The sequence below is a fragment of the Myiozetetes cayanensis genome, unplaced genomic scaffold (genome assembly GCF_022539395.1).
Source record: "Myiozetetes cayanensis isolate MyiCay16 unplaced genomic scaffold, myiCay2020 scf10, whole genome shotgun sequence".
NCBI lineage: Eukaryota > Metazoa > Chordata > Aves > Passeriformes > Tyrannidae > Myiozetetes > Myiozetetes cayanensis.
In genome coordinates, this window is record NW_026086605.1 from 13,325,637 (window position 1) to 13,461,604 (window position 135,968).

Sequence of the window (135,968 nt, forward strand, 5' to 3'; positions counted from 1 at the left end):
TTATGAGCCAAGTCATTATTTGGATAATCACTGGCTTTTGTATCCTTACTTCTTATGATAAACAGCTTCACCTTGTCATCACCAGTGATGGAATTGGACTTTCTGTTGAAGCTGCTCTGAAGTAAACTCTTTTGTTGTCTTTTGCAAATCTTTATGTCTCCAGGTCACTTAACTGTAGAAATGCCTCTAGGTCTATTGCAATTTTCCAGGGTTAAAGTATTAAACTGAAAGGTAAAGCAAATGTTTATAGGACTTCAATTTCATCTGCTCCTTCAACCTGTCACAAAAATATTTTTGGAATTCCTGGCTAACACTGGGCATGAAACTTTAACACTTTATTAACAATAATTCAAATACATGCTACTGTCTCTTCGAGAAAGCAAGTCAAAGTGTTCTTCATTTATTGCTCAAGGAAGTCAGACCAAGCATAAACATGGATTTATTGTACTGTTGTGCATAGTGGGTCTAGAGGTGTGTTGTTAAAACAGTGAGATCCACTCCTGGAAGGTTCTTTACAAACATAATACTCACAGATGGCCCCTGGGACAGACAGCGTGCAGTTGAAGGCAGGACATGTGTAGGATGGGTTCAAAAAAGGAAGAAGCAAAGTGTATGTTGTGATGGCAGCCAGTGTTTTACACTTTTGAGGCTGGGTTTAAGAGATCAGAAATTACACGGATGAAAGTTTTTGAAAAACAGAGAGAGGGATGGGCATGATGAAAGGGAGTGGCGCGCATAGTACAGAGCAGACTCAGACATTCAGGTGCTCAAAATGCAGTTTTGTATTTTGTCCTGTGCTTTCAGTTCTGTTAATTCTGCTTTGTAGCCTTTCCCTAGGCCAGACTACCCTGGGAAGAATGGGGAAAGAGACATAGGATGGGTTGCTCCTTTTCATTTGAGTCAACTATGTCCTTATGTTTCTGGATCCCAGAAAAACAGTGGCCTTGGTCATCTCTACTCTTAGGCAAAGTGCTAAACAAAACCTCAGACAAAACAGATTTCAGCACAAACTGTCCCACGTTTCCCAGCCTTCAGGGCATCTTAAATGTATTTTCCAACCTAAACAGATCTATGATTTGGTGATCTCTTATTTCTGCAGACCACAGGCAGGAACTACCTTGTACCTCTGCAGGACCTGCTTGGAACTGCTAAAGCAGGTAGTGTGGGAACATTTTGACATTGCTAATTTTTATAGACTAGTTGTATGAATTACAGATAGCAGTACTGGCATTCTCTAAGCTTCCAAATCTGGTTCTTCAGGTTGCCTGGTTTGAGTTTTCGTCCAAAATGTTTGCTATGTACTGGTGCAGGACACAAGGGATCGCGTTTTCAGGGGAAGGTCCAGGCACGGAGTGAAGCTTGCACAGTACGCTTAGGATGGGAAGGCACAGGATTTGGTGGCGATTTTGAAAAAGTTACTACCCATCCCAACTTTTTAGCCTCCCAAACGCTGTCCTGCGGCTCTGGAGATGGGTGTGCAGCCTGGATCTTCTCACGGATGCAGTGCAAGCCCCGCCACCTGCAGCTCGCTGGCGGTCTATGCCCGCTTTTCTTCGTGGGACGGTTCTGCTCGCGGGCCTTTCCCCCAAAAGCGGCCCCAAAATCCCGCAGTTCGCCCCGGGGAGCCGTGAGGGGGCGGCGCGCGCCGGGCCCGGAGCCTCGCGGGGGAGGCGGGGCCTGCCCCGAACGCACCAATCCGAGAGCGGCGGCGGGATGAGTGGCACGAGACCAAGGCGCCAAACCACCCTTCCTCCTCCCAGCCCGCCTTCCGCCCTCCCGGTAGCCAATCACAGCCGCGGCGCTGCTCCCTGTCCCGCCCTCGGCGGCGAGAAGCCAATGGAAGGCGCGGCCCCAGCGGTCGCTCAGCCAATCAGCGGCCGAGCCCTCCCATTGAAGGAGAGCCGGGCACAGCCCGTCCCGTAACCCCCGCACGGAGGGGCCGTTCCGCCCGCGGGCCCCGCGATGGTGCCGGGGGTGGCCGCGCCCGCCGCTCCCCTCGCCCGTGTGGGGCCCGCCGGACCGTCCGCGCCATGACCCGCCCGCTCGGCGAGGGGCTGCCGTCGCCGGGCCCGCCCGTCGCCATGTCCCGACGCCATGTTACGCCGGCGGCCGCGGGCAGGGAGGCGGCCCAGGACGGCAGGTACCGCACGGGAGGGTTTCCGCCGCTGTCGCCACCGCTGTCGCCGCCACTGTCGCCCCCGGGCACCGAGCCCGCTTAGCGGGGCGCCGCGGCTTCCGGCGCGCCCGGGATGGGTGGCAGGGGGCGCCCCGGCGGGCGTTACCGGGGCCGCCCCGGGAGCATCCCCGGGAACCCGCTCGGCGGGCGGGGGTGAGAGCCCCGCGGTGTTCCAGCCGCGGAGGGACCGGGGCCGCCTCAGTGGTATCTGCACGTGATGCCGGTGGTTCGCTGGCCGAAGGGAAGGGTCTGGCACTGTCCAGCCGAGTTCTGGCTGGCGTCTCCAGCACATCCTTCGGGATGCTGGAGTGCTCCCACGTGTGCCCTCCCATCTCATGCCCCGGTGCTGGCGAGCCCATCTGTGGAGCTGAGCGGCTCCAGCGGTTCGGCTCTAACGGAGAGCTCGGGGTGCCGTCGGTTCAGCTCCCGAAGCCGCTCCGGCCGGGACCTGTCCGCTAACGGCGCTGCGGGACACGGTCTGCGGTGGAAGCAGTGGCGGTCAGTGACAGTTTTTAGAACCTGTCTGCTAACTATAAATCCAAATTCAGATAAAGAGTTGGTGAGGTTCTTTTGGAGGCCACCGAATTAAATTTAAGTTCTGTTTCCTACAGAATGAGACAAGTCAAAATTTTCTTATGCCGTTAGCAGCGCCTTATTTTGTTCTGAGCCTCTTTTTTTGATAGCACCTACGTCTAAAGGAAGGGGAGAAGGTAAAAGTTCAGTTCAGTTTGCGTCTTGTTTCTTGCCCTAGAAAAGTGAAACTGTATTTTCGATTTTGCTGCAGGTGTCTAAAACACTGTGAGATTTTCTGTGTGACTTTCATTAAAAAACCATTCTGTTCTGAATGGCTTTGTTATGATTTTTTTTTCTATTTCTGCAGTGCTTTTCAAGATGCTACATTTCATCAATGATGTAACTTTTTGTAGTTTATTCCTGTGTTATGTGAATTTGCTTTCTCTGAGCTATTGGTATTGTTTCCTTTTAAAAGGACAGTTTTTATCCAGAGATTAGCACTAATGGAGCTGTTAAAGGTAAATTACTTTTACCAAATGCTCAGGGATTTGTTTTTTTTAAGACAAGTAAATTTCCTCCTTCCCTCTTTCATGTGGGTTGTGTCCTTAGTTTTGAAAGCCCTGAAAACTCTGTTAAGTTCCTCTTCTGGCAGTGTAGCTTTTTTCTTTGTCAGGCGACATATGTTAATGTCTTTTGCATGTTTCATGGGGGTTTTTAGTGATCTCCTTGGTGTCTCAGTCAATATGAGAGCATTCACAAAAATGGAGTAACTTTTTTGGGGGGGGGATAAAAGGTTTTGCTGAATTTATATATTTTGCCATAAAGTGTTTACTTGAGGTAAGAGCTGTGTAGTTGTTCATAAATATACATTAAACAACTGTGATTTTCATGTTAGGTAGTAAAGAGTGAAACCCAGTAACTTCTTACTAAAACAACCTGTAAATGGTTTGTGAAGAGTCAGGGTCCCATTCACATAAAAAAATCACATGTTCTCTTTATACTTTCACATGTATATGAAAAGCAGGTTGGAAAGGCCAGTTCTTTCTCATATTCTTCCCTGTACTGCATTAAATGTTTTCTTCTTTTCTTTTTAATCCTTTGTTTTGTCTGAAGTTTCCAGTACACTTCCTTGACTGAGGTACAATACAGAGTCCTGGTTGGACAGTTCCTGTCCCTTGCACTTCCAAAAAGCAGAGTTACAAATGCGAAGGAGAAAATACTGGTGGATAAGTACTTTCAAATAAGTAGTCTAAAGCAAATCTCCATTCAAATAAAGCTTTTATCCCAGGGAAAAGGGAAGTGCCTCCATTCTCTCAGTTATGTTGTACAAGGCTTTGTATAATTATGGAATAAACGAGAATTTTGCTACAGAGCTCTTGCATTTAGAGCAAAAGACAGCAAAAAGATAGAACAGTGTGTGAAGGACATAGTCATTCAGAATCAGTGGCTGTGGGAACAAGGACGAAGATGGTGGAAGGCCTTGGGTTTGGTTTTGTTATGACCCACCCCTGAAGGCAAGAGTAACACAAAATCCCTTTGGGTGGATTAGAGTGAAAGGACACCGAATGACCAATGTTGTTTTTTTTTTTTTTTGCCAATGGTCAATCGTTTGAGAAATTAATCTTTCACAGTACAGTCTTTCTTACAGTTTGTCTTCCAAGTTTAGGTGAAAAGAAGAATCTGAAAGGTAACTAAAGATGAGATTTGCCCTGTCAGTGGTGCTTCATATTTGGATGGGGCTTTAACTGGGCAGAAAGTCCAATTGCTTAGTTAGGATAATAGAAAGCGTTTGGAAGGACATGCAGTGTGGGAAGCTGTGGGCACTGGATGATTTTGCAGCTTGAGAGTGGTTCATGTGAGCAGCGGGTGTGTCTGAGGAATGTGAGGTGGAGACAGCTGTGAGCAGGTGAGGTCAAGGTGGTCTAGGGCAGAAAGAGAAATCGGTCAGCAGAAGAGAATAAACCTGCATTTTAGCCTTTTGATTCTTCTGCTGAACTGAGATGTGGAGATTCCGTGTGCTGAAAATTTTGTATTGTTTGAAAGTAGCTGAGTGACATAAGCAGGAAGAGTAAACCTGTCTAATGGAGCTGGGAGCCTGGTGTCAAAAATTTCTTTAACACTGTTGCTGTAGCATGTGAGAAGAACATGCCTATTTTGGCCTATGTCAAATTGAGCTGAGACAGATTGGAGGCAGCTAGTCTTTAACAAGTAGTTTTTCTGGTCTCTTTAGTAAGCCAAAAAACCCCAGTTTTATGCACTCACACATTCTAATTACAGGTGTCTTTTCATTGAATTACAGTATTTTTAAATATCACTGCTTGCCAGTAGCCTGATCTAAGAAGTATCAGTGCATTATAAACAGCTTTTTGTATTTCTATAGGTGCTAAAAATGCAAAAGCCATGTGAGAAAATGCAAAATTGAAAGTTACAAGCTTAAAGAAAGATTAAAAATGAAATCCAAATTCAGTTTTTATGAGTGAGGAGTAGGTCTTCTGAACTAAACTTCAGAAATGGTTACTGAGTCTGTGGGAACACAGTCATGTATAGATGCTTGAACATGTTACTTTAGAATCTGGAATAAGTTAAGTGTTTCCTTGGTTGTCAGTGTTGCACTGTTGGAAGTGTACAGAAGTTGCACTGTACAGAAAGATAACAAAATAGGGAAGAAGATCTTAAACCAATCTGTGTTCTTGCTTTCTCACATCAATATTTTGTTTGAGGAGACACTTCCAAGACAGGTATAAGTATAGCCTTGAAGTCGTTAGTAGACTATGTGGGAGAAGATGAAGATAGCAAGTTCATAGATCCTGATGTATTTTAGTGTTCAAGTTGCACATTGCTCAGACAATCTGCCCATTTTTAGAAACAATATTCTCTAATGGAGAAACACCTTGGGGTTCTAATGTTCCCCTTGTTCTTGCCAGAGAAGATACCTCTGAATTAAAGCTATTAATTATCTCGTAGGTGGTTGTAGAATGCTGTTTCTGTTGGAAGCCAGAAAATGCTGGTGCTGGGTGCTGTGAGGGAGACCACTGACAAGTGTGCATTGTTAAGGGACAGTGCTGGTACAAATTCCTGCTGAGCAGTCAGGTAACAGTGCTGATAGGAATTTGCATCCCAGCCTGGCACCAGATGTGTGAGGAAAGCAACAAGCAGTGGTGCACAAAGGCTTATAGACCACAAGAAGAAGGTTACAGGATTATTTGAACTTTACAACTTGCAGGTAGACCTTTGTGGTCAGACTTGACTTAAACCAGTAATGCCTTGAAGAGGGTTTGGTCACCGAGGGTAATGATGAGCCCAGCTTTTTACCACTGTAAACCTTAAAAAACCCAAACAAAACCCAGTAGTAGTTATCAGCTCAAAGTGATAGCAGAGATGGGGAGGTTGTTAAATGCCATCACATAAGGTACTGGTGAGGTCTTGTCTAGAATACTGGATGCAGGCAAAGTTGGTCCTATTCAGGAAAACTTAGTTTAAGCTGGAAGAGTAGTTAAGACATAAAAGGATGATAAAGGAAACAGATGGGTTGACTTCGTTAGCCAAGCAGAGTGAAGGCTAGAAGGTGAAGGGGATGTTGATGCTTTTTCTGATTTATCAGCAATAAGAGCTGTTGGCATTAAAATATCTGTAGAAATAAATTACAGTATTTTAATTTTATTAATATTTACTGTATGGGCATTTAGATATTGTTCTTTTAAAAAGATAAAATAATATTTTCTTTTCTATTCAGAAACAAAACCATTACAGAGTTCTTCAAACCAGTTTTAAGTCAAGGTAAATATGTAATTTTTATATGGAATAAATTTATATGAATTTTAATTATGTAAGTGTGCAGAATTATAGTCCAATCTCATTCTAGATTGCTGCAGCAACATAATGAGTGTAGCCTACCAAATATGTCAAAATGTACACATTTAATTTTTTCTAATAATGTAACTGAAATGTCAATTTCCTGATAAAATTAATTTTTTTAAATAGTGATGTAATTATTATTTCACGTTATTGTCTCATGTTTAAGCTAGATTGTTTATAAAAATTGAAGTTATGTTGTAGATCATGTACTTCTTTGATATGAAACAAGTCACATGGCAATACCAAAACTGAATGATTAAGTAAATTTATTTTGGATTATGTGTGTGAGAGAGAGATATGAAATATCAAGTAATATAGTACAAGAAGGTTTGTTAGTTTGTTGGGTTTTTTTTGCTTCCATTACTGTGTTTGTGAATAATTTGTGTTTTCTCTCTTAGACCTTGGCCGTAAAGACAGAATGGTACTGAGTTCACCTGACAGAGGAAATGTAAAAGATGCAGGAATGGGACTGCCAGTTCTACGTGCTGAAGGTTTTGAAAGGAAAATATCTTCTCCAAAGAAGGTCAGAAGAAAAAGATGCCAGACCAAACACCAAACAAGTCCTGTGGTAGATGCCTTTCGAAAAAGAATTGAGGAAAAGGACAGTGTAAATGTTTTAGAGGATGGCAGAGTGTGCAAGGCATTGAGTTCATTGTACCCAAAAGTTGTGATTCAGAAACTCTTTGTTACCACAGGGTCTCTGAACAATTTCTTGGCCAAAAAGGATAAGACTGTCAAGTCAGAACAGGAGAGAAATGGGAGTTTTCTGGGTGTAGGAAGAGCACCATTGTCTTATGGAAATAGTTGGGAAGAGGAAAATGACTGTATGGATCTAGCAGACACTAGCTCAGACTCTGACAAATGTGTTTCACCACCAGAAGCTGATACTCGAAAAGCCTGCAGTAGAAATACTGGCACTGTGAGCACCACATCTCTGTGCCAAAGCCCAGGTTTCCCCATGGAATTGCCCTGCTCTCCTACTGATTCTGCATTTAGGTTGTCACTGGAAGCTCCCTGCAGAGAAAGGGAACAGAAGAAACAGGAACTGAATCACTCTAAGCCACATCCTGTAAAACCATTCTCAGGAACAAGTGTATTGCATCAGGTGTGTTTAAAAGGGTCATTAAAGGTGGAAATCACTGACCCATTGTGCATGCGAAGTTTTAAATTTTTTTTTAATTTTTTTTTTTTTTAAGTTTGCAGTGTAGGAGCAGATTCTTGGTGCTGCCTTTTTCAGATGTAAAAAAGAGTTTATGTTCTTTTGCTCTGCTGTTTTAAATTTTAGGTTGTGCATGGCTAAGCCAGTTCTTAATCATTTTACAATAAAAGAAAAATCCTAGTTTAAAAGCAGGGAAGGTATTCTGGGCTAGATATGAATATGGAAATGCATAGAAATTGTAACTTGAGATTGCATTTTTTAGGAAAAAGTACCTTTATCTTAAATACCTTATAACCTTGTGTTTTCTTACAGTGTAGCTTAGGGAACAGACTGGCAAATTTCTGCTATTCAGAAGTTGCAATTAATAGCAGTTCAGATTTATGCATTTAAGCCACAGTATTTAGAAAGAGATGGAAATGGTCCTATTAAGAATGTAGTATTTCATTACAGATTGAGTTATGTTCACTCTTTTAATGTGAAGAAAATATAAAAAATTTGGGTTGAGTTCTTTTTTTTTAAATTTTTGCAGCTTTGTTTTAAACTTGTCTTGAAATGAGGTCTATTAACATATTTCTGGGGATGTGTGGAACTAAGTCTGTGCTGGATTCAACACTTGGCTTGAGATGTCAGCATCCTGGTTTTAAAAAGCATGCAATTAACTTTTTTCCCTTCCTCTATCTTTATTTTTAGGGAAATGGATGTCCTTTAGGAAAAATACCACATTTTAGTTCAAGAGAGACTGCCTCAGGTATGAGCAGTGCTGTTAATACGGAAATAATTAAACAATCAGATTCATCCCTTAGTGTCTCTTTTTTAATGGCTTTTTTTTCTGGAAGTTATATTTTTGGTTTTATCTCAATAAAAAAATAATTGCTGTATGGTCAATGTTATTTCTATTATGGCAATTTTGAAGGGATTTTAAAGTAATTTGTGATTTTAGTGTAAAACTGATTGTTTGTAACTTAATTAGAAGTCATGATATTTCATTGTCTTAAAACCTTAATCCCAGGTTATTTTTATGGTTTCTCTTGCATTTTGGATAATCCACATTTACTGTGGTGCTTAATAAATTCAGCCTTTCAGCTTAATCCAAAAAGAAAGTTCTTGTTGAACAAATCACTAAAATTTAACTGGTATTCTTGTTGCTTTTTGTCCCTTTAAACCATGTAATTTTGTTCTATGGGAGGTAGACCTGAATCTAAAAAGCTCACATGAGTAGAAACTTGAGGTAGGTCAGTAGGATAAAATTAAAAAAAAAAAAAAAAAAGGGTCTATAACTGTGGAAACCCATCAGATTCTTTGCTGCTCTGCATCACTTTCCACCTGCAGAAGCACTTGGCCAGAAGTGCCAAAATTGAGTTGGGAAGTTCTCAGCCGCATCAGCTTCATGAAGTAGCTGTCTGTGATGTGTCCAGGTGCTGGTGCCAGCTCGAGGCTGGAAGCATGAAAGCATGGTGAGGAACGTGGACTCTGATTCCACAGAACCGTAGTCTAAAAACAGATTTCTTCATTTTCTGAATGCCTTTTTTTTTTTTTTAATGCCCACAGTTAAAATTATTGAAGTATTTCCAAAATGCTTTTCATGCTGCTTGTTATTTATACCCATAATATGGAACTTTATTCCAGTCCCATATCTTAACTGGGCTATTATCTCTTTCCAAAGACTGATTCCAGTGTGTAGGAAAAGTTTTCTATGGTGGCTACTGAGCTGCTTTAAAATAAATGGATTGAAATTAATTTCAGAGTTAATTAATAACAGTACCGTATCAGCTAAGTCTTAATTGTGGTCCATTTTGTCCAAGCAGAATGGAAGTTGTAGTTTCTGACAAAACTTTCAGTCCTAGTTGACTTAAAAACAGAAGTTAGTTCTTTAAAGGGTAAGCTGTTATGCATTTCATTTTTTTATTATTATTTTTATTTTTAAATATGACAACAGTGTTTTACTTTTTTCTCGAACACTTCATAGATGACCCATCTCAACCAAAGCTAAAGCAGGTTTTAAAAAAACATGAGGCAACTTCTCCACATGCATTTAGAACATCATCTGAGATGGCCTCTGGTTTGCCCAAGAGCCCAGCTGTTCCTTCACACTGCCTTACAGCTAAGGTGTCTTCTGGGACATCCAAACAAAGAGACTCTCCTGGGAAAAGAAAACAAACTGCCATGAGTGTGGATGAAGATGGTTCAGATCAGTCTGAAATACCAAGTTTGAATGACCCTGCTTTTAGTAGATCATCTTCAAAATGCAAAAATAGGAGGACTGACTTTGTAAAAAATATCTTTTTAAAATCTACTCATGATGATGTTCTGCAACTAAGGGATGTTGCTGCCCTGTCTAGACATGATTCTACTCTTTCGAAGGATCACCTTAACTCGGGCGAGGAAAAGGAGAAAAATGATTGCTCTGCTGTAGGTTTGCCATCATCATATTCTGCACACAGTCCTGATAATAACCATATTTCTGTTGTGGATACCAAAGAGAATCAATTGCAGCTGGCTAACTCATGTTTTGTCTTGGAAAAGTCCCTTCCTTTTTCTCAGGAAAAAAGTACTGTGTTGCCTTCTCTCCACTACTTAACACAAACAAAGTGTGTGAAATCTCCTCTCAAGATTGCTGGCTTATCTCAGGTACTGGATGCTTCTAAGAAAGAGCAGGATGGGAAAAAACCAGAAAGACATGAGCACAATAAAGCACACATAAACAGTATCCTATACAGCAACAGTTTTTCAAAAACAAAACACAGGACTTCAGGAAGTGCTTCTGATTCTCATACAATGGAAGTATCCGGGAAACTTGCACCCTCCCAGGAGACTGGTAATATTGTTCCCCTTTCATTGCCTTTGAGAGAATGTTGCAAGGACAGCAGCCATATGTCTTCACAATCCTCAGGAGAGTTTAAAGGTGAAAACACCTCTACAGACAAGTCCAAGCTGAATGAAAAATCACAGAGGGGCTTTGATAGTGAAGATGAGATTTTGGAATCTGTTGTAGATGATGATGATGATGATGATGATGATGATGATGATGATGAAGCATTTATACCACTGCAAAAAGTTCTCTGCTCAAGTCTCAAGCCACAGATAGGAACCCCAGAAAAATCTTGTGACAGTTTTTCTCAGGACACTCTGACTCCATTACTGAACTTTCATGTAAGTGTCTAAAACCCAAAAAAGCATGTTCTTTAAAATATTCTTTTATGGGTGTTATTTGTGAGAAAAATAGTATAGATTTTAACACAGTGCAAGGCCCAGTTGGTGCTAAATTGTTACCTTGTGTTTCCAAGTTTAGGATAATAAAATTTTATATAGTAAGTATCCACCAGGACACATACAGAGGCCCTGTTGAATGAATCTCATACTCAAAAATCAGTCATCTGCAACCTCACCTGTTCCAGCTGATAGAGACAGACAACAACTTGTTCAGCTGTTCTAGAGAACTAATTTCTGCTATTCAGCTCAGTTTTATAAGCCCATAACACTTTGCTCCAGCATCTGTATCCAGTTGTCTTCTACTACCTATTCCACTACCATCCACAAACCATGACTATTTACTCAATTTTTGCAACAGACAGAGACATATTGTTGTAGAATCAAATAGTCAAGTTTTTGTCTTAGGTGGTGTCAGTAGAACCCCTTGGTAATAACAGTCAGAATGTGCATGACTGATTGGTAACAGTTGTTTTAAATGAACTTTAATAAAAAATCAGTTGTACACTGACACTTGGCCACCTCTTGCTGATTCTCGTTATGCCCACTAAAGCTACAACAAAGTGGGATGAGATAGATAATCAGCTTTGTTTTGTTATATTTTTATATGGTTTTCCCCCCTTACTCGTAAAGCACGAAAATTCAGAATTATTTGCCTGTAAAACTGGTTACTTGTCATAAGGGTCCTATACTGTACAGCTACAATGTAATTGGAGCAGGGGTGTGCTTGTTACTGTGCTTGTCCTTGGAATGTCTGAAAGATGGTTTGTGCAGATACAGACATTGAGAGATTTGTGTGCTAGACTCCAATCATACATTCTTGACACAGTCAGATTCGTGGACGAGTAAGTGCGATGTTTCCTTTCAGGTTGTGTTTCATGGAAATTGGAAGTATTTCAGAAAGGATTTCAGAAAACTGAATGACTTCTGCTCACAAGGGGCAGATGAAGCATTTGAATCCCTGTGTACAGGATATTACAGTGATGAACTGATATGTGTTTTTTAAAATTAGGTCATTTGTTCAATTGGAGCTTGTCAAATAAGTACTGATTTTGAAGTTATATTGTAAAATAATGTTTTAATAAGGAAGGTTCTGCAGTAGGTCTTAGTGTGGCATTCCTGATAGCTGGTACAGGTTGGAAATGGCTGCATTTAAACAAAGGGATTTTGTACTGAGCCTGGCTCGGTTGGAGTTAATTTGCTTTGCAACAGCTGCATGGTGCTGTGTGCTTCAGACAAAAATGGGTGTTGGTAAGAGACCAGTCTTCTACCTATTGCAGAGCAGTACTTGCACAGCATCAAGGCTTTTTCTTCCTCCCACACTGTCCCCAGAGAGTAGACAAGAAGTTGGGAGGGAACAGGGCCTGGGCAGCAGACCCAGATGACCAAAGGGATATTTTCCATGCCAGGTAGTGTCATGTTCAGCAATCAAAACCAAGTAGGGGAAGGTGGTCTGAAATGTAGCCATTACTCAGTCTAGCTGGGTATCCTTCTCCTTGTGAGAGGTACTAAGTGACTGCCTTTGAATCACTTTTTCTTTTCCCCATCATCCTTTTTCCTTATTAAACTGCTATTTTGACCAATGTGTTCCCTTGCCTTTGCTCTTCTTATTCGCTGCCCAGCACAAGTGGCTGGAGAAATGAACAAGCCTTGTGGTGCTTAGCTGCTGGCTAGGTTCAGCCCACCACTAGTTCCTGCAGTGGAAAATGAACAGCAGAATACCTGTAAAAATACTCTCTTCTCCCTCCTCCTCTTCTCATGTTTTTCAGTCTCTGGAATGGTTTATTTGTTGACTGAGTTGCTATCTCCATGGGTAGATGTTGAAGAGCCATAATTATTTTACCTGTCCTTCTGATTCATTATGCAAGAGTGTTATAGATCAGAGTTCTGTGGTTACACACACATTCTACAATCTTAGTCAACGTGTCTACGTAATTAATGGTTAAGCCTGATAAACAGATGCAGCCTGGATCAAATGTTTGTGGCATGTGTATGTGACCACAACATTTGGCCTGGCCTGCATAATTAATTGCCAAGTAAGACAAAGCAGTTAGGAACTGTGGCAACATTTTCATGACCATGTTTTTTGCATGTACTAACATTCTTCTCTTGCGTTGTAAGAAGGGACTTATGTCCACATTGGAATGAAGTTTTGATTCCTTAGTTGTTCAACAGTCATTTTAGACATTTTAACCAGATATAAAATGTGGGAGAGGTGAAGACTTCTTACCTTAATGTTTCCCACACAAAGACGTGCTGCTTGTTACATTTGAAAGGTATCTCTTAAGAGCAAGGTGGTGTCAGAGGGGCTGTGCTTGTCCAGAGAGCATAATCATGGCCCTAAAAGATGTAAAATCTGTGTCTGCTACAAGCTGAATAAAAGACTGACCACTGAAAAACAAACCACTACTGAAATTAGTTAAGACTTTGCATGTTGTTTGGTTTGTGTTTGTTTGTTTGGGTTTTTTGTTTGGTTGGTTTGGTGTTGTTTTTTTTTTTTTTTTTAATTCTTCTTATTAGCTTCCTAATTTCAGTTTTTGTTAGGATTTTAATTGGAAGTTTTGTTTTGTCTGAAGATTTTAGAGGTGGTTTAAAAACACTGGTACTTTGCCCTCCAGGGACTCTGGAAGTGAAAAAAGGGTCATGAATAATTTTTGGAGTTTCTTGTCTTGTGCACAAGAATGGGGATTCCAGGGTCTCAGTGGGTGACAATAATAAAGTTGTAGGGTAAAAGGCTTCCGATGCTAATGTTCTTTGTGAAGGTCAGCTGGAGGTCAGCCCCAGAGATGGAGATTTTTGTTTAATTGTTCAGATCTATCCTGAAGTGTAGTTATTTCTAAATTAGTCACTGAGAGAGATTTGACCATTATGTAAAATTACCAAGGGACTGAGAAACCTAACCTGTTAATCATCCTGTTTTGCGGAATCTCCTTTGGGTTTTTATCTGCATGTAAAATATCATTAAAATTGGAAAAGATTTCTATTTTCATTGTGTTTATTGTCTAATACAATATTATGAATAAATTAATCTCTCGTGGTTTTTTTTAATTTCTTACTATTTCATTTACAGCTTTCTAAGACTCCTACTGTAACCAAGGTATCTTATGTGAACAGCTTAGAAAACCTCTTGAAGGAAAAAGAAGAATCTAGAAGGTTTGTTTCTTAAAGCTGGTTTGAAAAATTTGGGATGGTGTTGTAGAAGCTTAGATTTACCTCATCTCCCCAAAACTGATGGAGTTTGATTAGCACCAAGCTAAGCTCTGCCTGCTGATGGCACCAACATACATCTGACAGGACCTACAAGTATGGCTTAACTCCAAAAGCTGAATGACAGGCTCCTTCCAAGCAATAAGGAGTGATTTGTGATGCCTCTGCCTACCCTTGAAGAGCCAGACTCAATTTACTGATGCCTTCGTTGTAGGTCACTGAGCCAGCCAGCAGCTGCTGGTCAGGCATGAAATAGAAATATTTATGTAGACTTGGCTGTACTAGTTTCTTCAAAGGTATTTGTAGCTCAGCTTTGGTTCCCAAAGTTGTGTAGACTATTAGTGTCTGAGTAGGCTATACAGGTCAGTGAACAGAACTAATGAGTGTTCTTGTAAGAGATCTTTGGGGTAGAAGTGAAATGTGGTTTATGTGCTAATGGCAAGTGGTGGTGATGGGTATGTATGTGTGATTGGCTGTTTTGATTAAAGAATCTGACCCTGGTAACTGTGGGCTGCTAGACTGTGAAGTAATGGATACTCCTATAGCTAATGCTGTTTAACAAATAAAATATTTGTTTGGTATTTAAAAAAGTAATTAAAAATTCAGCCACGAGATTGAAAGTTTTGTGCAATTACAAAAAAATGTATCAAAGTTGGTTGAGTGTATTTGTCTCTAACAAATTAGTGATTGACTGCTCTGTTGGAAATTCATTAGGTTTTGGGAAACATTCGCTGTGTACCTTGGAATAGCAAGATGCTTGGTTTTTACACAGATTCAGTGTCTCGCATGCTTCTGTCATCTGTAGTTGGCTACTGACTCCTGAGTTCACATTCAGAGCCTGGATTTTGTTGTCTTCTGTTGCAAATGCTAAATGGTGACGATGTCCTCTGCTGCTACTGTTATTTCAGGGTAGATGAACTAGAAGAGCAGTTACAGGAAGACATAGAAAGAGACGACAATGCTTCCGATGGAGAAAATGAGGAGAATGCCAGTGGAGATGAAGATCTCTTGGAAGAACACAGGTCCTTCCAATTCCAAAACCAATTAAATCTAGCTTATTTTTTCCAAACCTCTCTTTATTTCCAATAGTTGTTGTTAATACATTTATTGTGAACCATTTTTATATCTTTAGGGGTGGATTTCCCTGGGTGTTTCTGTGTTTTAACAATTCAGCTTTCACGTAAGACTGATGTGTTCAACATCTGCAACTAATTATCTCAAGCAGCAAATAGCTTCTCAATATTTGAATTAACAGAAGCAATTTTCAATTTTACAGGGCGTTTACAAAGAGATTTTCAGTAGCAGTTAATGGCATACCTGACAGCCACCCTGGAGAAGATATATTTGATTTATCAGCCTCTGGGCAAATCTTCAATCAACATAACCTTGACTTGAGGAATTTTTACTTCATCCCTCAAAATCCTATAGAAAAGCTGCTTTTTAAGTAAGAATATCCTCTTTACTTTGTTGTGTTTACTCATACAATTTTCTTTGGTGTTAGCAGTTTTAAGATAAAATAGTATCTCTGCATATAAATGTGCTCTGTCTTACTAAGTAGGCAAGACTAACTTCCTTTTGCTGGAATTTTCCTTGCTCAGTTAGCTTTACAGAACAGTAAACTGTAACTTGAAGCTTCTTTCCTTCTTCCTCTGCAATTCTTGAAAAACCTCTTACGTGAGACATAAAGAAACAAAGAGCTGTTCTGGCCTCTTCCATCTTTCTGCTGCATTGGGCTATCGTTGATAACCTCACCAGCTTGTGGAAGATAAATGCAGAAGTGAAATGTTTTAAATGAACACAAGCTTAACTATCCCCAGATAGAAAGAGGACCTTTGTGGTGAACTGATTTGTGACCTTCTGGTGTCGCACTGTGCCTGCTGAAAGACTTTTGGTGCTTCCGTCCTGGAAGGGCCTGGGACTTGAGGCTTCACCTAATGGGGATTGCAGAGTCACAATCTCTGACACCTGCTAGACTCAGTCACTCACAACCAATCAGTGTGTCTGTGTGTATATAAACAAGTGCTGTGGAACTCCTAGACATTTCTGTTCTATATTTACGAGGCTGCCAGACTATAAATAGCTGGACAAATTCTTGTCTAATACCACAAGTGTAAATCCTGAAAAATTTCGGTTATTTCAGTTGGTATTTGATTGTAAACATGTATCAGTGGAACTGAGAAAATTCTCTTACTCCTGAAGTATTTTATGTATGTGTTTACGTGCAGCTGTGGGTGTGAAGAGGAGGAGGATGACTTCTCATCTCTTGAAGAAGTGATGTTTGTGATACACTCCTTTGGCTTCAGGCCTTTCTATTCATATGTTTTTGAGATCACGAGGATATAAGCTTCAAAAGTATCTTGTAAATCAGTGACTGGAGGAATGAGAATTAAGCTAATCATCCCTTGCAGAAGGCAATTAGGATTTAATTGTTTATGCATTCTGTCCAGTTGGCACAGCTGGCATGTACTGGCTGCCCAGTTGGCACATGGAGGTCTTCCCAGTCAGACAGGTAGAGGGTATATGTAGGAGTTAGGACACAGATCTCTCAACAGAGTTACCTGATTTAGTAGATACAGAGAATAGAGGAAACTAAAGAAGGGTATGTGGGAAACTGGATATCATTAATTCAGCTGCTTTTTACATACCTAACTCCCTAAGGAAGACTAAAACTAAAATAATTCGGTGATAGCAATGACATATTTTCTTCTAACAGCTTTTTTTTTGCACCTCACAAATTTGCACAGTAAGATTAGGTTGTTTGGTTTTAATTGCCTTCAGACTCTTTATTTAAAAGAGTATTTTAAAAATAATGTTTTTTTTTCTCTTTTCTTCTGAAAGTGTTGGTAGAGGTCATTGGACAGTTAAAAGTCTTATTCACTTGTCTCAGTGAGCATAACAGCCTGTCTGTGCAGTCAGGCATAGTGGTTCACAGTACAGTAGTGAAAAACCAATGTTTATTTGAAACTTTTATTCTCTAATGATACAAATGTTTCCAAACTGTATGTTATGGCATTCTGGAGAAAAAAGTAGCTGTTCTAAATGACATTTGTAAATTTGATTGCTATTACAAACCAAGGTTTGATTACTATAGCATTTTATATAGGTAATAGCATGTGAATAACGTCTGGTTTGGTTATTCAGATCTTTCTTTGCTGTTGAAGATGATCTGAGGGGTGGTGAAGTTCTTATGCTTTTGTGGAAGTAATGATTCAACCACTAATTGATTTTTATCCTCTCTCCTCACCCCTATCTTTCTCTTACAGTTCTGGTACCACGCAGCAGCTTTATTTAGCTGTTAATGGGTTTTTAAGTTCTTCTTACAGTTGTATATTGTGTCCCATACCAATTCTGAAATGGCTTTTCCAGGTAAGTCTATGCTATTCATGCAGTTATACTCTGTGCATGTATAATATATTTCCTGGAAGCCAGCTGTAGCAGGAATAATCAGAATAAGTTTGTGAATCTGTTCCATTAGGTTAACAACTTTAAAATCAAGAAGTCTTTTTTTGTTTTGTTTTGTTTTTCTTTGTTTGTTTTGATGTTTTTCTCTGGGTTCTGATTTGTTCTCCAGCCTAGAATACTTTGATTGTCACTGGGGGTAAAATACTTTAGATAGCTTTTTCTCCACACTTTGAGTGAATGCAGAGATGCATGTCCCTGTCCGTGTTTGTATATGCGGCTGCATTTGAAAAGGACACAGTACGTGCTAGGTGAGGAGGGACTTCAGGATATTAATAGTGTGGGCCAAATCACAAGCAAATGTTAATTGTATTGCCTTCCATCCTCAGAAAAAAAATACATGCTGCAGTATGCAAAAATGCCATTTCTACATATCACCTAAATCATCAGAGATACCTGCATTGTCAGATAACTTTCCTTTGGAAAAGGTACCTTATGGCTCAGGAAAAAGCCTGGAGTCATTCTCAAAGGAAATGTGGTGGCTGTCTCCTTTCTAAATGTCTGCATCTGAATCCCCAGGAATTTGCAAAGTGCAAAACTCACAAAAATGCTTCTCTCCAATCTCCATTCTATTATTACTTACCACATTGTAACTGTACCTGAAACAAAAAAGAAAGCTGGACCACCTTTGGAATTGCAGCCTGGGTCTGTTGACTGGCTTCCTACATTTGCCAAAAGGGAAGCATTTTGCTGTTCTATGTCCTTCCCTCCAGCCAGTAAAAAACTGCTGTGCCCCCATTCTGTGAGCCCTGGTGTTCCTCTAATGAGGAGGAAGTGTGAGCCAATTCAGATCACTTACAGAGGAGGAAACTGTCCAGCACTTGGAGAAGAAAAAGAAGTTTTGCTGGGCTAGTGAAGTGCTCCAGGAAACCTGAACTGTACTCCATAGTCATGTTTTTGTTGTTAAGAGTTCTATGAAAAACTACAAATTCATTGTTTTGGTTTAGTATTCCATATGTTCAACTTGCCTGTGACTGGAAAAGGGTGTAATTAAGTCTGTTGCCTCCACTCTTGATCAGGAAGTTCAGTTTTATTGCAGATGCAAATGGGTTCCAGAGGAATCTGTGATACTTTCCATTCTTTTAACCCTCAGATCTTTCTTATGAACTAACATGGAGTTACAGCATTCCGATATTGTAAATAATTAATTTTAAAGTATTCATAGCATCTTTGCACTGCTTGAAATATTCAGTATTCAGAGTACTCTTTTCTCCTTGGTATATCTTGCTTTAGAGGCTTTGGGGTTGTTTTTTTAAGGGTTGGGTATTTTTTTAATCTGTTACTGTTTCTTACTTTTTCTGCCAAGGAGTTGTATGTTGGTTTTGGTTTTGGGGATTTTTTAAATTAGAACCAATGCAATCATGCAGCTTGGTTTTTCATGTGTAGTTTCTTTTCTCTCCACAGATGATGTCTATTCATACTGACCATTGTGTTTCCACTAAGATTTTAGACAGATTGATGGAACTAACACTAAAAAACTGTAAGTATTTGAAGGGTGGAAAGGTGGCCACCTAAATGAAGGTGTCTCTGCACTCAAGTTTAGAAAATTGTTTGTGAGAAAGTTAAAGGTTGTAGTTCTGTTCTGTGATTCTGGCATGAATGTAGGCTCTTCTCTTACTTATGTAATGCACAAATACTGGGGTTTGGTCTTCACTGAGTGTGTTCAAGCTGTACCACAGTGTGTGGTCCTGGCACGTACCTGCAAAGCAGTGCATCCAGTACAGAGGCTTTTAAATTCATGTCTGGTATTTCACAAATAGAATTGACTTGAAGAGAAGCCCAAGTCTGCTCAAAAGTTTGACCCCCTTTCCTTTTTTTACTTTGGAAGATGCAGACACTCACAAGGTGTTTTTCACATTGTCATAGCCAGTGTGTAGCACTGCATGGTTTGCTTTCCAGATAAATGGCAAAAGTGAAGAGGATCATACAGCTGCACAAAAACACTTAGAAGGATCTCCTTCAGCTCATGCTGCTGCTAGTGTCGTGTGTGTTTGCCTTCCTTTATCTGTACTCTTAAATACTTCCCCACAAGTTCCTTTTTATGTCCCCTACGTCTTCACTCAGATCCATCAAAAGTCACTTTCATCGATGTTGTTCTCTTGGAAGTATTTGCTCAGGCCTGTCCAAATTGTACCCCATATTTTAATTCTTGTTTAAAATCAGACTGTGAGCTGATATGAGAGGGAATGTAGCGTCCTTTATTTTGTGCCTTGCTGGCATTAGCCTTGATTCTGAATGAACAGTTTGAGATGATGAATGAACATTCAAAGAATTAAGACTGGGAGAGATCCTTGTTGAGCACTTGTGTTTCAGAAACCTTGCCTGTTTTCAAATCTTGCTTAGTTTTCTTCCAGTCCCACTATGGTAACTCCTTCTTACCTTTACTTTCCCAGAACAGTAATGTATGGATTCTCTTAGAAATAAATATTGCCTCCTTGCTTGTTCTGCTGTTTGTGATAAAAGAGAGCTGTGATAAAAGATTGGTGGAACTTGAAAATAATTGAACTGTTACGTAGTCGAGATGTTTCTCTAGTGTAAAATACTGTGTTAGACGTTTTTTCCCCTCTCCTCATTCTGAACATAAGTGTATTGTTCAGTATACTGACTCTTCTGAGATGAGAGCTGGTAGAACTGATGCAGACTGCTGAGCTTATTTGTTTCACTTAAAAGGAACTAGTGATAAGAGTTAAATTTAAATCTAATCCATTCTATCTCTTTTTATTTGTAGCTTCCATCAGTGATGAACCCTCTAAACTGTGGATTCCTTCAATAGCAGATATATCAGCTGTTTTTGTCAATATGGGCATTGCATTTAGATCTCTCTTTTCATTGGAACATCTTCAGCCCGGCTTTATCAAGCCTGACATTTTGTAAGTGTTTTCCTTTTGATATTTGTTGCTTACATCCTTTGAAAGCAAATCTCGTGCTTAGAATGTAAAAGAACCTTAGATGGTTCTTCTTTATTTCCCCTCCCTTCCATCAAGCCATACTTTTCTTGAAGTTCTCAAGTCAGGTCTTAGTAGGAGTAAATAACCCAGAACTTCAAACCATACCTGCTAAGTAAGGATTCAGCAAACCAGAGCAGAGTCCTTTGTCCTGCGTTTTCCTAGTGAGGTTTGCAGGAATGTTGCTTAAATAACTGAGCAGAATTGTAAGTAATTGGCTACAAATTGAGTTAGACGTGTGTGCTCTGTAACTGAAGATTGTTTTGATTTGAAGGCATTTTGAAACATACACGGGTTTTTTTCTTCAGTTTGATGTTAAGAGGCCTTTGTGGGCTCTTAAATTGTTCATTTATTGCTCAGATTGTGTCTCTTTTATTAGAAGTAAGGTGCAAGAAGCAGTGAGTCAACAACCGACAAGAGGAGACCTAGCCTCTGCCAGTCCAGCCTTCTCCAGTCTACTTGAAAACAATTTAATTAATGTGATTAAGGTAAAAAACCCAGATTTTTGTAGGTTCGGTTTTTCTGTGTGTGTGCTTTCTTTTGGGAGGGAGGATGGGGTTTGCAATCTAGTCTGGAGCATGTTTTGTGAGTAGATGCTGTCCTGTGTGCACATGCTGTTTCAGCTTCACGTTCCCAGAGTTTATTTCAAGCTTGTTGGAAACTTCTTCCTGACTTCCATTGGCTTCACTTACAACTGCACAGTTTAGCTGCCTCCCTTTTCCAGCTGTGGCACTATATCAAACATCTTGGCTCCCTCATGTAGAAGAAACTATTCATTTCTGTGTTCCAGTGGAAATGGGAAGAGGAGTTGATGCTGGCTCATATTTTTTATGTTGCCTCAGTGTTTTAATGCAGCTCTCAGGGTTATGTGATTGGTCCCTGGGCAGGGCAAGGGGAATGAGGTGGGAGCTCACGAAGGGCAGGTGGAGCTGTGATTGGCTTTCCTGTGGAAGTGAGCTGTTAGATCCATGCATTGTGTCCCGTAGGCTGGATGAGTGCCGGTCACACTTCACAGGCCAATTCCCTGTGAATAAAGTTGTATGGTAAAAATGCTGATTTTATAACTGATTTCAGTGTTCCTTGTGGAAGTCTCTGAATCCTCCTGATCATTTGTTTAGAGATTTTTTAACTATAAAATCTCATAGTTCAAAAAGAGGCACTTGGAGTATTTCCACTAGAGACAGAACACGTATCTCTTGATTAATTTGTGTTGTCATTTACACATTCATCCTGTATTGTAAGTATATGTGATAATAACTGGGTGGGGAAAATATCTTGATTTATGTTTTCATATTGGTGCATTTAGAAAATCTGTGCAGTAGAGAAAGATTACTGTCTGGGGAATATTGCCATTGTTCCAAAAAATGAGCCTCCAGCAGGTATAAAAGAAAACTTTTGACTGCTTTTACCAGGAGATGGGGAGAGTTAGTACACAATTGTGCAAAAATAATACATCATTTGAGGTACTTTTAATGTGAGGGTGGAAAGCTAAAGTTCTCATCATGCTTCAAAATAAGCTAAACCAATTTCAGATGTTAATACTTCATATTTCTTTTAAAGTTTCTAGATTTCTGTACAACAGTAATTCAAGATGGATATACTGATGAAGAAATATGGCTGCTGCTTCTGTTGCTATTTAAAATAAGCTTGGAGAAACAGCTGAAGCGAGTTCCTTTGGTAGATCTTCAGTGCCTTTTTGTAAAGCTTCTGATGAGTATAAAAGACTGGGATACAAAGGTAACTTCAAAAATTAGTTGTACTGGATTTGTGAAACTGCAGCTTCTGCTTTGAAGTTTTCTTTTTTTTTTTACTTGACATGTCAGAAAAATACTGCTTGAAAAAGTAATACAAAATTTTTGATAATACCTATAATAGAAAAATTTGAAGCTTTGAGTTTGTGTGAGATTTATGAAGTGGGTGTGTACACTGAGAGGGTTTTTGTTGCATGACGTGCTTGCCTGTCCACTTTTACAAGAGGACTATTGTATTTATCTTAAGATTGTTTACTAAAATAGTTGTCTATTTAAAATGGCTCTCTGAAAGAATTAAGACATTATTGCACTAAGCTGCTAAGATGTCATTAAAAGCAATCTGATCTCAACTACCGTACCTAAAATAGTATTTAGCAGACTTAACTCCAGGTGCAATGCAGAAATCTCTTTATGTGCATCACAGGCTGGATCAGTTCCTTTTATCCCTTATGGTATGTTTCTAGGGAGTAGATGTATTCCTTGGAAAATAAAGCAAACGACCGTTCTTCAGTCTCAGGATGTTTTGTTGTTCTTTTTAAAGATGCCCGAGCTCTGTGTGGCAGTGAGTGAACTTTCTGGTCATCACCATAATCTCCTGTGGCTAGTTCAGCTCGTGCCAAGCTGGACAGTGCGTGGACGGTAATGACACTGTAACCTCTGAAATGTGTAGGATCTTTAACAGCTGATTTATCTGTATAAGCTCAAAGTCTGATAAATGCAATTTATCAGATTGTACAGGTATTACATGGCACTTCAAAAAAAAAGTATTTGTGTTTTCTCGTGTGATACTGATGTCTGTGCAGTTCTTGGTGTGCATGTTCAGCTTCCTGATCACCTCTGCTGTGAAAAAGGGTTGTTAAATTTTATATGTTGTTTCTGGGCTGCACGTTCCTGGTACCCTAGAGTAAAGAGAGCCTTAACTTCTGTATTCTGGCATCCATCACCTACACTAATTCTTGTCTGAATGACCAAAAATTAAATTTTCTTTGGGTGATTCACATCTACTTCTAAGCATCACTCTGAGTTCTGTATCTTTGAAATTAATACATTAGAGTGTATCTGAGCAAGGAGAATTAATTGGGTCATCCATTTCAAGTTTAGACACAAGTATCTAGCAATGTGTACTTGTGTAGAAGCTAAGGTACTTCTGTTTTACTGGCCTCTTTACTAGTTTAATAGCACCTATATTCAGAAAACCCAGTTTAATGGTTGTAGGCAAGTTTATGTGTAGGGAAACCATGCATAGCCTCATATACTTTGTAGAAACAGTGTGGATTTGAGAAATTCTATGGGAAATAATTTTTTTAAATTGTTTTTCAGGGAACTAAGACGACGTCTTAGCCTAGTGATAATTTCAAAGCTTCTTCATAAAAAGCATATAGAAATACCTGATGACACTGACAAGCAGGTACTGCATATACATGTTGTGTTTATATAACTTAGAAGTTTAGAAAACTTATATTGTGTATTTGTGTTTTGTGTTTTATGTTTTAATATTGTAAGCCTCTTTTCAAGACATTTGCAAAATTACCAATTAATAACTTTCCATTTAGATTAGTATTAAAAGTAGATTTGCATATGTGTGTAATCTGCATGTTCTGCAGCTTGTAAGTGCAGTATTGTTTGTGCCTAAACATCAGTTTTAGACATTGGAAAGAGGTCTACAGTTCTTTAAGTCTTCCTTCCATATTCATGTGGTGACACTCTTTGTTTCATAGGTTTGAATTTTTAATTGAGGCGATGTACAAACATTTTAGTCTGTAAATAGTAAAAAATTACTCAAGGCAAGAAAACTTCCTTTTTAATTAAGAATCCCTTTTCTGTTCTTGTCTTAATGGACAAATAATGTAGTGGCACTCGGTTTCCAGTTTTCTGTTGCCAGTAAATCAGTCCATTTTGTTAATGTTTGTATGTGTAGATGTCTCTTCTACATCAGTTTGTGGTGTGTATGAAACCTTCTGTGCTACTGAAGAAGATGAGAAAGATGAGAGAAGGACTGGAGGAGCAGAATGCCTATGAAGACCACGTTAATGTAGAACTAGAACAGGAGGTATATAGCAAATAGTGGTTTTTTGCATTTGTCTTTTTATGCATCTTCTACACTTTTGAGAATGTTTCTTTTAGTTTTTGTTAACTGTGGACAGTTCTGTACATGGAACTGAATGTACACTACTTTGTTGCTGTTCATCTTTAAAATATTATTCACATTCAGTTTTGATTATAGTCATGGAGGAGGGAAAGAAGTAGCACATGATGGAGGAGCTTGTATTGGGCTGTTTTACAAACAAGGAAATGGTCAGATTTTCTGAGTCACATGGATTTCTTGAGTCCTGACTTCTGTAATCAGATCCTCCATCCCTTCTGATGTAATTGGTGGAAACTGTTTGGTGCTGAGCCAGACCTTCACCTGCAGGCTTCAGAAAGATATTTATGGATCTTTCATTAATCTTTTCTCATAAACAAGTGTTACAAAGATTTAGTATTTCTATCCATATAAAAATTGAATATTGGTTTGGTTGTTTGAATGTTATCGTGGAATCTCTTAGCAAGTATTTTGATCTGGATGTAGATGATGGGAAAATAAAGCCAACTGTTGAATTTAATTTCCAGTTATTAAAACCACAGGTTACTGAGGTTACTTATGTAAAACACTATAATACCATTTTAAAATGTTTCTAATACATGGATATACTGTTTCCAATTAGTTATTTAGGCAGATGTGTAGACCATTGGCCTGGCTGTTGGAGGAATCATTCCAGAAAGCAAAGATGATGCTGTTTCTAGATGTGAAGAGCTATAATGGTGCTTTGACTGCTAAAGCTCTTTTGATTTCTCTCCAGGCATACTACTTAATCTACGTCCTCCTTCATCTAGTCAGTGAAGCCAGTTTCTTTGATGTTGTAAATTCTGATCAACGGGTAAGTAACTTCAGTGGCTAGACCTTTAGATTTTAAAAGACTGTTTATCATGCACACTTGGTCTGTTTTGGTAAGAGCTATCATGTGATCACCGTGGATAATAGCACTGGGGGAAACTTTTGTTCTGAGGCAAGGTAAATGCAGAAGAGCTTGCCTGGGCTTACTGCAGAGAAAGAAACCTCTTCTGTGTTTTTGTGAATAGAATTACCTCAAAACATAATGCTGTGGATGAGCAGGCATTTATTGTGTTAATCGTTCTCAGAAAATATCTAGAGATTAACTCCACACAGAAATTCTAAGAAGTCAAATGATCCTAACAACTTTTGAAGTAGGATTGAAATTTTTCAATCTAGAAAAAAAAACACTTTAAAAATAGCTGGTAAAATGTGTTCAAACACATTACAGTTTTCTGTGCTGGAGTGCAGCCATGCAGCAAGTGAAAGCTAGGACTGTAGCTCTTCTCTGTAGGTAGTTCCTTTGTGCTGTGTGATGTGAACATCTGTTAAGTAATGCCTTCTGCTTAGCCTCTCAGTAATCCTGTTCAGATTTCTGTGACCACTTGCTGGGAGGTGCAAGGTGTTTGTGTAAACCTTCTGTCCTGTGGAATCACTCTTGGCTTTTAAGAAATGTGTCATATGAACTGTTTGAGAGAAGTAAAGCAGTAATGTTTGTTACATTTGGAGGCTTAAGTGTCTCAGCTGCTTAGATTTGTGGAGGACTTGATCTTTTTGAGATTTTTTTTTTAATGTCTCCATTTCTTAATGAAGAGAGTCTATTATTCACTGACCTGTTAGTTTGCAGGTGGCCAGAGGGGTGTGGCTGAATTTTGTGTGGGCTAGACTTGTGTAAAATCAATCTAGCTATTTCAATCCTGGTCCTCCTCCAGTTAGATGGGGTAAATTGTGGTGGCCTTGAGACACCAGCACATGTTTATAAATAGAATTTCAGCGTGTCTCACCTGTTCTGCAGAGCGGAGACTCTTTGCAGCTGTTCAGTGAGAGACTGAAACCAGGAACTTTATGAAGAAATTAACAGAATGTGGAAGACCTTGGGAGTCATCATCAGGAGATTATGATATAATAATAACTGCTTTATTAAAGTAATCAAAAATTTAGAGACAAATAACAGATCAGCACATAAGCCTTGGATATATTTTACCTGCTCAGCCAATTCCTACAAAAGAAATTACCTGAGTCATCATTACTGAAAAGGTTATTTTTAGCTATTGTAGCTTCAGAAATTTTTTTGCTGATAAAAGATGTGAATGGCACCGCACTGTGTTTGCTACTTTGGGGACAGAAAGGATTTGCAAATTAGCTAAAAAACTTAAAAAATTTGTGATGTATAGCTCTGCTGTACTTTGAAATTATTTTTAAAAACACTTAGACCTGGTTTACCAGGTGCACACGAGCAACTGACAGAGGATTGTGTGATCTTGTTTTCTTTCTTTTCCCTTTCCTTCCTGTGTATTTCTGAGAAAAAAATCAAACCAAAGCATATAATTTTTGAAATTCATATAATATTTGAATAAAACTTTTAGTATTGACATGGAGGATTTAATAGCTGTACGCTTTTATCTTTATTTAGCAACACATACTGAAGCTCTGTCGTGCCTTAGATAGGTACGTAAAAGGTGATATTAGGGAAGATGCAAGGCTGTTTTATCGATCTAAGGTAAGACACAGAAGTTGATATATTTTGTTTTGGTCTGGGTTTGCATGTTTTTTAGTGTTTGTGATGCTTGTTGCCTCATCCCAGCCCTGGAAATTCCAGGAGTTCCTCATGGGTTTGGGTTTTTTTCTGTTTTCTTCTATCTGCACTATGTCTTTGCATGTGCTAAATAAATGCCCATTTTAATTCACTGAAAACATTCCTTTTGGGAACAACAGGACTCTTAACAGCTGTAAAATATGAGCTTGTCTTTCTTTTAACCAGGCATCTCAACTTCTAGGCCTACAGAGTTGCTCTATTTCTTTCTGTGGCAGTCACTGATAGCTCATTCTAATTGGAAGAGCAGAGCCTACATGCAGGGCAGGATAACAGAGGACTGAAAAAGTAGCCTATCTTTCATGAGTCTCTATTTTATCTTTCAAATGAATGAGTTAATTAAAAACGTTGTGGCTTTGAGCCAACAGTGTATGTGACGCAGCATCGAGCTTGGACAATTGCCTTTTGTTTGCTTTGTGGCGCGGGGCTTACTAGTGGTAGTCCTAATTTTGTGACCTTCATGCTTTGCATGCTGTCCTAGCAAAACAAATAAATCAGCTCAGTGATGAAGTGTTCAGCCTCAGCTTTGAAAACCCTTGGCTTCTGCAGCTTTAAATCAGACCTGTGCAGTTGTGTGCTTCCTTACCTCTCAAGAAGATTCTTTTTTTCTTATTCAGCCAGCTTAGTCGAGCATGGATCCTTTTAACAAGTTAATTACTCTCGCCTTGGATTGTTGTGACTCTGGCCACTTTCACTTTTGTTTCTCTTTGCCCTTGCATTGGGAGAGGAAAATCTTACTCAGGTTTTCTCCATCACCTCGTTTATGTAATAGGACAGTAACTTCCAGAGGATAGCACTGTGCTGGGTTTTTACACAGCATATGAAGCATATCTCAGTGTGAATGGCCTGGATTGAACACCTGCTTGTGATTGGCTATGAAAAAGCACAGTTTATGTATACAGAATTTGTTTCAGAAGCAGCCAGTGCTGCATTGTTGGCTTTTGTGATTGCAGTTCTAGGCACAGTCAGACTGGTGTAACAAACCTCAGTTATGCAAAGATGAGATGATGTTTGGAGGGCAGAGGTTTGCATGGTGATTCCAGACATTTAGCATGGGGACTCATGTGCCTCTAATGTGTTTGTGTGGAGTACATGACTTTGAATTCAGAGTCCCAAATTACAGGGACCTGAAGTTGAGGTAGTGATACATTGTGCCAGTAAAGTTGTTCCCTTCCAGTAAACCTTGGATGTTGGGTTATCTGGGGTTTTATGAGTTTGAGGCTGGTGGGGAAACAAAGGGTATGATTTGGGCTTTTTTTAACATAAATGGCTGAACTAACCAATCTGAATTTGCAGGTAAAAGACTTAGCTGCTAGGATACATACCAAATGGCAGGATGTGATACAAACCACTCGGCTTACTCAGGTACTGTAATGAAACCTTTTTCTCTCTTCCCACATTGTGGAGTGCATTTAACTCATTTTTTTACCACTTGAAAATAGCATGTTTTTTTGAAGAGATTGCTTTTTTTTTTCCCTTCATAAGTGGCATGGCTGTGGAATACACTGACATATATTAGAATAGATTTTAATTAAAATTCTTACTTTGCCGGCTTCAGTAAAACCAAGATGTCATCTTCACCCTTAAAAGTGACACTTTTGTAAATGTGTACGTAATACAGTGAAATGCTAGTACTGAATCGAGTCATAGGGCCTGTCTCTGATTACAGTTATTAACAGATGCTTCAGAAAGGACATTGGGGCAGGAATGAAGTGATGCACTTCCTGCTGTGGTCTGGCAGCGTGTGGCTTCAAGACTACTTGAGTCCAGGGTTTCTATCCGCATATGTTTAAGGGCTTTTGATAACCCCTTCCCTTCTGAATGTGTAAAATTTAATGCAATGATTAGGCAAAGCCTTTCATGCTTCGTAGAAGCATGCAGTAGTAAATAATGCCACGATAAGTCTCTCCAAAATATTTGCCTTCCTGACATCTAGCTGGCCTTGGTGAAATAGATGGATGATTTCTAGTGATACCTAGAGCTCAGAGCCATTTCCTCCAGCCTTGGCTTCTAAGGTTTCTATTGTAATGTGATCAGACCAACTGTTTGAGTCCTGTCTTGAAGCATAAAGCTATGTGTCTTGGAAAAGCTTAGCTTTCCAGTAATGAGGGTATAATTTACATAAAATTTAAATGGTGCTTATATGCTTAGTATTGATTGCAGTTAAAAACTGTGTAATCAACCATTTGTCTGTAAAGACTCGCAAAAATGTGCAAAAAAATACGTTGTGTGTATTGTGTGTGATATTTTTTATTATAGAGGAGGAGGGAATGATAGTGTAACTCATGGCTGCAGAACCTGCTTAGCAATTGATGAAAGTCGATAATGATGCAGCTCTTTCAGAGCTGGTTTTTCAGAGATATCAGGGGTTGATTCTCATATGGGAAATTGGCAAGTGTGTCAGAATAAAATTCTAGGGCCTTGCAACACAATGTGGTGCTCCCAAGCTAAGCACCTGCCTAGTCTACTCTTTTCTTCTGACATTGGTTTTCTGACTTGTGTACTGATTTGTTTTTACTCTTTAGGGAAAACTGCATGACTTCTGGGAGCCAGATTCATGAAATCTTTCCTAGTTCAGGGAAAATAACGAAAAACTCTGAAACCAAGGAAGATGCAAAGTGAATGAAGCTTCACCTTGTTTGGAACAGAAGAAATCAGTCACCTGAGTTAGAATTTGAACTTGATTCAGACAGATACTAGAAACATGAGGATCTAATTTGGTTAACATTGGCTCTTACTACAGATGCTCTACTTCTGAAAAATTAATGTGGGTAAACTGAAAAAAACCCACATCCATTTCTGTAGCCTTCTCAAAATTGGCTAGAAATATTTTACCATGTTGAAAGCTGAGGGAAGTTTTCTTGTTTTCATTGTTAATCACAAGACATATTTGAAAACAGCATGTATTAATTTTCTTGCCAGCACATACCTGCAAGCATTGTTTTAGGTTGTCTGGGAAAGAACTGCCCTGTGATATGGAATGTGAGTTCAGAAAGAGCGTTAGACCTCCCCTGAGGTGAGGAAGTGGTTCGGAACTGGGCTGAGTCGTGCTAATCTGCAAGGCAGAATTGGTATGAACATCCAGTGTCTCTTAAAAACACAAAATACAGCAGTTGCACGTGAACCAAGTGACAGCTCTTTTGTTCACTTGAGGATATAAACAGAACTCAGAGTGGTTGTGTCCAAAGAGTTCAAGTGGAAACTCGTTTCCTCTGGCTGTGTTTTATCAAAGAACAAATGACATTTGCTACAGTGAAGTATCCATTTTAACTTACCTTTCTCATCTTCAGGCATAAATTTATGCAGTGAATGTGACCACACAGAAGTGTTTCTATAAGACTGAGATATAAATGAGATCTTATTACACCACTAGTGTATCTGACTTCACTTCCTATTAATGGCGAAAATACTAATCCTAAAATATCAGCTCAGTGGAGATTTGAGATGAGCATTTGGCTCACCCGTGTAAAAACTGTGAAAGCCATATGATGTCTAAATTCCTTGGTGTGAAGTCCTGCTGCACACACAATATGTGCTCAAAGCTTCAGGAGCGTTTATGAAATAATGGAAGCTGTTTGTGGAATAATGGAAGGAAGATATGATTTGCTTTTGTGCTCTCTGTGCAAATGCTATCATTTAAATCTTACACTGTGGTTTATTTATAGGATGGATGTATATAAGAAGAGAAAGTTAGGGTATTGAGTAGAAGCACTAACTCAGATTCCCTTAGCAAGATTTTTAATAACATCACCATGTGCATTTTATAATACTGTTTCCTTTTAATTCTTGGAGATTACCCTGTCTTGTATGATAAATTCCCTATGGTAAGAATGTAAAATAAGGCTAAAAAAACCCTGCCAACCACAAAACCTTCAAATTTCTTTATGTATAATTTATGTAAAGGAATGGGCATGTCATATAGGAAATTTAGTATAAATTTGCAAATATAATACGTGTTTAGTCTTTCATTTCAAGTGTTATATAGTTGTGTCAGTGCCATCTCTTGCTCTGCCTTTGATAGCTTATCTGCCTTCCCTCTTGTAGCAGTTACTTTGTTGAATATATCATATGAATATATCATATGTAATTTTATTAACATATTTTTTTCCACTAACGTTGTATAAAGTTTAAAAAATGCAGAATGTTTACTGTGTTTAATGTGTATATATTTTCTTACCATGTAAAGTTGATGTTGCTGTCCTGTATATTTTGGAGAAGGAAAGGGGAGGGGTTTAGATGAACAGCTTTTGTACTGCAGTTCAAAGCACATTGAAACTGCTGAGGTTTTTTTTTCCACATAAAATAACAACTTTGATATTTACTTTTATTTAACAGAACAATGAAAAAATAAAACCAGACATGCCTTTGTAATTAAATGTCCCTGGACGAAATGGGTATTCCTCAGCTCTGTTTCACAAAAAGATGGCTGCAGGTCCTATTTTGGTCTTAGGGCACATGTTACAATTCTAGGGTTCACAGCTGATTAACTTACTATAAATGGAGACAGTCTTGAAATCATTCTCAGCTCAGCAAATCCTGTGTTTTTGTGCTTAATGGCCATGGATACGTTTATATATTCTAGCATTTTCCCTCTCTTTCCCCCTCCTACTTTGTCTGGACTTCTCTTCCATCTGTTTCATAGCTGAGAAGTAATTCTCTGGTTGCTGAAGACTAGACATGGGTTGAATTAGGACACATGAGAATCCTTACAGAGATGATCCCAAAGCATCACTACGGAGTCTTTACAAGGGACTCCTGGCAATGAAATGGCAAAACACAAGGGCAGCAAGTTTACCAACTCATTTGTTAGCCCCCAGCCAGAAGTTACACGCATTGGAAAAGGCTGTTAGCACAATAAAGGTCTTGACTGCTTTGTTTGTCTCACAGATAAGCATTTTGCACTGAGATCTATCTTTTGATACTATGTTGGCTGTATTAGGAGCCATGTAATCTCATTTCATGTGGAAGTAGGTGCACTTTATCAGTAATCACAGAAAACATTAAAGGCTGATTATAAAAATAAACGTTTGTAGCCCTTTGCCTTTTTTTTTTTTTTTTTAATTTTTATTTTCTCACAAGCTTCTCTGTGGCTTAAAATAAACACTTCTGGTTTTAAAGTTTTAAAAGAAACCTGCCAGTGAAACTATTTGTGCATCTCATATTCTCACTGTTCCTGTTGTGGAACTTGGTAATGGATGGGGATTTCAGAGGTGATTAATGACTTGCAGGTAGGTCTGGCTGAAGGTCAGTAGGACACTTCATTGATGCAGTGGCTGCAGGAACTCTCTGAAGTCCTTCAAGCTGATGATTTAGTTGAGGGTGTCTTTGGGAAAAGCAGGTGACTGGAGCAAACACCTGAAGTGTGGTGTTATTATTGGTGAAGCATCTGGTTAGATTGCTGTGAGGGCATTTTAGAGGTCGCATTTCCGTGGGGAAAAAAGACCATCTTTTAATACTGAGGGATGGATACTGCAGTGTTAATTTTCTGAGCACAGACAAGCCAGGTCTGTCTCGGTTAAAGGTGCCTGTGCTCAGCACTGTCCAGCAGTCAGGTCTGGGTGCCTGTGGGCCGACACTCAGGCACGTGGGCTGTGAGAGAGGCTTTGCTGTCTCATGGGGATCCAAGCAACTACTTCCAGGTAGTCGGGTTCTTCTGCTGACCCTGTCCCTAGCAGGAATACTACAGCTACAGTACTAACACTGGTCTTGTATGTTTGTTTTCTTTCCCAGGAGAAATGCGTGTATAGCGTAGTATCCCTGGCATTGGGGTTGTATTTTGGTTTTTTGTTTGTTTGCCTTCCATTGGCTTCTAATGTTTGTGTGACTTTTTGTTTCACTGGAAAGGGCATATCAGAAAGAGTGCTGCTGGAGATGACCCTCCTAATTTTTCTGGGGTCTGATTCTTTGGGTTTATGAGCTCTTGGAAAACTTCTTGCCCAAGGTTCCCCCGTGGGAAACACTGCACTCTGCCAGAGAGGCAGCTTTTATTACTGACATACTAGTGCTTTTTCCTGCATCCTGAAATAGAGAAAAGGGGACTCTTGGGACTGGCTGACATGGGGCAGAGAAGAGGCTTGATTAGCTTTTAGGACCCTGGGCCACTGCTGAGGGGATCCCTTGGAGTTCCCAAGGATCTGCTCAGAGAGGTCAGACAATCATTAGTGGATTTAGCTCATTCCTTCTGGTTTAACTTATCAGAGTGCCCTCAGTGATGTTCAAATGCCATTTTCCCATCTTCCCCCCAGGCTGTCAAATACCTTCATGTTTTGCCTTGTGGATGTTTTGCCAGCTTTACTGCTGGGCCTCTTCTTATCTCGTGTTGAAAAGGGCTTTCAGTGCTGGAGAATGGCGTGGGCTGCTGATGGGGAGGATCCTAGAGAAAGTAAATTCCTCGAAGGGCTTCTCCTTGTGGAGATGCTTTTAGTTTTGCCTAACTGATGCTTTTTTCAGCCAGTGCTTCCTCGCCTTTGCAGTCAGGAATTTGAAAGGGAGTGTTTTATCTGGTATCAAAAGTAGGGCTGGGTGGTGAGAGAAGAAAAACATTTGCATCTTTCCATCTTGATATTTTGGTCTGGATGTTGAAAGCCAGTCCCAATATTTTCAGGCTGCTTTTAAGTGGCGTTCGGATGTTGTACTTTTTTGAATGTCTCCCCTGTCTTTGTGTGGTGAGCTGCTGCTAATGTTTCACCTCCTTCAGCTTTCCTGACGCCTCCCAGTTCCTTGTAGGGAGGTCATAGGGGAGGGGATGGAAACTCCACTGGAATTCGTTGTCATCAAGGCAACGTTGCCATCAGCCTGGAGGGAAACCTAAAGCTTTTCAAGGCAGGTTTGGCCTGTATGGTATGTTAGGGTGGATAAAGGGGCCATTTTTACAAACCCTCCTCCCAATGCTTCCATTTGCGTTTGCATTTGTGGCTGCAGCTGCCTGAAGCCAGGTGAGTGATGTTCCTTCCCTCTTGCAGAGAAGAGCAGAAAGGGTAAATGGATTTATTCTGCTTTTGTGCTACGAGGGGAGTCCTCCACCTGAGCAGTGAGTGCTGCGAGCTGGGGCTTGGCATGCAGGCTCCGTGGCTGTGCCTCTGGGTCTCAGGCTCTCCTCTCGAAACCTGCTTGGAGAAGAGGCAGGAGCAGAGGGTCCCTTTCCTCTCCAGACTGACCAACAGGCTGCAGCTGGAATAAAAACAATAGCTTAAAGCTGCCAGGCACAGCGGTGGGGAGAGGGTGGCTAGGCGTTGTTTCGTGCTTTATTGACACTGCTGGCTTCTATAAAGGCAGTGTAAATCATGCAGGGCAGCCACAGGCTCCTCAGACAGCATCATTCAGGCTCTCAGACAGATGGATCTGCTTGCTGGAAACTGAGACTGTCCCATTTGCCCTAAGCCAGGCTGCGGGGATAGGCCTGCCAGGTGAGGATGACGAGATGCTGGCACTGCATGTCAGCTCTCCTCCACATTTGTGGAGCATTGCCTGCCTCCCATGTGTACTAACCCATTTTTTTCCCCCCTGTATTTTAGGCTCCAGCATTGTTATGGTAAGCTTTGCACAGCACAACATGTTTTTCTCTCCACTTGATTTTCTCTTATTAGCCCATTTTTCCTCTTGTCCTCATTCTGTTTTTCCCTGCAGTATGCGAACGCCGTTTGCTGAGAAACTGTGTCAGCCTTCCTCTAATTAAGAGTCTGGCAGGAGCCAGCGCAACAGTAATTTTGGAGATGACGCTTCCACTTTGGAGCTGACAGTAAGCTGAGGTGCTGCGGCAGGGGCTCGTGCTGGGGATGCAGGAATGTTCTCCGGCTGAGCAGGGCAGCGGGACAGGGGGAACCACGAGGAGCCCGGTGCAGGAGCAGTGAGTACCCTGGGTACATCTCAGCTGGGGTATTTAAACTGTGTCCTCTTGAAAAGCAGCTATGGGAATGGTTAAATCTCAGGTTATATCACCAGTTTATCCCTTTGTGAGAGTGGGGGTGTCTGTATGTGTGCGTAAAGGACAGAAATAAATTGCAGTGACCCTAAGTTGGCTGCGTCTCTCGGGAATAGTTGTAATGTTGGAATGTAAGATGGAGAGCTTGACAATTAAATGGCCTGAAAAAGGGCAAATAAGGAGAAGTTATTCAATGGCTCTCTGTAATATGGCTTCAGACTCCATAGTTCTTTTATTAGCAAGAAAGCTCAAAGCAAACAAAAGGAGACAGGAACTGGGGATCTGCTTGCCTCAGGATGTTGTGGATGCTAAAAGCTTAGAGGTTCAAAGAACATTTTGTGGCAGAAAAATGCACAGAGTCTATGAAATGAAAGCAGCTCTGCCTGGCTGAGAAGGCTTCAGGCTGCTGATCCCTGGAGGGTGGAGCGTGTGCTGGGGAGATATCCCAGATGTCCATCCTGCTCCTGCACGCCCTGCAAGGTGCTAGGACTTTGGTCCAGCGTGGTGTGCTGCCTGTATGCTTTATGTGAACAGCTGAGGGATTTCATGTCATCCCATAGTTTCCAAATTGTCTGTCGTGTCCACAGTTGTGTCTCTCCTTCCACTCCTGAGACAGAAGTTGCTGTTGAAGGTGGTGCCAGCCCTTGCTCTGAAGGAGCCTAGTGGGGTGTATGTGATCCAGTATCTCATGTGGCTGAAGAGAACTCAGCGATATTTTTTGATCTTTCTAATGACTCTGTGAGCAAGACTAGGAGAATGAGTTGTGTGGTTCGGGAGCTCCAGCAGAACACAGCCAACCACATGCCAAAGCTGACCTCCTTCCTCTCCCCTCCCACCCCATCCATAGATGTTTGCAGCTGGAGAGAAGTACAAATAAGAGCAGATGAGGCGACTTTTTAAACAAAGTCTTTTCTATGTGGTTGGTACCTCTAGAGCAGAATTCAGCATTTTTGCCTCTACTTGCTGTGTCAGATTTGCCTCTTGGGGGCAACCTCACCCCGCTCCAGCTGAGACCAAAGGGAGTTCGAGCGCTTGAGGGGCAATGACTCAGTGCACATCTCTCCCTGCCTTTTCGTTATCTGATAATTTTTAGCAGTCGAGGTCATTATTTGCTGAAAGGATTTCAGGATTTAAGGCATGGAGGCTGGCTGTTCATGGTTTTTCAGAAATGATCTGATTGGGTGTTGAAGGTCCCTTTCCAGGCTTTGAGTCCTTCAAAGTTTTTTCCTGCCCTGGTGTCCTTCAGAGAGAGGAGGGGTAGCATGGAAGGACGTATGTTTTGTGGTTCTGGTTTAATGGATGGAGCATAAATCTGTGTGAGGAAGATTTACAGCGTTCTCTTGGCTCTTTTGCCTTGGACTGTCACTAAGCCTGTTAGTGCTGCGGATGTTCTGACCTATGCTAGGGAAGAGAGCAAACTTACTGCTCCAGCTCTGCTTCAGCCCCGTGCTCTTGAGCAGGCGTCTTGTGCAAACCTCGTCCACACATAACCATTTGCATTTATTTAAGGGGCGTTGAGGTATATGATGGAATAAAGGAAGTATTATTCACGCTTCGTGTTGTGGTTCCTAATGGTACTTTACACGCTGATATGACCTACAAAGCTTGTTGTTTCGTGCCTGCAGTGCTCTGATGTTCTTCCTACCCTGAGGGTCAGAAATGACAAGAATAAACGATCGTGATGAGTGTCTTGCAATTTCCTGCTCTCATGCCTCGGAAATGTCCTTGCCAGGGCACAGCTGGGTGACCTTGCCGGCACAGGCAGCGGGGGAGGCAATGCCTTTGTCCTGCCATGGGAGCGAACGGCGCGGCCTTTGCGTGAGACGTGAGGGCAGATCGATTTATCCGTACTCGAGTTTCACCTTCTCTCCGAAGCGCAGGGATGCAGCTGGGACTGGGCATGGGGACTGGCCCAAGCCAAACACATGCAGGGCCCCTCCCCGTGGAAAATACCAGTGGAGGAGGCTGGAGCAAGAGGAGTTAATCATGGACCCCAGAGCACAGGGACTACACGAAGGAGGGGTGCAGGACACTGCAGCGTGTTTCTGCCCGGTGAAGGAGTGAGTCAGTCCTGCTGGGACGGCAGTTCCCGGCTCCAGCCAGCCTGGGCGCTTGGACAGCAGCAACCGCGCAACTCATTAACCCAGCCCTCTGGCACTCGCTCTGCTGGCCTTGACACTGTCCTTCTTAATAGCTCCTCTTCTTTCCTTTTTTTTTTTTTTTTTTTTAATATTTAATAAAGGTAAATTAGTTATATGGATATGCAGGTACATGAATCAAAGGAATTCAGCTGACTCTTGAACATACTGTTTGTACAGAGATGGGCTAAAGCACCAGGACGTGATGGATGCAGCCTGCTCAGAATACACCTAAGGACAAAAACTGCTTATAAGGCATCTCACTGCAGCTTCCCAAAATCTGATTATGTAGGGTGAGGGGAAAAAAAAAAAAAGGCAGATTTTGGAATACATTAGCTTAGTTGAACAGTACAGGGAGAAGGTACCAGCAAGAAGCAAATCAATTTCCAAGGGCTGCTGGGAAATTTCACTGATTTGGAGCTCTAGAGAAAGGCTGGCTGCACTTAAAAGAGTTATGTTTCACCTGAAATATTTAACATTGGACCTTTGAAATGCTTTGTGTATCTAAAGAGCCCACCAAAAATATGCTTACAATGAGCTTTTAGAGGAACCTTGGGCCCATGCCATGCTGTCGATGGATTAACCCAGATATTTGGGTTGTTTGGTTCTGTTGGGGTTTTTTTAAGGAAAAGCATGGGAAAGATAAGTTTCTGGGCTCCATTACAGGGAAGTAAAAATTACCATGTAATGAATGCTGGGCTGCTTTTGGGACATGTGCTGATAGATCTGTTGTTAGGAGGGATATGTTTCCATGGCAAAACCATCATCCTAAATAGCACTGTAACTCATCAGAGATGCTGTGGTGGCCCCAGGGACCATCTTCCCGTCCATTCTGAGCATCCTTCAAGGGAATATGGGAGTACAATGAGAGGGGGGAACAGGGCAGCCCATGGTGATGCTCCCCACAGCACTGCTGCAGCACTAGGGCTCTGCTGGTGAGGCTGTCAGCTCAGCGTTTTTTTCAGTTGTTTCTGACTTTAAAAGAAAACTACAACAAAAGGCAAGCTTGAAATAGCTCATTTTACCTCAGCAGACAAACAGCTTGCTTTGAGCATCATTGTCACTCAGGCTAAATTACTTTTAGATGTTTTTAATGACCGGGTAACATTTTTCAGCTGTTCATTCTGCAGCACCCTGCTGGGAGACAGTCCATCTCTAAAGATCAAGGACTCCAGTATTGTGGTTGTTCTTCCTGACATTTGTTAGGGTTTATTATTTGATACGTGATTCCTTGTGGCAGAGATGTTTTTAGCTAAATTTACAGCTACAAGCTCTTTTATTTGCACAAAGGGGATCTGTTTCTAAAGGGTTGGGACACTGGCTATGCATGTAGCAGTGCAAGGTCACAAATGTAGAGGAGAAACTCCGGAAGATTGAAGGTGACAGTCCAAATCCTGTTTGCATTGAGGGTGACGTTACCATTGGGCTGGAGGGATTTTTACCCATCATTTGTTACTCCTACCTTTCATTTCACTTGTAATGCACAGCACGGAGAGCTGTGACTTGCAAAATGATCCCAATGGGAACACAGTTTGCGACATCAACTGTGCAGGTCTCCCAGATCCCTCTTTCTGAGGCAGGCATAGCTTTTGCATTCATTCCTGAAGGCGACTTTTATGCCGCTCGCCTTCGCCATCTCCGGGTTTTGCAGTGCTTCTAGGAGATGTATTTTTAAATCCAAGCTCATAAATTTTGGAAGCTCCTCTCCTTCCCCCACCCCCTCACCCCTATCAAAGTGTCAGAGCTGAAGAAAAACTGTGAGAATGATGGATGCGCCCGGCTCTGCTTGCCAGTGTTCTGCCTGTGTGTGGGGGGGGTTATTTACTGCACTGCTGGGTTGTTTCTTCTTTGGTGGCAGTGATGGCAGCATTGGCATTTGGTGCCTGGGAAGGAGAGGCACGATGCCCATAGGTCCAGCTGTGCTTTGGGCTGGAGCAGGCAGGGTGGGGAGAAGTCACTTGGGCACAGGGACACAAAGGGCCATAAGGTCCTGGGGACATGGATCCTGGCTGGTGGCTTGGTCCAGAGGGTGGATGCTGGGGGCCATAATACCTTCCTGGCTTTAGCTCTGGCTGGTGCAGATTAGCTCACCCAAAAGGGCAGCTTTTAAAAGCCACAAATCTTATCCCAGCCCTCATGCAACCCCAGGGGTGTGTGTTGCTGCTCTAGGCAGTTTGTGGCAGGGACCTGACCTACCGTCCAGGGGAAAACACAGGGCACTGTGCCCCACTGCAGAAACAGACACATCCCTGTGCTCCCTGACCAGGCTGGAGCCCGCTCGCTTGTACTGGGAGCAGCTGGGATGATGGGCAGAGGGGTTGCTGATGTCTAGCTGTCTTCTGAGCTGCGTCTGTGCCTCTTCCTTCCCTGCAGCCACCTTACTCTTGCTCCTGCCCCAGAGCTGGGACGAGACCCCATGTTGAGCCCCAAAACTCCACTCTCCTATGGGATTTCCAGTGGCTGCTGGCATTTGACACCCATTCTTCCAGGAGCATCCCAAAGCAGCTCTGCTGGTTGAAAGGCAGGTCAGGACCCTGCCCTACCACAGTCTCACCAGCCCTTCCCTGCGGGCATGCTGCCGACAGATCCCGAGCCAGGGAGATGCTTTCCACTGGCTTAGAGAGTTTTGCAGACAAGCAAACCAAATCCTGCCAGCTCCCTGTGTGAGCGCCTGTCCTCCGTGAACTCCCGTGCGTCTCTTGCAGCCGGGCTTGTGGGAACGGATCGGAGGCTGCTGTGACTCAGCTGCTTCTCCCTTGAGAAAATCTGCCCTGGCACCGTGCTTGGCTCTGCGGCTGGGGCTGCCGACACCTGGCAGCCTTCATCAACAAATGGCTTTGGGCAAAACATCCCCACTTCCACTGCCAAACATTTACTGAGGGGAAATGCAGCATCTGATCTTGCAGGAAGTTGAGGCAGCAGCTCTGTTGCTGTACTGAGCTGGGGGGAAAAGTCCCATCCCTACCTGAAGCTGAGCCCTAGGCTGGATGGGCTGCAGCATGGTCTGGCTGTTCTGGTCTGCCCATCTTTTTCCATCTCCTTATAACTTTCTCAGACAAATTCTTCTGCAATTGTAATTTTCCCTGCTGGCTCTCAGCCTGAAGAAACAGTGGTTTGGAAAGTTTGCTCAATGACTTGAAGGGAAGAGGCTCCCAAGCCTTTCATGCTCTGTGCCCACTGGAATATTTTTTTCCCTGGGGCTAATCTGTGGAGCATCACGCTTGGCTTGACGAGTCCATGATGCTCTCAAGGAACAAAGCCAAGCCTGGTGAGTGTGTACTCAGCTGCTGCAAAGCCCCGAGTGCTGTTGGACTCCAGTCACCACCATCAGGTCTTTTCTGCTCCTCCACTCCACACAGCGCTGCTGGCCCAGAGTCCGTACAGGCTGATCCTGGTGCAGGCAAAGGGGACTGACGAGATAGCAGGTGCGGGAGCAGTAAGGTTTACCCCATGGTGTGGGGCTGGGTGTGCTCCCTGATGGGCTTTTTTACCGTGGAGGCAGGTAAAGCAGTGATATAGGTCTCACAGCATAGTTGAGGGATGGAGGGGCCCAGAAAAAGGCTGGTTTGCTTGTTGCTTTCTCATGTCAAAAGGGAAAAGTACCCGTTTTTCTGCTGGTGATTTTAACTTTACAACACGCCTCTCGTCATGGTACGAGCTGGCACGGCTTTAGCATGAGTTTCACAACTCTTTTGTGGGTTTCATAAATCCCCAGCTGCTGGAGTGCTGTGATTGTAACTCCCAACTGGCTTTTAGACCAGTCTGGAGAGCAGTTTGAAATGGTCGGATGCCTGCTGCCTCTCGGCCCACAGAGGCGGGCAAACCAAATTGCAGATCTGGGGCTTTATCTCACTTTTCTTGCTTGGGGCAAGGGAAAGGCAGGCTGCAGGCACTGCTGAGCAGAAGCCAGGCCTGCCTTGGGAAGCAGTTTCCTACCAAAGGCTGCAGATCCTGGTCAACCTCATTGGTTTGATAAGCACTGACACGCTGTTGGTGCTGCAAGCCCCAAACTGGGCCCTTTGTGATGGGCTGCTCCTGTGTTGTGCACCCCTGCCAGTGTATTTCTAATTTAATTCTGACTGCTATTTGATCCTGCTAAGTTGTTTGTATTTACACCTCTGTGATCCATAATGAAATCCTCTGTCTGACCAAACCTGGTTCCCAGTAGTGGGGAGGGGGACATAGAGCAGTGGGGAGGGCAGGGGTGCTATTCAGCCAGGACTCCCCTGTGTATGGGATATCCCCTAAGGTCTTGTCTGTGCAGGATAAACTTGAGAGGGTGCAGGGGAGCTGGAGCCTGGGAGCTGGCATGTTTTGGGGCTGCAGGCAGGGTGGTGGTCCCTTGGGGTTTAGGGTGACAATGGGCACTGAGTTACAACCAAATCAAACAATGCTTCATCCCCAGCAGAGCCTGAGGCACAGTGATGTTGTGCATTAAGCACCCAGAATCCTGTTGTTGTGTGCTCCAACTGGGTCCCTGTGTCCCTCCAGGAAGGCTGCATGCTGGCAGTGGCTGGGAAGTGTCTCTGGCAGGGAGCACCTGGCAGCGCTGCTGCCCTGGGCGCTAAGCTGCAACCTGAGTGCACGCAGGTCGCCGTCTCCCAGGCTCGAGGCGAGTGCAGCATGTGTGCTGGGAGAGCTGATCCGTGCTAATCCCATCAATATTTCACGGTGTTGTGGCCCTGTTATAATTCCTCACATCATTTGGGATGCCGGCTGGGACGTGGGTGCGGTGCCAAGTGAAACATGAGAGCTGCCGTGGCTTTGCCCTGGCTCTCTGGGCATCGGAGGGGTGAAAGGGGCTGTCTGTGGGCATTTCTACTGCTGCTGTGGATAGAGCTGTGTGGCAGAGACAAGTGAATCCAAACAAGTGAATCCAAAGCTGAGCGTGGGCATCCACCTGGCTTTGCCGTGTGTTGGAGTGATGGAGTGGTGCCCTGAGGGGCAGCTGACCCTGGCATGGATGGGGCTGCGACATGGGAAGAGCCTGCTCTGCCTGGCCCTCTCTCTGTGTAACAGGGTGTTCAAGAAGAAATAAAACAGTAACCAGTCTCTGGGCTGGTGATCAAAACACAAAAACATTTCCTTTTCCTAAAGGCTGTTTGGAGAACCAGGGGCAGAGCATTACAGATAAAATCTTGCATGGTTTTGGGGAGGGTGGTTTCCCAAGGTGCCATGTCCTGACCCCATGTGGTCTGCTGCTCTGGGCTGTTGTCTGGGCTAGGACAGGGCTGTAAGTCATATGAGGAGCAGCTGAGGGAACCAGGGTTGTTTAACCTGGAGAAAAGGAGGTTCTGAGGAGACCCTATTGCTCTTTACAACTACCTGAAAGGAGGTTGTAGCAAGGTGAGGGTCGGGCTCCTCTCCCAGGCAACCAGTGAAGACAAGAGAAAATGGCCTCAAGCTGCACCAGGGGAAGTTCAGGTTGAACATTGGGAAGAATTTATGCTTTGTAAGGGTGGTTAAGTCTTGGAACAGACTGCCCAGTGAAGTGGTGGAGGCACCATCCCTGTAAATGCTCAAGAAATGACTGGACGTGGCATTTAGTGATATGGTTTAGTTGACCAGGTGTTGTTTGGTCAAAGTTTGAACTCGATGATCTTGAAGGTCTTTTCCAACCTTAATGATTCTATGATTCTAGGCTGCTCCAATAGGATATTCCTCTTCCAGCCCCCTGCTGGCTCTGGGGTGAGGTTGAAGCAGAAGCCAGACCCCAATTGACAGCATGATCACCTCTGTGGGGCAGAGGGATGCTGATGTGAGAGATGGTTGGGTCTGTTTGGAATCCACTCTGCTGCCTGGAGCCCACTCTGACGCTTGGAAAAGCTGTGCAAATAAGAGGAAGGCCCTGGCCTTCAGCCTCGTGGAGCCCTAAATTCCTTCAGTTAATCTCATGGGGGCAGCAGAGCAGGCAAAGCTCTGAAAATAGATCTGTTTCCAGCTGCTGATGACTCGTGTTAATTAATTAAAGCTTCGCAAGCTTGGGCCTGTAAAAGCGCAGTGTTGGTCGCGCCAGGCTCAGCTTGCTCTGCGCTCATGCACTAATTATCCCACTGCCAGGCCAGCAACTAACGAAGCTTCAATTTGTGCTGGGTTCGGCTTCCAGCCACGTGGGAGGCAGGGAGTGCGGTTGCAGGACGGGACAGACACAGCACCCTGGAAAAGGAGGGAGCCTTAGGGAGCCCTGTCTCAGCCCTGGCACCCCCTTCTCCAGCGCTCATGGACCAGTTCTCCCCATAACTGAGCCTGCAGCCTCCAGCTGGCCTCTGCCAAGGTAGGGAATGGGGTTCAGAGAGGGTGTGGGGGACTGGCTGCCTTCCAACACCTGAACTCCCCAGTCCCTGGGTAAGACAGGCTGGCCAAGAACATCCCTGCCTCACCAGCCCTGCCTGGCTCCCAGTGTGTGGGCATCCCACTTCCGCAGGGTGGGCAGAGAGGCGGGGCAAGGTGAGGTGTGGAGGAGATGCCGGAGTTTTGCCTAAGGACAGAAGGAAATGGTAATTATTCTCTGGAGCATACAGGAGGTGAGAGTGGGAAGGCAGGGAGCACTGGAGGAGGTTGGTAGCGTCTCTGTTCTTCTGGGGTCCCTGCGAGGGGGAACAGGGAATAGGTCTTGGCATATCATGCTGGGTGAGGGGATAGTGGCTGCTTGGTGAGTGTGTGCAAGGGTGACAGAGCTACTGGTCAGTAGGAGCACCCAGATGGCTGAGGACTGGGGGTATTCAAACCTGTGTTACCCTCCTTCCCACCCACAGTGTTTTTAGGAGGCAGGATCCTGGCAGTTAGAGGCCTTGAGAACAGCATATGAGTCAGATTCCCTCTGGGAACACCCTGGCCCTGCCACCCTTACTGATGCTAAAGGGTCCAGGAGTGGTGGGAACACAACTGGGGCTGACCCTTATTCCCAGACTCCCAATGCTCAGCAACTTCAGCACAGCCTGCTCAGCTCTAAGCCCTACTGTAGGTCTGGCTCTAGGTCTGCAGGGTGGGGATCAGGATGGCCCTTCCTGGAGACCTCACCCCTTGGAGGGGTTGGTGTGGAGTGGAGGGGTTGAGCCAGAATGGTGCTGGGACTGGGCACCTCATGGCTTTGTAACCATGGGCTGGCAGTACCCGGCCACCCCACCAGCCTGCGCAGGTACAGCGTCTGCCCACCTCCCGCTCCAGCTGATTTCCAACTGCCCTAGATCCAACCTGCTGATTACACACAGCTTTCTGGAGGCCTGCCGAAGCTGTGAGGAGGGAGGGTTGGCCAGGTGCTGGAAGCTTGCGAAAGGTAAGCAAACACAGGCCTGAACCTGGCAGCTCCTGCTCGTGGGGAGGAGCTACAGAAGCCACCCAGGATTAAAAGGCTCCACACAGGGCCCCAGAGAAACCATTACCTGCCTGCGTTTCCAAACAAGCTTCTGCCATGGGTAAATGGGGAGACACATACTGAGAACAGAGAGAAGATGGGGCATGGTGCCTGAGTCAGGCGTGTGGTGCAGGATGCCAGGGTGGCTTTGGGGAGCAAGGAACCTTGGTGAGCACTGTGGCACCGGCTGGGGGCTGCACTGTGCTGACACTGGTGGCACTGACTGGGGGTTGCAGTGTGATGGCACTGGTGGCATGTGCTGTGTTGGCAGAGCAGGATGATGCTTATCCATGTTTGGTCACGCTTTTTCATAGTCATCAGCCCACAACACCAGCCCTCTGCCTCCCTGGCCTTGCAAAGTGCTGGCACACAGGTCTTTTTGGGGCTGCATCACCCAAACCACCCACTCGGAGTGAGCCCCCAGCCCACCCCACGTGTTGGGTGCTGACCAGAGGCTGCAGGGCAGCATCCCGTCCCTGTCTGCCGAGGGACATGCTGCCACCTGGTTCCACCCAGCGCAGGCAGGGGCAGCCCTGTCCCGCTCCCCTCCTTCTCCTCCTCCTCGCCGCAGCCCCACGCCGGCCGGCAGAGGGCGGTGCGGGGGCTCGGCGCGGCTCGGTCGGGCTCGGCGGGGTCGCGCACAGCCGGGCTGCGCTGCCGAGCCGAGCCCTGTCGAGCCCTGTCGTGCTTGTCGTGCCGCCGTACCGAGCTGTGCCGGGCCGGGCCGCGCCGCACCGCATCACATCGCACCCTGTCGCGCCGTGCCGCCCGCACCTGCTGCGCCACCGCGCCGCACCGCACCGCACCGCACCGCACCGCGCCGCACCAGGCAAGTGCCGGGGAGACGCGAGCGGGGCCAGCCCAGCCGCCGGCCGGTGCGGATGCGGGGTGCGGGTCCGCAGGCCGGGGGCGCTGGGTTTGGGCGCCGCGTCCGCGGGCAGGATCCGGAAAGCTGGATCGTGCTGCTGGGTGCGGGTGCTGCGCGCACAGGGAAGGGGGCTGGGGCTCGGTGCTGAGTCCGCAGGTGGGATCTGGGGTGCTGGGTGCGGGTTTTGAGTCCCTTGGTAAGGCCAGGGTTGCTGGTCTGGGTCTGCAGGCAGGGTTTGGGGTGCTAGATCCGGGTGCTGAGTCTGTAGGTAGGATCTGGGGTGCTGGGTACGGCTGCTGTGCACACAAGCAGGGTCAAGGGTGCTGAGTCTTGGTTCGGGTCCACAGGAGCACTAGGAGTGCTGGATCCAGGTGCTGAATCCACAGGCAGGGTTGGGGGTGTTGGATCTGGAGTGCTGGGTCTCAGTCCGGGTCCACAGGCAGGATTGGAGGTGCTGGGTCTGCGTGCTCGGGTGCTGGGTTGGGGTGCTGAGTCCACAGGCAGAATCTGGGGTGCTGGATTTGGAGTGCTGGGTCAGGGTCCCTTGGTAGGACCTGAGGTGCTGTGTCTGGGTCTGCAGGCAGGGTTTGCAGTGCTGCATCTGGGTGCCAAGTCTGCAGGCAAGGTCTCAGTTCAGGGTGGTGGGTTTGGGGTGCTGGGTCTTGGTCCAGTTCCACAGGCAGGATTGGGGTTGCTGGGTCTGGGTTCTGAGTCTGCAGGCAGAATCTGGTGGAGTGGATCCAGATGCCGAGTCCACAGGCAGGATCTGGGGTGCTGGGTGTGAGTGCTGCACACACAGGTAGGGTCCGGAGAAGGAGGAGCAGGGTTCTGACCTGCAGAGGTTGAAGTTGATGCCTTGGGGAAAACAATGCCTTTGACACAGGATGGAGAGGGGTTCAGGGTAGGTCTGATGCAGAGTGAGGATTTGGGGGTTATGAGCGGGAGGGGAGGTGGGATATGTCAAATCTGGTGGCAGTGCAGGGAGTTTTCTCTGAGGACAGTTTGGGGTGAGGGGTGAGATGGGGCTGGGGGACCTGGGTAGGAATGGCGGGGGGGCATGCTGAGGGTGTGAGGGAACACGATGACGTCAATTGCAGACAGACAGGGCACCAGCTCCAGGAGGAGAGAGCTGGATACAGCCCTTCCCTTCCCCAGCCAGCTAGGGGGATCATGGGTATGCAGGGAAAGGGACTGCTGGGGAGACTGAGTGTTACCTGGGGTAACTGGGTGTTTCAGATGGCTGGGACAAGATACAGAACCGGTGCAGGTGGTGCAGTGCAATACCTGTCCCCCTCTACTTCCTTTTGGGAATCGGGGTGGTCACAGAACGTGGCTTGTCTGAGCCTTGACTCCTTGAGATTCATTTCCATGGGTTGCATTGCTGTGGGGGTTGCAGATGCCCCTGGGCAAAGCAGACCAGCTTATGCTGGGGGCTTCTCTGCATTGGGGTTGAGCTGCATCTCTGTGCCAGTCTGAGGGTAGAAGGTACCTGCTTTGCAGCCAGGCAGCCCTGGGATTTGGGGCTCTTGTTTCCCTTTCCATCCATAGCCACGTGGGCCACTGACTTGCCCCTGGCCTTTAAAACCAAGAGCATGAAGTGGGAGGGGGAATCATGATAAGGCTCTTCAGGTGCCAAGAAAAACAGTCTCCAAAGACAAAGAGGCTTCCCAAAATGGATGAGGAGTGCAGATTTGCTCAGATGCAGGGAAATTATTAATAGAAAAAGCGCGGTGGTTTTGGTGCTAGTTGTCCTGTGGACTCAGGCTGCTTTGCCTCCCCCTGCAGCAGGCACAGGCTGAGAGTGTGTCCCCCCCCCCGCCTGAACCCCAAATCTGGGCAGGATGACCATAACAGCCGTGGAGATGCTGCCCTGCGGGACAGGTCTCTCCTTCATCTCGGTTTGGCCAGGCTTGCTCTGCCCAGAGGGATTGAGGGGCAGGGAGCTGCCCCCAGCAGGAAAGATCCCTATCGTGACTTTGTTGTGTTGCAACCTGAGGGGAACAAAAAACCCCAAACCCCAACACCCTTTCGGTTCTTGCAGATGAGGCTTTGTGTTGTAGGTTTGTTCTTCCCCCCTGCCTTTTCCAGCATCCATTTGAACCTTTCACCACTTTACCCACCAGGAATGCAGAGGGTTTGCCGGAGCTGGGAGGTTTATTCAGCAAATCTGGTAGATCATGTGCCGGGGAAAAAGCATCCAGGTGTGCTCAGCAGGGCTGGCAAGGGGGGCTCTGCCGGCAACCTGTGCAGGAGGGCAGCAGTGGGTGCAGCGGAGACGTGGTGCCAGCCTCGCCTGGCCGCGTGTGGGGAATTTCCCTCCCTGTGCTTGCCCGCCGGCTCTGCTTGGCATCTTGACGAGACCTGTTGGGAAGCAGCTCATGTGATGGGCGGTTTTGTGGCCGGGGGGAGCCTGTCCCGGGCGACCTGCTGCCTCTTGGAGGGGAGGGGATGATGCCCTCAGAGCTTTTTATGTATCCCTGCTGCGAAAGCCCCCTTCCCTCCCCTCCTCCCCTCTTCCCCCCGGCAGTGGTGCGGCGCCTGTTCCTGTTCAAAGGTGAGAGCTCCCTGCCGGGCTGGCGCTTCAGGAGGAAATGCTGCTGCCGTCATCCCTCCCCGCCTGGCTGTGCCACCAGCTCCTGGTGATTTACGAGCATGAGGGCTTTGCAATAGCAAGGTCATCACCAAATCCACTCCTCCTTCTTCCCGGGGTCCGAGCTCTGCTGCTTGGAGATGAAGGAGGATGAGGATTTCAGGTACCATGTTACCGACTGGTGCGGGGGCCGGGATGCAGCTTCTCGATTCAGAGTGTGCTCCGGGTTCTGCTTTTCTTGTTGCTTAAAAGCTCCCTTCAGGTACAGTCCCTCCTCCGTTACCTGATGGAGGGCTCTTGTTTGCCTGTTGCAAAGCCCAGCCCATGTAAATAATGTGGGGATCTGGTTTTGGGGCAGCAAAGCTGGTGGTATGCAAACGACTGTGGGAAAGGCCAGATATTACTGCTTTGTGCTGTGCAGTTTTGAATGCAAAATTGAATATCAAAATTGGGTCTGACCCCATATTGAAGCTTTGTTGGAGGAAAAGTGAAAGAAACAAGAAGAGGTTGATGAAGCTGGAAGCCCTAAAACTGCTCCTGTCATCTGGTTTTACTGGATGTTGGAAAAGAAAACAGTTTATCTTTGGAATAAATAAAAGGCAGAGGGACAGACTTGCAGCAGAAAGCCCCCACGTTCACACCAGACAAGCAGGGTTGTGCTCCACCTCTTGCCCCCGCTTCCAAGGGAAACTTAGGTTGTGTGTGATTTCTGAGCCTCTGTTTCCCCTTGGGAAAGCCCCGCACCACGCCAGCGGTGGGAACCCCAGGCATTGCCAAGAAACGTCTTTGAAACTCAAACCTGGCTTTGGAAAAAAAACTGGAAGACAAACCGGCTCTAAACAAACACCCGAGTTAATTCCGTGTCTTGCATTGTATGAGCCCAGTGAAATGAAACACAGTGCAGCCATAGGGACGAGCAAATGGATTCAGATGCCTCAAAAAGCCCTGAAATCTGCTGGTTTTGAGTTGTCCTTTTACATTTAAGGTCGGGATTTTTCTCTTGTTTTCTTTCTAATTGTTCCTGTGAATTTAATTCTACAATTATTTTGCTGCTTCTGCCGAGGAGACAATGTGCTTCAGCCACAAAGCCTTTGAAGGCTGAATTGCAGATTGCATACAGCACTGAGCCACTTGGATGCAGACGCCCCCTCACTGGGAGAATTTGCTGTGATGTGGAGGGCTGTCTGTTTGTCTGTCCAGGCTGCTGGCAAGTGGTGAAGCTTGTCATGCTGCAAATCAGGCAGGAAAGCATAGAAGATGTTGGGGTTTGGGGTGATGTTGTTAGCATTGAGCCTGCCTCCTCCTCACAGCGGAGGAGGTGGGACCCCCAGGGATGTGCACCCCCCATGGCCTGGGTGTGCAGGTGTGCTGGTGGTGGATGAAGTCAGAGCCAGGCCACTGAGTCTGGTTTCACTTCCCATTTCCTGCATACCTCCCTGATGGGCTCTCAGGTGCTCCTGAGCTGCAGGGTCACCCCGGGGCTTTGCTGTGGGGTTTCCACAGGGGGGATATGGGCTTTAAAGGAGAGAAAAGCCATGGGGACTGTGTCCTCATTTCTGTCTTACAAGAGTCAGATGGCCTCCAGCATGTGGGGAATTGCTCCTGTGAGGGGAGATTTGCTGCTCTGTTTGGGGGTTTGGCATCTAATCTGACTGTGGCATTCCTTAGTGGTCTTGGTCCCACTGCTGAGCTGCAAGGATTTGCCCTTCAGCCTCCTCTCCTACCCTTCCCTCCTAGACCAGCTCTGAGCAAGGCTTCTGGAGCTAGTCAAGGAGCTGTTTCAACCAACAGCTGGTGTCAGTGGGTTTTCCATTAGGGTGGGCAGTGGAGGAGGGCTCTGTTCTGCCATCCTGGGCACTGTGCTCTTGCCATCTGCTTGTGGCATGTCAGGAGCAGCTGAAGCGGAGCCGTCCCCATGCCTGGAAGGGATGGCTTTAAGCAGGTAATGCCTGCCCATGGCACAGGCCAGAGCAGCTTTATTTTCTCAGTTGGATTTTTTGGGGTGGGTTTGGATGGGAATGGCTGGAAGAACTGTCATGGGGACTTGGCTGTGAGCTCCATTGCTGCCTGGCAGCCTCTTTGAACCTCGTGCTCCACGTCAGACTCGACCTGATGGAGGAGAGGAACAAGTTCTTGTGAGATTAGTGAAAACAGGGAGCCTGGGAGAAGTTAACACACCCTGATCCCTGCAGCCATGCAGAGGAGACACAATCACTGGTCCCTGCCCCTTGTTGGGTGGGCAGCATTCCCCAGAGGAATGCTACAGGGGGATGTGGTGCTAGGGGCCAGTAGGGTGAATCTGTTGGAAATTGGGCTGTTGTTAGTTTTATTGCTGAGGAATCAGTTTGTCTTTTCAGGGTTGTTTAGATGTCTGGCTCCCACCGGCACTGGTGCCCCTTAAACTGGCCCACATCCCTGACCGTCCCCGCTCACTCTCCCATCCATCACTTTGCTCCTTCATGTGTCTCCTCCCTGCAGTGACGTTGTTGGGATCAGAGCTGGGTGCTCTCCTCTGCCGGATATGCTGGGCTTTGCTGATGGCAGATGGGGGCTGTGCTGTGGAAATTCGGAGCCGTTCCCATGGCCTGGAGCGTGCCTCCCGCCTCCCTGGCTCCATGATGGCTGTGCTGTGCGTGGGGGCTTTGCGCAGGGAGCACGGCAGGATGCTCCGTGAGAAGAGCCGATGTTGCAGCTCTTCCTCCCCTCCTCTGCCCAAATCCCAAATTTGGGTAAAGGAGAGATATATCTGCTTCCTGAATAGCAGAAGCTCTAGTGTGTGTCTGCTGAAGCACCTCAGGGTCAAGCATGGTCTTGTTTAAAGAAAGCAACTAAAATAAACCCAGCGAGGGGCTCCCAGGAGGTCACTGTGCTTCTTCCCTTCCTGACCCAGCGTGGATCCCCTCTTCCTGGAGGGCTTTCAGCAAGTTCACATTTTTTTCTTGCAGTTGTTGACAAAAATCCTGGCTGGTTGAGAAATATCTGCACAGCAGCGCCAGCCCAGTCCCACGGGTCAAATCCTGCCCCTGCAAATCTGTGCCGGGAACAGGGGCTCGTCTCAGGCTGGCCTTCGGGGACACTGCCAGGGGGACCCATACCCTTGCAGGGCAACCCAGGCGTGAGGCCGTGAGCAAGCCCTTTGAATGGATGGATGGACAGATGGACACCAGTGGCTCAAGGTGGATCTGATGTTTTATCATTTGCTAGTTGGGTTCTGCAGCAGAAGCAAAGTGCTGGAAGTTCGTCAAGGGCTGAATTAAAGTTGCCTGGCAACCTCCATCCCGTCTCCTCTTCCCGCATCTCGCAGGATTTCCCACCCAAGGTCTGCCGCCTCCGGGAAAGAGGGGCCCAAAACGCATTGCGCTTGCAGCCAGGCCGGTGCCAGGCTTGTCTCCCATCCCCGGATGGCTCCTTTCCCATAACTCAGTGGCTGTTCCCACGCCTGGGAGCTCTCCCCATCTCATCCCCTGGGGCCGGTGCCTTTCCCCCCATCCGCACCAGGAACGAGTTGGGCTGTTTTGGCTGAACCTGAGGGCAATCTGTGCAGGTCCCCAGGGGGGATGTAAAACAGTGCAGGGCCAGTGGGAATGTGGCGGGGGGAGTGAGTCGGGGGGGAGCCAAGGGGGTTACAGGGGCATGTGCCGTGGTTGGCCCCAGTGAGTAGAGTCAGCTACACTGGGTTTGGAGTGACTGGGCTGGGCTGCCATGAAAAAGCCAAGTATAAATGGTATCTTCTGGTGCAGTCCCTGATGGGGATTTTGTTAATGCTGCTTTGCAACCCCATAACCTGTAGGAGACCTACTGGAAATGTCGGGTTCCCACTGGGAAGCCAGCAGTGCTTGCTTGTAGTGGTCTGTGATGCTAAGGGGAGCATGAGAGGGGAGAAATGTTCAGCAGCCATTCTGGGAGCTTACTTGGGCTTTACTAGATCTTTGTGGAGCAACCACGAGCTGTTTAAGGGAGTGGTGGGATGGGAAAGACTCTGATCCCACTCTGCAAATCTCTGTCCTGCCATCCGGAATGGATGCTGAGGGTAAGCTGGAGAAGTGGTGCTCCCACCCAGCATTTCCACTCTTTCTCCTGAGTTCCTTTGAAATTAAAAAGCTGACACAATTTTTATCTCTTCTGCCAAGGGAACAGCCATAGGGGGCCCGTAAGACCCCATCTGAGGTTTCTCCAGCTTCCCTGCACTGCAGCTTGCAGACTGCTTTCACTCCTAGGTTTTGCTGCCTTTTGACTTTGAGGACCATAGGGCAGTGGGAAGGGACCACCATGTCCTGCAGAAGCTCCTGGTGCAGTTGCTGTCGAGGCATGTGACAGCTTTGGCCAGTTTCTTTGGCTAGTTTCTTTGGCCTGTTTCTTTGGCTGGATCCAGGTTGGCGAGACCTGCCGCCGTGAAATTCACTCATCAAAAGCTTTTTACTCCTCCGGAGACGCTGGTCATGGGGTTTTTAAGGAGGTGCCGGCTGGGCCAGCCCGTTTGGGTGTGCTGTGCCGGCTGGCTGCCGGTGGGAGGCTGATGCCGGCACAGTCATGATCACACAGCTTCCGTCGTGACCCAGTAAACCCAGTCAGACCTGACCGGGGCTCGCTCGCTCCCCTGCGCGCTCACCCACGCCGGCACGCCTCCGCCGCCCCGCTGCTTCCCTGGTGTTCCCAAGGGACCAGCAAACCCACCCCACTGGTGAGAGATGGTGCCTGGATCTGGCTCCATGCTGGGAGCTGCAGCTGAATCCTGTAGAAGTACCGATAGCCAGCAGTAGGAGGGTGAGCTTTTGCCTCCGTGGATGTTACACGCCGTGATTAGAACAGCTGGTTCTGGGCTTCACCCCTCTCTGGGGGGTTCATCAGCCCCCAGGCTGTGTCCTGCTTCCACCCACCATCCTTCTCCTTCAGTGTGGACAGGCAGGATGAGAGCTGAGGTCGGATTTCAGTTCCTATGTCGGCCCCCTTGTTCTGGGAAGTAGGTGAGGTGCCAAGGGGCTTGGGAGCTCACTCTGGGCGTGGACTGGGCTTTTCTGGGCAGTTTTTCTCTTAAAACCCTGGTTTCGTTGGAGCTGCTGCTTTTCAGCCTCTCCCCTTTTTGTTTCCCTCCCCTAAAAAAACCTCTGTGGCTTTTCCATTTCCAGCTTTTCTTGATTTCCCATTGAAGTGCCGTACTTGAGCAACCCAACTGCCCCCAGCCCCACCAGTGTGTCCCATGGACCAAGACCTCCTTTGCTTCCTACCTGGGCCCTTGGCTTCACTCTTAGCTTAGAACTTGCATCCTGATAAGAGGGAAATTATCAGTTTGGGGGTGTTTGGTGTGGGTGCAGTCTGGGGTGATGACCTGAGGGGAGCCAAGAATGGTTTCAGTTCCTTCTTGCTCTTTCTCCCCCACCCTAAGTATGAAAAATAAAAACCTGAAATTAAAAAAAATGGGGAAGCTTGGAACAGCCCTTCCCTTTGAGTAAAATATTAACTGACTCTTACAACTTAACTGATTAAATGTTCTTTAGGACAAAGTTACATCTGATCTCGGGCAAAGGAGTCTTTGGAAATGGGTGTAGCTGCTTCTCTGGAAAAGAAGAGGAGCCCAGCCCTGGCAGCATGGGAGGCTGCTGCCCCCTGCCTGGCTAGGAATCCTGCACAGCCCCCCAGCTTAATTTATTACTTTTGATTTCCTCCCCCGTGCTGGCTCGGTGCTCTCGATGGTTAAATGTTAGCCGGGGCTGGCTCTCAGCACAATGCTTGCCCTGCGATAAGCACCATCCCTGCCTCCCTGCCCAGCCCTGCTCCCAGCTCCAATCCCCACCGCATCAGGAGCCAAGCAGCAGGCAAAGTTCAGGGCTTGTTTGTCCAGGGCAGATAGGGTGAGGACGCCTGGCAGCGTGCAGGGCTGTTACTTGTTTATTAGGGATCGTTGTTTGCCTTGTCGTAAGAAGGTTTATACTCCCCTCTACCTTCCCATCCCAGGTCCAGCAGCTCTTGTGGCTTATGCATGATTCCAAGCTTGTGTCCCTATGCAGAGTCCTGAGGAAAGGTCCCTGCAGCTGCCAGAGTGGCCCTGCTCTCACTGGCGGAATGGAAAAGGGTCAGGATAGGGCTGGCCAGGGGCTTTGGTGCTCCAGGTGTGATCCCACCACTTACTTTGCCCACAAAGCCTGGTGGGTTTGGCTCATGCTAGACATGGTGTCACCAAAGCAACTGCTTTCTCACTGATCTCCATCTGCACTCACTTGCCTTGCATTGCCCTTCCAGGCCCATTGTTCATGGGCAGACCCTCCGTCTGGATAGGGCTTGTCCCAGAAACAGGAGTTATATGGAGGGAGGATGCTCTGGGATCTGCTCTTCAAGGAGCTTAGTCCCACAGACAGCACCCTGCCTGCACCCAGGGTGGGGTGCTCTTTGGGCACTCTGTGCTTGTCTGGTTCCTGGGGGGCAGCAATGCATCAGGGAGCAGGGCGACACGCTTCTTGTCTGCCCCATTCCTGAAATGCTCTGGGGCAGAAGCCAGTGCAGGTGGGGGATCTGGATCTGAACCCACTTTGATGCAAGCTCCAGAACTATGGCTGAATCCACATCCAGCCCCTCACTTCTCCTTTTTGGCCCCAAAGCCCTTTTCACTTTGGTTTTACGTTAGTTTTACCTCCCCTTTACCTGAGACACAGCAAAGTATTTGCTTCAGGGAAATCGTCTGCACTGAGCGTGTTTGAGCAGCTTCTGTACAGGGCCAGGTATGTGGTTTATATATATATGTATATATTTATAAGCCCCTCAGCAAACGTATAGGTGCTTGTTCCTTCTGGGGAGCTCTCTCTCTCTCTCTCAGAGATATGCAATTGTCTTTTAATGCCTGCAAGATGAACTGGTGGCTTCGCTCATTGCAGCTGGGAGAGGTGAGGGCTTATTTGTGAGGAATCAAAAATGCATGAAAGTGAGAGCCTAAGTAGATGCTGAGCTTGGGATGAAAGAGAAACTGAAATCTCATTGAAAAACACTGGCATGAAAAACTGTTTTCACTTGAAAAGACTTGACGGAGATGCCAAATATTTCCTGTATGGGTTTTTCTTCACCTTGCATTGCTGCATGCCTGAAGCGTCCTTCCCCATGCCTCTGTCCTCAGGAGTCTCATCATTTCAGGAGAGGCATAACTGGGGACAAGTATCTTGCATGGCAGGAGATGGCCAGCTGGGCTTTTGGGAAGCAATGGAGGCCTTGGGCTTTCCAGGACCCTCACCACTGCCCATCCTGCTGCAGCCACTCTGGGGTACACCCAAGTGTACCAGTGACCCACAGAGGGACTTGGCCCTGAACCCCATTCTTTGCTTTTGGGGGGCAAACATGACTGCTGTTTGGGTATGAAACGAAATGGGAGATCAGCTGGTTGTGCCAAAGTATATCCTTCTGTCAGGGGGAGCTGTAGGAGCAGAAGGCTGGGAGCAAAGGAGGAAATAGCCTGGAGGAGACCTGGAGGAAAGTGAGTCTGAGCAGCTGACCCAAGCACTCAGCAAGTGACTGCCCCCACTGTGACAGAGGGGAGGGAGGTCATCCTCAGGGGGATGCTGCAGGGGGTCCCTCCACTCCAGCTGCCTTCCATGGCCTGTGCTGGCTGCAGGCTCGACACCTTGTGCCATGCCTTTGTTTCCCCTTTGGCTAATGAGGGTTTGTTTTTCCCTGAAGCTGTCCCTGGTATGAGGCCGTGCCTGGTCAAGCATCCATGCGTCTGTGCAGCTGGCTGCTTCTCAAGCCAGCTTGCTTGTGAGGTGCTGGGACAGCAAGAGTGTCTGACTTGGTGTTCTGTGTTCCAGGAGGGTTTGGTGGCCAGCCGTGTCCCAGGGAGCTGGAGAGCCTGTCCCAAGGATCAGCTGTGCCAGCCTGCTGGCAGTGGCTGGGGCAGCTGCCCTTGCCACGAGAGCAGGAAGATGAATGGAGGTACAGCACATCTCATGACCACTCTCGTCGTGGCGGTGGTGGCGGCGATGGGATACCCATCACGGCGGTCTGCCACCGACCTGGACGCCACTCCCAGGACAACAGTCACCTTTGATGGTAAGGGGGTGTGGGTCTTTGTGGCAGCAGTGAGGTTTGGGATCTTGCTAGCACTGGCCTTGGTGCTTCGTGACTGCATCTAGTCTTTGCCACCCTGCTGGACTGGGGGGCTCAGCATGGAGTGGTGGCTACACGTGGTGGCTCTGATTTCTGTGCTCTGGAAGTTGGAGCCCACGTGGGTGTCTGGCACTGTCATTTCCTCAAAAGCCAGAAGGGGACAAGGATGTGCAGGGAGCCAGCCTTGGCCAGTCCCTGGCCCTGCCCAGCAGCCCTTGGAGGGTGTCCTGAGCTGGGCATCACACCTGGGCTGGGCTCTTGTGGCCCAAATAGTATATAGGGAACTTCCTTCCTGATTTTCTCTAATTGCCGCTGGGCTTTTGACATCCAGCCTCTGTGTTGTCAGTGAGCTCAGAAGTGTCATTGTCCCTTGGGCATCCACACAGCTCCATTGACCTTGTTAGTGAAGCTCAGCTCAACAATCGGTGGTGGGACAGAGTTTCATTAGCAGCTGGGGTGCCCTTTTTTCTCCAGGCAATGCCTCCTTTTTTGGCGGGGAGTAGTAATTACCTTTGCAACTGCCTCCAGGCTCCCAAGCCTCATGGGATTTTCTCTTCCTGCTGTGGGAGGGTCCAAGTCTTGTTTGGGGTTCCCGTGGTCAGGGCTGAGTTCCACCTCACAATTCTCAGCACCCCAAATTGTGTGGTTTCTTTGGCTTAGTGGGCAGGAATGCCCAGCCTCACTGCAGAAGCCCTCCTCTTACATGGCAGTTTTGGTTTAGGTTTTTTTAATCCTTCCCTTTGGGCTGGCTGGGCTCAGTTCAGAGCTGGGGTCACTGCAGTCATGTTTTTGCTTCCTTCAGCAGTTCCCTGAACACCATGCAAGTCCATGCTGGGCATGGATATCGCAGCTCCCACCCCTGAGCTGAGCTTTAATTAGTGCGGAGAATTTCCGCAGTGAGCCTGAGCCCAATTAGTGCCTTCTGCCTCCTACCAAGCCTCTTCTCTTCCTTTCCTCCTGCTGTAACTGCTGGCACCGAGCACTGTCTACCTGATAACCTCAGTGGGTTATCCTCCTGCCCACTTCCAGCTCCATCCTCTTGTCTTTTCCCAGTGGCTTGCGCCGTGCCTGCCCCGGGGTCCCCCCTCAGACCCCTGTTCCCTTTGCAGAGCTGATGGGCGTCCGGCACTTCAACACACGCACCTTCAACTACAGCACCCTGCTGCTGGAGGACGACCGGGGCATCCTCTACGTGGGCGCCAGGGGAGCCATCTTCGCCCTCAACTCCAGTGACGTGGCTGACGGCTCCCACCGCACGGTGAGCCTGGCCTCTGCCTGCTGCTGGCTCGTTGTCCTCTCCTGTCCCACGCTGCCCAATCCCTGTCTGAATCATGGCCACTCTGTCCCTGCTCATCTTCCCGCTCTCCATCTCAGGTCTTGCCTGAAGGGGGTGTCTCCAGGTCTGTCCCCAGATCTCCTGTGGGTGGACTCCTGGTGCTTCTTCCTAGCCAGGCAGTGTGGGAACAGTGGTGGGAGACATCCCCAAGCTGAGAGCTGCCTGCTTTAGGGATACCCCAGCAGAATGAGGGGCAGGGGGGGTAATTGCACCATTTTTCTCCCCCAGGGAGGGACACCCCAAAATCCTTCAGGCTCCTACAGGTGCTCTGGGGCATCTGCCCACCAGTTGGGGGGTGGGACTGCTCTCAACCTGGGCTGGTTGGATGTGTGCAGGGTGTCATCTTGTACTCTGAGCAACCGTACCTGCTCTAAATAGAAGAAGATTTTATCATCTCTGATGGCTCTGATAGAGGCTGGAGCCTGCAGAGACAGGGGGCCCACAGCAATGGGGATCACACAATAGCAGTCTCTCTTCCCCTTGTAGATCCACTGGGAAGCCTCCCCAGAGAAGCAGACAGACTGCCAGCAGAAGGGCAAGAACAACAAGGTAGAACCAGTGGGTGGGTGCTGGGGGGGCTGCTGTTGCTTTCCCTGGCTTGTAATGCCTGTGTTCCCCCTCCACAGACCGAGTGCTTCAACCACGTGCGGTTTCTGCAGCGTCTGAACAGCACCCACCTCTACGCCTGTGGGACCTACGCCTTCCACCCGCTCTGTGCTGCCATCGTGAGTACTGCTCAGCCCCTCAGCTGTCACCTGTCCCCTGCCATGATGTCATCCTGGGGAGGTGCAACCCCTCTTACCATTTCATCCCGCAGCCCTACTCCCTTTCTGCCCCTGTCCCAGCCCCTCCTTGGCTTGTGGGGAAGGCAAGTGATCCCCAGGCTAGCCTGAGTAGGTTTGAGGATGCAACTACCACAATGCAGATGCCCAAAGTCCCCACCCCGGGACTGGGGTTCGACTCTGACCCCATAATGAGAGGGCTGGGGGTGGATTGGTGCCATGGAGGGCACATGTGGGCTCAGCAGGATGGGCTGTGCCAGCCCTGGAGCCAGCTGGTCCCCAGCACCTGCTATTGCGGGGTCTCTTCTCAAAGCAGGGGCTGCAGAATGGCTGATAGTCAGTCAAAAGCATGCCCAGGAAGGGTGACAGTGGTGGGGCTGACTCAGAAGTCCCTCCCGAGGGATTTCCTGGGCCAGGCTGGGAGTTCCCACATGGCTGTGACTCAGGGCAGTGTGTCCAAGAGCAGCCTTCTTCACTGGCAGTGGGACTTTGACCCCCTTTCAGTAGCTCCTTGAGTCAGAGGAGACTTAATTGCCCCACCTCCCTCCTTGAGTTGGGGGGAAAGGGGCCTGGGGCCATGTCCCCAGCGTGTTCAAGGAACCCTGGAGAGGCCATGCTTGTTCCCATGGCTGTGCTGCTGGTCCGGTTTGGCCATCGCACATACTGGAAATCAGGCGGAGGAGCTGCCAAGCTGGAAGGGCCCCATCATTATTTGACATGCTTTGAACTGCAAACCCCAAAGAAAATAACTCCTGCCATGACAGGGACAGCACCTAGGGGAGCCCAGGCCGGCTGAGCAGCATCTGCCAGCCAGGCACAGTTTGGGAACATTGGCTGCACTGACTGGCTTGTACCCAGTGCCCACGCGATGCCAAAGTGGGTTGCCGGGGCTCTCCTCCCCCCCAAGCCCTCTCCCTGCTCTTGTCTAGAGGCTCTGGCTGTTCGTGTGTTTTCTGACCAGCTGGGAGGTGCAGGGGGCATTTGTCTTGCTTGGACAAGGGCACGGCTGTGGGCATTGCTTTGTCCCTGCCAGCAGTCTCTGCAAAGAGCGTGAGGCTGGCAGGTCAGGTGGGTCTGTTCCCTCCTGTTTAATCAGATTCGCTTTCCCCCTCAAGGATGCCAGCAGGTTTGTGTTGCCGTCCCACTTTGAGGAAGGCAAGGAGAAGTGCCCTTACGACCCTGCCCGTGGCTACACTGGCCTCATCGTGGGTAAGTGGCACCTTTCCTGGGCTGGTGGGGACACGTGGGATGCCAACAAACCCTGGACCCATCCCCAACAACCCTGCAGGGGGTGCCAGCCAGGTAGGCCCTGCGTGCAGGGGCCTTAGCAAGCCAGGACTTGATCCTCCTCCACCTCATCTGCCTGGGGCAAGGGGATGCTGGTGGCCTGTGGGGCTGTCCCCAGGGTGCAGGGCCATGCTGATGGGTACCTGCCCTGCTCAGACGGCGGCTTGTACACGGCCACACGCTACGAGTTTCGGAGCCTCCCTGACATTCGGAGGAACCTGCACCAGCGACCGCTGAAGACAGAGGAGTCCCCGCTGCACTGGCTAAATGGTGAGATGTCCATGTCCCCCCAGTCCTGTGACCAGCACCATGGGCTGTAGATGCTTTGGAGAGTGTGGAGCAGGGGTGGGAAGTGGCCTTGGAGTCCTGCATGGTTTGCAATGAGAGGAAATCGAGGCAGGGAGGGATTCCCCATCCTGTGGCTGGTCCCCAATCTCCACTTCTTGTTCTGTGTCCCCAGATGCTGAGTTCGTGGCATCTGTGCTGGTCCGGGAGAGCAGGGACAACCCTGTAGGTGATGATGACAAAATCTACTACTTCTTCATGGAGAGGGCGGGAGAAGAGACCACATCCTTCTTTGACAAGAGTCACGTGGCCCGAGTGGCCCGTGTTGCCCGTGTCTGCAAGGTAGGCATGTTCCCCACCACAGAGAGCCAAGCACTGCTCCTCTTGATGCAGGGGCAGCATGCCTCCATCTGGGGGGAAACTGAGGGTTTGCACCAGCCTGTGCAAAAATGCTCCCTGCACCCTCCCAGAGTGATGTGGGGGGGAAGAAGATCCTTCAGCGCAAGTGGACATCCTTCATGAAGGCGCGCCTGGTCTGCTACATCCCCTACTACGAGGTGCTGCGCAGCGTCTGCAGCCTGGACAGCGGTGGCTGGGCGAGCACTGTCTTTTATGCTGCCTTCACGCTCTCAGCGCAGTGGTGAGTGGGGCAGCAGCCAAAACAACTGGGGCTACAAGTCTACAGCATGGGGGGGAACCAGAGATGCTTGAGGGGATACACAGGCACGTGCTGCACACCTGGGTGTGCATTAGTTGGGAGCAGCCAGTGTCTGTCCAGACTCAGGTGAGGTTCTGCCCCTCAGGAGGACCATGGAGGCCTCAGCCGTGTGCCGCTACAGCATCTCGGCAGTGCAGCGCGCCTTTGAGGGCCCCTACATGGAGTACCAGGACTCGGCTCGCAAGTGGGCCCGCTACGATGGTGCGGTGCCTGAGCCCCGGCCCGGCTCTGTGAGTGCCTGGGGGTGCAGAGCAGCAAGGGCATGGGGCAGCCACATTCCCCTCTGACCCCTGTCTCCCCTGAGCAGTGCATCACGGACCACTCCCGCAGGAAGGGCTACAACTCCTCGCAGGACTTGCCCAACAGTGTCCTGGACTTTATCAAGCTGCACCCGCTCATGTTTGAGGAGGTGAAGCCAGCTGGTGGGGAGCCACTCCTGGTGAAGAAGAGCGTGGCGTACAGCCAGCTGGCTGTGGACAGGGTGCAGGCCCTGGATGGCCTCTCCTACGATGTGCTCTTCATGGGGACAGGTGAGTGTGGGATGAGTTTGCCAGGTCTGTGCTAGACAGGGGGCACACCAGACATTCCCTCCTGAACCCCTGCTCTGCTCTCCAGGGGACGGCTGGATTCACAAGGCTGTGGTGGTGGGCTCTGGCATCCACATCGTGGAGGAGATGCAGGTGTTTAGGGACCCGCAGCCTGTGGAGAGCCTGGTGATCTCTCATGCCCAGGTGAGGGAGAAGCAGCAGGGAGACATCACACACAGGGCATGCTTGTCCTGTGCATTGGGCTGTTTGGGGGCACGGGGGAACATGACTCCTGGGTCAGCCCAGCTTGGGATATGTGCTGGAGTGCAGCAGGGCAGCCTGGCCTCCTCGCCAGCTGCACCCATCGGCACTGACTGCGACCTAGGGGCCCTCTCATGCATCCCCATCAAGGAAGAGCTCTGCCAGGGGGATCTCTGGGCACCATGGGGCACCCCATAGCCCAGTAGCATCATGCCAGATCAATGCTGAGCCAGCCCTTTCCCCATCAGAGGAGCCTGTATGTGGGGGCAGCCAGCGGGATCGTGCAGGTGCCCCTGGCCACCTGTGACAGGTACACCTCCTGCTACGACTGCATTCTCGCCCGGGACCCCTACTGCGCCTGGGATGGCAGGGCCTGCTGTGCCACCGCCACTACGGACAGGTAGGGATGGGCTGCCTGTCCCCAGCCAGGTCCCCACGAGCCTTCCATCTATCCCATCCTATGCTGTTGTGCATCACCCCATGGCACAGTCGCCCCAGAGCCACCCCGAAAGGTCTGGCCAGTATCTGGTGGTGGGTCTCCTGGTGGCCATGACCTCCTATAGGGTGGGCTCAGCCGAGGCTGTATGGCTGAAGCTCCTCAATGCCTTGCAGCACAGGGCTGGTGCAGGACATTCAGAGCGGCAACAAGGGATGCCGGAGCATCTCTGGGCGGGGTGAGTCTGCCACCACTCGAGACCATGGGGATGCTGGTGTCCAGCGTCCCTTAGAGTGGCCAGGACAGGTGTGAGGCGTTGTGTGTCCCCACAGGCTTCCTGCCATGGAAGAACCGGACAGTGCTGCAGGGGGACGACGTGCTGCTGCCCTGCGACCAGCGCTCCAACCTGGCCCGAGCCGTGTGGCTGCTGAATGGCAGTGAGGTGCTGGGCATGGGGCAGGACCGGCTGCGCGTGGGGGTGGATGGGCTGCTCGTGACAGACACGCTGCCCCAGCACAGTGGCGAGTACCGCTGCTACGGGGAGGAGCGGGGTCTCCAGACACTGCTGGCTGCCTACAGCCTCACTGTGCTGCCCGAGCTGCCCCGCAGCCCTACGGCTGCTGCCACACCCCACGCTGCCAGCCAGGCAGCCAATGACATGAAGGTTGCTTACATCTCTGCCATTGTCACCTTGGTGGTTCTCTGTGCTGTGCTCAGCACCGTCCTCCTCTACATGTCCTGCCTGGAGAAGCGCAAGGGCAAGTACGTGCTGGGGGAGCCACGGCCATCCAGCGTGGAGCTGCAGACCATCTCAGCCAACTGCCTGCGCAAGGGCCACCGGGAGGAGGAGGAGGAGGAAGAGCTCACCTACCCTGACGGCTGCCTGCGGATCATCCCTGGTGAGGCGCCCACGGCTGCCACTTCCCCAGTCAAGGAGCTGCCGGTTGCCTCACCCCCACTGCCGCCTCCGCTGCCGGCCGAGCTCACCAATGGCATGGGGGCTCTGCCCAACGTCCTCCGCAAGATGAACGGCAACAGCTACATGCTGCTACAGCAGCAGGAGGAGCCTCTGGTCTCCCCACTCTACAGCGCGTCCTTCACTGAGGAGCTCAGCAAGATTCTGGAGAAGCGGAAACACACGCAGCTGGTGGAGAAGCTGGACGAGAGCTCCGTGTAGGGGCCAGGGAGGGGGGTCCTGCCAGCGGGACCCTCCTCCCCTTCAGCCCCTTCTCCCACCCCTTTGCCAGCAGTGTTACAAGACTCAGGCGAAACTACCTCCTGGATGGCAGAGCCGGGCCGGGCCCGGGCGCAGCCGTTCCTTTGGCTTTTACTTTTGAGACTTGCTGTACAGAAAAAAAAAAAAAAAGAAATACGCATCTATTTAAATTTGGGAGCTCTATTTATGTATAAAAACCCACCGACGGTGGCCACAAGCTGGAGATAGGAGCTGGCACTTGGCTGAAGGTGGACACCGGGGGGAGGGAGAGTTTCTGTCTCTTCATCCAGGCATGAAAGAGACACTGTCATGGACGCGTGGACTCAGCCAGCCCTGCTGGGTGTTCCTCGGCACATGGGAGCCGGACAGCTGCTGAGAGGTGGGTGAGGAGCAGGGAGGGGGCTGGGGGCTGATGCACTGTGCCTGTGCCTCTTGCAGGGGGCAGGATCCCTTTCCGGCATGGGAGCGGGGGGTTTCTCCAGCTGCCCGCTCTCAGGCAGGAGAGGGGCAGTGGACACATCTCACATTGTGGGGGCTGGCCTCAGTGGCTGCCAGCCTCTGCCCGCTCTCCCACGTCTGCTCCCCAGGGTTTCCTCTCTGGGAGAGGATGGTTTGGCAAGGGAGCGACACGTGGCGAGGAGCTCATGGCCTGAAGGCACTGGAGCAGCTGATGAAGGGGCGTGTGCCCCCTGCAAAGAGGCCACAGGTGAAATACTGGGTTGGGTGCCCTGGGGAGGTGGCATCCCCAGGCCCTCTGATCCTGACAGGGCTCTGCCTCCTCTCCCCAGGGCGCTGGATGCAGCAGCAGGCAGCAAGATGCACTAGCAGCAGGACTGGCAGCCACCACAGTGCCCTACAGCGTGACAAGGGACCAGCGCAGCACCCACATCCCCTTGACATCCACAGTGCCCCTGTGGCCTCAAGCACGTGTTTCTGCCCTCCTGTGTGGTGCTGTTGGAGAACTGGGGTTCAGGCACAGCCCTGTCACCTGTGGGACAATCCATGGGTGGGGAGATGTCCTCATACAGTGAGGAAGAAGAGCCCTGGACAAGGGTCTGCCGGTCTGCCTCCTTCTGGAGCATCCTCCTCTTCATGGCACTTCCCAGAAGCAGCCATGGTTCTTAAATCCCCCCAAGTGTTTCTGCTTCTGCCACCTCCTGGGGGAACCTGAGAGACTGGTGACAAAAGCATTTCATGTGGTGACACTGGAGAAGCTGTGGAAGGACAGACTTGCTGGGCTGTGTGTCCTCCCCTGTGTTCCTTGCTGGCACTTCCATGATCAGGACATTGCCAGCTCAGCCCTACAGGGGAGACAAGCAGGGGTGGCAGCCCCTGGGGTCCCTCATGGGCTACAGCACAGGCCTCCTATTCCAGGAGAGCAGTGCTTAGTGGGAAAAGGCAAGAGTTGCACACCTGGCTTCTCCCATCCTGCCCCCACTGTTTTTGCTGCAAGAAGGGGACATGAACCACTGCTAAGGACCACCCTCACCCTCCAAGGAGGGGTATCACCCTGTGTCTGGCACCCCTCGTGCACAGCTCCACATCCCCTTGGCAATAAACACGGCTCTGTCTGGACATGGTGTGGCTGCGTCTCTCTACAGGCAAGAGATGGATGCAGAGGCATGGGTTTGTGGGTGGAAGAGGCTTTATTGCGGCTGCAGGCGTGGGCCCTGGACAGTGAGGATGGAGGGTTTGTTGGTGAGGGGGTGCCACTGGCCCTGAACACTGGGATTGTCGGTGTGGAAGGGCTTGCGGATGCGGATGATGTCCAGGCCGGACTGGTTGGCCAGCTTGGTGATCAGCTGCACGATCTCCTCGCTTGTCTTGCTGGCAATGAGCTCCTCCCGCACTGTCCCGTTCACTGCAGCAGAGCGAGGGGGTCAGGCCAGGATCCCCCCACTCCACAGGCTCACAGGGAGCAGCTGCTGATCTCCCATCCCACAGCAGCTGCCCCAGCACTGTCTGCCGGGGCACAGCAGGGACAGCCCCATCCCCATTCTCTCCCCGTGTCTCCCAACACTCACAGTACTCAGCCCGCACCAGGGGGCCCGTGCCCGAGCAGGGGCTCACGTAGAGAACAACATCGGGGTGCTGCCGAGCAAAGTCCTGTGCTTCCTCCTCCACGAACTGCCTGGGGAACAGAGGGACCGTGAGCCCCAGCCAGGCCAGAGATGGGGGAGGGTCGCAGCCCCCACCCAGGGCGAAGGTCACAGGCGGGGTCACCCCCCCCATGCCCTGCCTACGGGAAGGGTCACAGCGCAGAAGTTGGGGTGATGCCCCCTGTGCCCGGGCGGAGCTCAGGGGTCACCGGTGCCGCCTTCCAGCCCCTGCCCCGTCTCGCAGGAGGTTCGGGGTCCCACTCCGCCGCTCCCCTCTGGTCATGGGGCTGCAGCCACGTCCCCTCCCCACGCTGACAGGGCAGGGGGAAGATCCCCTTCCCCCAGTTAAGGGGCCACCAGGCTCCCCACTCCCAACCCAGGAAGGCGGGTGGGCGCCTCCGGCGGTACCTGACTCCGCGGGCGTCGGCTGCGGTGGGGCTGAAGAGGAACTGCAGGCGCTGGAGCTGCCGCACGTACCGGCCCACGCCGTTGTGCAGGACAGCGGTGAGGAACCGGCTGGGCGACCCGCGGCCCGTCATGGCTCCGCGCTCACCCGGAGCCGGAACCGCCGGAGGGGCGGGATGGGGAACGGCGGCCCCCGCCCCGCCGGGAAGTGACGCTCGCGGAGCGGGAGCAGGCAATGGCGGTGTCCGTGTGGCCCCACGTGGGGGCGGCGGCCTGAGCGGCTCTGCGGGGCCGGGGGCCGCGGGGCAGCCGCCCATGCGGAGCGGCAGCGGCGCGGGAGGGTGCGGGGGCGGTCAGGATGGCTCTGGTGCCCCTGCGGCCCGGCAGAGCCGCCGGCCGCCTCCTGCCGCTGTTCTGCGGGGGGACCAGGAGCAAGGGAGCCTCCCTGAGCCCCGGGGTGCCGGGCCGCCTCGGCCAGCGGCGCTACAAGAAAGACGTGTTACCCTCCCCCGAGGGGCCCGCGCCCTCCGTCTCCATCACCGAGATCCGGCAGTACCTGCGGGCCCACGACATCCCCTTCCACGACGGGTACAGCTGCCTGCACACCCCCAGCCTCTTCACCGCCGACCACGCGGACCAGCCATCGCAGGCAGCCGCCAGTGCCCCGTACACGCTTTTCATTGACAAGACCACGGGCAGCTTCCTGTGCACGGCCACCCTGGCCGAGGGCACCTGGCAGGACTTCCAGGCCAATGTGGAGCTGTGGCACCGTGGCATTCCCCCCGCCACCTCGGAGGAGATGGAAGAGGACATGCGACAGGCTAGCGAAGATGCCCGCTGCATCTGGGACCGGGCTCTGCCGCTCTGGGAGCTGCTGGATGAGGAGGAGACCAACAAGACCAAGGCCATGTTTGGTATCTCCCTGGTGTCAAATGCCACCCTGAAACGCTTCGGGGTGCGTTATCTGAGGACTGCCAAATCCCTGGTCTTTCCCTGGTTCAGCCCCCGCAATGCAACCCTGAAGGGCCTGAAGCTTGTGAGGGTGGAGAAAAAGGGGAACACGGTAGCTTACCTAGAAGAGACTTTACCCCGCATCGATTCCTATCACAATCTTTTTGGGTTGCCCCTGATCGGCTGTCGAGACACGGAGCTGGTCTTAACTGGGTGGGAGCTGGATGCCTTGGCCTTGCACCAAGCTGCAGGGGTGGCCAGCCTGGCCCTGCCGCGGGGAACCACCTGCCTGCCTCCCGCCCTCCTCCCCTACCTGGAGCAGTTCAAGCGCATCACCCTGTGGCTCGGTGAGGACCTGCGCTCCTGGGAAGCTGCCAAGCTCTTTGCCCGCAAGCTGAGCCTCAAGCGCTGCTCTCTGGTGCGCCCTGGGAACCTGCAGCCCCGGCCCTTGGAGGCTCTGAACCAGGGCCTGAACTTCACCAAGATCCTGCGTGCTGCCCTGCCCGCCAGCCACAAATCCATCATCTCCTTCCGGCAGCTGCGTGAGGAGGTGTTCGGGGAGCTAGCCAACACCGAGCAGGTGGCTGGCATCAAGTGGATGCGCTTCCCCGAGCTCAACAAACTCCTCAAAGGGCACCGCAGAGGGGAGCTTACTGTCTTCACAGGTAAGGGGCACAGTGGCTGGTGGACAGCGGGAGCAGAAGGCTCTTTGGTGGCTTCACCCTTCTGGGGTTTATGCCTCATGAGTCTTCCAATTCTCTCTGCTCATGGGTTTGGCTGAGCCTGTCTCACAGGAATGTGAGAGGCTGGGGTGCATTCCTCAGTTTGGTGGGACTGGGCATGCTGACGTGGTGATGGGCTTCCTGCCTGGGGCAGCATAGGAAGTCCTGGACTGTCCTTTATGCCTGCTCCCACCTACCACCTCCTGTCTGAGCCCTCCCTGTGTCCAGCCCTTCCCAGAGACCCACAGGCTGTGGGAGGCAATGCCCATTCACCCAGGCGTGCAGTGTAGCATGAGATGTTGTTTATTTATGGTGCGAGTACTGTGGATGAGCCTCTCTTATCCCACTCCCTGGCACTTCCACCTCTCAATAGCCTGCCACCACATTCAGGATGGGTAGGATCAATCATGTCCCCAGCTAATTCCTACTGTTTCTGTTCTTGCACTAGGCCCAACGGGCAGTGGGAAGACCACCTTTATCAGCGAGTATGCGCTGGACCTGTGCATGCAGGGAGTGTGCACGCTGTGGGGCAGCTTTGAGATCAACAATGTCCGCCTGGCCAAGATCATGCTGACACAGTTTGCGGGTCGACGCCTGGAGGACCAGCTGGAGCTGTACGATGAGTGGGCCGATCGCTTTGAGGATCTCCCGCTCTACTTCATGACCTTCCATGGCCAGCAGAACATCAAGTATGGTCCTGCACCTCCATCCCCAATGGCATTTACCCCTCATGGCATGTGCTGCAGGGCCTTGGGGAACTGGGGCTCTTCCCCTGCAGTGAGTCACGGATTTGGGGCTGGCAGGAGGCATGTTGGGAATGTTCAAGTCCTGGAGTTGGCGTGTGGGGACCTTATGGCTCCATCAGCTGCATTCCTTCTGTTGTGGGGACTGTCACAGATTCCCTCTGGGGTGGAGGTGAAGGGAGAGAATGTGTCCCCATGCTAGGATGTGACCATCCACACCCTGCTCACCTGGCAGCACTGTCCTTTGCTGAAGAGGTAGGACAGGCACCTCCAGCTCCTTCTATTCATGTGCTCTTACGGTCCCCGTGGGTTGTGGGGATTGCAGGGCAGTGGGCAGGGGCTGTGCAGGCAGTAGCTGGGTCCTCCTGATCCCAACTGCCTTTACTCGTGTGGGTGGGGCTGTGCCTGTCCTGCAATGGGGAAGATGCAGAAGTGGGATGGGCTCAGCGCTCATCAGGACCCAGCCTGGTACCTCCCAGCTCTGTTTCTCTGTGTCTCTGTGCCTGGCTCAGCATCCCCATCCCCACCTCACTAATCCCTGGGGCTGATCCTGGTCTCCCCTGTCCAGGACGGTGATTGACACCATGCAGCACGCTGTCTACATGTACGACATCACCCACGTCATCATCGACAACCTCCAGTTCATGATGGGACAGGACCACCTCTCTGTGGACAGGTAGCCCTTCTCCAGTCTGACCCTTCATTCCCCTGCCACCCTCACTGGTGGAGCTGTTCCTGTCAGGTGTCATGACAGGGGCTGGGGACCCACTCAGGGTGTTTCCTTTACTACTGTCTGGCCACTCTGTTTCTTTAAAGGGTGAACACTGCCCTAGGGAAGAAGAGATAAGAAGGGTTGAGCAGGTTACCAGCCATCCCCGCTGTGCCACATCCCTTTGTCTATGTGGGCTTGGCTGTCTCATGGAGAGTGATCTCACACTCCTGGGTGCTTCCTGCTGTGGGGATGAGCACCTTACTGCACCCTGCCACCAAGCAGTCCCGGCCCCTAACCCTGTTCTTGCTGCTGTGGCAGGCTCATTGCCCAGGACTACATCGTTGGTGCCTTCCGCAAGTTTGCCACGGACAACAACTGCCACATCACCCTGGTCATCCATCCCCGCAAAGAGGATGACGAGAAGGAGCTGCAGACAGCCTCCATCTTTGGCTCTGCCAAGGTGAGCTGGGCCAGCCTGTTCCCAGGAGGGGTTGGGATACTTTGGACAGTTGTTCCCAGCTCTCATCAACACCATGAGTCTTCACTGGGGACTTGTAAAGAGCTGAAAGGCATGGGATTTCCCCAGGAGTCCTCATGCAGGCAGGGAGCAAATCCATTGGTAGCTAAAGCTCTGTTGGGGCTTTAGGTGGAGTTAATTAATAGTCATTGAGTATGAGTGGGATGTACTAGGAGATAATTAAAGAAGGAGGCAGGGAGGGTGCAGGGATGGGCTCTCTGACTACTCTGGTCTCTTCTGTGATGCTCAACAGCCTGCAGTGGTGGGCAGGAGATGCTGTCTGTGCACAGCCCTCCTGTGATCCCGTTTCCCCAAGATGTCCTGTGGCTTCAGCTGAAACGTGTCCACCTCATGGGTCACTGGGATGTCCCAGGGGAACACAAGGGGTTGGTTTCAGGGAAGTGCTGGAATTGCTGTGGTCTGGGGTACCCCTTAACAGGGCTCAATGGAGCTGGGCAGGTTGTCTGTGAGCAACTCTGAGCCCTGTGACTCTGTCTGTATCCCTGGCACTCTCCTGGAAATGTTTTCTTCTCCCCAGGCCAGCCAGGAGGCTGACAACGTCCTCATCCTGCAGGAGCGTAAGCTGACGACAGGGCCAGGGAAGCGCTTCCTGCAAGTGTCCAAGAATCGCTTTGATGGGGATGTGGGCATCTTCCCTCTGGAGTTCAGCAAGGCCTCACTCACTTTCTCATCCTCCAAAAGCAAGTCCAGGCTGAAGAAGGTGAAGGAGGAGAAGGAGCTTTTAGCCAAGAAAGCTCTGGAGGGAGGCATAGGAGCCTCCAAGAAGCCATGAGCCCATCAGGTCTCTTCCTCCGTTTGTCTGGAGGGATGGGGGACTAGTGCTGACAGCACAGGGCTGGAGTATGCCAGTCCCTCTCTCTGGGAGCAGCAGCCACATGCCACTGTGGCCCCTCTTCCTGCATGAACCAACCTCTTGGCCACAAGCACAGTGTCTCTGAGTACCACTGTGAGAGGAGGAGTGGGCTAATCCTAGAAAAGAGTGAGCTGGGGAAGGTGCTTTGACAAACACTGGCTGCTCCATGCTGGTGCTAAGTGCTGGGAGCATGGTGGGAATGGAGTCAGTCTAGGCTGGGTGATGGTGGTGATCACCTGTGGTCCAGGGACTTGGGTATCTCTGGACTTGTGACGCGTCGTTACATTGTGGCTAAAATGGAGCTGAAATCATGAGTTGTTGCCAAGTGGGAGGGACTGAGTGGGGGCAGCTGTGTAGAGGGACACATACTGGAAAAACCCCCGTCTTGAGTGGGGTTCTGAGGGCTCAGTCCTGGCTGGGATGGAGTCAGCATGGGAAAGATGGTGACATGTGGGAGATTGTGGATGGCTCTTGCCCTGGAACTGTGTGCTCATGGTGGGAGTGGGTGCGATGTGGCACTCTCCAGCTCTGCCCTCTTGGCTGGCACCCAACCTGACTCCCTTTGCTCAGGGTCTCCCAAGCCCTTTTCTCCGGGCATCATCAGCAATAAAATCTCGCAGGGAGCAGCCCTGCCTTGCTCTGCTGCGCTGGGGGATCTGCCACCCCCCTGCCCTCTGGGCAGCAGGCAGCAAATACTGTGACCTGGCCAGTCCTTGCCTTGGTAGGATGAGTCCACAGCTGGATCTTGGTCGAATCCCTTCAATTTTTTTTTCCCTTCCTATTTTTATTAAAGAATAAACGCGAGTGCCTTTTCTGTCCCTGTGACTGGAGGATCCTGGGGCTAAGGGGGTGTACTCTGGCCAGGGAGGGGTTGGCCCCCTGAGGACTTCCCTGCTGTGCCCAGCATCCTGCCCTGGCCCTGGCACACGGGTTATTAGCAGCCTCTCTGCTGGGCATAGTTTTAACCTGAGCCATAATGAGGGGCCGGAGCAGGCGGACGGTACACACCCAGCCCTGGGTTTCCGGGATGCACCTGCTCTCCCTGAGAGCGCCCTTGGGTGCTGTCTGTTCGAGTGTGAGTACCCTCAAGGCAGGCTGGGGGCAATGGTGGAGGATGGTCTTGGGGAAGCAGAGGTAAGACATGGGAGCGAAGCTGGGTCAGGGTTTGCATGGCAGTGTGGAGTGAGGGGGTTGTGTGGGTGTCCCTCCTCAACCCAAGGGCCCCCTCCAGCTCACTGGCCCCCATTTCTCCAGTCTTACTCAGGTCAGGTGTTGTCATGGGGCTCTAGAGTGGAAGTGAGGCAGTGGGGTAGCCCGGGACCCCCATCTCCCAACCATCCCTCCTTGGGGCTGGGAGGGGATGGAGGAGCTGAGCCTGTGACCCCAGGCCCTGGAGGACAGGTGGCCACCCATGATTCTCTGGGGTGGGTGAATTGATGGAGGCTTATTTTATTCTCCTTTTACTCCCAGTTTGGGTCTCGGAAAGGCTGGGGAGTGGCATTACCTTTAACATCTCATGGATAGAGGGGTTGCGATGTCAAGTGGGTCAGAGCCCCCCAGCACCCTTAGCAGAGTGCCGAGCTCTCCGAATAATTGGGGAGGAGCGAGAGGGGCATAAGCTCAGGGTGACCTTCACCCCAAAGGCCTGGGGGCGCTTTGGAGGTGAAGAGCCCCGACCTGGAGGGGCTTGGCTGGGGCAAAGAAGCAGGTGAGCTCTGGGAATGCCCCGGGACGGACGTGACTGGGAATGTACCGGGTGAGGGTGGCCCGCGGTGGGATTGCCCCACGCACCCCACTGTTCCCTCGGTCCCTTCCCGCGGGGGCGGGGCCTCGCGTTGGGGGCGGGGCCTGGTGAGGGCGGGGCCTGTGCGGGGCGGGGCCGGGGCGCGGCGCGGCGCGGGAGGCGGCGGCGGGGCCGCGGTGAGTGCGGGGCCGGGCCGGGGCCGCCCGGGTCCCGCGGGGCCGGGGGGGCGCGGCGGCCGTGGCGGCGCTTCGGGGAGTTGGGTTGGAGGGCGCTTCGGGGGGAGCTGCCGGGGCTTGGGATGTTGTGGGGCCGGGCCCCCCGGGGCCGATTTGGAGGGGTCCGGGGCGCTCTGGGGGGCTGCGGGGGCGGTGGCGGCCCTGGGGCGCCGTGGGGTGCTTTGGGGGTGTTTCAGGGGCATGTCGGGACGGGGCTGCGAGTGCGGAGGCCCAGAGGGTCTTTGGGGCAGTTGAGGGGTTCTCGGGACACTTTGGGGGTGCCTTAAGGGAGAGCTGTGGGGCAGTGCAGGCCCAGGCGCTCTGTTGGGCACTTTGGGGGTCTTTTACAGCACTTTTGGGGTGGTTTAGGAGCAATCAGCGGAGGTGTGGGGCAGCAGAGGCCCGGGAGCGCCGTGGAACATTTTGGGGGTGTCATGGAACTTTGGGGATGGTTTAGGGCACTTTGGGGGAGCTGTGGGGCAGCGGGGCTCACGGGCACCAGGGGGCAGTTCAGGGTGCTGTGGGATTGGGGTAGGTGGAAGCACCATGGGGCAGGTTGGGTGTTGTGGGGCTCATTGGGGCGGGGGGGCTCCGAGCGGGCAAGGGGAGCAGCACCATGGAGGGAACCTCAGGATGCCGGGGTGACCAGAAAGGGGCACAGCTGGGCATGGAGGGTTTCCATCCCATATGTGCCAGATGTGTAGGGAGGGACGAGGGGCTGATTCCCCTTGCTCTGGAGTGGCCCTTAGGTGCCGTCGAGGCATGGGGGTCCCCCGGGGGCCCGGAACCCCCAGCTGCTCAGAGAGGGGATCTGGCTGAGCAGGGGCTGAGTCTTCCCTTGGCATTTCGGGGTTGGAACGGTGGGATCCGGCAACACTGTGCTCCAGCCGGAGTGGCTGGTGGTGACGCCACCCCAGTTGCTGACTGGTTTTACTGGGCGGCTGGAGGCTGGGCTGGGCAGCCCCTCCCTCTGCGGACGACGGTGGGACCCTCTCGGCGGACCGGGGGACTGGCGGGAGGGAGAAGATGGAGTCTGTTCCCACCACCTGCTTAGCAGGGCCCCGTCAGAGGCAGTGCCCCCTCTGGGCTGTGTGGGGACCCACTGTCCCCGGGGGCGTCTGTCCCCCCCTGACCCGTACGTCCCAGGGGAGTTTCGCTGGGGTGGGGTGCTGTGCCTTGGCTGGCTGCCGCTGGCGGGCCATGAGGTGTCCCTTTGGGGGTCCTGATCCGTTATTCCTGCTCTTCCGGCAGCAGGTCCCCATGGAGGGCTGTTGTCCCCACCCCCTCCCGGGGTAACCGCTGCCCACCCTGAGTGCCAGGAACAGCGCACCCACCGCCGGGCTTCCCTGCCACCCTGCCACGCTGGCACCACCTGCCCTGGCCCCGCCGGATGGGGGTCTTGGACGGGGGGGCAGCGGAGACACAGGAACCCCTGCTGCCGTTCGGTGCCCTGACCCCCTCCTCTTCCTCCTTCCTGCTTCAGGGGCCGGCGGAGCCGTGTTTGCGGTGTGGAGGCCTGAGTGGACCGGACGGATGGGCAGCGGCTGGCGAGGTGAGCGGAGCCAGTGGTGGGGGTCTCCCACCTTCCCACCCAAGGGTACCAGGAGCACGGTGTGAGGTCACGGTGCCTGGGAATGGCACGTGCCGGGGGGGGTGACGGTGGCGGGGGGGCTGGCTCGCCGGCATCTCTCCGCTGCTCGCCCCTCCCCGGGCGCTGGCAGGCAGATTGATTTCAGGTGACAGCTCGGCGGGCGAGACCGTGCGGGCAGCGGCCCCCCCCGCCCGCGCCCTGTGCCAGCCGCAGCCCTGTGCGAGATGCGATGAGGCAGCGGGGGATGGATCTGGCCTGTCGGCTGGCTCCCGTCACGTGGGCGTATGGCATGGGTTGGAGCAGGGGGGGCGGGGGTCACAGCGGAGCACTGGCAGAGCCCCCCAGCTGGAGGGGACAGGAGCAAGCCCCCATGTGTTAGGGCTGGGAAAGAGACTGGTACCACCAGGCAACTTCCCCCTTGGTGGCCATCTCCAGGGGACCCTGTGGCCCACTGTGGATAGTTGGGGGTCAGGGTGCACCCTCTCTGGGGTCACTGCAGAGAGATGGGGATTGTGGGGCAGAGGAGGTGGCTGACACTGGCGTATGGGTCTGTCCCTCACTGCCCATGGAGCTGCACTGGTGAGTGCCATGGGGCAGGCAGACGGGCAGGCTGCCCATGAACCGGCTCTCTGCAGGCCTCTCGGGATTCGCCTCCAGTCCTGGCACGCTTCCCGTGGCAGGGTCATGCCAGGGCATGGCGGGAGGCAGGACCGCATCGCTGCTGCCCTACAGTGCTACCAGCATCCCATGGCCCCTGGCAGCCCCATGCTGCTCCACTGGGGTGCTAAGCACAACTTGGGGGGTGCTAGTGCCACACCTCCAACTAATCCCAACTTTGTTCTAGTTCATTTGGCATTTCCTTCTGACTGCTTCCCCTTGGGCCAGTCCGTACCCACAGGTTAGGGGATGGTGGGGAGTGCCCTTGTGCCCAGCTGGGGATGCTGGCAGCTGGTGGGGCACAGCCAGTGGTGCCCACGGCTCTAATACTCTGTCTCCTTTGCCTGCAGGCTGCCCGTGTGCCCCTGCCCGCCGGGGGCCCCCCCACCATGGCCATCGTGCAGACGCTGCCAGTGCCCCTTGAGGCTGCTGCTGAGGGAGCCACACAGCTCCGTGCCGCTGCCGCTGCCTGCTCACCCCCCGCCGCCATGGGTAGCGTGGGCAGCCTCCTGCCCGTCCGGCCCCACCATGACCACGCCAGCCAGCCCTGTGATGGGGATCCCCTACCACCTTCTGCAAGCAGGAGGGGCTGCTCCGGGCCACTCCTGAGGAGCCCCGTGTGTCTGTGCCCATCATCACTCACTCCTATGCCAATGGTGGCTTCTGTGGTGACTGGCTTGATGCCTCCTCTCCTGCCAGCCCCTGCAGTGACTCAGATGAGCTCCGTGATGACCAAGCACCAAATGATCACCTTCGAGGGCCACCCCCCAAGCTTGTCCCCGTGTCTGGCAAGCTGGAAGAGGTGGGGGGGGCAGCAGCAGGGTGGGTGGGTGCTGGGGTCTTGACTTTACTGCCCATGCCACGCTGGGACTGTTGGCTCAGATGTATGAACTGGGGTCACATGGCCACACTTTCAGTGTCCTTTGAGAAGTGGTGGTCCCCATGCCCTTAATGTCCTCTCCTTCGTGCCAGTGGGTCTGGGGAGTCCACTTGGGCATCTCATGGAAAAGGGATGGAGCGAATGGTGACTGGCCCTTGTCTTCTTTGGGGTGTAAAGGCATCAGGGGTTGGGGCACCCACTCTCACAGTCCAAGGCAGCCCTTCTTGAGGGTGGTGAGTCCTCCTCAACCCCTCACTCTCCCCTGTTTTCCTGACAGAATGTGGAGAAAACCCTGATTCGCCCCATGGCCTTCAAGCCGGTGGTATCCAAGCTTCGGAGTGCCCAGCCAGGCACGCGCCTGGGGCTCTCGGAGAGCCAGGTGAGCCTCGCCCACTTGCTGGGTGTCGAGAAGCCCGGCTCTCTGAGCTGCCGTGCCAGCACCCTCTCAGACTCTGGGCGCAACTCCCTCTCCAGCCTACCCACCTACAGCACGGGCTGCAGCCAGCACCCAGAGGTGGGTGCTCTGCCGACCACCCCCCATGGCCCCCTCGATCCCCCGGTGGGCTGCCGCCCCTCCAACTCGGACAGTGGGCGCTCGTCCTCCAGCAAGAGCACGGGCTCACTGAGTGGCCGAGGCCGGCCCTCCTCAGAGAGTGGCTCCTGTGGGCGCTCACCCCTGCCTGGCGAGGAGGCCATGCTGGTGCGGGAGCTGGAGGAAAAGCTGCGTGAGAGGGAGGCCGAGCTGCGGCTCCTGCGTGACAGCCTGGACGAGAACGAGGTGGCCATCTGCCAGGTATGTCCCTGATGTCCCCCTGTCCTGTTCCTGTTTCCCTCCCTGGAGCACCTTAGCTGGGAGCAGGGACCCTATACAGTCTCTTGTAGGAGGTGCTTTCTCCTGTGGGTCTGGCTATGTGGGTTTTTCCCACCAGCTGGATGGTCCTATATAGTCCCTGGGAGAGTCTTGTATGGCCCATGGGGCCACTTGTACAGACTGGGGTGCTTTATCTTGGGGTGCCCTTTTTTGAATGAGCCCGGGACCTGTGGCTTCTCCCTGCTGGTGGTGGGGCTGAGGGAGCCCTGTAGGATCTGGAGGTGCTGACACGGGGGGCCCATAATGCAGAGGGATAGAGGGGCATAAGGTGTGTACCCCCACATCACACTTCCTGGACCCTTCCTCCATCTGTGGGAGGTGCACTGCCCCATCTCTGTGATGCCAATCTTGTAGAGGACAACAGAAGTGGGGGCATGCTGTGCTGCCCCTCCAGCACTTGTGCATCCTCTGGTCCAGGTGTATGAGGAGAAGCAGCGTCGGTGTGAGAAGGATCTGGAAGGGCTGCGGCAGCGCTGTGTGGCCCAGGCACGGCAGGCGGCCCATGCAGCGCAGCGGGGGCAACAGGTCCTGCAGCTCCAGGTGCTGCAGCTGCAGCAGGAGAAGAAGCAGCTGCAGGAGGACTTGGCCCAGCTTCTGCAGGAGCGGGAGCTGCTGGAGCGGCGCTGTGCCTCCTTCCAGCGGGAGCGCACCGAGCTGGCACCCCGGCTGGAGGAGACCAAGTGGGAGGTGAGTCATCCGGCAGCACCGAGCATGTCAGGGGGTGCAGGTTGCGGTCAGGGGTTCCTGGCCAGCGTCTGAGCCCCATTGTCCCCACAGGTGTGCCAGAAGTCGGGGGAGATTTCTCTGCTGAAGCAGCAGCTGAAGGAGGCGCAGGCAGAGTTGGCACAGCGGGGCGCAGAGCTGCTGGGGCTGCGGGCTCAGCTGCGGGAGGCGCGGGCGCAGCTGCAGGCAGGCGAGCGGCGGGCGCAGGGGCTGCAAGAGGCCGCCCGCCTCAAGGCACTGGAGCTGGAGGTCTGCGCCAACGAACTGCAGCGCCGTAAGAGTGAGGCTGACCTCTTCCGTGCCAAAGCCGGCCGGCTGGAGCAGGAGGTGGTGGGGCTGCGGGAAGCCACCCGCGGGCGATGCCCCCCACCTGGCGAAGGGTGCCCCCCACCCAGCGAGGAGCCTCGGGGCAGTGTGGGGCTGCGGCGGCAGCTGGAACAGCTGCGTGCGGAGGTGGCCCTGGAGCGGCGGCGTGGGCAGGAGCAGCGGGATGCCTTCGAGCAGGAACGTGGCACGTGGCAGGGCGAGAAGGAGCGGGTCATCCGCTACCAGAAGCAGCTGCAATACAGCTACATCCAGATGTACCGGCGCAACCGGCGGCTGGAGCAGAGGCTCCAGCATCTCCGGCTTCAGGGCGAGGACCCCTTGCCCGAACCCTGCGATCCCCCTGACCTGCCCTTTGAGGAGATCACAGCCACCGAGATCTGAGATGCTGCCTGCCTTCACCCCATGTTTGGAGAGCTGGAGGGGCCTCCAGCCCTTGCAATTTTGGGAGCTGTTGGGCTGTGGAGGGCCCCTGCTCTCCCCTCAGCTCTGTAGACTGCTGGCACTGTAAAGAGGCTGCAGGTGCTGTCCCCTCCCCAGCATGGAGGTTTTGGGGGTGAGGGTGCATCCGTTCTCACCGCAGTGAGGGGTGCCCGTGAGATGTGAGGTCAAGTGGGTGCTGCGTCCCGGCCTTGGGGCCGCCCGGAACTGGTTCCCACTGATCCTCTTAGTGCCTGGGGATTAGTGGCGCTGGCTTCAGCCAGGGTCACCTTGGGTAGGGGGAGGGCTGGCTTGTCCCCTCCCTCTTGTCCCTGCTGGCACTGTCACCCAGTCACTTGGCATGTGCCCCATCCCTGCCCATGCCAGCCTCCTTCATGCCCCTCTGTGTGTTTGTCAGGGAATTCGTTTCTGTGCCATTTTAAATAACTCTATTTTTATAGGACCTACCAAAACATATCACCCTCTCCCAGCTCACACTCCACCAGTCTGTGCCCCTTCACCTCTGCCATGGGGCAGTTTGCCCTCAGTGCCTTTCCCATGCCCTTGCCCCCAGAATCCCTCTGTTTCCTGCCCCCCCAAAAACACCCATGCCCCTGTGATGCCCAGCCTGCCAGGGGAGAGGGGTCTGGTGCTGCGTGTGCCAGATGGGGACACTCTGGGGACACCCCCAGGGTGGGCAGAGGGAGGTGCCCATCTGGGCACTCAGCAAGGGTCGAACCAAAGGAAAAGTCTGTCTGTGCCCAGCTGTGGCTTGGTCACCCCTGGCTCCGGGGGGGGTGTGTTTGTACTTTATTCCAGTCGTGTCTCGTTCCCAGAGCCCGGCTCGCCCATGTACCACCCAGAAACGGCGATTAAAAAACAAGCCCCTGGCTGTGTTTTTTTCAGGACTGTGTCTGTGTGTCCAGAGAAGGGTCAGGGGCCACCTGTCCCTCTCCTGTGTTGCCATTGGTGCTCTCCCTTGGGTCCTGCAGTGCGCAGCTGCTCTGTGCCTGTGAGGCGGGTCTGGCTCTCCCACCCTCTGGCTGTGCTGAGACCAGCCACAGCTCAGTGTAGAAATAAGCCATCTGGCTTCTCTGGAACATGGGATGGCTCCTTGAAGGGAAGGTGCAGCATCACTCTGAGGATGCTCCAGGCACCCGCACCACCAGCTCCATGGGCTCCTTGGCTTTGTTGCGGTAGGCCTGGCGGATGATGTCCACAGCCTTCTGGTGCGTGACGTTCTGCAGGCTCTCCCCATCCACCGACACCAGCTCCTGTCCAGCCTGGTTCCCGCAAGGGAAGACAGCAGGGTGAAGTGCAGCTCCTTTTGGGATGCCTGGGGACTGCCAGCAACCCAGCAGTACCAAGGGATGGGGGTGTTGGGATGTCTTTCCAGCCCGTGGCATGTGCTGGGTCCCCCAAGGTTCCCCCGTACCTTGAGGATGCCACTGAGGAAGGCGGCTCCACCAGGGAAGATCTTCTCAATCTTCACCACTGGCTGTGCCCTTGACTCGATGCCACCGGAGATGCTGATCCCTGTGAGGGAAATGCAAGACCCTCGCACCTGGGTAGGCTGGGACCCCCATCCACTCACAGCCATGGCACTGCCTTCCCCTGGCCAGCTGCACCTCCATCCTACCCTGTTTTGGTAGGTCCTACGTGGATGAGGGGCTGGGGCAGGGGAAGCATTTCCCCCCATTCTGGAAGAGTGCTTTGGGTTTTGACCCTTGTCAAGATGGTGCCACCCATACCAGTGATGCTGGTGCCAGGAAAAGGGTCTTCGTCCCACCCCTGGGGTCCCCTGGTGTACCACCCACCCAGTGAGTGCTTCAGCTTGGAGAGGGTGACAGTGAGCAGATGATACTCCTCCTCCTCCTCTTCCTCCCTGCTGGCATCCTCGGGGCCATTGATGGCTGCTCCGGCCTCTGCCTCACCCCCTGTCCCCCCAAAGAGAGGGGAAAGAGGAGCCCGTGCCCGCCGGGGCTTCCCCAGCACCTCGGCCCCTCTGTCAGGTGCTGTCCTGGGGGTCTCCTTGCGCCAGGTGGCCCGGGGGCTGCGTGAGCGCCCGTGCCTCTTGCCTGGGGGGGGCTCGGCCAGTAGCCAGTTGGGGGGCCGGGAGCCAAGGGTGGGCAGGGGGCGGCTGGTGCAGGCATAGGCATCCACTGGCACGTCGGGGAGCGGGGTGTAGGTGCGGGGGTGAAGCCGGCGGGGGCTGGGGGATGCTCTTGGACGGGCTGGGCTTGCCTGCTGCTCCCCATCTTCCTCTAGCTCTGGGGCTCCTGCCGGCTTCAGCAGGAATCCGCCCCGATAATCTGAAACGAGAGGGGCTCAGGTATCTCCCCAGGACCCCATAGCCTTGCTCCCTGGGACCCCTGTCACATAGGGATCCCCCTTGACCCCTGCAGCCCCACTCCCCATGACCCCTGAAACCACACAGCCCTGCTCCCTGCGACCCCTGCCACACAGGCACCCAAATCTTCCCCAGACAGTCAGATACGCCAGCTCCCTTCCCTAGGACATCTGACATCCTGGGACCCCCAGACTCCAGGCTCTCACCAGCTCTCTCCAGGTACTCCAGATCCTCCTCCCCAAGACACCCTGGCACCTAGGATCTACAGATTCTGCTGCTCCAGGTCCCAACACCCAGGGACACCAGGTGCCCTCTTCCCTGGGACCTCCTGCACCCAGGCATCCCAGCTCCCTTTCTCCTTCCTGAAACTGCCCCTATATCCCTTCCATCCCGCATCCAGTGGGGGCTCTACAGGCAGCCTGGTGTCCTGGCTGTCCATAGGTGGCACTCACCAGGCACTGGTGTGATGAGGTGTCTCTTGGGGGGGACATCATGGTGGGCTGGCCGGAGGGCAGGTGAGCGCACTGCAGTCAGAAAGAGCTCCCAGTCACACCCCAAGACACACTCACCTCTGCCCACTACCTTCCCCCAGTCAAGACCCCTGGGGGGTTGGGCTCCACCTGAGCGGCTCTTTAGGGCATCAAAGGCTTCCAACTCCAGGGGCATCACCATGCTGTCAAACCGGCCCAGGTCCGTGGGAGCGACCACACTCCTGCCAAGGCAAAGAGGGAAGACAGGTTGTGGCAGCCTCTGGGATGGAGCATGATCAGGGCTGAGGAGTGTGTCTGAGAGTCCGGGTTGATCACATCAGGCTGGGCAGTATTGGGCAGCAGCACTCACCTCACATCCCGCAGCAGCAGAACCTTCTCAGGCCGGTCCAGGATGGCCAGCAGTGGCCGCACCAAATCCTCCACACTGCCCTCGTGCAGGTACTGCGGGCACAGGAGGGGTGTCAGTGGATGGAAGGCCTCCTCCCCGTGCCTCAGTTTACCTCTCAGAGCTTAATGTGGGCACATAGTGCCTGCCATGCCCCTGGGATGCAGGAGCTTCCCCGAGATGAGCCCAGGGTGGCAGCACTTCCCTGCCTGTGCTCTGCCTTTGGTGCGTACCCGGGAGCAGTGGCGGAGCACGGCCGTCACCTCGTCAGGGCTGAGGAGGCGTTTGGCGGTTTCCTGGATATGCGGGAGCCGGGCCTCCGGATCGCTGCCATTGGGCTGCAGGGTGGTGATGCCCGTGGGACCCAGGATGCTGGCACGCCGGCTTTTCTCTGGGGAGGCACATCAAGGAGGGGTGGCCAGTGGGGTAAGGACTGCCCCAGGCAGCCCAGAAAGCTCCCCAGGCCCCCCAACCCAACAGTTCGCTCCACACCAGAGTAGAACAGACACACACAGCACAGGGCCAGGCACATGCAGAGCCTGACCCACACCCCCCTGGGCACACGGGCACCCCTGTTACCCCGCTTCAGGCTCCGGATGACAAACTTCTGCACAGCACCTACTGCAAGGGAGATGGAGAAGGGTGAGCACCCAGGGGAGTTGGTGGCATCCACTGCCCACTGTCAAAACTGCATGCCTTGGGAACCCCTCCCTATGCCCCCTCCATGCCAGGGATGCCTCTACAGGCCCATAGAAGGGGGGACCAGTCCCAGGTTAAGTCCCTCTCTGCCCTGCCACCCAGTCCAGTACCTCTGTCCCCGTCAGAGCGCCCTGGGGACTTAGCACGTGCCCGGCGATCAGAGGCAGGGGCCTCCTGGCTCGGGGGGGCCCAGCTCTGGCTGGTGGCACGGCCCCCCTTGAAAAAGAGGTTGACAAGGGTCTTGGACCGGTGCAGCCCTGGGGGAGTCCCCCGTGCCCCTTGTCCGTCTGGCTTCTCCTTCTTCCGCTTCTCCTCTGTGGATAGAAAGAGGGGGATCACTGGAGAGGCCAGGGGATGCCACCCCAAACCTTGTTTGGAGATAGGGAATTTTAGGGCATTGGAGGGGCTACTGGGAGACATTGACTGGGAGAGTCCTGCTGTGGGGTGCAGTGGGTCCCCAGGGGACATGGGGCTGGTCTTTGGGGTGCACAGCAAGCCCCAGGGACAGGGTTGCAGCTATGTAGGTCTATAGGATACCCAGGGTTAGTAGTCAGAGGTCCATACGGGCTATAGGATGCTAGGGTAGGGACCAGAGAGTTTGACTGTAGGAAACCCAGGAGAGGGGTCCAGATATCCATGTGGGTCAGGGACTGCAGGATGCTTGAGCGGGAGACTTACTCCAAATGGGGCAGGGGTTGAGCTGTGAGACTCCCAGGGCTGTGGGTGAAGGGTTGGAGGGGGACACCAGCGAGGGATGAGTCCCATTGTGTGGGGCTATGCCCCAGTGCTTACCAGCGACGGTGAGGTCACTCTGGGAGCGTGTAATGGGCTGCCGTGGTCGGCTCAGTGCCAGCAGCAGCGCCGTCTTGGGTGAGTGGGTGAAGGTCCGGCGTGGGTGAGTGCTGGGGGTCTCGCGGGTGCCCTGGCCCCGGATGGCCGTGTCCCGCAGCAGCTCAGGGGGCCGCACGGTGCGCCGCGTCTCCGGCAGCCCCTCAGCGGCTGGCTCAGTCTGCATGGCCCGCTCGGCGCGCTCCCGCACCCAGCTCCGCCGTGGCCCATCCTCTGTGGAGATGGCCACATCCACGGTGCGGGCTGGGGGTCCTGGGGAAGCCATCCCCAGCCCGTTTACTGTCGCTGGTGCTGGCCCCGAGGAGTAGGAGGAGATGGAGGAGCTGGTTTCTGAGGTTTGAGACAACTGCTGCAGCTGCCCATTGGTCACTGCAAAGGCACAGCACGGACACAGTGTGACACACTGTGGGCCACCAAGGGTTCCACATCCCCCCTGAAACAGGGAACGTGTGGGGACTCATAGGGCCATGGGGATTGCAGGGCTGCTGGCAGGCACATGGGGAGCTCTGGGTTCCCAACGAGGGACATGTGGAGTTCCACAGAGTAATAGTGACCAGTGGGCTGCTGGCCACTGCATAGGGATCATCATGTCCTCCTCAAGTATGGGGACATATAGGATCCTGTGGGATCACAGGGCTGCTGGCTATGGCAGAGGGCTCTTCATGTGTCCTCCAAGGATGCGGGATAGGTGGGACCCTGCAAGCCCACCAGGCATGTGGGGATGCTGATGATGGCGCAGGGAGCCTTATGCCCTCTCCAAGGCCATGGGATCCCACGGCATGTGGATGTTCTCCCTCCTCACAGTGGCAAGACGCCGCTTGCACGGGGGTCCCAACTCCAGCCCTGTGCCCCAGCCCCACATCCCTGCCAGTACCCACAAGGCACTGCCCTTACAGCGACTGAGCCAGCAGTACTCGGCCACCAACTCCTTGTAGGCAGGGAACCGGCCTGTCTCCTAAGCACAGGGGAAGAGGACAAGGGGGTCAGTGAATGCCGGCTGTCCCGGCGAAACTGATCCGGTGCCAGCCATGAATAATGCATCCCCCCTTCCCACCTGCCTGAAACCCAACCAGCTGGCAGCTGCACCAGCCCCACAGGCGCCAGGCCGAGCTGGGGCAGCGCCAGTAGGGGTGCACACCAACCCATGCCAACCCAAGGGTCCCATGGGGCTGGGAGCAGGTACCTTGATGGTGAGCATGATGTGGGTCTGCCCCTTGAGCACCTCCACTGCCTTGCTATGGCTTATGTCTTCAAACTTGACTCCATTGGCTGCAAGGACTTGGTCTCCCACTCGAATGCCGTTCTGCTCCGCCAGTCCCCCAGGGTCCACCCTAGGGCACAGAGGGGACAGAACGGGATCAACCCTTGTCGGAGTCCTGCTCCTGCCCCACACCTCCATGTGGGTGGCCCTATGCCCCAGCACCCTTGGAGGTGGTGCCCACAGTCTTCTGAGGGTGGGGAGCTCAGCCAGGGAGGGGGTGCTGAGCCCCAGTGTGGGCACAGCAGGGATTGGGGTGCTGCATCCCCCTCATGCCCCCTGGGTCAGCCATACTTGGAGACATAGATGCCGAGGCCAAACTCCCTGCCACCACGGATGTTGAAGCCCAGGCAGTAGTCGTCAGAGGTGGTGTAGAGGTGGACAATGCGCCGCAGCCCATCCTCAGAGCCGCTCTCTGATGGTGTCGAGCCGCTTTTCTCCACCACCAGGCGTCTGTTCACCACATCCACCCTGGAGCATGGGCACAGTGTAGGGGGACTTGGGGATCTGGCTCTCATCTTCTAGCAGGATGGGGCCATTGGTGTTACCCAGTGGAAGAGAGTGATGGGGATGGGGGATGTTTACGATGGGGTCTGCACCCACCCTACCTGCTCCAGACCTTCCTATCCCATCCTGCACCCCACTCTGGTCTCTCCCCACCTCTGCTAGAGAGTTCTGATGGCCCCCACCTTGGGGTTCCCCCAGCTCTGGATCCTTCTGTCACCCAGCATGCCCCACCAGGCCTCCCTGCCATGCCCTCCAGGGGGTTGGGTTCTGGGGTGCTGGCCCCGCTCACCACGCTGTCTTCTCCTTGGAGAACTTGATTCCTGGCACACGGCCCATCCGCCGGACCACCATGCGGAGGCGGTTGTTGCCGGTGAGGACCTTGACAGCACTGCTCATGGTGATGTTCTCCAGGCTCACGCTGTTTACCTCTGTGATCTTGTCACCAACACACAGCCCAGCCTGCTCTGTGAGGGGCACACAGCTCAGGTGGGCATCTGACCTGGCACTGATGTCCTTGTTTGGCAACCCCTCCCTAAATGTGTCCTTGACCTCATTTGAACCCCATGGGAACAGAGGTGGGGATGCCTGACAATCACACTGAGGCAACGGCAGACACGGGTAGCTTGCCACCTTGCTGTGTCTTGGGGATGGAGCTCAGAGCAATTGGCACACAGCTGCCTACTCCTGTTTCCTGCTCTTCTCTGTGGGCAGCCTGAAAGCCCCATGGCCAAAAGGCAGCAGGGAGGAGATGGCGGCTTTCCACCATGAAGGGTGGCATTGTCGCTGTGGCACCATGTCACTGGGAGCTTCTTGAGAGGGTCTTGCTGGCACATACCTATCCCCACTGGTGTCTCTCATCCTGTCCTTCTTACCAGCAGCGCTGCCTTCCTCCACTTTGCTGACAAAGATGCCCAACCCATGCTCGGAACCACCACGGACACTGAAGCCCAGTTTGCCATCCGCACTCTTCTCCACCGTAATGGCATTGATGATGTCACTCTCGTTGCTGCTGGCTGTGGGGACAGAGGCATGGATGAGTCACCCAGGTTCGGTGTCAGCAATGGCAGGGAATGCCTTTCTTATTGGGGATATCCCCAGTCCCTGGACAGCCCTCCCTGCCCCCAGACCCATGGAATCCTGTTGCCCGGGCCATCCTGGCCATAGGGGTGGGCGGAGGGCTGGGACGCCACGCACCTTCGATGGGGGCATTGATGAGGATGACACGGCCCATGGGGGATGTGGCGCGGGTACTCCGGGTGGTCCCATTGAGCAGGCGGCTCTGCTTGCTGAGGAGAAAACGGGGAGCCAGGCTGGCCTCGCTGCTGGAGCTCCGCGACCGGCTGCCCGCCGTCATCCCCGACAGCACCGCCTCCCAGTCCTGGGCCATGGTGGTGCTGGGCACTCCGGCGTCCCGGCGACTGGCTCAGGGCTGGCTGTGTCCTCACGGGGCCAGGGCTGCCCGTCAGCCGGCGGGGGACATGGCATAGTCCAGCAGCACATGCCCAGGCTTGGGCACCACTCTCTTTTAGCAGCGTGATGCTGGGGACAGCTGGCGTGGGTGCTCGGTGCTGGCAGGACAGGTCCTGGGTCCAGCAGCACAGCCTGGAAGGAGAAGGAGCTTCATGACCTCCTCTCCAGCCCAATCCCCTCCCATCCTATAGTGTCCTCAGGGGGCAAATTGTTGCATGGCTCCTGGGTACCACCATGGGGGTGTGGGCACAGGCTGCCCTGCCCTGGAGCAAGGATGCTGGGGTGCAAAAGGGCCTCCACCTAGCAGTGTAAATCCAGAATAGGGGGGGTGCAAAGGGGCTTTACGTGGCAGTATAAATCCGGAAAGGCTCTGGAGAGGGGACACGGGGACATCAGCTTTATACCAGAAAGTGGGACTTGACCCCTCCAACCGCTCCCCACTCTCCCTAGGGCTCCTCTGGATTCCCAGTGCTGTTGGGCACGGGACAGGTGCACCGCTCCCCATGGCAGTTCCCGCGGGGATTTTCCAGGCGTGGGTGAAACGCCATCACGGTGCTCCCCCCTCGCTTCATCCCCCACTCGCCCTAGCCTGACCTCAATAAATAAGTGATGGCCCCGGCTCAGGGGACACACTGGTGTCCCCGCTGCTGCCAGCCCCCCACGGCGCCCACCCACTGCCCCCCTCCAGCATCAGCCGCCGGTCCCCCCTCCTCGAAGGGGTGCAGGGGACCCCCCACCACCGTCGCTCCCTCCCACCCGCCCCGTGCCCTCCTCACCTGTCCCCATGATGCCACCTGCGAAAGAGACACCTGGCAGCAGTGCGGGGGGGATGGAGAGGCCGGGGGGCAGCACCGCCTCCGGCCCCCCCGCCCGCGGGGATTGGCTTTCCCTGCGGGGCCGGCGCGGCCATCGGGTGAGGGAGCTGTCAATCGAGAGCGGCCGGGGCTGGCCTTGCAGCTGGCGGGGTGGGGCAGCCCCGTACGTGTCCCCCCCCACGGGCAGGGCGTGGGGGTGCCCCGAGGGCGCGTCCCCCCACGAGGCCGCGTGGGGCAAGTAATGTGGTGTTCCCCCTGACCTCCTCCCTTTGCGCGGAGCATCCCGGGGCCACACAGGGGAAACTGAGGCACGGCCAGGGGAGGAGGGGTGTAGTGTCCCCCCGCTCCGCTCACTCCGGTGATGTGAGCCGGTGTCCCCCGTGTCCCCTCCCCAGGGGAAACGCCTCCACCCCCCGGTCGGCCGTGACCCCCGGACCTCCTGGAGGGCCCGGCCCTCCAGCGTGAACCCGACACCGCGGCGGTTTCAGGTGATGCGCGGCGGCCGGGGGCGGAGGGAGGCGGCGGGGGCGGCGAGGCGAGGGCCGGCGAGGGGGCCGCCCTGGGCAGCGCCCCCGACAACGCCGGGGTGAGGGGCTGGGGGGGCACGGCCGGCGTGGGGACACGCACCCACAGGCACACGCACCCCATGCACTCGCACCTCCACGGCATGCGTGTTCGTGTCCTGCCGCGCACTCACAGATCACGCGGAGCGCCGCACGCGCGTGGACACGGCCCCGCTCACACACACGCGTGTGCCCGCACGCACCGCGCAGCGCACCGGCCGGCGCCCACTCCTGCGGAGGCGCGGCTCCGCGCGCTCCCGCGCAGCCGCCGCGCCACGCGTGGACGCCAACGCGGCGGGTGCGAGCGCGGCGCTACGGGCACGCGCGGGGCGCGGTCATCGAAACCCGCGCGAGCCCGCGGACACGCGCGCGCGCGGCTGCTGAAACGGGGACGCGCGGAGACCGCACGTGAACACCCACGTGCAAACACGCGCACACGCGAGCACCCGAGCGAGCGCGGAGGCGCCGACGTGAGCGCGCACACGCGCGCGCGGCCACGGGCATGCACGTGAGCGCCCACGGGCACGCCCACGCGCGAGCGCTCCCGCGCGTGGGCGCCGCGTGCGGCTCGGCACGTACCGCTCCCCCCGCCGCCGGCCCCGGTCACGCGTGGCCCCCGCCGCCCCCCGCGCTCGCCCCGCCCCGCCGCGGGGCCGCCCCCCCGTGACGAGACCGAACGTCACCGCGCGCCGGGCGGGAGCAGGGCGGTGGCGGCAGCGCGGGCACGGCGGGCGCTGCCCCGGGAGCCGTGAGTGCGGGGGTGCCCCGGGTCCTTACGCGCGGGATGTCACGCGTGGCGAGAGGGATGCTCGGCGCGGGGAGGGAGGGAGCTGAGCGCCGCTTCTCGCGGGGAAGGGCGGCCGAGGAAATAGCGCCGTGCGGGGTGTGGCGGTGCCTTCCCCGGGGATATTCCTCCGTCCAGGGCCCTTCTGTGCTCTCCCGCTGCTGGCAGCAGCTCCAGCCCCGAAGTGGTGTGTCCCCGTCCCCCACCTGTGACCGGGGTGCTCTGCCTGCCTAGGGGAGTGTCCATGACTTCTGGTGGCTGTTCGGGGGGTTCCCACTGACAGATCGCAGGGTGCAGTGGTGGGGTCACACCACCCACGAGCTGCCCATGAGTGGTGGGGTCACACCACCCATCTGCTGGGTGGCCTCCGGAGTCCCTGCTGAACTCCATTAGAGAGGCTCCCTGTTCACCCCTTTGTCCCCCCAGGCTGGGGGAGCTCCAGAGCTGTTTGGGGATATTCAGGCTCCACATCCCACATAACCCTTTCAGCCCCACCGTGCCAGAAGATGCCACCATCCTTGCCTGCCACCATCAACATCCGAGAGCCCCGATGGGACCAGAGCACCTTTCAGGGCCGGGCCAAGCACTTTTTCATGGTGACAGACCCCCGAAACCTGCTGCTCTCGGGGGCCACGCTGGAGGAAGCCCGACGGGTGGTGGAGGACTACAGGTACCCAGGGAGAGGGTGGATGTAGCCTCAGCACTGCTCCTGGGCAGGATACAGCCTTGGGGCCTTCCCCTGCGGTGGGAATGAAAGCTGTACTGACCATCCCTCCAGCCAAAGCCAGCTCCCCAAACTGCCTGGCTGGTCCCTAAGGTTGTGGGGGACCAAGTAGGGCATGTGTGCTGGCAGAGAGTCTTTCAACAGGTACTACCCTTACCTGGCAGGGCGGGCACGGTACCCCCAGGGCTGACAGAGGATCAGCTTTGGCGGGCAAAGTACATCTACGATTCAGCTTTCCACCCTGACACGGGTGAGAAGATGCTCCTTGTGGGACGCATGTCTGCTCAGGTCCCCATGAACATGACCATCACCGGTTGCATGTTGACCTTCTACAGGTACCTGTCCCTTCCTCACCCCAGGGCCAGGAAGGTGCCCCTCCCAGGCCCTGGGGTGAGGAGGGGACACATGTCCCGTACTCCACGGTGCACTAGTACTGTAGGAGCACAGGTGGCATCCCCCAATGCCATCAGCACCCTCCTCTCTCTGGCAGGACCACACCGGCTGTGCTGTTCTGGCAGTGGGTCAACCAGTCCTTCAATGCTATTGTCAACTACACCAACCGCAGTGGGGATGCGCCCATCACCCCCAGGTAAGCATCCCTCTGACCAGGTTCTTGGGATACCCCAAAATGCCAGGTGTGTGCCTTGAACAGTTCCTTGAATAGTAGGGAGCTGTGATATGGGATGATGGGGACCTGGTGCAGCCAGAGATGGACACCAGTGGGGCTGTCAGAGTTAATGGTAGAGCTGGAAAAGGAACTCAAATGTCCTGGTGCTCTTGAAGGGCACGCTGTCCCCTTTGGAAGGGGAACTGGGATGAGGGGATCCTGGCTTATGGGTGTGTCTTCCTGCTTTTGCAGCCAGCTGGGGACAGCCTATGTGAGTGCAACCACAGGGGCAGTTGTCACGGCACTGGGCCTCAAATCTCTGACCAAGGTAAGGTGACCCTTGGCCATCATGGGTGGGGCACCTGGACCCTCCCCATGGGATCTCCCTGGGCTCTGAGCTGATCAACAGATTCACCCCATCACCTGGGGTGGGGAAGAAAATGGAGAAAAGGGCTTTGGTGGGGTCACCCACACAAGACAACTGCTCTTCTGAGTGATGGCTGTAGAGATGGCCTGTCCCTCCAGCCTTGCTCCAGTTGTATCTCTCCAGTCTTCTTTCACCTCTCAGCATCCGTCCAGGCCTGGGGTGGGATGTGGACCCCCCCCCCCCAGACCTTTTTGGGCTGTGCAGCTTTTACAGGCTGAGAGTTCCAGGGGAGGAGGGAATGTTTTTCTTCAGTGGGGCTGGGACACCACAGGGTCTTGCAGGAGGATGGTTGCAGATCTGGGAACAGCCAGCAGCACCCCCTTTGCATTACGTGCGCCTTCTTTTTCCCCCAGCACTTGCCAGCCATCATCGGCCGGTACGTGCCTTTTGCGGCTGTGGCAGCTGCCAACTGCATCAACATCCCACTAATGAGGCAGAGGTGAGCCCCTGGGCTGGGTTGGGGTGCTTAGAGTCATGTCAGGGTTCACCAGGCACTGGCAGGGAACTCAGGGACTTCCCTTGCTGGCCGTGCTGTCATCCATTAGCCTGGGGGGTTGGCTTGAGTTACAAGCACCTGGTTGCATCCCCATACAGCCCTCTTGAGGACCACTCCCAAGTGTGAATGTGGGTCCAGCTGACATCCCCCACAATTCATTATGCAGGCAGTGAATAGGGATACAGGAGGATGCCAACTTCCCTTGGAGACATGCCCCTGCCTTGTCTCCTGATCCCCCCACCCTTGGGCCCTGGGGCCCCTTCACTGCCTCTCTCCCTGCAGAGAGCTCAAGCTGGGAATCCCAGTCACAGATGAGAATGGGAACCGCCTAGGAGAATCCACAGCCGCAGCCCAGAAGGCCATTTTCCAGGTGGTGGTGTCTCGCATTGGCATGGCAGCCCCAGCCATGGGTGAGTCTGCCCTCCTCCATCTGTGCTGCGGGACTACAGCTGGTCCCTGGTAGTGTGGAACAGGGTCCCACTGCTGATGGGGGCCTGTGAGATCTGGGAACTCATCTATTTCCCCTTTGCCTCAGCTATCCCACCAGTGATCATGAACATGCTGGAGAAGAGAGCTTTCCTGAAGGTACTAGGGGTCCTGGGATGGGTGGGTGAGCATAGGGGCACCCCTCAAGCTTGTCACATTGCTGGCACCCCTTGGAGCTGGCACAACATCAGAAAATAGGCACTTTCCTGCCCTGTTTGCCATACTGACACACAGCCTCTCCCTGGCAGCGGTACCCGTACCTGAACGCTCCCCTGCAGGTCGGCCTGGTGGGATTCTGGTAAGTCACTGTCCACGCCTGGATGGCACTGCCCTGGGCACAGACTGAGCCCAGGTATAGGGGAGAGTGCTGCTGAGGGCTCTGCTTGGCAGGTGGGGTGAGGAGAATGCCAGAGCTTGGTCAGGCTGGTAGCTCCCCAGCAGATGGGATGGGATACGAGGTCTTGGGACTTGAAGCTGTTTTCGTCCATCTTGATGTCTCTCAAGCTTGCCATGGGCTCAGGCTCAGCATTACCGTTCTCCCACACTGGTGGAACAGGCTTGTCCCACTTCAGGAGCCAAATGCAGGGTCTGGAGCTTGGAGAGGGCATCTCCATATCTGTTTCTTGGCTGAGTACCGGCACGGTTCTGGGCTGCCTTCCTGCTGCTCTGGGATCAGGACATGGGTGGGTGTGGGTGATTTATGCAGCCCAGCTTCTCCTTTCATTGTCTTTCCCTTCCAGTTTGGTGTTCGCCACCCCGCTGTGCTGCGCGCTCTTCCCACAGAAAAGGTACGGACAATGTGGCTCTGCACATGTGGCTCCCATGGGGCAGGGCTGGCGTGTAGGCAGGGGGTGCGTGGGCTCCTTGTGCTTTCTGGCTCCCAAGAGATTGTTTTGCTTCTGTGAGTGGTCAGAGGCTTGAACCTGTGTACACGTATGTCTCTGTGCACACGCAGCAGTGCAGACCCAAGGGTCTGTGCTGGGCCGTGGGAACAGCATCCCCAAGAGGTATAGCAGGTGGTTTTCCAAGCTGAGGCTACCAGTATCCCCTCCATCCTCTGTATCTGTGTCCCTTGGCAGCTCCATGGCCGTGAGCAGCTTGGAGCCTGAAGTCCAAGATCAGATACGGAAGAAAGACCCATGGCTGGAGACGGTCTACTTCAACAAAGGGCTCTGAATGGGGGTCCTGGGGTGGCCGAGATGTGTACCACGGAGCTGCCAGGCCAGTGCAATGCCGAGCTTCGGATCCCTTTGGGGTTGCCACCGCTTTCCCTTGGCCGTCGCGTTTCCGTAGGTTCCAGGTGCTCAGCCCTGCTTCCCAGGGTGCCTGCAGCTGTGCAGCACCACACCAAACCCTGTCCCCATGCCTGGCTCAGCCCTGCTCTGGGGACCTCCTGGCTGGCACCCCGGTGCGTTCCTCCTGTGCTTACCCTGTGTGTGCCTGTAGCTGTGTGCAGTGCACAGGGGAACGCGGGCAGCAGCACCAGAGACCTTGTGGGCTGTGGTAGAGGAAAAAAAGGGGTAAGGAAGGAAATGGTGCTCCTCAGCTTTAGGATGCAGCAGACAATCACAGCAATTAAGGATAGAACCCCTATGTAGGCACTCCCCGGTCCCCAGTGGTTTAGCAGCTGGTGCTTGGGGATGGCAGAGCAGCTTTCAGAGAGGAAAACCCCATACCCAAAATAGCTGTGGGTGAGTGATCAAGTGCACATAGCGGCTTGAACTCGGGGCGGGGGTGGCTCTCCCAGCCCAGGCGTGTGCTCCCAGCTCACCTTCTGCTCTCCTCCAGGCTGCCCTGGGGATTTGATCTGTCTTTCTGCTCCTTCCATCCCCAGAGCAAATGGCACATTTTAATCCCAGCAGAGCCTCAGTTTTTATTCTCATTTTAATGCCATCTCTGTTCAGGGCTGGGCTCCCCCCGAGGGATTACTCTACCCTCTCCAGGAGTGCTTGCTTTCAGGTGGACCTTCTCAAATAGCTTTAAATGCACTGTGGTTTCCTCTAGGTTTTTTTTGATAAACATATAATGTACCTATATATATCAAACAATAAAGGCAGATTGTTTATACAAAACCAACAGCAAAGAGAAGCATGTTGCTTGCCAGTTTGTATATGGTGGAAAGGAACTGCCACTGGGGTGAGGATGGGAGCAGGAGGGAGGGGCAGGTTGGCTTATTGGGTGCCCCTGTATCCCCCAGGGCTGGGCTCTGCTCCCTGTTTTCTAGTCCACTGCCTTTGCAGTGGCTCTGGCTGGCCCAGCATGTGTTTAAGCTTATCCAGCTGTCAGGAGGGCTTTTTTTAGTACAGTCGGCTTTGGACTTCGCTGCTGCGCAGAGAGCTTTGCTAAGCTGCTGCCCTGGATGTTGCTGGTTTGAAGAGGCCAGAGCGTCACCCTGGCTCTGCCCACACTCACACCCCCTCTTCCAGCCTGCTCACAGGGTGCTCTCCTTCAGTCCTGGCCCTGGTCCTGTGCTTGCCTCTCCTGTGGGGCTATTTTTATCCCACTTTCTATGCATGGCTATCAGAGAGCACATTAGAGAGCACATCGCTGCTGTCGCAGGACCCTGGCAAGGCTGCAGGCAGCAGCTGCTTCCCCCTTCAGCTTTCTGTCTGACCTGGGCAGTCAGAAGGAGCGATGGATGTCCATGCAGGGAGAGGAGGGATGGAGGCAACCATGCTCTGCAGTGCCCCATGCTGAAGGATGGAGGACTGAGAGCCGCTGCTAAGCCCAAGATGGGCAGATGCAGCAGTGGCAAGATAAGAGCCAGGCAGCCCAGAACCACCCTGTGCCACAGCTTCCCCAGCAGGCAGCAGCTGAGAGAGGCCAGGCTATGGGTGCTCCCCTCGAGGAGCAGTCAGGAGAACATCTGCACAAAGCACCCACACAAGGTGGGGGAGTGGACTGGGACAGGCACGTCAGGGGTCTGTCCCCCTCCTTCTCCCAACCCCAGAATATTGCAAATATCTCCCCTGAGCCAGCCATTGGCGGCTTATAAATAATGCAGCCCCTCGCCGTGCAATAAGGGCTTGTCAGTAGCTATTCTGCTCTCATAAATTAAAGATGAAAAGGTACAAGGCTCTTGCCAGAAAAATGAAGACAAATTTTTAATAGCTTGCCAAGACACAGGGAGATGGAGCGCACAGGAAAAATGAATTACGTTTTTATTATGTGTTTTATTGTGGTTTAATTGAACGGGATTATCTGAGAATACAATATATTTCCAGAGCAGTGCAAAGAAAACAAAAATAATGATGACACCTGCCTCCTCCCACACATACCACCAGGCTGCGTAGCGACACCCTCCATGTGTGCACCGGCTGGGAGCTGGCCCTGAGCTGCTTGTGGCTATGAGAGGCAGAGATGGGAATGGGATGGACACAGGACTAGATGTGGAGGGGGTTGGGGTGGCTGGGTCTGGGTGAATGGCCAGGCAGGGTCTGGGCTCACGCTAAGAGCTCCCAGAACTGTGGGGATGGGATACATGGCAGGGTGGCATGGCAGTACTTGGCCACACAGAGCCACTGCATGTCTTTCACCTGTCCCCATATTCCCAACTGCTTTTACCCCATCTCTGAGATCCCCTTGGTCTGTCCCCCACCTGCACAAGCTGGCATTGCTAGGCTGAGACATGACAAACTTACCTCTGGTGGGCTGCAGGTCTGGTGTGCTGCCTTGCAAACCAGTCATGGTGTCTGTCCTCTCCTGGAGCTTGCAGCACTGCAGTGAGCACCCACAGACTCAGTCACTTCACTGTGCCAGGAGGAACCTGTCAGTGAGTTTTGGGGGGCTGACAAGCCCAAAGGCAAAAGCGCTGCCTCTGCAGGGGAGGCCAGGATGCAGCAGCAGATGCAGGGGAGCAAGGATGCTCAGTCCTTTCCTGAGCTGGCTCATCACAGAGGTCAAGGGCCAGTCCCAGAAAGGCAGCAGCTGGATGTCACCAGGGGTGTTGGGCAGCGCTGGGCTAGGGACATCGATTGGTCCCTGGCATCTTTAATGAGCTACCCGACCACAAGCTTTAACCTTGCCCATAATGAGGGAGAGCGGCAGCAATTCCTACTGCCTCAGCCGGCTCCCCCAGCCTTAATGAGCTAATCAATACTTGTTCTCAGCTTAATTTCCAGCTAATTGCTCTTTAATGACGCCTGGAAATGGGCAGCCTCTTGTACGGGGGAGTGGGCAGGCTCCCCCTCCCCAGTGGCAGGGGGTGCTGAGACACTGCTGGTGGGTCACCTTCCCTGTCTGCATCCCAGCCCTGCTGGCGCTGCTGGAAGCTGGGGAAAGGGAAGGTGGCAAAGGGGACAGCGGACACGATGCCACTGAGCTGGCAGCACCCTCTGGAGCACCCTGTCTGGGGAGTCCATGGAGCCCTGAGCACACAGAGCAGCCTGAACAGAGGATCCCCACATCCCAGGAGGGTACCCAAACCCCTCAGGACACTACACCGCGGTGGGGGCTTCCAGGATCTGTTCATGGTGGGGCTTTTAGCGTTCGGGGGGATGGGGTGGTGGAGCTGACGTGTCCATGCGTTGTCCCAGGATATGCAGCCCCCAGGTACAGGGTCAGTGTCACCGCAAGGGGACGAGGACGAGGCCAGCAGTGCCCTGGAGGTGGCAGCAGAGACCCCGCAGCCTCTTGCCCGGACCCCTGTGCCGGGGTAGCCCCGCGGGCAGGAGCGGGGGCAGGCAGGGACTGCGGGGAGCGCTGCGGGGTCGGGGTGCTGGGGTAGCCGGGCGGGTGGTACCCATTCTTACGTGGCACCATGCCGGCACGGGGACATCCCCCGGGAATGCAACCCCCACCTCTTCGGTTCCAGGCCCCGAGTTATATGACCTGCGCTTGGATGGGGCTTGTGGGAAAGCCCCAAGAAAGCGGCGGAATTCCTCTGAGAATAGAGCTGATAGAGCTGGCCGGGGACGCCGGGCAGACTGGGGACCAGAATGTCCCTTACCACTTGGCCATCGGGCCTCGGGGCTGCCTGAGAGCCCCCGGCCCCAGCACACAGCTGCAACCGCTTCCCCAAGAATTTGCTGACGGATTGGTTCTTCAGAGGAATTCGCTCTGGAAAAGCCTAGAGAAACCTGAGCCTGGCTGCTTCCCAGCGCGGGTCTGGCCTGGCATGCAGACAGGGGGACTTGCCTGCTGCCCCATCCCTTGTCCCTGCAGTGGAGCCCCAGAATGTGGCTTGGGACACCTCGAGAGCTGCGCAGCCTTGGTGTGGGCTGGCCAGAACCCGGCTGTGTCAGGCTGCTACAGATAACAGGAAACAGAGAGGAGCAGCAGTGTTTGATGTAAAATGAGAGAGATTTGGTGTATTATCAGAAGGAGACCCTCTCGACCCTAGGCAGTGTGCTGGCAGCATTCTGTCCCAGCCTCTCCTGTGACATTTGCTTCTGGTGTGACATGGGACACATTTTCATCCCCACCAGCCCAGCTCTGATGCTGCTCGCCAGCCCTGCCTGACATGACGTGCATTGAGTCACTTGGCACAGAGCTTTTTTTCCACAGTGGATTTTTTCCTTGGCTTCATCTGCCGTAAGCCCCAGATCCCTGTGGGGTGGTCTGGGAGATCAGCCCAAAGCTGTGGGGGGAGCCATGAGCAGTGTGGTACCCCTGATTGGATGTGATGGCTCTGTCATCAGTGTTTCAATCTGATGACAGAGGACTGGAGGGATGCCATGGGTGTGGGTCTGCCAGGAGCATCCACGGACTCCTGGCTTCAATGGAACCATCACGAGATGGGAAAACAGTGGTAAGAAGCAACCCACCAGGGAGAAGGAGGAGACTTTGGTGCTTGAGGTTCAATCTTCAAAGCCCAGTTTCAGGAGCTTCACTGGGCTTGGGAAAAGGGAGAAGAAAGGAGAGAGAGCTAGCCAGCACAGATGGGGAGCCAGGAGTGCAATTTACCCTGGTGCCTGGCCATATAGGGCTGTAACCACCCTTTTCCCCAAAAAGCTGTGCCAAGGAACACAAGCCCCATTTGCAGCCAGGGGCCGCGCTGATTGACTCAAGGTATGATTGAGCAGAACTCCTTGTTAAACACAGGTTTAGATCTTCCACCCCTCATTCATACCTGCTACTGTTTATTAGCACATTCAATAGTCTCATTAAACAGGAGGTTTAATTACCTGCCAGGTTTGAGCTCCATCTTGTTGAGCTGAGCTGTCCATGGCTTTCAGGCTTGTGTTGCTCCATGGCTGGAGATGTTCCTGCTCAGATCTGTGTTTGGATTTTGCCTCTGGCCAGGGGATCTACATCTGGAGGCCTGGCCTCTCCTCACCTTGTGAGTGGCTGATGCCACAGTGATGCTCAGATGAATCCAGCCACCCAGAGGCCACAGTGACACTATAAAGACAGAGACATACCAGGTGCTTGAGCCATGGCACATGGCAGAAGGTTCTTCCCCACACGTGTGGAGAAGGACAGCAGCATCAGGGCCTGTTCCCCTTGCCCTCCTGTCAAGGGCAAGAGACACAAATAAACAGGAACCATTGATGGCCCTCTTTTCAGTGGTGCCTGGGCTTTAAGCACTGGCTCTATTTCTGTCCCAACCAGGAACTTTCTGGGCAGAAGGTGGCATCTGGGGCAGTGCTTGCCCCACTGCTTTGCCCCCTGGGTGGAGCAGGGGCAGGTGAGGCATGTGTTTGGTGCAAGGATACCTGAATGTGCAGGTAGTGCTTCACCCCAAGGTGGGAAAGGTGGCATGGTAAGGATAGCCCAGGAGGCTCAGCAGCCCTGTCTGGGTCACCTCCAGCTTGTCTCCTCTCTGCTCAGGCTCTGACCCAACACAGGGGGTCCATGTAGGAAAATCTCAACTCTTCCTGACATTTTTTTCTGCTCCCAAAACAGCTGCAGCCCCAGCTGCTCAGCAACTCATGGATGCTGGACCTGAAAACATGCGGCATGTGGGGACCAAACTCAATAGACTGGGCAAGGGGAGCCAGAGAGGGAGGCAGCCCTGAGCCAAGGGGCTGGGGGCCACAGAGGGGGAGTGGGACGTGAGACTGAAGGCAGAGCTGCCAGGAAACCCCCCTCTGCAGCAGGGGCCTGGAGGGGGAAGGGGTTGGCTGGCAAAGACAGATTTAGGGGGGCTGAAGCCTGGCGCATTTTCCATCGTTAGACACGGCTGGATTCACAACATGACTGAGTGAAAGCCCTGGAACCCGGAATGAATTTGCAGGAGGGTGTTGGAAAGCAAAAGCAGATTTTTGCAGTGTGGTGAAGGAAACCAGATCCTTAGAGGGGTCTTTCTTTGCCTGAGCTTCCCCAGGGAAGTAAACCCTACAAATTCCTTGTCTGGAGGAGAGGAGCTGGCTGTGTCATCCCCGGCATGGCATGCGGAGCAACATGCAAATGTACAACATGTTTGTGCTGAAAAGTCACACGCTGGCTCCCCCATTCCTCAGAGCCAGGGAAACTGAGGCAGGGAGCAGCAAAGCAGCTTGCCAGGGAGGTCTGGAGCCCCAGCCCTGTGCATGATGGTTTTGCACTGCTGTGGCATGGAACATCCCTACCACCATCCGCTCCCGATAGCTCTGCTCCAGCCAAGGTAATGCCACTGTTTGCTCCCCAATACCCCCTTCATACCTGGCTCCTGAAATGGGGCAAGTGCAGATACCCCCAGGAATTATCCCCCCATTTACTTACAGCACCTGCTCAGCTTTTCAGCCTATCTTTCCCAACCAAATTACAGATTGAGAGGTGCTTCTGACCACTTCCTTAGCCATGCTCACCCCTCCCATTTACTTGTCCCCAAGGATCCCTGCAAAGCTGGTTTCTGCCCCACACCCCACTCCCTTACTGCCCCTTGGATGGAGCCGAGCATTAGCCCAGGTCCTGCACACGGCCGGGAGTGACTCCAGCGTGGGGGTCCGCGGGGAGGTGTCGGTGCCGAGGGGCTGGAGCGGCAGAGCTCCGGCGTCAGGGTGCGGTGCGTGGCGGGACCCCGGCATGGAAGGGGTGCCGGCCAGCCCGTGTCCCGGTCCAGGGATGGGCCGCGGGCCCGGAGAGGGGCGGGGGGATTCACGTTTCGCTGACATCACAGCGGTGCTGGAGCGGCCGGGGGCCAGCAGCCCCGAGGGCCAGCAGCCCCGCCGCCACGGGCACTGCGCACCCGCGGCCACAGGCACCGGCGCCTCCGGTAAGTGGCGGCTTACGGCGGGGTGGCTCTCGGGGGACCCCAGGGGACGCTGTGCCCCTTCCCAGGACTTATCCAGGACCCCCAGTGTCTGCACCCCTAACGTGGGGATCCAGAGACCAACTTTGCAGTTACTCACCACCCTTTCTCTGGCCCCCCACATCCATCGGGGGATGCAGCCTTGCTTCGTACAGACAGGGGTAGAGTGGGCTGGGGTGGGGGGGGCTTCAGCACAGGGATTCCCTGCCCCTTTCCACTCCCGGGGGGCCTCACTGGTCTCTGGTAAACGGGTCAAATCTTCACGGTTTGTTATCAGGGGGGCGCATGTATGTAAGCCACTGTCCGGGCCATCGTCACCACCCCACCCCAGCTCTGGGCTGCGTTAGTGGGGGTGGTGTAGCTGGGAGGGCTGCAGCCTGCCCCTCGGTGCTGTTCCCAGCAGGAGGAGAGAGGGTAGCCTGTCCACCTGGGTTCTCTCCCCAGCCCTGCTCACTGCTGCTGGGTCACCCTGGGGCAGGGGACTATAATTTCAGCCCGCCTCAGGGAAGGCAGCCAAGGTGTAACTTGGGGGGGGGGGGATGTTCACAAAGGGGTTTGGTTGATTGTCACCCTCTCTAGGGACAGGCTCTGAGACTCCACATGTACCCCCCAGCAGAAATGAGAAGCCTGGGGCAGATCAGCCCCTACTTAACCCTGGGTAGGTAATGCAGGCTTGGGGTTTGGGGACAGTGATCCTGCTGTGCTAGTACAGGCTGACCACACTGGGCACTGGGTCTGCTGTCAGTCCACTGGCTGCCCATCTGTGTGCTGAGCTCCTCCATGCTCAGCCTCAGTTGCCTGTGGAATGACTGACGGGGTCACAGAACCTTCTTGGGGTTTTTTCCTCTGCTCAAGTGTGTGGTGCCTAAAAAGAGGGGTTACAGTCAGGGAGGGAAGGAGGACAAAAGCATACTCCTGGCTTGGCTGCCTCCAGCACAGAAAGAGCACCTTGTCTGCAGGATTAGCCAGTCCGCTGTGCTTGTATGGATGGTGAGGGAGGAAAAAAGGGCTTGTGACTCTTGAGAACTGATGGGTAAAGGAAAGGGGCTTGAGAGTAGCTTCCTGAGAGGAGGTGAGGAGCAGGGTACAAACCAGCTGAGCCATAATGATGTGGAATAGCCTGTCCAGTGCTCTGCCATGGCCTGTGGCTCCTCAGGCCATGCTGGGGTCAAAGCAGGCTGGACTTTGCATGCTGGTCTGCCAGGGAAGAAGAACGAAACCTGGTGGGGCTGGGGTCAGCAACCTCATCTGACTAGAAGTTGTACAGCATCTCAGGGCAGGAGCTGATTGGGGAGCTCCAGGGTGTGAAAGGTGGGGCTGTGGGTGAGAGGGGTGGGACCAACCCTCCCTTGCATATCAAGCATCACTGCTGCTCAGGGCAAGCCAGCCAGGAGCCAAAGGAATGGGAGATTCTTCCTGCACCGGTAACACACCTCCTTCCTCCTCACAGGCCAGGATGGCTCCTCAGATCTAGAGAGGGAGGCCAGAGAAGTGCCAGAGATACCCATCCAAGTGCCAGTGGGACTGGGATAGCGGAGCTGTCATGAGGATGTCTGAAACCAAGCCCCTCAGCTCCTCTTGCCTTGTGCTTTCCTTGCTCTCCTTGTACTGGGCTTTGCTCCAGCTGGGCCAGGCTTTTCCCAGCACCTCTGAGTACCTCCAGCGGGGCTGGCAATGGCTGCTGGAGGAAGGGGAGGGCTGCGCCGAGTGCCGGCCGGAGGAGTGCCCGACACCTCGCGGGTGCCTGGCTGGCACAGTGCGGGATGCCTGCGACTGCTGCTGGGAATGTGCCAACCTGGAGGGACAGATCTGCGACCTGGACAACACCAACCACTTCTATGGCAAGTGTGGGGAGCACCTGGAATGCCGGCTGGACGCCGGAGACTTGCATCATGGAGAGGTGCCCGAGCCCCAGTGTGCCTGCCTCTCCCACCTGGCCCTCTGTGGCTCCGACGGGAAAACCTATGCCCAGATCTGCAGGTTCCTGGAAGTTGCCCATGCCCACCCTGATGCCAACCTCACCGTGGCCCATGAGGGCCCCTGCGAGTCAGGTAGTGCCTCTGGAGCTGCAGGATGGATGGAGGCTTGTACCTCTTGGGAATAGACAGGCAAGGGGGTCTGGCTTAACTGTTTCTCCTGACAGCAAACCCACAGTGTCCACAGGGATAAGGCAGCACTGGGGGCTGCTCCATACAGTGCAAGGTCTCCCCTGGTCGCCCCACCCTGCTGCTCCAGGGCAGCCCTTGTGGATTAAGCTCTTGGAGAGTTCTGGGAGCAGCTTTGCCAAGAGGGAGTGGGGTTTATGGGAAGCAACAAATCCTGCTGTAGCAGATGGGGAAGTTCCAGGGAATTGTTAGTGAATTCTTGGCGGTAGTACTGGGTTCACATTGGCCTGTTGCTCCCGAGAAATGCTCCTGCCTCCTGCAAATGGAAACCTGGGTCTGTTTGACTTGGCTGTGTGATTTCCATCTCCCATTTAAGACTCAGCTGGGGGCTAAGAGGGGACAGACTGACGGGGGGCTGTGTCCCAGCCTGCCCAGACTGGCACAGGTCACCCAGTGCCATCTACCACAGCTTGACTTTATTTTCTGTAGATCATTATATTCTTGAGTTTTTTTGCCAGATGTATTTGGAGGTGGGAGACTTGCCTTGACCTCTGGCTCATGCTATGGGCCAGATTGTGGAACAGCTGTGGGTTGGAAGGGTAGTCCTCACTCTACCCCTCCAGGAAAGGGATGTGGAACCTGGAGATGCTGGCTTCATCCAGCAGCTGGGGACCTGCTGACTCCCTTCATTTCTGGCATTAGCCCTGTGTCAGAGCAGAGGCCTTATTTGGCTGGAAGCTCATCTACCTTATCCATCCCCAGCAGCCTTGAGCTGGATGAGCACCCTAATTGCCTTTCCACTGCAGGAGGAGTGTGCTCCGATTCCTCAGGAGAGCTTTGCTTTGTAGGGTTGCTGTTATTGCACTGTTCCTTGAGCATCACTGCACACGTGGGGAGACTGAGGCCAGAAGGGATGACATCCCCCAGAGGGCCTGGAGGGCTGGGGATGAAGTCCACAGTCCCAGCTGTGAGGAGGGACCATCTTCTGGGGAAAGGTGAGGGTCTGCCATGGGTGGGAGAACAGGGGCATGGGAAGGGTCCCAGCATCTCTACATGAACCAAATGCTGCTGCCCAAGAGACCAGCCCAGGAGAGCCCACAGAACCTGCCAAGGGTGGGACCTCTTCTGAGCCCACCCTGCTCTCCTGTACCTCCCTCCCCAGAGCCCCAGATCACCTCTCCTCCCTATGACACATGGAACATCACCGGGCAGGACGTCGTCTTTGGCTGCGAGGTCTTCGCCTACCCCATGGCATCCATTGAGTGGAGGAAGGATGGCACAGACATGCTGTTGCCTGGAGATGACCCCCACATCTCTGTCCAGGTGAGTGGTGGACATGGGCCAGGGGTGACCCAGTGCTTCTCAGAGCTCATGGACAACCAGGCCTGACAGTGGTCATACTCAGGGGACGGCCGAGCCTGGCTGCCTGGGAATGAGAAGGGGTGACTGGAGACTGCATACGACGAGGACTGGCTGAGCCAGGGCTGGTGTCTTGGTGATAGGAGCCATCAGCAAAGCTCTCTTCTGCAATTTCCTCTAGTGGTTTTTGAACTTACTGTTATTTTTTAGGACCTGCAGAGTCCTGCAGCAGGGAGTTTCCCACCTCCCTGCCTTTAGTTTGTTCTGCTTGCTGGTTTCATTTGCAATCGTACTGTCAGGGCTAGAGGAGAGGCCCTCCTAAGTGCCTTCCAACCTGGGTTATCCTCTAGTCCTACAGGTATATCTGGGCAGTCCCTGCCCTTTTTTTCACATCAGCAGGGCACCCCTCCCAGAGCTGACAGACCCAGGGGTCAGCATCCTGCCTGTGGCCAGCCCCAAATATAGCACACAGCTGGGCGTATCTAGCTATTAGAGGGTGTGGGCAGAGGCACAGGGGCTGTGCACCTCAGCCAGGCACCAATGGGGAGGAAACTACGGTGGGATGGATGTGGGAAGCCAGGGGAGCTGGTGAAACCTGGCACCGCTGTGGTGTGATATGCTGGTCCCCTTCCATCTTTCTGGCCTTCAGGCCTCCCCACAGCCTGTTGCAGGATCCGAGCAAGGATCTCCACCCCAAGCAGGGCTACCCTGTCTGGTTGGAGGAGACTCTACTATCCTCCACCCCTGGCCACTGCACCATAATAGCAGCCTGCAAACACAGCTGCAGCCCAGCTGGGTCAGGAAAAGCCTATTTATTCCTGGGGATAAACAGAAAATAACATGGTTGCTACCAGAGCAATCCTGGGACCTCACTGCCTGCCAAAACAGGGGACTCGGGGCTCTGTGACACAGATGCCCCCTTGTTTCTGCCACAAGTGCTCACCGAAATCCCTCCTTCTTGCAGTTCAGAGGTGGCCCTCAGAAATATGAAGTGACGGGCTGGCTCCAGATCCAGGGTGTGCGGGTGACGGACGAGGGCACATACCGCTGCTTCGCCAGGAACAGCGTCGGGGAGGTGGTGGCAGTCGCCAGCCTGACTGTCTTCACGCCAGGTGAGCACCGTGTCCTTGTCCCCACGCTCTCGTGGGGACGAGGGAAGGGATGTCTGGGCCGGGTGCAGCGGGAGCTGTTGGAGCACAGGGCTGTGCTGGGGATGCCCCAGCAAGCTGCTGTGCATGGTTTGGCTCTGGTCCTCATGGGGAAGGGGACTGGTACTGTAGGGCAGCAATGTCACATTGTCCCCATGCTGCTGTTTCAGACCAACTCAACCTGACAGACTTTTCCCTGCCGAATGCCCACGTGACACCCGAGGACTACGGGGACAGTGAAGAGGACTACTACTAGCCCAGAGACAGGATGTCTGGCTGCAGAGATCACCTTGTCCACAATGACCGTTCCTGTGTGTTGGGGACATCTCTGGAGCAAGCACTCTCTAGCCCAAAACTCCTTCTCTGAACAATCCTGGCACACTAGCCTGTTTTTATGGGGGTGGGGGATAGGGTGACACATCCTTTTGGGGTGCTCGGGGAGGGGATACTGGCTGGTTGGTGCCACAGGGCTAGGACCAGGGGCAGCTCTGCCTGGAGCAGGGTGGGTCTGTCCTCTGGCACTGAGTGGAGACGTGGTGGCAGCTGGGACACTGCGGAGACACCTATGCCATGTGTGAGGAGGACCTGGTGCTGAGGGTGGAGACACCTCCCTTTGGGAGAGTGAGGGCAAGTCAGGGGCATCACTGCCCTGTGAAAAGCATTTTTGGGGAAGTTAGAGCAGAGGTTAGGACCTGGCTGTGACACCCAGTGTGTCACCCTCATGTCTGTTCTGTGTTCCTTGAGCACAGAGACAGCCTGGCTTCTCCCCAGGACTTGAGGAACCTGCTGCCAAAACATCCTCTCTTCTGTTTTGTTTTTAACCAGAAAAGTAGTGATTTGAGGAAACTAGACACTTGTGGTTTCAGTGCTGTCTTTTCTCCAGCCCAAACTGCCCTTGTGGTCAGAAACACTTTGGCCTTTTTTGACTGACTTCATGCTTTCCCCTCCATGCAGCTCTTTCCTTTGCCATTTCAGTTAATGTTATTTAAAACATACATGTAGGTCAAAGCCAAGAGGCTAGTCGACTGTCCTGCATCCACAAGGATGATTATGGGGGTGAGGGAAAGTGCAAACACTGTGGATGCTACCTTGTCCATTGTGGGGGTGCTTGAGTCAAGGAGCCTTCCTGCCCATTCTGGTGCTCACAGTTGGTCCTGGTGTGGGTCCTGCCCTTCTCACCCCACATGGGCATGGGGATGCCATCTCCTGTGCAGTGGGGATGCATCAAGCCATGTAATTGTACCCCCATCAGTTTGGATCCTATCCCACTACTGCCCGTTTTCATCTTGGGGTCCTAGGTTCTGTGACAGTGGGGTCTCCACCAAGGTGACCACAGCCCTGTCAGTATGGAGCAGCTCTGTGCCTGGGTGGGGAAGGACAGGGAGACACCAGTTTCTGCTGGAAATGCTATCTTAAAAAAAAATAAATCCCACCTACCTCCCGGCACTGGTGATTTAGAGCAAACTTTCATTTGTGGGGAGCATGGGAAGGAAGCTCAGAGCTGCTCTGTCCCCAGAAAGGGCTGTCAGGACCCCTTCCATGGGCATTCTGGGGCTGAGCTCACACTCAAGGGGTGCTTTTCCCCACAAACCACCACCATATACAGGACTTCTGGGGCTCAAAACCTCCATATGGACCAAACCACTCCCAATTACTCAGTCCCAGCTCCAGGGAGGTCCAGAGCTGTGGGCTAGGGCAGGAAGCCAGACCCCGTGAGGAAAGAGTTGGCCAGTGCCCCAGGCAGGAGCAGGCAGGATGCAATGAGGCTGGTGGCTAGGGCGCCACACTACTCTCCTTCACTTGTTTTTTCTTTTCTTTTCTTCCTCTTTCTCTTGAGAGCTGGCTCAGACGACTTAATTACAGCACTGAAACCTGAACAAGCAAATAAAAGGGATTTGTCTGGAGCTGGCAGCACAGCAAAAATTCCTGCAGACGGTGAGGCTGGGCCAGCCCCAGCCCCTGCACCACAGCTTGACAGGGCACAGCCGTCAGCACTGCTGCCCTGCCTGCTGAGGTCCCTGCCCTCTCTGGTAGCAAATCCTTTCTCAGCTGGGGAAATGCAAAAGCCACCCATGTCTCAGTTTCTCCTTCCCTCTAACAGCGTAACAGCATCCTCCTGGGGCTGCTGCGTTAGAGCTGGAGGGTGTTCAGGAAAGAGCAGGGACACTAATGTGCCACTGACTTTTATTTTGCTTTTTTTGGGTGTAAAATCTGCTTTTGGAGAAGCTGGGCCGGTTTTACCCATCCTGATCCCCTCCCTGTTTCGCACACAAATCGGCTGGTGGAAGTGGGCCATGCTCAGGCTGAGGCTGCCGTGGGGAAATCTGAGAACGTCCCAGAGCTTCAGCAGGCAGGAGCTGCTCACTGGACTCCCTGCCGGTGCCCGGGGCTGGCCCCTGGCCAAGGCTGCCATGCCAACCCTCCTCAGGGCCAGGCTCACCCTGTCCGTGTCGGCACAAATCCAGGTCGTGTGGGGTGTGGATGCAGCACTGGGCTGGCTGGGGAGTGTCAGATGGGCCATGCCCCTGTCCCTGGCTCTTCATATGCTCTGCAGGACAATGCCATGCATGGGCATCTGCATTTTTTTCTCAGTCCTTGCCACCCTCAGCTTCACACTTTGATCCTGCAGTACCCTAGGGGTACCTGGCAGGGGATGCTGTTGGCTCTTGCAGGAAGGGCAACAGGGATGTGATGACTGAGAGAGGGGAAACTTCAGCAAGAGCCCTTGGCCAAGATTAACCAAACCAGGGGCTGTGTCTCCCAGTTTCTTCAGATCCCAGTGTGGGAGAGTGCTGTCTGACTGGCAGGCTGGAGCTCAGCCAGTATCTCAGCTCCACTCCCCACAGGATGAGGGGCAGCAAAGGGGCACAGAGAGGGCTGTTGTCCCCTCATCCCAGCTCCCAGTCTTGCCATTTCCAGCCACTTAAAAATTAAAGGAGCCAATATTGCTGCACGGCTGGAATCGGTCACTGCCACAGAGCTTAATTGAGGTTATTTGTTGGCTCTAGAAATGTTTGTTCACCTCTGCTACTGGCTGCTCAGATGTTTCCTGCAGCTCCTGCCCCAGGGAGGGGGTCCCTGCAGTCTCTGCAGCCTCCCCAGGCTCTGCAGATGCTGTCCTCAGCTCCAGGAACCTGGAGGGTCCTATGGACCTGACCAAACCTGGTGTCCATGTGGGGACAGAGAGTTTTCCCCAACAGAATGCAGCACCAAATTCTTTTGCAGGCCAATTTTTGGGGTTGTTGCTTTCTGAGGACAGAGGGGGCTGAGTGGCTCCTGCCAGCCCAGTGCCTGCACTCAGCCCAGGGACAAGATCAGGTGGACTGGGAAGTGCTAACACGGCCATGGGATCCAGACATGTACCCACACAGGCACCTCCTGGGATGAGCAGGGTGTGGATACCTCCGAGGGCACCACAGGTCACCACGAGCCTGTGTACAAAGAAAGAGGGGCTTGTCCTTCCAGCACCTGAAAGACCCTGAAGACACACACTAATGGAGCCAAAACCGTGTGGTTAAAAACTGCCCTGCCACCATCAAGCGTTTTGGCCACCCCCATTGTGGATCACAGCTCTGGGTGTTTAAGGGAAATTCAGATAAAAGAGCCTCCCCAGCCTCCAAAACAGCTGCTTTCTGCCCCAAAGCTGTGGTTGGCTTGCACCCAACCCCTGCTCCATGCTGGGGGGGCTTCAGCACTTCCCAACACTCCAGCCTTCAGTGCAGGAGTGCTATCCAGGACCCCAGATCACCACCATGGGCCAGGAGATGGTTGGCAGCTGACCCAGATATGGCTGACCTGACACATTTGGTACCTTCCTCATCTTTGCACCCCTCAGTGCTGTCCAGCACTCACCAGGAAGCAGGAACTATGAGCAGTCGCCAAGCCACAGGGTTTTGTGGTTTGCAGGGAAACTCCACCAAGTTTGGCAGGTAAATATACTCCAGCAGCAAACACAGGCTGTCACTCTCCTTCTCTGGCTTTGGAGGTGCTGAGACCTGCCCCTGTCTGGGCCTGGGCAGGAGGCACACTGAATAGTAGAATGGTTTGGGTTGTAAGGGATCATCTAGTTCCAACGCTCCTGTCATGGGCAGGGACACCTTCCACTAGATCAGGTTGCTCAGGGCCCCATCCAGCCTGGTCTTGAACGCTTTCAGGAATGGGGAGTCCACAGATTCTCTGGGCAATGTGTTGCTAGTGCATCACAACCCTCCTAGGGAAGAATTTCCAGGCACGTGGTGTCATTCTTGGGCATGTCCTGTGCAGGGCCAAACTTGGACTTGATGTTCATTGTGGGTCCCTTACAACTCAGAATATTGTGCGATTCTGTGATTCTTCTCAATACCTAATCTAAACCTACTCTCTTGCAGTTTAAAACATTCCCCCTTGTCTTGTCACTACATGCCTGTGTCAAAAAGTCGCTCTCCAGATCTCTTGTAGCCCCTTTAGGTACTGGAAAGTGCTCTGAGGTTTCCCTGGAGACTTCTCCAGGTTGGACAGGCCCAACTCCCAGCATGTTTCCAGCCCTCTGAGCACCTTCATGGCCCTCCTCAGGACTTACTCCAAAAGGTCCACATCCTTCTTATGTTGAGAACTGCAGAGCTGGAAGCAGCACTCCAGCTGGGATCTTGTAAGAGCAGAGTGGAGGGGCAGAATCACCTCCCTCGACCTGCTGGTCACACTTACTCTGGTGCATCCAAGCCTCTATCCCAGAGTCCAGATTTGGGCCACGTCCGTGATTAGCCGTTAAACAGTGCCATCTCCTGGCAAAGCCACCAGCCACGCCGAGCCCTGCCACCGTGCTGGGGAGCCAGCAAAGCTATGTGGGGCCTTCCTTGGGCATCCCTGTAGCACCACGGCCCCCAAATCCAGCCCTACCTGATCCATGCCCTGCCCTGCCCCGGCAGCACTTCTGCATTGCTTGGAGAGGTGATGCCACTGCAGTATGAAACTGTCTTGGGATGATCACCAGAGCAAGAACATCCTCTCGACACTGGCTTTGGGTAGCTTCAGCAGGCACAGCTGGGATGGGGCAGAGCCTGGGGATGTTCAGCTGCAGTCCTTGGGTGTCTGCTTTGAACTAGGGCCGCAAAAGGGTCAACACCCCTTCTGGCCACCCTAACAGTCCACTATGCTGTGGGCATCTCCCATGGGAGATCAATGGCTTCTGGCAGAGGCTTGTCCAGCCTGAGCTGATCACTGGTCATGCCTGGATGGAAGCTGGCAGCACTGCAATCTTGCTCTGCAAAGGGGTAAACTGAGGCGCAGAGCAACCAAGTGTGGGGAGGTCAACCAGAGCCAGAGAGACCTGCAGGGCAGAGTGGCAGCTACCCCCAGGACTTCTGTCCCCAACCTGTCTCCAGCCTGTCCCCATCCCTGGGGGTGGGTGGTATTTTCCCTTGTACCCTCTGCACAGCACCTCTTCACCCTGCTGTAGTGGCTCAGGCAGAAGACAGCTTCCCTGCCTCCACCCAACACTTATGCCACCTGATAAACAAAATGGAAATAAATCCTCCTGCGTTTGCAGCAAATAGGTCTCCATGGGGGTTGCTTTCAATAATTCAAATGCTGTTGCAGAGCAGAGCAGAGCCCACGCCAATGGGTTTTAATAAACACAGCCGTAATGTGACATGCAATTTATTATTAAGCTTAAAACAGGAAGGAAAGAGTTTAATAAAAGCACCAGGTTCCCTGTATCAGTCACAGCAAGTGGTGGAGTGCTAGCTGTGGGGGAGGTTGGCCGAGCTTGCTGCAGGGGCATGCAGAGCCAGGTTTACTTTTCCACATGCCCCTTAAGCTGGGAATGCAGGAACCCCAAGCAGTGCATGGAGACGTGAGCCAGGCTGGGGGGAAATGGGGATTATTATGTGAACAGGGGTAAGGTGTGAAATGCTGCACCACATACAGCTTCTCAGCCATCCAGGGAAGAGCTCTGCCCTGGCATTGCAGCGTGTTTGCAATGGCAGATTAAAGCCTCAGGTTTAGTCCCTCTCCTCAAAACTTTCTCACTCACAACCCTTCCTAACTCAGCTCCACCTGGGCACTCTATCCTGTTCCACCCTACCACCCATGGCCTGCCTCTAAAGCAGCTGTCCCAGGGGACAGCTGACCCTCCTGGGGATAGTGAGGCTGTGTAAGGTAAGGTGCTGCAAGGCATGGGGAACAGCTGGTGGCTGGCCCTGCAGCAAGCGTGTGTGCTGCCCGCATGGCTGGCCTTTCAAGTCATGGATTTGCTCAAGGGCTGGTGGAAAGCAGGAACTCATGAGGGAGGTGGCTTCGCTGAGGGATGAAAGTGGTCTGGAGGCACCTCTGCGTATGGGTGAGGGGGGAAATAGGTTGCAGCATTCCATATTCATCACCTAGCAGGAGCAGGATGCTGCTTTCCCACTGTCCCTGCTGTAGGCTTCCCTGGACACTTGAATGCTGACACTTCCCATAGGGATGTGGGTTTTTTTGCCTCCTCTCCTTGGTCTTGCATCCTAGCAGTGCCCTGTCTGTTTGGGAAGGATCTTGGCAAACCCCAGTACCCACTCCTGCAGAGATCAGCACAGCAGCTGGACGAGATGTGAAGTGATGCAGGGACTGCCCACACTGTTTCTGCATGAAAATGGGGGTTGTATGATTGCCCCATTCTCTGGTTTGGGCGAATGGCCTCAAGGAGAAGCAGTTCTCTGGATGAAAGCTTTGCTTGTGTTATATTAGACAACAGGTAGTCCCTTCTCTGCCAAGGCTGTGGGAGATGGGGAGCTTTGTCCCACTCCAGTTAAATGACAGCCAGGGGCTCCAGGGCACCTGCAGCTCCTTGCAGCAGAGCAAGCAGTCTCCTATCTTAAGGAGGGCTTTCCAGCCAGATAAAGCTGTGTAGGCAGCCTATGTCCTCCAGTTTGGCTGAAGTGATGGCAGGGCTATGCGTGGGGCAGCTTTCGTGGGCTCTTTAGCTGGTGTTGACAGCAGAGAGTTTACACTGGGACTGATGCAGGGCAACACCTGCTGGAGCCTGTAAAAGACTTTAACTTGAGATTATTTTGTTTTTCTCAGCTATGTTTGCTGAAAGCTCCACTACTTCTGGCTTTAAAAGTCCGATAACTGCTGACATGACTCTACCCATGACCACTAGTACCAGTGTGAACAGTATCAGTCTTGCATAACTTTGTTTCCATTAAAAGCATCAGAAACCATGATTTTTTTTTTTTTTGTCCCTTGTAAGAGATGATGGTCTGAGACTGTGAGTGGGATGTTGAACCTTGATCCAGTGGAAGGACATGGTGTCTTGGCTGTCCTCTTGAGATGATGATCCCTGTGCAGATCCAACAGGAGCAGCACCACTTCAGGGAGGGATGGAGGGCCTTCGCAATGGACTCTCCTTGCATTACAGGTGACTTTTTGACCTTCACCTATGGTCCACTGGGGGAAAGACCCGCCTTGGTGGTGTGTGGACATGGTGTGGAGATGGTCCTGGTTATCTCTCTGCTTGTGTGCTCATCTGATGTCCTGAGTCTGCTCCCCTTGGGCTGGGCTTTCCCCTCTGTACGGGACTGGAGTGTGGGACTGGGGTCTGACCCCACAGGGATGGTGGGATAAGCTGGAGCAGGCAATAGACTGTGTGAGGGCACAACCTGCAGAGAGCACAGGTATCCTTCAGAGAGTGCCTGGGGCACGTTATCTCAGAGGCAAGGAGGTGCTCAGCAGGGACCTGCCTTATCAGAGCACTGGTTGCTGTCTCTCCTCGCAGTCCTTTCTGCCCTGGGGCTGCTCTCTGTCACTTCTCTGCTCCGTAACAGCCGGAGGCAGGCGGAAATGGGAGCCCCTGTGCCTGGTCCCTGCCAGAGTGCACTGCTTCGGAAGTGTGGGGGTATCTGGCTTGCAATTACTGTGCCTTTGGCTTGGCAGGCCTGAATGTGTGAGTGATGGGGTCTCTGCAGAGCAGTCTCTGAGCCCTGGCGGGTTGGGGAGTGTTCATACCCATCTGCAGCTTCCCCAGCTGCCTGAGCTCAGCCGGTTTGAGAATGTGGGAGGGGAGCATGGGAGAACAACTTTGGGCTACTAGTGAGAACCCCATATACTCACTTGGTTGAATGTCCAAAAGCACAGCCTGAACCCTCCTCTTTAAAATCCTTCTTTTCCCAGCTATGGCTGGGAGGAGAGGGAGAAGAAGCAACCTGCATCTCCCATTCCCATCCACTTTTCCCATTTTGCAGCCACGTGTTGCTTAATGTGGTGAAGGGCTGGAGTGGCTGTTCAGCATCTCTCCAGGACATCTGCTGGAAAAGAGCACAGGTAGGGAGGATAAAACAGAACAAAAGTCTGGTTTTGCACCTTGGGTGGTGTCAGTGGGATGAAAAAGGCCCAAGGAACCTTGGCCTGGCATGTCCAGCAAGTACAGCTGCAGCCAGTGGATTGAAGTTCTTCACGTCTGTAGATAACAAAACATCGGCCACCAGGCTGCTGCGGTTGTAGGATGGGAGCGGCAATTCCTCCGGAAGCATTTTGGGAGGGAGGATGCTGCCTCTCCTGCCCAAGGATGGAGGAGCTGGAGATATGATTCCAGTTCAACAAGGTTCACTTTAAACATGGGGAGACATCCAAAAGCACTGAGCACACTAGGATGGTGTCCTCAGCAGTTGTCCCAAGCTCCAGCTCTCTCTCACTGCCAGCATGCCCTGGCCTTGGGAAAGGAAGGGTTAAACTACAGGTCTCAGCAAAACAAGTGCTCTCTGAAAAGTCAGCCAAGCTACCCAAATGCTGGCCTCCCCTCTACCCCCACCCTTATCCATCTCTCTTATCTGCCCTGGGCAAGGGCAGGGCATTTCCCCTCCTCTGCTGATGAGGACCAGAGCTGGTGACAGGCGGAAGCCTGCGCTAACTGCGCACGGGGCTCAGGGAGGCCGTGGCCGTGGCATCCCAGCTGCGGGGTGGCCTCTGTTGCTGCAGGTCACAGATGTGGAGCAGTGGTATGGTCCACCATGGGGCTGGATCCACCCAGGGGTTCCCCATCCCTGGTTGTCTCACATCCCGGAGTACTCCAGTGGTGCCTCATTTCTGTAGTAAGCATGCCGTAAGCTGCTGGGTCTCAGCCCCTCTGGAGAGCCCAGCTCACATAAAGGAGGTTACCAGCTCTGCAAGTACCTCTGGGCACTGACACTCGAGGCCACAGCACCCAGTCTGGGGTGGCATCATGCAGGCCAGGCAAGCTGGGACACAGCTCTATCCATGCTGGGAGTGAAGATGGAAGAGGACAGGGATCTCACCCAGTGAGGGCTGCAGTGGGAGCAAGGTGCCAGGGCATCTCTGGCAGCGCGGGAGCTCTGCCAACACGAGGCAGGCTTGGATGGGCTGTTTAATTAAATGTGAAGGGCTCTCACACTTCCCAAGCTGCAGTCCTCACTGCAGCCTGAGCGACTTTGGAAAAGAGACCTTTTATTAAAAGAGAGAGACTCTGGCTCCGCCAGGCAGCCATCAAATGGCACATTTAATTGTCTCGGCTCGTTTAGCTGTCGCATGGGGAGGAATGTGCTCTGAGCTCTTCAGCCTTCACTATACATCCTCCTTGGCAGGCACATGTGCTGCCTGCATCATGGGCGCTCCTGCTGCCCTGCAGGAGGGCTGCCAAGGAGTAGGTGGGAGATGAGATTTCATCCAAGGTCAGCACTGGGGGCTTGCTTGGTGCACTGACAGTCCAGCCTGTTCAGGGCTGAGCACCGGGGCTCAGAAGGGCTTGGGAAAGCATCTGGGGAGATGGGAGCCTCCTCGGGAGATGGGAGTTGTCTGGAAGGCACAGGGTAACTAAATGGCAGATTAATAGTATCTTCTCATTTATTCTCATGGTATAAATGAGGCAGAAAACTTTTGTCTCTGAAGAGGCTGTACTACCCTGGTTTCAGTGTGACAATCTTAGTTTATAAGCTGCACAGCAGGCTGGCAGTGGGTTGGGACAGTTGTGCTGCTCCTTTCCTCTAGGAACTGAAGTCCTTGGAAATATCTTCTGAGCTCTGGACTATCCCAGCAGCAGGGAGCTGGTTCAGAGTGCACATAGGGGGAGAAAGGACTCTGAGTGGTTTTGCTTTAAATCCACTGGGTGGCATGGAGAGACTGAACTTGGGTTCAGCTGCTGATACAGAGCCCATCATCCTGGGGGAGAGGCTGTTTGGCTGAGTGAGGGGACCTGTCCCTGGAGGGGGAGTTGCAGCCTTTCCTATGGCTATGCGGGAGCAGCCACACCAAAGCTCACCATTTGGGGAGGAGAGGGGGAAGAAAAAAAGATCAAGACGAGGAGGAAATGCAGACTTTTATCAAAACCTCCTACTTCAAAGCTGTCCAGATGAAGTGCTCCCCTTTGGTTTAATTTGAAGTGATGTTTCCCTTCAGCAACTGCAGCTAAATGGTATCAAGCAAGGCTAAAACGGCTGGAAAGCCTGGAAAGGAAAAGCACTGTTTGGGAATGGCTCAAGGCAGACCTTCCCCTTAGTGTCAACCTTGAAGACCTTTCCATAGGAATGAAAACTACCAGTGCTGGTGTTTCTCATCCATCAGCTCATGGCATGGATAAAATCCAAAGCCTTTTGTGAATGGGAACAGGGTAATTTCTCATCCTGGGTGCCAGGGATTGCACTGCCTCTCTGAACTGCCTGCAGGGTCTGCACTCAGGAGAAAGGGGAAGGCAGAAGGAGGTCTGGGTGCTGCTCTGTGCATCTCCCAGGCTTGTGGTTTCCAGCCTGCAGCCTTCCTGAAGATGCCGTAGCATCTCACTCCTGCACATGGGTGAGAGCTAAACCAGATTGCAGGGGGCACTAGAGGAAGGGTCATGAATCCGTCTTCCTGATGAATCCCTTCAAACCTTCTTGGAGCAGAAGAGGATGGCCACTGCTCCCAGTGCGTAGGGAATTTGTGTATAGGGGCAGTGGGGAAAACCAGCAACAGCGGGGCATGTGCTGCCCTGTCACAGCATCTCTGAACTACTAAAAAAACTGCCTGGGACACAAAGCAGCTGGCTTTTCCTGGGAGAGTCTGATGTTCTCCTGTCTGCTGCATAGAAACTGATTTTCCCCATCTGGCTTGAAAATGGAGAGAGATGCTTTGAAGGCAGCTGTGTCCTGTCCCTGCTGGGGGCAGCAAGGCTGGGTACTTCTGGGCAGTGGCTCTGGTCACTGGGAGGACAAAGGTGGTCAAAACAGGCCAGCTGCTCTGGAGAGAGGGAGAGGGACATGTCCTGGGAAACAGAAAGGTCATGGTCATCTCTTTAACCTCCAGTGGCCAAAACAAGGTTTTAATGGCAATGACTGCGTTAGCACTAAAGCCACTGGCCTGGAAGGAAAGTGAAGGACAAGTCACCTCTTGCTGTACATGCAAAAGGGATGTCTGTCTGCTGGGGACTGCTCATAACAGTGTCTGCAAATCTTCTTCCACCCAAAAGACCTGAGTGTTGTTCCCGCCAGAGGTTGCTTTAAGGAATGGGACTTCAGAGATCTGTGATGGCAGCAGAGATGGGACCCTGATCCCAGATTTCCTTACATTTAATCTCAAGGGGGAGATGGTCAAATTTGTGTTTGTGCTTGCAGTAATGGGAGCTGACCATGTGCTCTTTCTCATGCTCTCCTTGGCATTTGAGGAAAGGTCTCTGCCAATCTCAAATGAAGTTTTGAAGCTTCATGAAGAGGCAAGGAGGGAAAAATAAAATCCTCCTTTCATAAGAGTGGGGTGAAAGAAGCTGTAATTTCTCTTTTCCCAGTCCAGCAGCCCCACGTCCCCCACAGCAGATCCATTCCAGCACTGGCATGGTTGCTGCTTTCTCAACTCTCCCTCCTCCTTGCTCCCTCCTCTGCCTCCCCCCCCAATCCACTCCACGTGCTCCCAGCTGCTCTAGGATGATACAGGCAGGCGCAGAGTTCATGGGAGCCGTACCTGTGCTTTGTCTTCATCTGTCACCCCTCCTGACAGTCAGATCCATCTTAAACTGGGAGCGAGAGGGGAAGAGAGGGAAGCAATAATTAACCTCTGTGCAGGCCGCTCCCGAAATGCTGCGGTCTGGTGATGCACGAGGAGACATCCCTGACACTTTTATTGCTACTCCAGCGCCGTGCTGTGTCTGTAGGAGGTGATTTGGCCGGGCTGGGATACCGGAGACTTTCATTACGGTTGAAGAGCTGCTGGCACTCACAGCCTTTCTCTGCTGGGTGCGTTAGCGGGGGCTCCCCGTCACCCTCACTGGTGAAGCTGAGGGGAAAACTCATTTTGGGGTGTTGGCAGGCAGACTGAGCTGGGGTTTTCATGGTGCAGTTCTTGGGGTGGGTGCAAGGTGTGAGATGGATTTAGGAGTTGAAGTTGTTTTTCGTGTGGGTGGAATACAGAAATTTTTCATGTGGACGCAGAAGCAGAGCTAGTGTGTTGTCCAGGATAGGTAGTTCCAGTCCCAGGAGGAGCTGCCAGGATGTGCCTGAGATTTAGGGCAGGCTCCCAGGTGTTACAGAGCCTGAACTTCCATTACCTGTGACAGATCCTTGGTGTCAACCTTGTCCTGGACTGGAAAGTTTCCTTGATGGGGATATGAAGTGAGGATAGGGGCTGGAGGCTTCTGGGTTCCCCTGTGATGCTGTGCTGGGCTGTAATGCCATCTTGGCAAGTGATAGTACTGAACATCCCCATGGGTCCCCGCAGCCTCCTGCCCTGGGTGCCTGTGGGTCCCCGTGCTGGCACTCTTGGGGCTGGGTGGCTCCACAGCCACCTCCCAGCAATGCTGGGACAGCAGTGACACTGCACAGCTGACAAATCTCAGCTATGCACCTGCCTGATTAGGGGCTGGTAGCAAAGGAGCCCAGCAATTAAAGCACCATCAGTGGCCAAGTAGCATGAGATGCAAAGACAACAGTTATTCTTGTAAACCTGGCGGAGCCCCGTGACAAACATAGCCTGACCCTACACAGAAATCTGGAAAAGCCATCTAGGAGTCGGTGCCCGTCTTGGTTCTTCTGCAGGATTGCTGGGCTGTCAATTGGAGCAGCGATCGCGTTTCATTCCATGCTGATGCCCGTTCAGCAGATGTTGCAACATCACCTCATAGGAGAGCTAGAGAAATCAGTGCCAAAAGCGCTTGGCAGTCAAACCCTGGATTGTGCTGATCCAAAGTGGCGTGTGGTCAGGCTGGTGATGTATCAGACTCCTGGTCCTCCACGTGGGCGTGCAGAGGCTGGGGAAGGATGGGGCAGCACTGGTCAGAGCTGGGGACCATGGGTAGGTCCAAATCCTGCTATGGGATGTACTGTTGTGCAGTGTCTTGCAGTGTCCTGGACATGGAAGGTCCTCTGTGTGGGGAGGTGAGCACTCGGATGTGTCTTTGGGATAGCATTGGCATGTCCTGTTTGCCCATGAGATGAGTTGCAGCAGTTGTTCCTCCCCAAAAACACTCTTAAGCAATGAGGACTGTGAGCAGGTGGGAACCTGGCATCAGGTCCCACTGCTGCCCCCATGATTTGCAGCAAGGGGCAGCTATCCAAGGGCTGTGAGCCTCCTGGATTGGAGGGTCAATGAGTCAGTGCCATCTCCTAGATGGGAGGATGGAGGTGCTACTGGAGCTGGCACAGGGAAATGCTACCACAGGATTTTGAGCTTCGTAGGGTCTGGTGGATTGAATTTATCAAAATGAACATGAGGGCCTCTGGTCCCTTTGTGAGGGGAATCACCAAGTGCTGAAGGACTGGCTCATGAAACTGAGTAAGGGAAAATAGGGAAAATATGAATCTGTGTCCAAGTTCAAACTAAGAGAAAAACACTTAAAATTAAGATCCATTCTGTTTTTCAGCTTTTTCAGCAGTGAGATGGGCTGAAATAACCCCATCCACCAAGATCAGAGGTGGCTTAGCCTGCTCTTGGGGTCTGCAGAGCAAACTGGTATTCTTTTCCATGTGCTTTTGTCGTACAGATTCTTTAAACAAAGACAAGTTAGAGCTGACAATATTTGTAGGCAGGTTGCTATGAACTGCTCTGAGTAATTTCTGAGGCAACTGCAGAGGATCCTGGCATCTCTCCTAGCCTGGAGTTCTCTACTTGCAGCCTTGGTCCTGGCAGATTTCTTATTCCAAGTACTGGCACTCATGTCTGAAGAATGTCATCCCCATAGGTGTCCCCAGGCTGTTTCTGAGAGGTCTATGAAAAGCCATCAAGAAAGACAGAGGTAGCTTCTGCTGTTTGGGTCACATTCTTAGTGGAAGACAGTCTCTGCTTTAAAGAAAAAGTCTTTGGATGTGAGAAAATGTTGTTCCTATCAGTTGGAGATGGGAAAACTGAGGCAAGGAGGATGAGACTGATTTTTCCCAGCTGAGGCAGGAACCTGGTAGCAAGCCCAGAGATAACTCAGAAGACTCATAAATCTTCCCACTTCTAGCTGCTAAAGAATCCATTGGGAACAACTCAACACATTGAAGAAAACCAACCCCAAACTTTTCATCTCAGCCTTCAGGGGATAGTTTTCCAGGGGTAAAGGGGGAAAATGCTCCTGAACACCTGAAATGTCCAAACAGACTGCAGATGAGGCCATGCACAAGTGCTGCCAGCTTCCTGCCTTTTGAGAAGCAGGAAGACTCGGCCTTTGCCTGCACAGATGGGGGTTTAATCAGGCACAGTTTAAGCACATGGGTGTTCAGCACTAATCCAATTTCCCTCCATTCATTAGGGTGGTTATTCATCACTTGGGAATGATGAAAGGCTGTGAGTCCACGTGGATGCTGCTCAATGCCGGCGCTCGACTCTTCCCTTGCTGCTGCACCTGACTGCTAGTGGGGATGGCAAGTGAGCTGCTGGACGAGCCCAGTCCCTTCACAACATCAAACTACAGGCCAGGCTTGCTCCACCAAGCTCTGGGGATCAAGTCATCCTAGATTTTGTCCAGCAGTCATATGGGAAACTGGCTGAAGCACCAGGTAACACATGCAGACAAGGAGTTGCTGGGTTACAAGAGGATCTGAAGCAATGGAAACCTGTAGCCCTGCTGTGCTCCACCAGACCCTTCCATTGCTCCTGGTGGTTATTTGAACAGCAAGCTTGCAGGGCAAAGCCCATCTCTGAGAGTTTGGTGAGCCCACAAAACAGTGTGTTCATCAAGCTGGTCCCAACCCGACAGAGAAAGGCCACACCCTGCGAGAGCAGAGCTATGGAGAGTGGGTGAAGGAATGGACATCCCTCCAGGCTGGTCAGAGCTCAGGTATAACATCAGCTAGAACAGCCACTGGTGAGGCTGCACAGAGAAGGCAGCTGCCTTGTGTGCATGTTTGCTTCTTCCAAGGGTTTGGCAAATGCATTTTAACCTCTGTCACATGGTGTCTGGCCAGACAGGTCAGGAGACTGCCAGATCATGTCATGGCTGTGCTCTGGGACCCTGGCATCCAAGGAAAAGACAAGAGATGTTTCTTTCTGTTCCTTTCCCCCACGTGTGAAGCTCAACAGACCTTTGCTTACCAGACAAGTAGCAAAGTTTGCACAAATGTCTAAGATGTTCTCTCCCAGTTCCCAATTCCTGTAGTCCCTGTGAATATTCTGGCTGCTAAAAAAGTAAATTACCCTCCATGGTTGGTGTGATGTGAATGAAAGGGGCTGCAAACACTGTACAGGAGGAATCAAAGGCTGTTGAATGGATGCAAGTTGTGAATGTTTTCCTGCTGCATTTATTCCCTGGCACTAGTAAATGGCCCTTGTAGCATGGCTCACAGGGATGAGAATTACTGCCTGGCCCCAGGGAGCTAAAGGGTAACTACCAATTAGCGGCTGCAGAGATATTGGATAATTCTGATTATCATGAAGTGTCTGGGGACCTCCAGGTCATCGCCACAGGGCACCTGGGCTGTGAGCAAGTAGTTAACTGTGTTCTGGAGTGAACCAAACTGGTTCCTACATCTTGAACAGAGTCTGGTCCTGCAGAGCCCACATGGGGGTCTCTGCACAGAGCCCAGGAGGGGCAGGATGTGAGAGCTGCTTACCATCCATAGAGCTGAGCTTCTAAGCTTCTGGCCAGTGTATCCTTTGCCCTCCTTCGCTGGGAGCTGGGTATTAATGCATCTGAGACACTGTGTCCCTCTCACCCTAGAAGGTGAACACACGTTTGGGGACCTGAAATTACCTACAAGCTGCTTGGTGGCACAGGGTCTCCTTTGCCTCTTCACTCAGCCCTTCCCTTTCCTTTCCTCTGCAGGATTTTTCCTCCAAAGAGGAGGAAACCTGAACAACCTCATTCATTTAGTTTCCAGCTCATGGCATCTTCCAAAACCTCCCTGTCATCCCTGCAGGTCCCTGCCCTACCTGAGCCCATTTCCCCTACTTCTGCAGCACCCCACTTCCCAAACCCCAGATGAGCAGCAAGGCACTAAGACCAGCACCTCTCTACCTTCTGAAGGGGGCTGGTGGTTGTGTTTGATGGGAGCAATCCATCTCCATCATTGTAATGACCATTCCCATTAATCGGCCATAAACTAATAAAGTAAGCACTTTCCCCTCCACACCCCCCCCCCCTCCTCAACTTCATTAAGTCTTTAGTACATTAATATGTCTTACTTAGTGTCGGCTTTGGCCTCTGGTCTGATGGTTGGATTTGTTTTTTTAGTTTTTTGTTTTTAGGGTTTTTTAAATTTTTTTCCTGTGGGTAACACAGGTTTACCTGCTGATGTTATTCCCTGCAGTCCCAAGGAAGCTTTGACAGCCCAGGTCATCCTTACAGCAGCAGGAGTATCATGTGTGCTGACGAGCTGAGAAAAAAGGGACAGGGACAGGGATTGAGGTGGGGGAAGGAGGGAAGGAGGGAGGGAGGAATAAAAGATCCCGTACACCTCCAAATTAAATTTGTGATGCCTGGCATCAGATGGGCCCGCAGCCAGAGATTAATTCGACTGATCAAGTTATAAAGAGCGCTGAGGCGGGTAATCAATCTTGGAGCTGTCAGGCGAATAGGCAGCAGTATTAACCTGGCAGGACTCGCACACACATACACACGCACACATGCAGAAGCCTTTTTAATTCCTATCACATTGACTATTATTTCCCAGGCCTGTTTATTTTGGAAGGGGTGGGGGGAGTGTGGGCAGTGGGGGGGTAGTGGCTCTTTGCTCTCTCCTCCTCCATCCCCGGCAGCAATAGTCCCATTCAAGTGGAGCATCGTTCTCCCCCTCATGCACCTGCCACCTTGACACGCAGAGGGGAAGACCCTGGACGTGAAGTTAGAAGGCTTTAGCACCAGTTTTTCAACTGGATTTCCTGCTGGATACTGAGAAGACTCAGGCTGGGTTTCCTCCTCTTTCCAGTGGTGGTGGTGTCATTCTTCCCCACCAGCTGCCTGGCTGGGACTGGCCCCAGGCTTGTGATGCTCTGCCCCAGGCATGCATGGTCCCCATGTGTCCCTGTAGTGTCACAGAGCCACTGTTCCACCCTGGATCAGCTGCAGACTGGAGCTTTTTGGAGCTGAGTCTACAGAGCAGATGAATGCCAAGAGCTCTCTTTGGAGGTCTTCCTTGGGAATGTTTTGGAAGCAGATTAGCAGTGGTGGGATCTGGGCAGCTCCATGCTTGCTCTGAGCCTTGGGAGTGACAACCCCACTGGCAGCAGAGGAGAGTTCTACCTGTATGAGTTGGAGACCCCTGTGCTGGCCGGGTGCTGGGAGAGACCTTATCTGGTCCAGACTCAGAGGTGGACTGGGCAGATCCTACAGACTCAGAGGTAGGAGGTCTAAAGAGCCTTGAATCAGCTTCACAGAGAGAAGGAGCCTTGCAGGTGAGAGCAGGGACAAGACCAGCCAGGGACCCAGGAATGGGTTGTTTCGAGAGGGAGCTAAACTCGGGACAATGAGAAGGATGACAAAAAAAGCAGGAATTTGGGGTGCTCAGCCACAGAGAGCACTGCAGTGTGTCTGGGAGACTGCCAGTGCCCCATGGGGATCCTTATAGGCACCCAGTTGATGTTAGTTCATAGCAAACCACCACGACATTAGGAGGCAGTGGGATCTCCTTATATGAGGGGAGCAGGATGCCATCCCCTGCTAACTCCTCACTGGCGGGGAACATCTTCTCAGAGAATGTAGTCAACAAGCAATGTCTCCACGCAGAAGTCACTGCTGGCAGCCACCAAAAGCTGCTGATATTTTTTTGCCAGGCCAAGCGCACAGTGCCCCTCTGGCATCCTTCAGGAGCTAGAAGAGGACCTGGACAGGTGAACCAGTTTGTATTGGTGCTGAATGCTGAGCTTGGCCCAAATGCATGGGGACTGGGAGCTGGCTCTGCAGGGCTCGGAGCCATACTGCCCATGTCCAGGCAGGCTGGAATTTTGCAGTGGTCCTACAGTACTTTCCAAGGGCCAAAGCTGCAAGCTGTCAGCGTGACACAAGCAGGACACATGGCTCAGGCTGCTGGGAACACTGTGGCCTTTCTGGGATGTTCAAGTGTGTCCTTTCAGGCTGGAACAAATTGCGTGGGCAGCCAAGGGGTCTCTGAGAAATGCTCTGTGGTGGGAGCTGGTGTCTCTGCAAGAGGAGTTGCTTTCCATGCAAGGTCCCCCGGTCAAACATTTCAAAATCCTTTCACTCCCACAGTTTTCCTGCATATTCCTTTCAGTGGCTGTCAGTCAGACTGCAATAGCCCCACTGTGAGACAGGGCACCCAGCATGGCTGCAGCTTGCAGCCAGCTCTCTCATCTCTGCATCCAGCACATGTGTTTGTGCAAGGGCTGTGTCAAGGGCTGATGGGGGCACTCAACTCCAAGATGCTTGGGGTAGGTTCCCAAAGGGGACAGAGTTTGGGGAAGGATTGCTGGATGACGTGCTCAGCACCAGCACTCATCCTCTGTGTCTCTCCCTCTCTGAAGGAGATGTGGGGATGGATGCTGTGTGCCCCAGGGGTGTTCATATCCTCTTTCATGTCCCCCATAGAGCAGAACAGAGGTGCTGGTAAGGGTCCTCTCTCTGTGCTGGGCAGGTGTCTTCTTCCCTCTACTTAGAGCAAGTAGTTGCAGCCACTCCTTCATCTCCTGTCCCCATGGCCCCATTCCTGCCATCCTGTGGCCCCCTGATTGATGCCATGGCTCCCTCCACCAGATCCACCAGCAAACACCTGTATCCTCTGCTGGCTGTGCCGACCCTGCCAGCTCACAGGGCTGCAGGCAAGAGAGGGCTTCGTCCTGGTGCCAAACCGCTCCTGCTCAGCTCATGCCAGCAGATTTTGGAGCTATTCGGTGCCAACGTCTTCTCCAATTAATCTTCTTCCTCCCTGGCTCCCTCCCCTCCTCACTGGGCACATCTTGGGGAGGATCGATCGATCTCAGAAGCGCCCAACAAAGCATCTGGAGCTCAGATTAGACTGTTTCCTAGCACCTTCTCCAGGTTGGTGGGTACCAGTGCGGATGCTGTCTTCATAGTTGATGGTATTATTAACACGGGGAAAGGAGGAGGGGGGGAAACAAAGCACTAATTGATCTGGTAATAAAGTTAATAGAAGCTCTTATGAGCTTGTCCATTAAGAATAATTAAGGAAGAGTGAGTGAGAGGAGGAGGGTGAAGGGAAATCCACCAAGTCTGGGATGGGCTTGCTCGGTGAGGATTTACAAAAGCTCCTCCACCCCACACCTTTTGCCCTTGGCCTTCACCCCCAAACACTCTTCTGTCCACCCCCAAGGTCCCAGGCAGGTCTGACTTCTCTAGCTGGAACTGGGACAGCTGAGAGCACAGGTCACCCAGGCCTGGGAGGTGTGAGGTTGGGACTTCCCCTGTCAGTACGTAATAAGGTGGTGTCCGATACAAACTTGGCAGGGACGGTGACCACAGAGAGAGGGGGAACTTCTTCCAAAGATCTCCAAGAAAAATGTGAGCACCAGTTTTTGCCATACTTTTCAGGGATGTCAGGACTGCCCTGGCTCAGAGGCTGGCTTGGCATAAGCAGCATCCCTGTGCCAGGCTGTAGCCACTGTGGACTCTCCAAGCTGGGAAAGGCCATGAGGCATCCTGGGCTGGAGACAGGATGGCTGAGCACTGTCGTGGAGAAAAAAAGACAGCCTCCAAGCCCTTGGTAAACACAATTGCTGAAAGAAGAAAAGAGCAGCTCAGTGGGGTCAGGGGTTAATACAGACAGGGCTGCTGCTACAAATGTCAGGGAAAACAGGTGGGATTTCAGTGGCTGATAAGGGGAGGCAGCAGGGACAGGTGGGGCTGTGAGTTGGCAGAGGCACGATCAGTCTGGCTGTGGGGCAAGGGCTGTAGGGTAGCTGGGGGCAATGGAGAGTAACCCCCCTGTTCCTTCCCAGCTCATGGGACTGCAGGCAGTGTGGCATAGGCTGCCCATGTCATGCCCTCCCTGAACTCCTGGAGACACTATTCCCTTCTTTCCCCACCTTGCAGGACTCCCTGTAAGTGTGTGCTTGGCTTGGTTGATGCTGCCAGCTACCAGCATTGAGCTGGATTCCAGGGAGCTGGGCAGCATGTGCCAAATAAACAAGGAATTCAGAGGATGAGTGTGATGCTGCAGCTTTGTCTACAGCAAACAGCTATTGCCAGGTGCTGGACAGGGAGAATATCCAGGGACCCTCGGCTGTGCTGGCCCCAGCTGCTGCCAGATGTGAGATGGGGCTGGAGGCAGTAAGTAGCAACCTGCCTTCCTTTGTGGTCCTGCCCCGCAGCAGTACACCAGTACCCCAGGTTGGCTCTGCCTGTGAGCTGCCCCAAAGAAGGACAAAGTCCCCCCAGCAGCTCAGTCTGCTCCTGGCCTGCTCCCAGTCCATCCATCTACAACCAGCTGGAACATGCAGCTGGAGTAGGCCTGCAGGGCAGGCGGATGTGGGGTTCTTTTGAGTGGCAGGTGGATTTTGCTGCAGGCGCTGAAAAGCAGATACCAGGTAGTGGGGCTGGACTGGGTCCCCTCCTGCCACTGCACTGCAGCTCTCCTCAGCACTGTCTCCCAGCCCAGACCTTTACACATCCCTCTGCTCTTGGCTTTGCAGCTCAGCTCTGTCCCTCCCTGCCCATCCCTTGAGCACTCTGTGGATGCAGTGTCGTACCTGTGGGTGTCTGGGCAGCCCTGCCCAACCCATGCATGACACTGACTTCTGTCCTGCCCATGCTACATAAAGAGTGGCTTCATACTTGTGTGAGCAGCACGGCAGCCCTGAGATCCCTGGTCACAGGAAGAAATGGACTGGCTTGTCTTGCCAGCGGGGTGCAAGGAGGAGCTGGTGCCCAGGCTGAGTACGAGGGACATGGCAGGTGCAACCTGGAGCACCGAACCCAGCTCAGGGCTGGCTGCATGCAGCGTCCATGGGAGGATGAAGCCTGTCTGACTGCCCTGGTGCCCCCTCAAGCTGACACAGTAGGTGACTCTGTGTTTGTTTGCTTTGAGAAAAGGAGTGAAACCAGATCCAGTCACGCTGCTGTTTGTGGTGATGCCCTGATCCAAACACAGAGGACATGGTAAACAGAGGCGGGATTCCAGTGCTCACTGGAGAGACCATGTCCCTTCTGCAAGTGCCATGGCCACAAGGAAACATCTCCAAGCCACTTCTCAGGGTGTCCAGCTCTGTCCCTCCTACCCCCACCTGCAGCCCTTCAGTATCCTGCCTGGAGAAGAAAATCCTTTCTTTTTTTTTTTTTTTTCCATGATTTTGTAGCTCTGCCATGTGATGTGCTGGATACCAACACAGGCATGAGGACCAGGCTGGAGGTGTGACCCTGCAGAGGTCCCTGGATGCCTCTGCCACTTCAGCCTACGTGACTGGCAGAGGGTCCCCGCGAGGAGATCAGTGACATCTTAAAAGCTGCTGCAACACTAGCCGGTGGCTTGGAGTCACCCATATGCTCTACCAAGCCCTGGGGAGGGCAGCCAGGGCCAGCAGGCTCCAAATATTGATCATGGCCGGGATGTTCACAGAACATCTTTCAAGCCCTGCCATCAGGGAGGGCCATGGCCAGATGTCACTGCTTTAAACGCCCCCATGTGTAGAAAGAAGTGGTACCTGTTCCTTGGAGCCTAAATAACTCAAATCAGCCCCCTGTGGCACCCAGAGGTGACAGAGCCACCCCTTGCCATGGCAGGCTGGGCATGTTCTGTGTGACTGTGAATCACCTCTGCACAGGGGTGACACCTTTTTATCCCTTGTGAATACAGGCTAACTAATAGGACTTGTGATCCTTTGTGGGCGTAATCTCGAGCAGTGATTTACATTTAATTAGCCAAATGAATATGAAAATAGACTCTGCCCAAGAGCCTACTAATAACTTTCTGTGTTAATGGCTTGGGCTAATATAACTCCTCCCTGGAAGATCAGTGTGCTGTGCTGTAGGAAACAAGGGCCCAGCCAGGCTGCAGAGGGAACTGGAGTTGGACATGCCAGTGAGTAGGGCAGGGTTTTTGCTGCTAAGCAATCTGTGACCATGGACTGTTCCCTTCTTTTCAAATGGGTGCTGTGAGTCTGATGTGATCAAGGCTCTAAAATACGTAGCTGCATGGATATGGCTCAGTGGTGGCTTTCCTGGTCCTAACTTTGGTGTTGCATTGATTAGTAAGATCTAGACCTGAATAAACAGGCATTTTGTTATTGAGGTCCATAACACAAGAAGAAGGAGTTCAGTATGACTACAGCAGGAAGATCAAACAGCAAAAAAATAGTCACTGTGCAGAGTCAGCCCAGGAGCTGGATTCAAACCACATCACATCTGACACCTGTGAGCTTGGTAAAGGCTTGGTTACAAACTCCCACTCTTTGGACCCTCCAATAAATGTTAGGCTGTTGGTAGTTGGAAACAAATCAGGTGGTACTCACAGAGTACGGGGGGAAGCCTGACCCAAAAGGGCAAAGCTCCCAGGTCAGCCTGGAAACAAGTGCATCACAAGCAGCAGTTCTGTACAGGGTGAAAAAGGGGCATTCAGAGTCAGGTGTTATCAAGGCAGTAAAATAACATTCAGCCTGTTAATTAACATTAATGAATTTTTAGTTAGCTAATTAATGTTAATCAAGCCAGACGTTGCATTTTTTTAAAATTTATTTTTAAAATAGCCTCTGCAGCCCAAGCTAGTCTGCTCCCAGGGCCTCAAAGGGCTGGTCTGACAAACCTGCAGACTTGTGTGATGGACGTGACCTAAGAACCAGCTTTGATGGCTTTGCACTAAAACATAAATGAATGGGAGTGTCACATGATGCTTGATTTTTGTGTGTGTTTGGTTTCTTAACCTGTCTGAACCCCATTAAACCTGATAAAGGCTAATATGGGGTGGATCCACTTAAAATGTCTTACAGTGGCTTGGGGTCTCCCCAGCCAGTCTTGTCTCTGATTTCTTGCTGTCCAGGAGCCCCCCAGCATCTGTAATTGAATGTGAGGGGCTTCTGTCTATGGGAGCAGTGTTGCATTAATCACTGCAACCTGATGGAGCCAGGCTGATAGATCTTCCCAGTATGTAAAATAAGTCATGTTAATCACTGCTTGTGATTTATCCTTTTCTCTGTCTCATACATTAATTATTCAGGATGATGCTGGGGGAAACTGGGGCAAGGAAAGCCACGAGAAAGTCCCATGGCTGGTGTGGGTGGCCCCAGTCATCCAGCTGGGAGGGCAGAGCGGGATTCAGTGGGGTTCTCCTTCTGGCCCTGGGCACATCCAGGTTGGGGAGGTGCTTGTCTGGGGTCTTCACTCTCACAGAGGCCACTGGAAATTAACTGCACAGTTGACAGCCATGTACTGAACTCTTCAGGCTTTTTCACCTGGGCTTCTTGGGACAGGCTCTCCTCCCATCTGTCTTTTTGCTGGCTGCAGGGCTGTGTCCATCATTGGCGCCGCATTTGTTTTGCTGTGGGTATTTTTCTTTAGCCCCAATTACACTCAGGCTTACACCAAAACAAACAAGCCCTGGGATGTGGAGGTACCTGGCTGGCTCAGACAGGCTGGTGCCGCGGCTGCCCCAGGGCTGATAAAGGACCCGCGGTGCCACTGCGCTGGAGTCTGGGCTTGCAAAACGTGACATGGTTTTTCTTGACAATTAATCACTGGGGAGTGAGCGGCATCAATTAATGGGTAATTGGCCTTATTTTAGGTCAGGGTTTCCAGGTTGGACTCCTTTTGGCCCTCTCTCCACAACAAAGATGGGCATCCCCACTGCGGCACCTCGATACAAAGCTCCGAGGAACAAGGTGGATGGGGGTGTGGGTTGATCCACCAGTGGTGGCAACCAAGGGGCAAGTGGGAATATTAACAGCAAACCCTGGCATGCAGAAAACAGACCCAGCTGGGGTGAGGACATGACTGGTCCTGTTCTCACCACTGCCATCTGTGCCCCAGGCAGGCTGGTGGCACATGTCCAGTCTGAGCCATGGGGTGTTTTGGGACCTGGATACTTTCAGGGGTTCAGTTCCCTGTGTGGCTCTGTGTCGGGTCAGAAGCAAGGGCTTCTGGCTTTGGATTTAGGGGTGAATTGAGATGCCTCTAATCCCAGGAAATGCAGATATTTCTGGTCCGTGCTTGCTTTAGGAAAGGCTGCAGTGAGGTGGCTGCTTGCAACACTTAGCAGGGAAACTGAGGCACAAAAGCAGCTTTCCTAAGACTGAAATGCCCCTGATAAAACAGGACACTTGTAGCCATCCTGTGGGGCACAGGGTGCTCCTGGGACACTCCCAGCCCTCTCCAGTGAAGAGGGTTAAAGAATGGAGATGCACATTTGTCTGCCAGTGGCAAAAGCTCATTCCTTCGGTCACTGATCACATCCTGCTGCCTTATGGCTGCCTGGTGTCTCCAGTCAGAGCCAGTCTGGGAGCTCTGAAACAGTTCAGAGGAGTGGAGTTCAGTTCAGTTCAGTTCAATTCAGTGGAGGAGTACAGGATGAAAGAGTAATTTGATGCTCTGAGTGTCCAGAAGAGATCCTGCTAGAAATACCCATCTGACACTGCTTGAGATAAAGCAGGGGAGGCGGGTTCACTTTGCCTTATCGGACACATTTCCTCTCGAGAGATCTCCATCAGCTCAGAGAGGAAACTACTGAATTTTTGTGTTTTGGTGGCTTTTTTCCTTTTGAAAATTTTCAAGAGGGACAAAGATGGTCAGGAAAAAAATGTTTCACTTGGTCCATATTTTTGGGGGAGGAAGTTTGAAGTTGGAAAGTTCTGGCTCTATTTTCTTACCAGAAATTTTATTTTTTTTTCCCCCACAATTGAGATGAAGTAAAAAATACTGCCTGGAGAGCAAGGCAGAAAAGAAATTTTTAAGCTGAAGAAAAGCAAGTGACACTCTTGGAAAGCTGTATTTTTCATAATTATCCAATGGAGACAAAGTGAAGCATGAGCACAATGTGGGAATTTTGCCCACTACTTGAAAGCTAATTTAATGAAATCCTATTTTACAGGGACAGAAGCAGCTCATCAGAAAGCATTTGTAGACATCTCCATCCTCAGGACCCCATCCCCTGCCTCCTGCTTGGACACTCCTTATGCTGGGGAGGCACAAAAGGACATTGTGGATGCCCTTATCCTTTGAAGACATGCAGTGGCTTTCCTTGGCCTTGCCTGCCGTGCAAACTGCTTCATTCCCTGTATCTGCTGTCACCAGACCTTGCTGGGAAGGTTTTGGGGTCTCAGAGCTGCCCCCAGTTCCACTGCTGCACGAGATAAATGGCTACCAGACTCATCCTCTTCGCCAGGGCCCCATTCAGGCACCTCAGTGGAGACCTCTCCTCCAGAGCATCTCCTCCTGGGGAGGTGGATACCCTCATCTCCCCCACCCCTTCCAGCACCCCTTTGTCCCTCTCCAGCACCAGAGGTGCAGGTACCAGGGTACACGAACGGGATTACGCAGTGCCAAGCAGGATGGCTGCTCACCTGGCACAAGCCCAGGGAGCTGTCGTCTCACCACTGCTGTGCTGCTAAGCATCAGGCATTCAGCATCACTGCCCCAAAACCCATCAGCAGCTTCAGAGGATCCACCCTACAAGCTTCAAGCGTGAGCAAATGCATCGTGGTGCACTGGTGTCTCATAAAAACTTCTGCAAGGCTGTGAGCACATAAAATACGAGTTTTGGTACAGCAGCACACCAGGACCAGACAGGAACACAGTCAGACCATAGAAGCTGGAAATGCCTTCATCCATTTGACTTTCCAGCTCCTTTTATCACAGATTTTGAAAACTTACCACTTGCTAGCGTTTTGCAAGTGCCCTTTTGTGCCTTTGGTCTCAGAAATGCAGCCCTGGGACATATGATGAACCACTTTCATTCATTTGCCTTAAAATTTTTCACCAAATCCCTGATCTGATTCAGTGAGGAGACACTCCTCTAGCCTTCCATGTTCTCAGTTCGCAGTTTCAGCTCTGTGTTAACCTGTCCCAATCATCACTGAATATGAGGTTTGGGTTTGCTGGCAGTCAGAGCATTTTCCCAGAGGCCGGGTCTCAGGGCCACGATGGCCTCAGGGCTCCCTGTGGGCAACAGGTAAAACAGGCACTGGTCAGGCACATCAGCCTGGAGAGAGGTATCAGCACACAGCCACTGCTGCAGTTGGGATGTGCTGGGCTAATGGTAGTCTGGGTCCCTTGCCAGCCTGGCAGCAGCATTAGGTCCTTGGAAAGTGAAGTTTCCAGGATCTCAGTGACCAGCAGTGCTGAGTGTGTGGCCAGAGTGGGTAGTGCATTAAGTAGCTGATTGGGATGGTGATGGATATGCAAGGTGTTTGGGGCTCATTAATTTCCTGGCAGGGATCAGCTTGTCACATCCTGTAATGCAATTGAAGTGGGTACACATCTCACTCAAGAAACACAAGGAGCACTCAGTTGGGAGGCAGAGCACTTCCTTGCAACATTCTCCAGCTGCACTGTGAGAGTTTAGTCCTGCTAAATGCTGGGCACGGCTCAACCTTGGCTCTATAACCCTCAGCACAGGCACTGCTCCCATTTGGCTGATTTCTTGCAGCTGCCCAGCAAAAGCTGGCTGTGCAGGGGATGCTAGAGCTTAGCTTAGTGCTCCCTCGAAACCCCACCATCCCTGGGTTGCAGGTGTCCCAGGAAGCCTCTGTCCTCTGGAAGTCTAGATGGGTTGAACCACAGACCACAGCACAGGCTGTGGTCACTCTTCCTTACCCTCATCTCACCCCACCAAACTTTGGGGCTTGCTGGAGTCCCTGCAGCGAGGTCTCAGGTGTTCTGCAGGGGCAACCTCCCTGGTCCAGAGGTACACTGTCCGCAGCTGGGCTCCCAGGAGCATGTGGTGGGTTACAGCCAGCACTGCTGCAGCCGGAGGATGCTGTGGGACAGGGCTGCAGTGGGAGGTCAGGACGGATGAGCTTGTGCTCCCTCCCAGCCTGAAACTCCTCAAATCCCCAACCTCCTCTCAAAGAAGCTGCTACTTCCTGTCCTCTAAAGATTTAAAAAAAGATTTAAAAAAATAAAAAAGCCCCTGTGGTGACAAACAGGAGCAGCATGGCTGTGAGCCAAGGCAGTGCTCACCCACCCTGGGGACAAGCTTGGGGGGACATACAGAGCCCCTCCTGCTGGGCCTCGGGCGGGAGGGAGGCTTGTTTTTCCGGCTGCAGCATTGTTCTCCAGAACCTGAATAAACACCCAGCCTGGGGCACCCAGGCAAAGGGCATATTTCCCTCCCAGTGCCTGGAGCCTTCAAGGAAACCCCTTTTGTGTCTGCTTTTGGCTGACCCTTGGAAACCAACTCCACTGCTTGCAGTCAGCAGTCCCTGCAGCCACACTTCACATCCCTTGCTCTTGGGGAGGGTGGGACAGGACTGTACTGCAGCTCCTGTGCAGACATCTGGTGCATGGTCTCCTCTGAGAGAGTCAAGATCCCTCATCTGCTTCTTCAGAGCCTAAACCCAGCAAATGTGTGTCTGTGCTTGAGAAGCACTTTAATTTACCCTTTTAATATGAATAATACTCGATACTAATGATTTGATAACAATTTAGTTATTCATACAACTTGTTTGCTACTATTGATTGGTTTGGTTTGATGTTACTTGCAGACAATAGGGAGCTGAGGGAAGGCTCAGCTGCCCGATGGTGAGCTGCAGCATCCCAAATGAGGAGAGAGATGCTCAGTGATGGCTGTCCCCAGGTGGGACGGGATGGGGAAAATGCCATTTTCTGGACTCACACCAATGGACAAGGTTTGAAACCTGCTGGTTTTGTGGCCAGCTGCATCTAGGGAGCTGTGGCTGACCTACAGAGTCCTATATCTCTGCTTTTGGGAAATTTTCTGTCTCTGAGTCCACCCATTAGCCACCCAAGGGGTCCAGGGCTCAGCTGGGATCTACCAGGCTCTCTTATCCTGGGCATGCTCTAATAGCAGAGAGGGCACTTGCATGGGGAAGCTGGCTGTTTGTGCTGTGCATGGAGCCTGGAGTGGGCACATTCCCCAGCTCAGCACGGGGCTCTGGATTTGACTGCTGAAGGTCTTGCAAGTGCAGTAGCATCTGATGGGCTCAGGACAGGACCTGAGTCACTCTGAGAGGACAATGGCACCAGTATACTGAAATGTCCAGGGACAGTGCTGTTCTACGGGGCAGCAAAGGGCTCGTATGACCAGCTCTAGAGGCACTAGCAAGCAGGAACTGCCAGGCCAGAAATAATGTGAGGGGTATAATTTTACCATGCCATTCATGATTTTTAACCTGGGTGTACCAGCACTTGGAAGCATGTATGTCCCTCATTTCCATCCATGCTGAATCACATCTTGCCCCTGTGTAGGAAAGAGCTGCTGCCTGCCCAGCCTGCTTTGCAGTGTGATACTGGTATTGCTCAGAGAAGGCAACACACTTCTCCATGGCATAGGAGTTGGGGAGCGCAGGCTACTGCCCAGGGAGCAGGTTAGCAGCCCACTTTGTGTCTGTTATCCAAAGCACTGAAAGGGCTGCAGATGAACTAAGTGAGAGACCAAGTAAATAAAGGATTGACCTTCAACCCCAGGGGCCAGAGGGCAGCTGCAAACTAGTGCTAATGTGAAATAGAGAACCAAACTTTGCAGACTCTGGAGGAATTTGCCTTGGAAGCATCAAAGAAGGCAGAGGACTCTTGTATCACCCTGTGTGTATCAACATGGGGATGATGGCCCTGCCACCCAGAGGGCCAAGCTCTGGCCAGCGGCTCTGGGAGGGATGCTGTGTCAGTTCAAGGGCTGAAGCAGGAAAGGGCTAGAGGGAAATCCCTGACTTTGGTGCTTGGGGCTGCTCAGACTTCAGCGTGATGCCCTGTGGGCAGCTCAGCTCAAGCAATTTGCTGTGTATCCCATCGTCCTGCAAAGAACTTTGTGGGGCTGCTGGGGCTGCTGTGTCCCCTGCAGGGAACTGGTGCTTTTATGTTAACCCATGGGGTGCTGGGAGTGGGGACTGCTGGGGAAGCTTGGGCTATGCAGTACAGAGTTTTCAAAGGACTTCCTAAAAAGGGTTTATATTTAAACATCTGAGGCTGGGCAGCCAACATTCCCAGTTACTTTTGACCATATGCACAGGGACACATGGGTGAGCCATACGACAGAGGCAGAAGCCCATAAAGGATGGATGGGTCAATAGGAGTTGGCAGATGGACAGAGCCACAGGAGAGAGGAAAAGACAAGCAGATAAAGGTGAGAGCTGGAGATTAGCAGACGAGCGCTTTGATGGGAATATTTTGACCAAGGTATTCCAACTGAGGGAAATGGAACCAAGGGATGGTTTTTGTTATTGCTTTTCTTGTCTTGGTCTTGTCTTGGCCAGAGAGAGAGGTGAGGGTCTGCCTATTACTAACAGCTTGAGAATTGTGGGCTGGCACAGAGCATTTCTGATGAACTCACAGGATCCCAAAATACAGATAATCAGGCACTAATTCATTCACAGGATCCTGGTACTGCGCACAAACCTCCCTAGGCCTGTCCCATTACGAAGTGATTTGTGAGGCTGTGAGTGATTTACACCCTGTAGGCAGCCAAGTGGTGCGTGTGTTACCTACAGCACAACCAGACCACTCTGGGCTACTTACAGCTCCACTTGTTATTTCAGTTATCCCCGAAATTGTTCTTCCTCTCTTGCAACCAATGCCACGGTACTGTGCTTGCTTTCCCCTTGGTGCAAAGCCCCCCCCCCCCAAAAAAAAAACACCACACACATAAAAAAAAAAACCAAACACCAAAACCAAACCAAAACCAAACCAAAACCAAACCAAAAACCAAACAAACCCAATCCCCCAAAGTGCCCTGTTAAGAACTTCCACATCTCATTGAGCTGTTATTAATAGGGGGATTGTCTGGTGTCACAGCACAGGCATAAAATACATTATCACATAATCTTATTTAGCAAACACTTGTGTCGCTTCACCCCTGATAATTGCATTTGGGAGATGCAATATTTATGAAAGGGGAGAAGGAAATGTCTTGACTCATCTCCTGTGAGCAGTAAAAGTCCTGGGAAAAAGTGGGGGAAATACCCTGGGGGGGATGAAAGGGATGTCAGAACTGCTGTTTCCTTTCCAGTGGGTTCAGTGCTCTTTCTAAACTTCAGCTTTGCCACTGAGCTGCTCCTGGAACTGAGCGAGGCTGGGGAATGAATCCGGATTTTGCGTTGAGCTGTGTCGGACCCCAGCGCTCTCCTGGCATCTCTCTGCAAATCCTGCTGCTCGATCGCTCACTCGCTGCCTTGCGTTATCTCTTACTCTTGGTTGCACCTGCGAGGCTCTGCGGTGATGCTGTACTCGGGGCTCGGCTCCGAGCATGCTGCCCGCTAAACAGAAAGATGGATCAGGATTTCTCCTGGGACTAACATCCCCCCAACCAGCTCCGCATTTCTGTGTCGGACCTCACAGCCCGAGATGAGGAGCCGAGGAGCAGAGTTTTGCCCTGGGTACAGCATCCCGACCCTGGGAGCTCAGGTCTGTGTGTGCACCTTTCCCCTCACCTCTGAAGCCTCAGCTCCTGACACTTCCAGTTTTGGGGGAAATTTGCGGCACGGGATGAGCTGTTGGAAGGTGCCCCTGTTTCCCAGGGCATGCTATAAGGAAAGGAGAGAGCCGTCTTGGAAGATTGTCATGCCTCGGATAGCTCCATTCTCTCGAAGTGTTGAAATATTTGTCCCCAGAAATCAAAGCTCCTTTCCCCACCTACAACCACCCACATCCCTCCGTACCCTCAGTGCCCGTGTTCCTGACTTTCCAACGAGGCACTGTTGGGGTCCCACAAGCTCCCGCTCCGGAAAGTCGTGGAGGGAGCAGTGATAGGAAATAGCGCCTTTCCCCACATCCCGACCCTGTCTGCACTGGCAATTCAACGCCGTTGGTGATGTGCACGGAACTGGTGTCACCTACTCTTCTCCCTGAATTATGTTTACACATCCTGTTTAATCTGTTTGTTTTCTGCCGTGCTTTCTCTAAGCTGTTTTCGGGTGTCCACCTGGGTGGTTAGGAACGTCATCCGCAAAACCTTTGGGGTGGAGCTGGCTTTGCCTTCTCCCCGTCCTCGCTTGGTGAATCGCGAGGCTGCAGCATTGGCTATTACAACGAATTACGGGTGGAAAATACAATTAACACAATAGTGGGAGATGCAATAAATTGACTAAATTTACAAGTGTGGAGATTGCTCTTTGCATCAATGGCCAATCGTGTTCACATCCAGATAATAATCCCTTGAGGTGCGCATTGAGGGGCATTGGTCCCCGGGCGGAGCTCGCTTGGTGTTTTAGCCCGCGGGGACCGAGTTGTGCCACGAGGGGAGGATTAGGATTTGGAAATCCTGATGATTTTCTATTTCTAGATCATTTCCCCGGTTTCATGTCACGGTTAATCACAAATACCCTGTTTCTCCGCATCTCCTGTACTGCAAACGACATGTAGCAAATTTAGTAAGTGCCCTGACAGAATCTGGATGTATTCTTTAACGTTAGCAATGAGTTGAAGAGAAAAAATAGTTAAATGATGAGCAGGGTGGTCGTTTGCTAGGAAACTTCCTCCTACCAAGCGTTAGTTCCAAAAGTTACATTTCAGAATGTCATAAAATAAATGGTACAAAACTTCATAACCGCTAATTTCGGTTATAGACAGTATGCAAATGTCAGGGAAAAATCCTTACGTCAGTAATGACTATAAGTCATAATCTATAGCTCTGGAATTTGTCAGTACCTTTTGTAGGTACAAAACTATTTTCTTTTATATTTATTTACAGATATTTCAGCCCGTATGTGAATAACTTGTAAAAAGACAGGTGTAAATAAGGAGAAGCATCTGAACTTGCCGAAGTCCTTCAGGTACGAAGGGACCCGTGAGCACGCCAAAGACTCGTCCCCGCAGCCACCCACCTGTACGGCAGCTGCCTGGGGGGGGAGGAGGTTGCTCCCCCTGCCCGTCCCTCCTCTCCAAAGGCTAATGCAAACAGCAGCAAATTAGACTTAAGTTTACCCATCGGTTCTGCCGTAATTTGTATTTGCTTTTTGGGTGCTAATTGAGCTCTGGGAGGGGAGAGGGGGCTGGGGAGGGGAATAAACAAACAACGGTAGGATTTACAGAGGAAGGTTTCGAGGTTTTTATAGATAAGCCCGTATCAGTGTTGCAATAATTAAGACCATTATTATTGGATGTCCTCGGTCATTAGTGAAAGCTACTCTGTTAACGGAGACGGCAGGGCGGGCTGCTCCCCGCCCGCCCGGCGTTGGGAGCTGCCTGCGCTCTTGCGCCCGAGGGCGGCTTTTAGGAATGGGGGAGTCGGGGAAGGGAGAGACAAAATCTGTTGACAAAACAGGACTTTGTCTGATGCGGAAAAGGCCTAGGGCTCGGGGCGGGCGGGAGACAAAGCGGCCGCCGCGCCCCCGGCGAGCGAACAAACAAGGCAGCTGCCGGCAGCCGCGGCCGAGGGCGGCGAGCAGCCCCCTGCACGGGGGAGTCGCAGGATCGGGGCCATGTCACGACTGCCACCCTCTGTGTCGCGACAGGTCTGGCTGTCGCAGGTGTCCACGTTTCTTAGAGCGGGGGAGACGGTGAAGGGACGCAGGTTACCAGCCCACGTCCGCTTCCTTGCTGTCACGGAAAGTGTAATTAAACTGTGAGTTAATAACGGGGCAGAGCCCCCGGTGTCCCCCACTGCCGTCGATGCCCTCGGGGGTGGCGGCCAGACGCCGTTCATTAGC

The 135,968-nt window shown here is 52.4% G+C and overlaps 8 protein-coding genes across 19 annotated transcripts; 6 read left to right on the forward strand and 2 right to left on the reverse strand.

The window, feature by feature from the left end:
• Positions 1 to 1,904: 1,904 nt before the first annotated feature.
• SLF2 (SMC5-SMC6 complex localization factor 2) lies at positions 1,905 to 31,981 on the forward strand. 4 transcript variants are annotated; one of them, XM_050339218.1, is made up of 20 exons: positions 1,905 to 2,140; positions 6,423 to 6,466; positions 6,943 to 7,649; positions 8,394 to 8,451; positions 9,670 to 10,853; positions 13,981 to 14,063; positions 15,026 to 15,139; positions 15,394 to 15,561; positions 17,381 to 17,483; positions 18,981 to 19,056; positions 20,305 to 20,446; positions 20,901 to 21,009; positions 22,082 to 22,258; positions 22,814 to 22,911; positions 23,593 to 23,680; positions 24,191 to 24,322; positions 25,113 to 25,190; positions 26,778 to 26,864; positions 28,254 to 28,322; positions 29,483 to 31,981. In XM_050339218.1, the coding sequence occupies exons 1-20, from the start codon at positions 2,031 to 2,033 to the stop codon at positions 29,516 to 29,518; spliced, it is 3,663 nt and encodes a 1,220-aa protein (XP_050195175.1). In that variant the 5' UTR covers positions 1,905 to 2,030; the 3' UTR covers positions 29,519 to 31,981. The 4 variants fall into 4 exon arrangements, with proteins under 4 accessions (XP_050195175.1, XP_050195182.1, XP_050195189.1 ...); XM_050339225.1 differs by having other exon boundaries at positions 20,904 to 21,009; XM_050339232.1 differs by having other exon boundaries at positions 1,906 to 2,140; positions 6,943 to 7,067.
• Positions 31,982 to 34,438: 2,457 nt separating this feature from the next.
• SEMA4G (semaphorin 4G) lies at positions 34,439 to 64,336 on the forward strand. 6 transcript variants are annotated; one of them, XM_050334774.1, is made up of 18 exons: positions 34,439 to 34,488; positions 34,584 to 34,803; positions 55,616 to 55,856; positions 57,023 to 57,171; positions 57,736 to 57,798; positions 57,876 to 57,974; positions 59,147 to 59,240; positions 59,475 to 59,588; positions 59,779 to 59,945; positions 60,074 to 60,243; positions 60,407 to 60,551; positions 60,629 to 60,851; positions 60,937 to 61,052; positions 61,358 to 61,509; positions 61,722 to 61,783; positions 61,878 to 63,140; positions 63,349 to 63,467; positions 63,550 to 64,336. In XM_050334774.1, the coding sequence occupies exons 3-16, from the start codon at positions 55,730 to 55,732 to the stop codon at positions 62,720 to 62,722; spliced, it is 2,526 nt and encodes an 841-aa protein (XP_050190731.1). In that variant the 5' UTR covers positions 34,439 to 34,488; positions 34,584 to 34,803; positions 55,616 to 55,729; the 3' UTR covers positions 62,723 to 63,140; positions 63,349 to 63,467; positions 63,550 to 64,336. The 6 variants fall into 6 exon arrangements, with proteins under 6 accessions (XP_050190731.1, XP_050190739.1, XP_050190764.1 ...); XM_050334782.1 differs by lacking the exon at positions 34,439 to 34,488 and having other exon boundaries at positions 34,547 to 34,803; XM_050334807.1 differs by lacking the exon at positions 34,439 to 34,488 and having other exon boundaries at positions 34,586 to 34,695; positions 56,967 to 57,171.
• A 52-nt stretch (positions 64,337 to 64,388) lies between these two features.
• MRPL43 (mitochondrial ribosomal protein L43) lies at positions 64,389 to 65,420 on the reverse strand. Its single transcript, XM_050334875.1, has 3 exons — positions 65,269 to 65,420; positions 64,786 to 64,892; positions 64,389 to 64,622 (listed from the first exon to the last, which is right to left on the reverse strand). Exons 1-3 carry the CDS (start codon positions 65,397 to 65,399, stop codon positions 64,408 to 64,410), a joined length of 453 nt encoding a protein of 150 aa, XP_050190832.1. The 5' UTR covers positions 65,400 to 65,420; the 3' UTR covers positions 64,389 to 64,407.
• A 203-nt stretch (positions 65,421 to 65,623) lies between these two features.
• On the forward strand, positions 65,624 to 70,602 carry TWNK (twinkle mtDNA helicase). Its single transcript, XM_050334808.1, has 5 exons — positions 65,624 to 66,881; positions 67,387 to 67,627; positions 68,250 to 68,357; positions 68,712 to 68,853; positions 69,449 to 70,602. The coding sequence occupies exons 1-5, from the start codon at positions 65,624 to 65,626 to the stop codon at positions 69,701 to 69,703; spliced, it is 2,004 nt and encodes a 667-aa protein (XP_050190765.1). The 3' UTR covers positions 69,704 to 70,602.
• Positions 70,603 to 73,205: 2,603 nt separating this feature from the next.
• LZTS2 (leucine zipper tumor suppressor 2) lies at positions 73,206 to 78,114 on the forward strand. The gene is given in 6 exon segments (XM_050334814.1): positions 73,206 to 73,295; positions 74,342 to 74,552; positions 74,555 to 74,793; positions 75,149 to 75,664; positions 76,160 to 76,429; positions 76,520 to 78,114. Coding segments are annotated over 5 exon segments (1,851 nt in total). The 5' UTR covers positions 73,206 to 73,295; positions 74,342 to 74,380; the 3' UTR covers positions 77,174 to 78,114.
• On the reverse strand, positions 78,102 to 86,407 carry PDZD7 (PDZ domain containing 7). Of its 3 annotated transcripts, none has more exons than XM_050334760.1 (17): positions 85,995 to 86,407; positions 84,943 to 85,350; positions 84,621 to 84,761; positions 84,038 to 84,212; positions 83,536 to 83,712; positions 83,167 to 83,314; positions 82,878 to 82,938; positions 81,927 to 82,352; positions 81,245 to 81,448; positions 81,015 to 81,053; positions 80,669 to 80,826; positions 80,400 to 80,491; positions 80,180 to 80,271; positions 80,012 to 80,083; positions 79,027 to 79,521; positions 78,645 to 78,745; positions 78,102 to 78,492 (listed from the first exon to the last, which is right to left on the reverse strand). In XM_050334760.1, the coding sequence occupies exons 2-17, from the start codon at positions 85,133 to 85,135 to the stop codon at positions 78,343 to 78,345; spliced, it is 2,724 nt and encodes a 907-aa protein (XP_050190717.1). In that variant the 5' UTR covers positions 85,136 to 85,350; positions 85,995 to 86,407; the 3' UTR covers positions 78,102 to 78,342. The 3 variants fall into 3 exon arrangements, with proteins under 3 accessions (XP_050190717.1, XP_050190709.1, XP_050190723.1); XM_050334752.1 differs by having other exon boundaries at positions 81,015 to 81,056; XM_050334766.1 differs by lacking the exon at positions 81,015 to 81,053.
• An 869-nt stretch (positions 86,408 to 87,276) lies between these two features.
• Positions 87,277 to 92,192, forward strand: SFXN3 (sideroflexin 3). Of its 2 annotated transcripts, none has more exons than XM_050334834.1 (11): positions 87,277 to 87,344; positions 87,870 to 88,050; positions 88,249 to 88,439; positions 88,595 to 88,693; positions 88,964 to 89,039; positions 89,492 to 89,577; positions 89,917 to 90,044; positions 90,170 to 90,219; positions 90,369 to 90,418; positions 90,861 to 90,908; positions 91,200 to 92,192. In XM_050334834.1, exons 2-11 carry the CDS (start codon positions 87,931 to 87,933, stop codon positions 91,294 to 91,296), a joined length of 945 nt encoding a protein of 314 aa, XP_050190791.1. In that variant the 5' UTR covers positions 87,277 to 87,344; positions 87,870 to 87,930; the 3' UTR covers positions 91,297 to 92,192. The 2 variants fall into 2 exon arrangements, with proteins under 2 accessions (XP_050190791.1, XP_050190783.1); XM_050334826.1 differs by having other exon boundaries at positions 88,269 to 88,439.
• Positions 92,193 to 98,151: 5,959 nt separating this feature from the next.
• On the forward strand, positions 98,152 to 104,809 carry KAZALD1 (Kazal type serine peptidase inhibitor domain 1). The gene is made up of 5 exons (XM_050334847.1): positions 98,152 to 98,257; positions 99,744 to 100,344; positions 101,561 to 101,721; positions 102,722 to 102,869; positions 103,076 to 104,809. The coding sequence occupies exons 2-5, from the start codon at positions 99,837 to 99,839 to the stop codon at positions 103,159 to 103,161; spliced, it is 903 nt and encodes a 300-aa protein (XP_050190804.1). The 5' UTR covers positions 98,152 to 98,257; positions 99,744 to 99,836; the 3' UTR covers positions 103,162 to 104,809.
• Positions 104,810 to 135,968: the final 31,159 nt, after the last annotated feature.

Coding starts and splice junctions, on each gene's coding strand:
- SLF2 (XM_050339218.1), top strand. CDS start 2,031: ATGACCCGCCCGCTCGGCGAGGGGCTGCCGTCGCCGGGCCCGCCCGTC. Junction 7,650..8,393: donor GAACAAGTGTATTGCATCAG/GTGTGTTTAAAA, acceptor CTTTATTTTTAG/GGAAATGGATGTCCTTTAGG. Junction 15,562..17,380: donor ATAGAAAAGCTGCTTTTTAA/GTAAGAATATCC, acceptor TTTCTCTTACAG/TTCTGGTACCACGCAGCAGC.
- SEMA4G (XM_050334774.1), top strand. CDS start 55,730: ATGAATGGAGGTACAGCACATCTCATGACCACTCTCGTCGTGGCGGTG. Junction 55,857..57,022: donor GACAACAGTCACCTTTGATG/GTAAGGGGGTGT, acceptor TTCCCTTTGCAG/AGCTGATGGGCGTCCGGCAC. Junction 59,589..59,778: donor CCCGCTGCACTGGCTAAATG/GTGAGATGTCCA, acceptor CTGTGTCCCCAG/ATGCTGAGTTCGTGGCATCT.
- MRPL43 (XM_050334875.1), bottom strand. CDS start 65,399: ATGACGGGCCGCGGGTCGCCCAGCCGGTTCCTCACCGCTGTCCTGCAC. Junction 64,893..65,268: donor GCCGACGCCCGCGGAGTCAG/GTACCGCCGGAG, acceptor TCTGTTCCCCAG/GCAGTTCGTGGAGGAGGAAG. Junction 64,623..64,785: donor CCTGGTGCGGGCTGAGTACT/GTGAGTGTTGGG, acceptor GCTCTGCTGCAG/TGAACGGGACAGTGCGGGAG.
- TWNK (XM_050334808.1), top strand. CDS start 65,624: ATGGCTCTGGTGCCCCTGCGGCCCGGCAGAGCCGCCGGCCGCCTCCTG. Junction 66,882..67,386: donor GGAGCTTACTGTCTTCACAG/GTAAGGGGCACA, acceptor TTCTTGCACTAG/GCCCAACGGGCAGTGGGAAG. Junction 68,854..69,448: donor CCATCTTTGGCTCTGCCAAG/GTGAGCTGGGCC, acceptor TCTTCTCCCCAG/GCCAGCCAGGAGGCTGACAA.
- PDZD7 (XM_050334752.1), bottom strand. CDS start 85,135: ATGGCCCAGGACTGGGAGGCGGTGCTGTCGGGGATGACGGCGGGCAGC. Junction 82,353..82,877: donor GTACTGCTGGCTCAGTCGCT/GTAAGGGCAGTG, acceptor GTGCCTTTGCAG/TGACCAATGGGCAGCTGCAG. Junction 78,746..79,026: donor CAAGCTGAAGCACTCACTGG/GTGGGTGGTACA, acceptor TTTCCCTCACAG/GGATCAGCATCTCCGGTGGC.
- SFXN3 (XM_050334826.1), top strand. CDS start 87,887: ATGCCACCATCCTTGCCTGCCACCATCAACATCCGAGAGCCCCGATGG. Junction 89,040..89,491: donor GCCTCAAATCTCTGACCAAG/GTAAGGTGACCC, acceptor TTTTTCCCCCAG/CACTTGCCAGCCATCATCGG. Junction 90,045..90,169: donor CATGGCAGCCCCAGCCATGG/GTGAGTCTGCCC, acceptor CCTTTGCCTCAG/CTATCCCACCAGTGATCATG.
- KAZALD1 (XM_050334847.1), top strand. CDS start 99,837: ATGAGGATGTCTGAAACCAAGCCCCTCAGCTCCTCTTGCCTTGTGCTT. Junction 100,345..101,560: donor TGAGGGCCCCTGCGAGTCAG/GTAGTGCCTCTG, acceptor CTCCCTCCCCAG/AGCCCCAGATCACCTCTCCT. Junction 102,870..103,075: donor CCTGACTGTCTTCACGCCAG/GTGAGCACCGTG, acceptor CTGCTGTTTCAG/ACCAACTCAACCTGACAGAC.